We start from the raw sequence: 124,702 nt of genomic DNA on the forward strand, positions 1-124,702 counted from the left end.
TGTAATATTTTCCTGCTGGATTAATTCACTGGTAAAGAGTTTTTTAATTTATTTTTTATTAGCATTGTTATTGGATTAGTCTTTTATAAATCTAGTTATTAAATGAATAAAGTCTCTTTGAATCTCTTTAGAGTTTGTGTTTGTAATTTCCTGTTCGTCCTGTTCATCAGATGAGTCATTTAAACCTTCAGCTCCATCTAGTGGCAAAATGACCTCCGTGAAGTTGGCTTGGCTCCCCATAAAACGAAAAGACTAAAGAAAGACTTTAAATGTCTGTAAGCTGTTAAAAGTATTCAGAAAACTTAAGACACTACACAATTTAAAAAATAATAATAAAATAAATAAATATTGGTTATTTTATTTTAATACAAAATGAAAGCATCAGTCACACGTAGCCTAGAGTAGTGGCAGTACATTACATATCATTGTGCATTGGTGATTATATAAAGACCAAGTGTCAATATCTAGCACAAATCTAAACTAAAACATTCCCATATCTAAAGAAAAGAACAATGACAGCAGCGGCCCTGTGCGAGCACAAGCGAACCAGACAGGTTTGTAGACGAGATGGATGGAGGACGCGGCTTGCACCGTATTGAGAGGAGGATGGATGGGGCCATGTATCGTGAGTTCTTGGCCAACAACCTCTTTCCCTCAGTAAGAGAATTGAAGATGTGACGTGGCTGTATTTAGTTATTTAGTTAATTTAGTTTTTATTTAGTTAAAACTAAATATTTAACTATTTATTATTTATTATTATTATTATTATTATTATTATTAATTTAAATATTTAGTTTCACCCGAAACATTTAGATTCAACATTTAGATTTAGATTTAACATTTAAATTTAACATTTAATATTTAGATTGAACTATTTAAAATATCTCTAAGTTGACAAATATTGTTGTAAATGTGCTAAAAAGTGACCGTCAAAAATTCATACCAGTTTTTTAAACATTGTTTGAAGCTAAATGTGACAAAATGTTGCTGTTATTTTCAGCGTGAGCCGGTTTACAAACGGCGCCCCATACCCTTGTGCTTGTGATCGACGACGACGCCGATAATAAATCACCACTGTGGAATATCAGCTACGTTGTACGTGAGTCTTTGCTTACACCTGACCACAACCATTCAGGCATGCTATCCGCCCTTTTGTGAGGACAAAAAAAGGCTTTAAAAACATTTGAAATATGCAAGTCTTTTAATCTTTTATTTTGATATATAATCTTTTCTGATTTGTTAGGCCTGTCTTGTGTCTTGTCTTCCACCCCCCCCCCCCCCCCCCCCTTTCGTTTATTTGTTCTACATTTTGACTGTTTCCTTCTTTGTTTATAATGTTCTCAATAAAAAGAGTAACTCGCGCTACTCAACATCGACGGGTCGTCGAAAACAAAAGTGAACCCAATCTTTTCCAGAAGGGCCTTTCCATAAATTAGTCAAGTGTACATGTGATGGTCACTTCGAGGAAGCGCTTTTGCCGTCCGTTTATGATCACGTGACGTGATACAGGATTGATTTTGAAAACTGAGGTAATTTACTGACGTTACTGGGATAAAACCTATTTAAACAAAATGGGAAATGTTCCTTACAAATGTATCTGCTTTTCCACACACCACACAAAGAAACAGTGCATAAACTGAAATAAGACTGAATTTAAGACACAAGAAGTAGTAATATTTGATGCCAAATATTTTATTTATCAGACAGCTTAAAAGAAGAATGAATTTCAATATGATTATGTCATGGCAACCCCTTTTCAAACACTATACCTTTTAGTTTCTACAACAGTAATATAATAATTAATTTGTGTTTTTTTTTTTTTTTTTTTTTAAGGAGACATATCATGCTTTTAAATTGTTCCTTTTTACATATAAATCATACATTTGTAGTCTATATAAAGCGGAACTGCAATGCTTGGGTCTGAATTCTTCATTATTATAGCTCCACAGGCCCCTTTTCTGATGTGCGTCTGAGAGCAACTCGTTTTGGTGCGGTCTCTTTAAATACAATTGAGACACTTCATACCCCGCCCCCTCTCCAGGTTGCAGAGGTTCAACTCCACCCCGTTCGGCCATTTTTGTAGTTTGATAGCAGAGATACGATTATCTAGCGGCACAGAAACCTTTTATTCACACGTTATTAACAAAATGTCAACAACGGAAGACTTGTCCAGCCAGCCTTACATGTTCGAGCCAGAGTCGGAGTCGGAGCGAGATGAAAATGACGACGAACCTGCAGAACAACGTCTTCATATGGATGTATCGCACTGGTGTGTACTGTATTTACACATGAAACTTTGGTCTTCCGACCTTTTACCACCGTGTGGATTTATTTTGATTAATATGTGCGAGGGAGAGAGAGCAAGACAGCGTCTAGTTTGGAGACGGTGATGTCTTGTTTACACTTTCGCCTGGCTCTGAAGAGAGAGAGAGCGCGCGCGCGACCGGGTCTCTCTCTCTCTGCTCGTTCTTTCAGTTAAACATGCGCCCTTGTCACAAGCGCGGCAGTTTATCTACATTAGACGGTGTAATGAAGCGTGTGGGTTACTACATCCAACAACCGAACATTTTAACTTACCCTCTCGTAACTTCTGCATCCTTTAGCTTGGACTACAAAATTGCAGCGAGAAATAAAAATGGCGGATTGCTCGAAGTGTTGGGCCGGAAGTCAATGTCCTAATTTGGCAGTTCCGCTGCAAATACTGTGACGTAATAGTTCAAAAGACGTCATAGATAACAGAAAAATTGGAACAGGTTGAAAAATATGACCAAAACAGAATGTAAAGATATCAACGAAGCACCTGAAGAGAATAATTTCATATTTTCTGTACTTCTAAACACTCCAAATATACAACAAAATGCATTTAAGGGCTAAAAAAGTGCATTTGGCATGATATGTCCCCTTTAAGGGGCTCTTTTATGTTAATTTGAAACACATATTTCCCTCCATCTGGGGTATTTGGTCTCTGAAACGTACTCGGTTACTAACGTAACCTCGGTTCTCTCTAGAAGAGGGAACGAGTACTGCGTCTTAGCTAAGACGCTGCGGGAAAAGTCTCTTTTCACGAATATTGAAGCAAAAAATTATCCTTAATTTTAATATTTGTAAAACGCATTTGCCACAGTATGCAGCCATAGGCAAGACGGCTCGTTTGCTCATTGGCTGTTGTACTAGCAAATGCATAAGCCTATCGAGCGCAGGCTGATGCAACATCAGACCAATGAGGCCACTTCCCGCCGACGCGGGCGTGGCCTCGCCCTATAAAGGTAGCTCGAAAAGGCTGACTCACTTGATTTATTTCAACGAAGAAGCGAACCAAAGTGAATCGTACGCACGGCAGGGAACGCAGTACTCGTTCCCTCTTCTAGAGAGAACCGAGGTTACGTTAGTAACCGAGTACGTTCTCTTACGAGAGTTCTCTCGTACTGCGTCTTAGCTAAGACGCTGCGGGAACCCAATGTAAGACGCCGTGCGTGCAGGGATTAACAACCATAAACCTGGAGGCTGACCCAGGATTTACAGTGCACAATCACCAGAGGGACTGACATAGAGTCCTAGAACAAGAGGAGGAACTCTCCGTTCTGATATGTGGCTGCGTCTGCAGACGTAATATAAGACATCACTTAGACAAGACACCCTTGACTAAAGTGGGAATATGGGTCTTACGTAGAACTGCCCGTAAGATAGTAGTAACGCACTGTGCTTGCATTCTCAGTGTTCAATTACACCGATAACAGCTTAGCCTGCAAAGCGGGAACCTCGAGGTTATAAAACCTGATAAATGTAGACGGCGAGGCCCAGCCTGCCGCCATACAAATATCCTGTAGAGATATTCCACTAGACCAGGCCCACGAAGAGGCAACGCCTCTCGTGGAGTGCGCTCTGACACCCAGCGGGCACTGAAGACCCCTGGAGGTGTATGCCAACGCTATGGCGTCAACTATCCATCTGGATAGGCCTTGTTTCGAAACAGCCGTTCCCTTGGAACGTCCACTGAACGAGACAAATAGTTGCTCAGTCTGTCTAAAGGCAGCAGAGCGAGACACATAGGCTCTTAAAACCCTGACAGGGCAGAGAGAGCCCAAGTCTCCTTCCTCTTCTAACACCGGCAGGGCGGACAGGGATATAACCTGAGCCCGAAACGGTGTATTGAGGGATTTCGGCACATAGCCGTGCCTAGGTTTGAGTATGACTCTCGAGTCACTAGGCCCAAACTCCAGACACGACGGGCTCACTGAGAGCGCGTGCAGGTCCCCTATGCGCTTCACTGAAGCAAGGGCCAGCAAAAACACTGTCTTAAATGACAGGTGTTTGAGACTAATCGACTGGATGGGCTCGAAAGGGGAACCTTTCATGGCCTCCAGGACCGTAGAGAGGTCCCAAACAGGGACCGACGGGGGTCTGGGAGGGTTCAGTCTCCTAGCTCCCTTGAGGAAGCGGATGACCAAATCGTTCCTTCCTATCGACTGACCGAGCGTTGTCTCAGCGAACGCTGCGATAGCCGCCACATATACTTTGAGCGTGGATGGGGCTCTGCCCTTATCCAACAGCTCTTGAAGGAAGGAGAGAACCTCCGTTACCTCACAGTCGAGGGGTGAGCATCCCCGAGCCACACACCAACTGGAGAATACCGACCACTTTGAGGCATAGAGCCGTCGAGTCGACGGTGCTCTAGCCTGAGTGATAGTATTTAGCACTCCTACTGAGAAATCAGCGGGTAACCGTTGAGAGCCCACACGTGTAAGGCCCACAACTTCGGTTGAGGGTGCCAAATCGAGCCCCTGGCCTGCGAGAGAAGGTCCCTTCTCAATGGCACCGGCCATGGGGCAGTGTCTGCCAACTGCATCAGCTCTGGAAACCAAGGTTGGTTCCTCCAGAGTGGTGCTACAAGCAGCACTGAGCATTTCGTTTCCCTCACACGTTCTATCACCTCTGGAAGGAGGGAGACGGGGGGAAAAGCATAGAGCGGGCGGCGCGGCCACCTCTGGGACAGCGCGCTTTCGCTCTTGGAAAAGAACGCGGGGCAGTGAGCGTTTTCGCTGGACGCGAAGAGGTCCACTTCCGCTCTGCCAAATCTCTCCCACAGCAGCTGGACTGTTTGTGGGTGTAGAGACCATTCGCCCGCGGGAATGTTGTTCCTGGACAGCCTGTCTGGACCCACATTCTGTATCCCAGGCACATGAGCTGCTTTTAGCGAGCGCAAGTTGTGCTGAGCCCATACCAGGAGGCGTTCCGCCAACCTGTACAGATCTCGGGATCTGAGACCGCCCTGGCGATTTATGTAGGACACCACCGACATGTTGTCCGAACGGACTAAGACGTGGTGGCCCTTGATTTGGGGACGAAAACGTGTCAGCGCGTTTTCTACTGCCATCATTTCCAGACAGTTGATGTGTCGGAGCTTTTCCCGTTCTGACCACAGGCCATATAACGGTCTGCCCTCGAGCAGCGCTCCCCATCCCGAGGTGGAGGCGTCCGTGGACACCACTCTCACTCTCGAGGAAGTCCCCAGGCTTGCACCTGTTTGGTACCAGTCGTTCACCGTCCAAGGTTCTAGAGCTGTAACGCAGCTCTGGTTGACCTTGAGACGCAATCGACCAGAAGTCCACGCTCTGCGTGGCACCCGCGCTTTCAGCCAGAACTGCAGGGGGCGCATGCGGAGCAGGCCCAGCTGAAGAACTGGCGATGCTGAGGCCATGAGACCTAGCATCTTCTGAAACGTCTTGAGCGGGAAGGACGCGTCGCAGCGGAGAGATCTCGCTGCGCGCTGAATGCCGAGCGCGCGCTGTGGCGACAGCCGCGCCGTCATAGACTGTGAGTCCAGAACTATGCCCAAAAACGAAATCGTTTGACTGGGGTTCAGTGAACTCTTCGTCCAATTGACTCTGAGACCGAGTTTCTCGAGGTGATCGAGTAACATGGTCCTGTGCTCCACGAGCTCTGATCGTGAATGAGCCAGAATCAGCCAGTCGTCCAAATAGTTCAGCACTCGCATGCCTCTGAGTCTGAGAGGGGCGAGCGCTGCGTCCATGCACTTCGTAATGTGCGAGGTGCTAGGGACAGACCGAATGGCAGGACTGTATACTGGTATGTCTGACCGTCGAAGGCGAATCTCAAGTATTGCCTGTGACGTGACGCTATCTGTATTTGAAAATACGCGTCCTTCAGATCTATTGACATAAACCAGTCTCCTTCGCGAATATGCGCGAGGATTTTCCTGGTCGTAAGCATTCTGAAACTGCGTTTCACTAATGCTTTGTTCAGCTGTCTCAGATCCAGTATGGGTCTGCAGCCCCCGTCTTTTTTGGGGACCAGAAAGTATCTGCTGTACAGCCCCCGTTCGCTTTGAGCATGAGATACAGGCTCTATAGCCCCTTTGCTCATCAGTTTTGAAATTTCGGCTCGGAGTAGGTGTGCTACTTCCGAATTCACCGTAGTTTCGACACGCGCCGTAAAGCGGGGAGGGCGTCGATAAAACTGTAGCGAGTAGCCTCTCTTTATAATGCTTAGCACCCATTCCGAAACCCCTGGAAGCGCTGCCCATGCATCTGCATGGATGGCTAAGGGTTGGATGCGAAGCGCACTCTGTTGGCTGAGCAACGGAAGCGCTTCGGTGTGCTGTAACACAGGCGTTATGTCTGTGGCATTCGAGGCGTGGGGCGCGCTGATGACAGCGGGCAGAGCGCTCGTCCTCGACCCCACTATGGCGCTTAGCTGAGTGAGGGAGGGCTGAACGGGTCCCGTGGGACTCATATCGTCTGTGAGTAAGTGTGGGCTGGAAGCGCGCACCTTTACTACTTCTGGCGCGTTGTCTGCCTGAGCAGAGCGAACGTGCACAGGTTTCGTTTTTACAGAAACCGTCAGACGTGCGTGACATAGTGATCGTGTGCACTGAGGAGTGGACACGTCTACTATGCAGTGCGCGCGATCGACTTGAGTCGATTTTATGGGCGCGAGCCCTGTGTGAAGGGCTGTGCTTGTGTGTACGGATGGGCACTGAGAAGTGGGCATCAGCGTTACATTTATAGCACCATCGGCCGTGGCCGGGACACCAGAAAATACACTCTTTATGGGATATATCTGGGTAGCCGTGAAAACGGCTTTTGTGTGCAGGCAAGCTTGCAACTGTACGGGCTTGCGCGTTGCATAAGACGCTGAGACAGTCGCAATACCTGGAACTGAAACAGCGGCGCGCTTGGGTGTGAGTCCGGCCGCAGCGGGACTTGTACACCGGCGCTTTCCTAGGCGTGCTAGGATGTGTTCGGGGCTTCCGGTTTCACCACAATCCTCTGCCGTGGGCCACGCGGCGCGGGGCGACGGCTGGTAGAGCGAGAGCGGGGTCTCGCGCTGCGTTGCTGTCGTGATGACGCAGCAGGAGGAGGGGGCTGTGGCTGAGAGCTCCGCTGGGTCGGCTTAGCACGACTCGCTGCAGAACTGGAGCGCTTCGGCAGGAAGTGCTTGAAGGCTTGTGACGCTTTCTGGTCCTCTGCGAATCTCTCTATGAACTCATTGACAGAGGATCCGAAGAGACCAGTGGGATTCAGCGGGGCGTCGAGGAACGCGGTGCGCTCAGACTCGGCCATGTCTGAAAACGTCAGCCACAGATGTCTTTCAGCCACAGTGGCGGAAGCCATAACACGTCCCATAGCTTGAGCGGCAGACTTAGTAGCGCGAAGGGTGAGATCCGAAGCGCTTCTCAAATCCGCGAGGCAGATTGCATCAGGTCCCATCTCGTCCAACTTACGGAGGAGATCTCCCTGGAAAATCTGCAGCGTGGCCATGGTGTGTAGTGCAGACGCAGCCTGCCCAGCAGCGGAAAAGATTCGCGCGAGCAGCGATGACGTCGTGCGGCAGGCTTTGGATGGCAACACTGGTTTCGTCCGCCGTCCAGCAGAGGGCGGGCAAAGGTGCGTCGCTATCGCCTGTTCAACCGGCGGAAGTGACTGGTAGCCTCTGTTTTTAGCATCGTCCAGGGCGGAGAATGCTGGAGAAACAGACGAACGAGTTCGTGCTGAGAAGGGAGCGTTCCAGGCCTTTGCCACTTCTTCATGAAGCTCAGGAAGAAAGGGGGCGGGCTTAGACTCAGGAGAAGCATGCTCACCGGGAAGGAAGCTACCATCCAGCCGGGTACGAGAGGGAGGTGCTGGTGCAGACCACTCGAGGCCGAGACTCGTCGCGGCCAGCGAGAGCACCCGCATCAACTCTTTCTCGATGTTGGCTCGTCTGCTAGGCTTACGAACAGCGAGCGCGAGATCCTCAGAGCTCGACCAATCGCCGCTGCCCGAAGCTAACAGAGAGCACGTGTCCTCATCCCCCGACGCGGCTTTGAAATCGACTTCCTCTGATGAAGCGGCGGCAGACTGCGGGCGCTGAGCATCAGGAAGTGATACAGGCGAGGCCGGCGAAGCGAGCGGGCGCTCCGGCGAGCTCGGTCGGGCTGTAGAGGGCTCCGGAATCCGCTGGGAGCGGCGCTTTTTACGGCGCGGCAACGCGGCGGGGAGTGCAGGCTCGGAGAAAAGTGCCAGGCGAGTCCGCAGAGTCGCCAAAGGCATAAGCTCGCAGTGAGGGCAGCCGCCGTCAGCGAGTGCGAGCGCTGCATGATCTTCACCCAGGCAGGAGACACAGATGACATGACGGTCTCCCTCGCTGAGTGGGGCTCGGCACGAGCCGCAGGAAGGCATCTTTAAAAAGACGCAAGCTCTTTTACGAGTGTGTGTCGCAGGGCGAACACACACACACACAGAGAAACAGAAAAGGATATGAGCGCCGGAAAGCGCAGCAGGTACGGCAGTGGAAGGCGGCGAAGGCCAGCGACTTCAGATGGCTCGTCCCGCTGATGTGCTTGCACTCAGACGACGCTTGCTTCCTATCCGAGATCCAGCGATGTGAGAGGTTCGCTGAAGAGGTGAAAAAATCAAGTGAGTCAGCCTTTTCGAGCTACCTTTATAGGGCGAGGCCACGCCCGCGTCGGCGGGAAGTGGCCTCATTGGTCTGATGTTGCATCAGCCTGCGCTCGATAGGCTTATGCATTTGCTAGTACAACAGCCAATGAGCAAACGAGCCGTCTTGCCTATGGCTGCATACTGTGGCAAATGCGTTTTACAAATATTAAAATTAAGGATAATTTTTTGCTTCAATATTCGTGAAAAGAGACTTTTCCCGCAGCGTCTTAGCTAAGACGCAGTACGAGAGAACTCTCGTAAGAGAACCTTATTTACATTATATTACCATTATGCACAAAGCACAAATATAAACATTTTCCTTTTTCTTCGCTGTCTGCTTGAGATCTGAAACAGACTCTGTAGATCGTGACTAGAGAGAAGAAAGGAGGAGGGTAAAGTTGTTGGATTCCAGTGTAATCTGGGAGATTGTTTATGTCCCATCAAAGAACAATAATTCACAAGTCAACCACTAGAGGTCCTACCAGTGCTGTGAATCCAGTAAAGACATTACAGACTTAAATGTCTTGAAGGTTAATCAGGTTTATTGAAGCACTGGTCCTAGTTGTAAAAACAGAGTAAAACAGGCAGAGGAAACTCTTTATAGAATACATTAATACATAAAATGAAATACTTTTGCATTTGAATATTAATAAGTTGTGCAGATATCAATTGTCTGATTTCCAATCTTACACCCCAATCTGAAGAGCAAAAAATACTGAATAACAACAAATTCTATAGTAACAGATTAAACTCAAACAAACTTAAAAAAAATATATATATATATATAATTACACACAAAACTTTAAAAATTAAACAAATAAGAAACAGACTTTACATCAGTCCAGCACACAATTACCGTCGTTATCTCACAAAGGCTCAAAGAGAACAAATGAGTCTTAATGTGGGTGATGAACATGTTTATATTGGTTGTGGTCTGAACAGAAGTGTAAATTATTCCACAACTATACAATCATCCAACAATCGTTCATTAAACGACTGAACACAGGCTTTGTGTTCGCTGCAGCGAACACAAAGCCTGTGTTCAGTCGTTTAATGAACTACAGCAACTACAGTTCAGTCGTTTAATGAACTACAGTGATCTACAGCAGCGTCAAATGAGTGATAGAGACCATGGTCTCTATCACTCATTTGACGCTGCTGTAGATCACTGATCCATCTTCCACAATCTGAACAGTTGATCGCCTAAACAATCAAAACAAACAGGAGCACAACAATATTATAGCCCAGATTATGATCTGTGGTTGTTAAGATGGTGCTGGTTAAATTGGTGCTGGTAAACCTGGTGCTGGTTAAGATGGTGCTGGTTAAATTGGTGCTGGTAAACCTGGTGCTGGTTAAGCTGGTACTGGTTAAGTTGGTGCTGGTTAAGTTGGTACTGGTTAAGCTGGTACTGGTTAAGTTAGTGCTGGTTAAGTTGGTGCTGGTTAAGTTGGTGCTGGTTAAGTTGGTGCTGGTTAAGCTGGTGCTGGTTAAGTTGGTGCTGGTTAAGCTGGTGCTGGTTAAGTTGGTGCTGGTTAAGTTGGTACTGGTTAAATTGGTGCTGGTTAAGATGGTACTGGTTAAGATGGTGCTGGTTAAGTTGGTGATGGTTAAGTACTGCTTAAGTTGGTACTGGTTAAGTTGGTACTGGTTAAATTGGTGCTGGTTTAGATGGTACTGGTTAAGTTGGTGATGGTTAAGGTACTGCTTAAGTTGGTACTGGTTAAGTTGGTACTGGTTAAGTTGTTTTTCTCACCTCACTGCAGCATCAGGCTGATGAACTCGTCATATTGACATTCATTCTCCTCTGTTCTCTTCGTCTCTGTCTTTCTGTGATGTTGGACAGTTGCGTACAGGATCTCCTCAGTATCTCTGGATTCAGTTTTTACTCTGAATCTTCTGGGTTTCACACTGGCGTACAGAGCGCCATTGGCTGAATCTGGATCAGAAAGTGGCTTGTCATGGACTGAAACTCTCTGTGACACGCAAGAATAGAGATCATTCTGAAATACAAGAACATTTGTAATTATTATTAAGACATGTAAATCAGATTGATCTGAAGATTCTCAGTCTAGAGGAGTTTGCCTCAAACTTTTCAGATCAAGTATCAGGTTAGATCAAATCAATGTAGTGATGTAAAATACATGTATATTTCATTGATTCACACACAGAGTGGAGAAGAATAGGGCAGAATGAGTAAATGAAGTGACATGTTCATTCATCACACTATATGTTAATGATTATGCAATTAGACCAACAAACCTATATTAAAACAGTAAATATATATAAGTATTTCCATTAAACCATGGAAAAATTAGTTCAATGTTTTCATTAGTTTTATTTATTAATAAAAAAAAAAAATCTGGATTGTCTTGATAAAGACTTTGATAATGTTAGTTTCTCATCAGTTCGTACAGCTACAGTCTGAGACACAGATAACGGCTGATCGACTGATTTTCTGCCTCTGTAAAGTCGTGTTGTGTGTGGATGATTTACCTCTTTCACTGTGAGATCTTCAGCTTTAACACTATTTTGTTTCTTCCTGTTATAATCACAGACATTAACAGCATATGGACGAATGTATTAAATTAAGAGAAAATATGAACACTGTTTTTAAAGATTACTAATAATCAAACACAAATTAGCCATTTTCTTCTACATTAGACCAAATGTGAACTTATACAATCACTGCAGTTTTTTTATTAAACCCACATAATGAACAGTATGAAGATGATGATGAAGATGATGAAGACTAATCCTCCAGATGCCGCTGTGATCACAATCACATTCCCACCAGCAACATGATGAACTGAAAGAGGAAGATCATCATGATTAACTCTCCAAACTGATGAATGATGTGAAGATACAGGAGTGTGTTAATAAAAGCTTCACCTGTGACAGTTACAGTGTCTGATCTCTGAGATCCATGTTGATTGTGAGCCTGACAGGAGAAGCGTCCACTCTGTAGTGCACTGAAACTCTGTCCAGATCCAACAGCTGAGGTTTCATTCTCCTTAAACCAGCTGAAGTTCAGAGCAGGAGGGTTTGAGTCACTGATGCAGTTCAGAGTCACTGAATCTCCCTCCACTATTTCACCAGATCCATTTATCAACACTGAGACGCTCCTGGGAGGGTCTAAAAAGAACAAATTTGAAAATTCACAATAAACATTAAAAAATTAATGAATTTGGAAATTTTAAACAATGTACATATGATCAATAACTCACACATGACGTTTAAAGTCACAGTATCAGAGTATTTCTCTCCATGTTTATTGGTGGACTTGCACTTGTATTCTCCACTGTCATCAGAGCTGATCTTTGAGATGCTGTAGATTCTTCCAGATCCTACAATCGTTCCTCCTTTAAACCAGCTGATTTCTGCAGGAGGGTTTGAGTCACTGATGCAGTTCAGAGTCACTGAATCTCCCTCCACTATTACACCAGATGGACTGATGGACACTGAGACATTTCTGGGTGGGTCTCACAGCAAAATCCCCAGTGTTAAATTAACACTCCTCAGTGTTTATATGTGTCCACACTACAGGGTGTTAAAAATTAACACTGAAGCAGTGTTGAAGTTAATGAGATAATTAAGTTAACACTGAAGCAGTGGTGAAGTTAATGAGATAATTAAGTGATTAATTAAGTGATGATTGGCCATTAGTGGTGACACCTGATGATAACAAGCAGACTCACTGAAGGAAAGAGAAACACAAGAACTACTGACTTCGAGCCATTATTGCACTTATTATTTTACCAGTTTGACTTTATTTCTGTCATACATCTACACATGTTCTTATTTAGATTTAACAGAAGTTTAGATGGTAATGTTTTATGGAATGTTTCGTTTCATGTCACCATTATGGTGGTCAGTGTTTGCTTTAGTTGGGCTCTTGACCCTTTACTTTGTAACATTAGGATTTCTCTGGTTGCTACAACTCTGTGTTTATAGAGCATATGTGTTGTGGCAAGAGAAACTATGACTTGGGCTGTGTTTCCCGAAAACATCGCAAGCCTAATTTGATCGTATAGACCATTTGTTGCAGTTGGTCTGCAATCAAGTTAAGTTTAAGATGCTTTTGGAAATTCAGCCCTGGTTATGTTTCAATGATGAAATTACTAGTGACCTGATTCAATGTTGTCACCCAGCATTACAAACTGATTATCTAATTGTTTTATTAATTTTTCACTACAGTAGTTACTTCCAACAATGTTTTAAAGATCTGAAGGATTTAAAATCACACACAGACATCAAGAATCTACATATCAGAATCAGAATCAGAAAGAGCTTTATTGCCAAGTGTGCTTGCACCCACAAGGAATTTTTCTTGGTACTGAAGCTTCCAGTGCACATATACAAATACAAATACAACAAGAACATAGTAATACAAATTTCTAAGAATGAAATATATAAAAAATAAATAAAAATAGTATAAAAGTAAAAAAGTAGGGTCACAGTTGGGTTTAGTCTGAATAGACATTTACAGATTATGAACATATTTACAGTATTTTGAGTAGTATGAATAATATAAATATCACCTGAATTAGAGAATATTACACTAGACAGTGGGAGTCTAGCGCATGTTACAGATTATAAACATATTTACAGTATTTTAAGTAGTATGAATAATATAGATATAAATATCACCTGAGTTTATTGCACTAGACAGTGGGAGTATTGCACTTACAGGCATATGCTTTGGGGGCCATGTTAAGTGTTCAGAAGGGAAATGGCCTGTGGAAAGAAACTGTTCCTGTGCCTGGAAGTTCTTGTGGCCAGTGATCTGTGTCGCCGTCCTGACGGTAACAGTTCAAACAGGGGGTGTCCAGGGTGAGTGGAGTCTGTGATGATTTTACCTGCTCTGTTCCTCACTCTGGAAGAGTACAGATCCTGGAGGGTTGGCAGGGGGCACCAATAATCCTCTCTGCAGTCCGGACTGTCCGTTGTAGTCTCCTGATGTCCGATTTGGTAGCTGAACCAAACCAGACAGTGATGGAAGTGTTTAAAACAGACTCAATGACGGCTGAGTAGAACTGGATCAGCAGCTCCTGTGGCAGATTGAACTTCTTCAGCTGGCGAAGGAAGTACAGTCTCTGCTGGGCCTTTTTCACAATGGAGTCAATGTGATTTGCCCACTTCAGGTCCTGGGAGATGGTAGAGCCCAGGAACCTGAATGACTCCACTGCTTCCACAGTGCTGTTCATGATGGTGAGAGGGGGGAGTGCTGGGGTGATTCTCCTGAAGTCCACGATCATCTCCACTGTTTTGAGCGTGTTCAGCTCGAGGTTGTTATAACTGCACCAGACAGCCAGCTGTTCAACCCCCAGTCTGTAAGCAGACTCGTCACCATTTTGGATGAGACCGATGACAGTGGTGTCGTCTGCAAATTTCAGGAGCTTGACAGAGGGGTCTTTAGAAGTGCAGTCATTAGTGTACAGGGAGAAGAGCAGTGGGGAGAGAACGCACCCTTGGGGGGCGCCAGTGCTGATGGTGGTGATGGTGATGTGAATCTCAACAATGGTGACAATCAAACAAATGCTTAATGTTGCAGTGCATGATGGGAGCCACCAATCAGAACGCATCCCTGGCTGACATCATGCATTGCAGCATGAATAAATTATGCAGCTGAATTGTCCTGTAATTTTCATTTTTTTTTTTTCTGTTGGCTTTTATTTTGCTATTGTTTTGTTCTGACTTTAGTAGCTTGTTTTGTGATGTTCAGAGTTGATCTGTTTGTCACTAGTTTGTTTATTGTCACCATTGTTGAGATTCATATGCTGATTCTTGATGTCTGTGTGTTTAAACACAATAACTTCTTTGCTCAAAGTATTTTCAAAATTTTTCATATTGCTGTTGGATCTCAAACTGTAAAATCTCAGAGCTACAATCACCAATACTAAAACGAGACATCAAGCATATAGTCAAAATTTTAGAGTCTGAATGACATCAGTGAATCAGGACACTACATGATAATGTTTTTATCATCAAAACATATTGTGAGCAGGTCATGTTTTCTCTTGCAGTAACAAATGTGCTTTATAAACACAGAGTTGTAGCAACCAAAGAAAAACATATATTAAACAATGAAAAGGGTCAAGAGCCCAACTAAAGCAAACACTGATCACCATAATGGTAACTTTAAAAGAAAACTTCCATAAAATATTACCGTCTAAACTTCTGTTGACTCTCAAGAACTTTTGTCGATGTATGACAGAAATAAAGTCAAACTGGTAATAATAAGTGCAACAATGTGTAATGACTCGAAGTCAGTAGTTCTTGTGTTTCTCTTTTTTCTGTTATTATTTTTTCTCTTTCCTTCAGTGAGTCTGCTTGTTATCATCAGGTGTCACCACTAATGGCCAATCATCACTTAATTAATCACTTAATTATCTCATTAACTTCAACACTGCTTCGGTGTTAATTTTTAACACCCTGTAGTGTGGACACATATAAACACTGAGGAGTGTTAATTTAACACTGGGGATTTTGCTGTGTAGCCAAATCTGAATCTCCCAATGAGCCAGCGTGACAGGCGCTAGCCAGGCTCCCAGCGACCGAACCAGCAGGACCAATGGGACCACAGACGTACCCGTGGAGGACAGAGACCCGTCCCGGAGTGGGGTCTGAGTGTGCAGTGCAACACTTACCTGACTCCACAGTTTGGCAGGGGGTGCGTGAGAAAGCATAGCATACAGCTTGATAACTGAGACAATGCTTATGATTTATGGGGAATAAAAAAGGTGGTTGTGTACACACACTGCCGACACATTTATGTTCAAACACCATGTAAAAGTTAATTTTGCATAATAGGTGCCCTTTAAAAACCTTGTTAAAAATCCAAAATACTTCAGAGCACAGACTTAAGTTTGGTATCTTTTTAAAGGGAACACTTCACAGATTATTGTAGAAATATTTATTTTTTCTCAGATCATATTTTCAGATTATATTTTATATAAAATATATATTTTACAAATCATTTTCAACTAAATAAGAAATTTAGGAAAATTAAAGCTAACTATCTGAACAAATTCTGTGACAAATTGTAGGTTGATAAAAAAAAAAAAAAAAAAAAATTCAGTATGATTTTTTTGAGCGCAGTACCAAACTTTTCCACTAGATGACATCCAGACTCCTCTGGTGACCATATAAGGACTCTTCGATTTCCATATATGGATTGAGTGATCTTAACTACAGTCTGAACGCTTTCAAATGCTATATAGTTGGTCAAGATTAATTTAGCATTAGACTAAGATATTATTGATATAAATGTACAATGGCAAGTATCCCATGGGTGTCGGGGAGGGGCAGTCTTAAAAATAGTGGTTAAAACATTTTTATAAATCATAAATTCAGAAATGTATTCTTTGTAATGTGTGAAAAGTATTGATATTAAAAGTTCATTATTTGTACCTGATTGTAATTATTATAATGTTTTTTCACAGTGTGATTTTTGGGGAATTGAATAGTTAGGGTCAGTTTGACCTGGACCACACAGACTGTAACCAGAAGTCTAAAGTGCATGAGGGTTAAAGAGAGAAAGTCAATCTGTACTCACACATGACATTGAGCTGAACAGCAGGAGAGATGTGAGTGTGTCCGTCTACAGCACAGCTATATCTGCCTGAATCCTCTCTTCTGACTGACTGCAGCAGGAGTTCATTGTTTCTGTCTCTTCTCTCAGTTAATGGCTGTGAGTTTCTGTACCAGATGAATGTTGCTCTGTCAGTCAGAGCGCAGCTGCTTTTACATCTCAGAGTGACTGAATCTCCCTCTGTCACTCTCTCAGGAGACTCCACCTGAAGATCTGAACACAACACACACATTATATCTAGTGCTGCTGTCATACACTGATTATTATTCAACATAATGCACAGAAGAAGAGAGAAACCTCATCAAACTCACCTGTGACAGTAAGAGTCACTCCTGATTCACCAATCCATTTCTTATCAGCTTTATTAGTGATGATTCTGCAATAGTACACGTCTTCATCCTTCAGTGTCACATGACTCAGTCTGACGGTGCAGTTCTGCTGTTTATCTCTCAGATACCGAAGCCTCTGCCTGTATTCAGGGTCCTTAGAAAGATCTCGAGGCTCTTCACTTTTTTTTGTCCAGAACACTTCCTTGATCTGATGTCTAGTAGGGTATGTATAAGTGCATCTCATTATCACTGTTGAGTCCTTTACTGCACAGATGTGTGATCGACTGTAACTCACACTCCAACCAGCATTAGAAACCCCTGAAACACAGAATTCATCAAACTGTAAATGTTGTTTTATCTGTTATATTGGACTATGAAAACATGACAATACTTTATTACTATTTGAAAACAGAGACTCATTACAGGAAATATAAGATACATGTAAATAAATAATCTCAGTGTGAATAACTTTAAGACAGAGGAGTGAAGAGAGAACCAAGAAATCAGCCAAAAACAACAAGCTGCACAATTACAGTTTTTCTGAATTGCTAAAACACATTTCTTGAAACCATCCCTCACTTTCTCAAAACCTTAAACACAAAAGCAAATGTTCAAAACTCATTCAGAGAATCTCTCTCTTCTGGCAAAATCAAACAATGCTTTCAGATCTTACACACATCAGTCAATATTAGAAACACTACAGATCATTCGTTAGACACTACATGAAGAATGGAGAACACAGAATCCAAAGCAGTTACAGGAGAAATATTACTTTATATATTGTTAATAAATACTGTATGCCAGGGGCGGAGGGGCAATCGGGAGAGTCAGGACTTTTCCCGGTGGGCCGGTAGTGTTTTGAGGCCGCGAGGGTCTGATAATAGTTATACATTGCAAGTTCTTAGCAACAACATCCGGTCAAACTGTGAAGCCTCTCTGCTCAACCCGTACGCAATATTTTTTTCCCAGGATGGTAGGGGAAGACTCATGAATATTCATTAGGGTAGTCATCCCTGATTGGTCTTAACCCCAGTGACGGGTAGGTTTAGGGCGGGGTTAGGAGTAGGTCATCAGACCCCCAGTGGCGGGTAGGTTTAGGGGTGGGGTTAGGGGTAGGTCATCAGACCAATCAGGGATGACTTCCCTAATGAATATTCATGAGTCTTCCCCTACCATCCTGGGAAAAAAAATATCGCAACCCATACGGCGGGCCGCAGCAGCCTCTTATTTCAATAGAAACACAGGCTAATCAGAAAGCACTAACGAAGGGCAGGTCCAACCATGTCTAGGATTTTCTAAAATATAGGGGGATCAGTGAGCGGCCCCTCCCCAAATGGCATAGCCTGTCGGCCTATGACGTAAATTAACACCTCTTTTTTTTTCCTCGTAACATTTTGGAAGTCTAACGTTAACAGACAGTGTGTGAGTGAGTGGGCTGTTTACACCTGGCCACTTAATGCGTTTTCTGTGATCAGATAGCTTTCCGATCGTGAAAAGACCAGGTGTAAAAGCCCTCCGATACGCATTCGAGACGGATTTGAATCCGAATCCGATCGCAGTTGAGCATCTATTCATCTATTCAAGCCAACGTGCAAACTAAGTGAATCAAAGTGAAAGTAAGTCGCAGACGCTTAACACAATCATCTTCATTAAAAGTAAAGAACTGAAATGATCTTACCAGGGCTGTTGCTGCTCTCTCTTATTGCGATCTTTGATTTGGGAATTTTTAGCTGATGATCAATAAAAATGCAGTTCATAGGCTATCTGTTGCTTTTGGTGACGTGCACTCCATTAAATCGCGCGGGAATTGAAGATCGGATTTATATTCGTTTTGCAAAAACACATTTATGTGACCAGGTGTAAATGGAATGATTTTGATAAATCAGATAGCTCTCCGATCTGAGAAAATGCACGAAGTGGCCAGGTCCCTAGATGATGGAAAGACAAAAAAGAAAAGGGAAAGGTGGCGCTGAGAAGGTCAGACTCAAAAGGCGAAACAATATGTAGGAGGAGGCAGCAAAATGATCCAAAATAACGGACATGTTCCGGGCATCAACAAGCAAAGTGTCACAGCTAGGCACAAATGGGAAAGAGCAAAGGCTACCAGCCAGCCAAAAGCTTGTGAAATTTGAAAGTAGCTCGGTGGTAAATATGAGACAAAAATTAATGGTTTACTATTGAGCGGCTCTCTTTTTCTGGTATTATTGTATGTTGTTGTTGTTGACTTCAAGATCTTTTAAATAATAATAATTACACTTGGCATTTCACGTTGTGTAGTCATTTTATTGTGATTTTAGATTTCAGCACTTGCTTAAATTTGCCCAGAGAGCCAGTGGTCTACGAAATTTCCCGATAGATTTTATTGGTCCCACTCCACCCCTTCTGTATGCACTGCAAGTACTGTATAGTATTGTACTGAATATTGTATAGTATGGAATGTCTGTATATTCAGCATTTGCATACTGTGAAATACAGTGACCAACTGCAGAAGCCCAAAAGGTTACAGTAAAACATTGTAAATGAAAAGCATGTTACTGTAAAGTACAGTCAGAAGAGTTGAGCAACTGCAGAATCAAGGTCAGTGAGAGAGATTTATTCTGCTTCAGCTTCACGTCTTCATGTCGGTCCGGCCGGAGAATATCATCTCTGCAGGAGAAGAGGAAAACCCTGAAGCAGATCCAGCCTTGACCACATTCTCCACACCTTCCTCTTCCTCTTCCTCCTCGTTCATCACCTCTTTCACACACTCTTCCTCCTCCTCCTCGTTCATCACCTCTTTCACACACTCTTCCTCTTCCTCCTCGTTCATCACCTCTTTCACACACTCTTCCTCTTCCTCCTCGTTCATCACCTCTTTCACACACTCTTCCTCCTCTTTTACTCACACTCGTCCTCCTCTTTCACACACTCTTCCTCCTCTTTTACTCACACTCTTCCTCCTCTTATACTCACACTCTTCCTCCTCTTATACTCATACTCTTCCTCCTCTTATATTCACACTCTTCCTCCTCTAACTCACACTCTTCCTACTCTTATACTCACACTCTTCATCCTCTTATACTCATACTCTTCCTCCTCTTATACTCACACTCTTCCTCCTCTAACTCACACTCTTCCTCCTCTTATACTCATACTCTTCCTCCTCTTATACTCACACTCTTCCTCCTCTAACTCACACTCTTCCTCCTCTTATACTCACACTCTTCCTCTTCTTATACACACACTCTTCCTCCTCTTATACTCATACTCTTCCTCCTCTTATACTCACACTCTTCCTCCTCTAACTCACACTCTTCCTCCTCTAACTCACACTCTTCCTCCTCTTATACTCACACTCTTCTTCCTCTTATACTCACACTCTTCCTCCTCTAACTCACACTCTTCCTCCTCTTATACTCACACTCTTCTTCCTCTTATACTCACACTCTTCCTCCTCTTATACTCACACTCTTCTTCCTCTTATACTCACACTCTTCCTCCTCTAACTCACACTCTTCCTCCTCTTATACTCACACTCTTCCTCCTCTTCCTCCTCTTATACTCACACTCTTCCTCCTCTTATACTCATACTCTTCCTCCTCTTATACTCATACTCTTCCTCCTCTTATACTCACTCTTCTTCCTCTTATACTCACTCTTCCTCCTCTTATACTCACACTCTTCCTCCTCTAACTCACACTCTTCCTCTTATACTCACACTATTCCTCCTCTTATACTCACACTCTTCCTCCTCTTATACTCACACACATCCTCCTCTAACTCACACTCTTCCTCCTCTTATACTCACACTCTTCCTCCTCTAACTCACACACTTCCTCCTCTTACACTCATACTCTTCCTCCTCTTATACACACACTCTTCCTCCTCTTATACTCATACTCTTCCTCCTCTTATACTCACACTCTTCCTCCTCTTATACTCACACTCTTCCTCCTCTAACTCACACTCTTCCTCCTCTTATACTCACACTCTTCCTCCTCTTATACTCACACTATTCCTCCTCTAACTCACACTCTTCCTCCTCTTATACTCATACTCTTCCTCCTCTTATACTCACACTCTTCCTCCTCTAACTCACACTCTTCCTCCTCTTATACACACACTCTTCCTCCTCTTATACTCACAATCTTCCTCCTCTTATACTCACACTCTTCCTCCTCTTATACACACACTCTTCCTCCTCTTATACTCATACTCTTCCTCCTCTAACTCACACTCTTCCTCCTCTTATATGCACACTCTTCCTCCTCTAACTCACACTCTTCCTCCTCTTATACTCACACTCTTCCTCCTCTTATACACACACTTCCTCCTCTTATACTCACACTCTTCCTCCTCTAACTCACTATTCCTCCTCTTATACTCACACTCTTCCTCCTCTTATACTCACACTCTTCCTCCTCTTATACTTACACTCTTCCTCCTCTAACTCACACTCTTCCTCCTCTTATACTCATACTCTTCCTCCTCTTATACACACACTCTTCCTCCTCTAACTCACACTCTTCCTCCTCTTATACTCATACTCTTCCTCCTCTTATACTCACACTCTTCCTCCTCTAACTCACACTCTTCCTCCTCTTATACTCACACTCTTCCTCCTCTTATACTCACACTCTTCCTCCTCTAACTCACACTCTTCCTCCTCTTATACTCATACTCTTCCTCATCTTATACTCACACTCTTCCTCCTCTTATACACACACTCTTCCTCCTCTTCCTCCTCTTATACTCACACTCTTCTTCCTCTTATACTCACACTCTTCCTCCTCTTCCTCCTCTTATACTCACACTCTTCTTCCTCTTATACTCACACTCTTCCTCCTCTAACTCACACTCTTCCTCCTCTTATACTCACACTCTTCCTCCTCTTCCTCCTCTTATACTCACACTCTTCCTCCTCTTATACTCATACTCTTCCTCCTCTTATACTCACACTCTTCTTCCTCTAACTCACACTCTTCCTCCTCTTATACTCACACTCTTCCTCTTATACTCACACTCTTCCTCCTCTAACTCACACTCTTCCTCCTCTTATACTCACACTCTTCCTCATCTAACTCACACTCTTCCTCCTCTTATACTCATACTCTTCCTCCTCTTATACTCACACTCTTCCTCCTCTTATATTCACACTCTTCCTCCTCTAACTCACACTCTTCCTCCTCTTATACTCACACTCTTCCTCCTCTTATACACACACTCTTCCTCCTCTTATACTCACACTCTTCCTCCTCTTATACTCACACTCTTCGTCCTCTAACTCATACTCTTCCTCCTCTTATACACACACTCTTCCTCCTCTAACTCACACTCTTCCTCCTCTTATACTCACACTCTTCCTCCTCTTATACACACACTCTTCCTTCTCTAACTCACACTCTTCCTCCTCTTATACTCACACTCTTCCTCCTCTTATACTCACACTCTTCCTCCTCTTATACACACACTCTTCCTCCTCTTATACTCACACTCTTCCTCCTCTTATACTCACACTCTCCCTCCTCTTATACACACACTCTTCCTCCTCTTATACTCACACTCTTCCTCCTCTAACTCACACTCTTCCTCCTCTTATACTCACACTCTTCCTCCTCTTATACTCACACTCTTCCTCCTCTTATACTCACACTCTTCCTCCTCTTATACACACACTCTTCCTCCTCTTATACTCACACTCTTCCTCCTCTTACTCACACTCTTCCTCCTCTAACTCACACTCTTCCTCCTCTTATACTCACACTCTTCCTTCTCTTATACTCACACTCACACTCTTCCTCCTCTTATACACACACTCTTCCTCCTCTAACTCACACTCGTCCTCCTCTAACTCACACTCTTCCTCCTCTTATACTCATACTCTTCCTCCTCTTATACTCACACTCTTCCTCCTCTAACTCACACTCTTCCTAATCTTATATTCACACTCTTCCTCCTCTTATACACACTCTTCCTCCTCTTATACTCACACTCTTCCTCCTCTAACTCACACTCTTCCTCCTCTTATACTCACACTCTTCCTCCTCTAACTCACACTCTTCCTCCTCTTATACACACACTCTTCCTCCTCTAACTCACTCTTCCTCCTCTTATACTCACACTCTTCCTCCTCTTATACTTACACTCTTCCTCCTCTAACTCACACTCTTCCTCCTCTTATACTCATACTCTTCCTCCTCTTATACACACACTCTTCCTCCTCTAACTCACACTCTTCCTCCTCTTATACTCATACTCTTCCTCCTCTTATACTCACACTCTTCCTCCTCTTATACTCACACTCTTCCTCCTCTAACTCACACTCTTCCTCCTCTTATACTCATACTCTTCCTCCTCTTATACTCACACTCTTCCTCCTGTTATACACACACTCTTCCTCCTCTTCCTCCTCTTATACTCACACTCTTCTTCCTCTTATACTCACACTCTTCCTCCTCTAACTCACACTCTTCCTCCTCTTATACTCACACTCTTCCTCCTCTTCTTCCTCTTATACTCACACTCTTCTTCCTCTTATACTCACACTCTTCCTCCTCTTATACTCATACTCTTCCTCCTCTTATACTCACACTCTTCTTCCTCTAACTCACACTCTTCCTCCTCTTATACTCACACTCTTCCTCCTCTTATACTCACACTCTTCCTCCTCTTATACTCACACTCTTCCTCCTCTAACTCACACTCTTCCTCCTCTTATACTCACACTCTTCCTCATCTAACTCACACTCTTCCTCCTCTTATACTCATACTCTTCCTCCTCTTATACTCACACTCTTCCTCCTCTTATACTCACACTCTTCCTCCTCTAACTCACACTCTTCCTCCTCTTATACTCACACTCTTCCTCCTCTTATACACACACTCTTCCTCCTCTAACTCACACTCTTCCTCCTCTTATACTCATACTCTTCCTCCTCTTATACTCACACTCTTCCTCCTCTTATACTCACACTCTTCCTCCTCTTATACTCATACTCTTCCTCCTCTTATACTCACACTCTTCCTGCTCTTATACACACACTCTTCCTCCTCTTCCTCCTCTTATACTCACACTCTTCTTCCTCTTATACTCACACTCTTCCTCCTCTAACTCACACTCTTCCTCCTCTTATACTCACACTCTTCCTCCTCTTCTTCCTCTTATACTCACACTCTTCTTCCTCTTATACTCACACTCTTCCTCCTCTTATACTCATACTCTTCCTCCTCTTATACTCACACTCTTCTTCCTCTAACTCACACTCTTCCTCCTCTTATACTCACACTCTTCCTCCTCTTATACTCACACTCTTCCTCCTCTTATACTCATACTCTTCCTCCTCTAACTCACACTCTTCCTCCTCTTATACTCACACTCTTCCTCATCTAACTCACACTCTTCCTCCTCTTATACTCATACTCTTCCTCCTCTTATACTCACACTCTTCCTCTTCTTATACTCACACTCTTCCTCCTCTAACTCACACTCTTCCTCCTCTTATACTCACACTCTTCCTCCTCTTATACACACACTCTTCCTCCTCTAACTCACACTCTTCCTCCTCTTATACTCACACTCTTCCTCCTCTTATACTCACACTCTTCCTCCTCTTATACACACACTCTTCCTCCTCTTATACTCACACTCTTCCTCCTCTAACTCATACTCTTCCTCCTCTTATACACACACTCTTCCTCCTCTAACTCACACTCTTCCTCCTCTTATACTCACACTCTTCCTCCTCTTATACTCACACTCTTCCTCCTCTAACTCACACTCTTCCTCCTCTTATACTCACACTCTTCCTCCTCTTATACACACACTCTTCCTCCTCTTATACTCACACTCTTCCTCCTCTAACTCACACTCTTCCTCCTCTTATACTCACACTCTTCCTCCTCTTATACTCACACTCACACTCTTCCTCCTCTAACTCACACTCTTCCTCCTCTTATACTCACACTCTTCCTCCTCTTATACTCACACTCACACTCTTCCTCCTCTTATACACACACTCTTCCTCCTCTTCCTCCTCTTATACTCACACTCTTCTTCCTCTTATACTCACACTCTTCCTCCTCTAACTCACACTCTTCCTCCTCTAACTCACACACTTCCTCCTCTTACACTCACACTCTTCCTCCTCTTATACTCATACTCTTCCTCCTCTTATACTCACACTCTTCCTCCTCTAACTCACACTCTTCCTAATCTTATACTCACACTCTTCCTCCTCTTATACACACCCTTCCTCCTCTTATACTCACACTCTTCCTCCTCTAACTCACACTCTTCCTCCTCTTATACTCACACTCTTCCTCCTCTAACTCACACTCTTCCTCCTCTTATACACACACTCTTCCTCCTCTAACTCACACTCTTCCTCCTCTTATACTCATACTCTTCCTCCTCTAACTCACACTCTTCCTCCTCTTATACTCACACTCTTCCTCCTCTAACTCACACTCTTCCTCCTCTTATACTCACACTCTTCCTCCTCTTCTTCCTCTTATACTCACACTCTTCTTCCTCTTATACTCACACTCTTCCTCCTCTTATACTCATACTCTTCCTCCTCTTATACTCACACTCTTCTTCCTCTAACTCACACTCTTCCTCCTCTTATACTCACACTCTTCCTCCTCTTATACTCACACTCTTCCTCCTCTTATACTCACACTCTTCCTCCTCTAACTCACACTCTTCCTCCTCTTATACTCACACTCTTCCTCATCTAACTCACACTCTTCCTCCTCTTATACTCATACTCTTCCTCCTCTTATACTCACACTCTTCCTCCTCTAACTCACACTCTTCCTCCTCTTATACTCACACTCTTCCTCCTCTTATACACACACTCTTCCTCCTCTAACTCACACTCTTCCTCCTCTTATACTCACACTCTTCCTCCTCTTATACACACACTCTTCCTCCTCTTATACTCACACTCTTCCTCCTCTAACTCATACTCTTCCTCCTCTTATACACACACTCTTCCTCCTCTAACTCACACTCTTCCTCCTCTTATACTCACACTCTTCCTCCTCTTATACTCACACTCTTCCTCCTCTTATACACACACTCTTCCTCCTCTTATACTCACACTCTTCCTCCTCTAACTCACACTCTTCCTCCTCTTATACTCACACTCTTCCTCCTCTTATACTCACACTCACACTCTTCCTCCTCTAACTCACACTCTTCCTCCTCTTATACTCACACTCTTCCTCCTCTTATACTCACACTCACACTCTTCCTCCTCTTATACACACACTCTTCCTCCTCTAACTCACACACTTCCTCCTCTTACACTCACACTCTTCCTCCTCTTATACTCATACTCTTCCTCCTCTTATACTCACACTCTTCCTCCTCTAACTCACACTCTTCCTAATCTTATACTCACACTCTTCCTCCTCTTATACACACCCTTCCTCCTCTTATACTCACACTCTTCCTCCTCTAACTCACACTCTTCCTCCTCTTATACTCACACTCTTCCTCCTCTAACTCACACTCTTCCTCCTCTTATACACACACTCTTCCTCCTCTAACTCACACTCTTCCTCCTCTTATACTCATACTCTTCCTCCTCTAACTCACACTCTTCCTCCTCTTATACTCACACTCTTCCTCCTCTAACTCACACTCTTCCTCCTCTTATACTCACACTCTTCCTCCTCTTATACACACACTCTTCCTCCTCTTATACTCACACTCTTCCTCCTCTAACTCACACTCTTCCTCCTCTTATACTCACACTCTTCCTCCTCTAACTCACTCTTCCTCCTCTAACTCACACTCTTCCTCCTCTTATACTCACGCTCTTCCTCCTCTTATACACACACTCTTCCTCCTCTTATACTCACACTCTTCTTCCTCTTATACTCACACTCTTCCTCCTCTAACTCACACTCTTCCTCCTCTAACTCACACACTTCCTCCTCTTACACTCACACTCTTCCTCCTCTCATACTCATTCTCGTCCTCCTCTTATACTCACACTCTTCCTCCTCTAACTCACACTCTTCCTGACCTTATGCTCACACTCTTCCTCCTCTTATACACACACTCTTCCTCCTCTTATACTCACACTCTTCCTCCTCTAACTCACACTCTTCCTCCTCTTATACTCACACTCTTCCTCCTCTAACTCACACTCTTCCTCCTCTAATACTCACACTCTTCCTCCTCTTATACTCACACTCTTCCTCCTCTAACTCACACTCTTCCTCCTCTAACTCACACTCTTCCTCCTCTAACTCACACTCTTCCTCCTCTTATACACACACTCTTCCTCCTCTAACTCACACTCTTCCTCCTCTTATACTCACACTCTTCCTCCTCTTATACACACACTCTTCCTCCTCTTATACTCACACTCTTCCTCCTCTAACTCACTCTTCCTCCTCTAACTCACACTCTTTCTCCTCTAACTCACACTCTTCCTCCTCTTATACTCACACTCTTCTTCCTCTTATACTCACACTCTTCCTCCTCTTATACTCATACTCTTCCTCCTCTTATACTCACACTCTTCTTCCTCTAACTCACACTCTTCCTCCTCTTATACTCACACTCTTCTCCTCTTATACTCACACTCTTCCTCCTCTAACTCACACTCTTCCTCCTCTTATACTCACACTCTTCCTCATCTAACTCACACTCTTCCTCCTCTTATACTCATACTCTTCCTCCTCTTATACTCACTCTTCCTCCTCTAACTCACACTCTTCCTCCTCTTATACTCACACTCTTCCTCCTCTAACTCACACTCTTCCTCCTCTAACTCACACTCTTCCTCCTCTAACTCACACTCTTCCTCCTCTTATACACACACTCTTCCTCCTCTAACTCACACTCTTCCTCCTCTTATACTCACACTCTTCCTCCTCTTATACACACACTCTTCCTCCTCTTATACTCACACTCTTCCTCCTCTAACTCACTCTTCCTCCTCTAACTCACACTCTTTCTCCTCTAACTCACACTCTTCCTCCTCTTATACTCACACTCTTCTTCCTCTTATACACACACTCTTCCTCCTCTTATACTCACACTCTTCCTCCTCTAACTCACACTCTTCCTCCTCTTATACTCACACTCTTCCTCCTCTAACTCACACTCTTCCTCCTCTAACTCACACTCTTCCTCCTCTTATACACACACTCTTCCTCCTCTAACTCACACTCTTCCTCCTCTTATACTCACACTCTTCCTCCTCTTATACACACACTCTTCCTCCTCTTATACTCACACTCTTCCTCCTCTAACTCACTCTTCCTCCTCTAACTCACACTCTTTCTCCTCTAACTCACACTCTTCCTCCTCTTATACTCACACTCTTCTTCCTCTTATACTCACACTCTTCCTCCTCTTATACTCATACTCTTCCTCCTCTTATACTCACACTCTTCTTCCTCTAACTCACACTCTTCCTCCTCTTATACTCACACTCTTCCTCCTCTTATACTCACACTCTTCCTCCTCTTATACTCACACTCTTCCTCCTCTAACTCACACTCTTCCTCCTCTTATACTCACACTCTTCCTCATCTAACTCACACTCTTCCTCCTCTTATACTCATACTCTTCCTCCTCTTATACTCACTCTTCCTCCTCTTATACTCACACTCTTCCTCCTCTAACTCACACTCTTCCTCCTCTTATACTCACACTCTTCCTCCTCTTATACACACACTCTTCCTCCTCTAACTCACACTCTTCCTCCTCTTATACTCACACTCTTCCTCCTCTTATACACACACTCTTCCTCCTCTAACTCACACTCTTCCTCCTCTTATACTCACACTCTTCCTCCTCTTATACTCACACTCTTCTTCCTCTTATACTCACACTCTTCCTCCTCTAACTCACACTCTTCCTCCTCTAACTCACACACTTCCTCCTCTTACACTCACACTCTTCCTCCTCTCATACTCATTCTCGTCCTCCTCTTATACTCACACTCTTCCTCCTCTAACTCACACTCTTCCTGATCTTATGCTCACACTCTTCCTCCTCTTATACACACACTCTTCCTCCTCTTATACTCACACTCTTCCTCCTCTAACTCACACTCTTCCTCCTCTTATACTCACACTCTTCCTCCTCTAACTCACACTCTTCCTCCTCTAACTCACACTCTTCCTCCTCTAACTCACACTCTTCCTCCTCTTATACACACACTCTTCCTCCTCTAACTCACACTCTTCCTCCTCTTATACTCACACTCTTCCTCCTCTTATACACACACTCTTCCTCCTCTAACTCACACTCTTCCTCATCTTATACTCACACTCTTCCTCCTCTTATACTCACACTCTTCCTCCTCTAACTCACACTCTTCCTCCTCTTATACTCACACTCTTCCTCCTCTTATACTCACACTCTTCCTCCTCTTATACACACACTCTTCCTCCTCTTATACTCACACTCTTCCTCCTCTAACTCACACTCTTCCTCCTCTTATTCTCACACTCTTCCTCCTCTTATACTCACACTCACACTCTTCCTCCTCTAACTCACACTCTTCCTCCTCTTATACTCACACTCACACTCTTCCTCCTCTTATACACACACTCTTCCTCCTCTTCCTCCTCTTATACTCACACTCTTCTTCCTCTTATACTCACACTCTTCCTCCTCTAACTCACACTCTTCCTCCTCTAACTCACACACTTCCTCCTCTTACACTCACACTCTTCCTCCTCTTATACTCATACTCTTCCTTCTCTTATACTCACACTCTTCCTCCTCTAACTCACACTCTTCCTAATCTTATACTCACACTCTTCCTCCTCTTATACACACCCTTCATCCTCTTATACTCACACTCTTCCTCCTCTAACTCACACTCTTCCTCCTCTTATACTCACACTCTTCCTCCTCTAACTCACACTCTTCCTCCTCTTATACACACACTCTTCCTCCTCTAACTCACACTCTTCCTCCTCTTATACTCATACTCTTCCTCCTCTAACTCACACTCTTCCTCCTCTTATACTCACACTATTCCTCCTCTAACTCACACTCTTCCTCCTCTTATACTCACACTCTTCCTCCTCTTCTTCCTCTTATACTCACACTCTTCTTCCTCTTATACTCACACTCTTCCTCCTCTTATACTCATACTCTTCCTCCTCTTATACTCACACTCTTCTTCCTCTAACTCACACTCTTCCTCCTCTTATACTCACACTCTTCCTCCTCTTATACTCACACTCTTCCTCCTCTAACTCACACTCTTCCTCCTCTTATACTCACACTCTTCCTCATCTAACTCACACTCTTCCTCCTCTTATACTCATACTCTTCCTCCTCTTATACTCACACTCTTCCTCCTCTTATACTCACACTCTTCCTCCTCTAACTCACACTCTTCCTCCTCTTATACTCACACTCTTCCTCCTCTTATACACACACTCTTCCTCCTCTAACTCACACTCTTCCTCCTCTTATACACACACTCTTCCTCCTCTTATACTCACACTCTTCCTCCTCTAACTCATACTCTTCCTCCTCTTATACACACACTCTTCCTCCTCTAACTCACACTCTTCCTCCTCTTATACTCACACTCTTCCTCCTCTTATACTCACACTCTTCCTCCTCTTATACACACACTCTTCCTCCTCTTATACTCACACTCTTCCTCCTCTAACTCACACTCTTCCTCCTCTTATACTCACACTCTTCCTCCTCTTATACTCACACTCTTCCTCCTCTAACTCACACTCTTCCTCCTCTTATACTCACACTCTTCCTCCTCTTATACTCACACTCACACTCTTCCTCCTCTTATACACACACTCTTCCTCCTCTTCCTCCTTATACTCACACTCTTCTTCCTCTTATACTCACACTCTTCCTCCTCTAACTCACACTCTTCCTCCTCTAACTCACACACTTCCTCCTCTTACACTCACACTCTTCCTCCTCTTATACTCATACTCTTCCTCCTCTTATACTCACACTCTTCCTCCTCTAACTCACACTCTTCCTAATCTTATACTCACACTCTTCCTCCTCTTATACACACCCTTCCTCCTCTTATACTCACACTCTTCCTCCTCTAACTCACACTCTTCCTCCTCTTATACTCACACTCTTCCTCCTCTAACTCACACTCTTCCTCCTCTTATACACACACTCTTCCTCCTCTAACTCACACTCTTCCTCCTCTTATACTCATACTCTTCCTCCTCTAACTCACACTCTTCCTCCTCTTATACTCACACTCTTACTCCTCTAACTCACACTCTTCCTCTTCTTATACTCACACTCTTCCTCCTCTTATACACACACTCTTCCTCCTCTTATACTCACACTCTTCCTCCTCTAACTCACACTCTTCCTCCTCTTATACTCACACTCTTCCTCCTCTAACTCACTCTTCCTCCTCTAACTCACACTCTTCCTCCTCTTATACTCACGCTCTTCCTCCTCTTATACACACACTCTTCCTCCTCTTATACTCACACTCTTCTTCCTCTTATACTCACACTCTTCCTCCTCTAACTCACACTCTTCCTCCTCTAACTCACACACTTCCTCCTCTTACACTCACACTCTTCCTCCTCTCATACTCATTCTCTTCCTCCTCTTATACTCACACTCTTCCTCCTCTAACTCACACTCTTCCTGATCTTATGCTCACACTCTTCCTCCTCTTATACACACACTCTTCCTCCTCTTATACTCACACTCTTCCTCCTCTAACTCACACTCTTCCTCCTCTTATACTCACACTCTTCCTCCTCTAACTCACACTCTTCCTCCTCTAACTCACACTCTTCCTCCTCTTATACACACACTCTTCCTCCTCTAACTCACACTCTTCCTCCTCTTATACTCACACTCTTCCTCCTCTTATACACACACTCTTCCTCCTCTTATACTCACACTCTTCCTCCTCTAACTCACTCTTCCTCCTCTAACTCACACTCTTTCTCCTCTAACTCACACTCTTCCTCCTCTTATACTCACACTCTTCTTCCTCTTATACTCACACTCTTCCTCCTCTTATACTCATACTCTTCCTCCTCTTATACTCACACTCTTCTTCCTCTAACTCACACTCTTCCTCCTCTTATACTCACACTCTTCCTCCTCTTATACTCACACTCTTCCTCCTCTTATACTCACACTCTTCCTCCTCTAACTCACACTCTTCCTCCTCTTATACTCACACTCTTCCTCATCTAACTCACACTCTTCCTCCTCTTATACTCATACTCTTCCTCCTATTATACTCACACTCTTCCTCCTCTTATACTCACACTCTTCCTCCTCTAACTCACACTCTTCCTCCTCTTATACTCACAATCTTCCTCCTCTTATACACACACTCTTCCTCCTCTAACTCACACTCTTCCTCCTCTTATACTCACACTCTTCCTCCTCTAATACTCACACTCTTCCTCCTCTTATACACACACTCTTCCTCCTCTTATACTCACACTCTTCCTCCTCTAACTCATACTCTTCCTCCTCTTATACACACACTCTTCCTCCTCTAACTCACACTCTTCCTCCTCTTATACTCACACTCTTCCTCCTCTTATACTCACACTCTTCCTCCTCTAACTCACACTCTTCCTCCTATTATACTCACACTCTTCATCCTCTTATACTCACACTCTTCCTCCTCTTATACACACACTCTTCCTCCTCTTATACTCACACTCTTCCTCCTCTAACTCACTCTTCCTCCTCTTATACTCACACTCTTCCTCCTCTTATACTCACACTCACACTCTTCCTCCTCTAACTCACACTCTTCCTCCTCTTATACTCACACTCTTCCTCCTCTTATACTCACACTCACACTCTTCCTCCTCTTATACACACACTCTTCCTCCTCTTCCTCCTCTTATACTCACACTCTTCTTCCTCTTATACTCACACTCTTCCTCCTCTAACTCACACTCTTCCTCCTCTAACTCACACACTTCCTCCTCTTACACTCACACTCTTCCTCCTCTTATACTCATACTCTTCCTCCTCTTATACTCACACTCTTCCTCCTCTAACTCACACTCTTCCTAATCTTATACTCACACTCTTCCTCCTCTTATACACACCCTTCCTCCTCTTATACTCACACTCTTCCTCCTCTAACTCACACTCTTCCTCCTCTTATACTCACACTCTTCCTCCTCTAACTCACACTCTTCCTCCTCTTATACACACACTCTTCCTCCTCTAACTCACACTCTTCCTCCTCTTATACTCATACTCTTCCTCCTCTAACTCACACTCTTCCTCCTCTTATACTCACACTCTTCCTCCTCTAACTCACACTCTTCCTCCTCTTATACTCACACTCTTCCTCCTCTTCTTCCTCTTATACTCACACTCTTCTTCCTCTTATACTCACACTCTTCCTCCTCTTATACTCACACTCTTCCTCCTCTTATACTCACACTCTTCTTCCTCTAACTCACACTCTTCCTCCTCTTATACTCACACTCTTCCTCCTCTTATACTCACACTCTTCCTCCTCTTATACTCACACTCTTCCTCCTCTTATACTCACACTCTTCCTCCTCTAACTCACACTCTTCCTCCTCTTATACTCACACTCTTCCTCATCTAACTCACACTCTTCCTCCTCTTATACTCATACTCTTCCTCCTCTTATACTCACACTCTTCCTCCTCTTATACTCACACTCTTCCTCCTCTAACTCACACTCTTCCTCCTCTTATACTCACACTCTTCCTCCTCTTATACACACACTCTTCCTCCTCTAACTCACACTCTTCCTCCTCTTATACTCACACTCTTCCTCCTCTTATACACACACTCTTCCTCCTCTTATACTCACACTCTTCCTCCTCTAACTCATATTCTTCCTCCTCTTATACACACACTCTTCCTCCTCTAACTCACACTCTTCCTCCTCTTATACTCACACTCTTCCTCCTCTTATACTCACACTCTTCCTCCTCTTATACTCACACTCTTCCTCCTCTTATACACACACTCTTCCTCCTCTTATACTCACACTCTTCCTCCTCTAACTCACACTCTTCCTCCTCTTATACTCACACTCTTCCTCCTCTTATACTCACACTCTTCCTCCTCTTATACACACACTCTTCCTCCTCTTATACTCACACTCTTCCTCCTCTAACTCACACTCTTCCTCCTCTTATACACACACTCTTCCTCCTCTTATACTCACACTCACACTCTTCCTCCTCTAACTCACACTCTTCCTCCTCTTATTCTCACACTCTTCCTCCTCTTATACTCACACTCACACTCTTCCTCCTCTTATACACACACTCTTCCTCCTCTTCCTCCTCTTATACTCACACTCTTCTTCCTCTTATACTCACACTCTTCCTCCTCTAACTCACACTCTTCCTCCTCTAACTCACACACTTCCTCCTCTTACACTCACACTCTTCCTCCTCTTATACTCATACTCTTCCTCCTCTTATACTCACACTCTTCCTCCTCTAACTCACACTCTTCCTAATCTTATACTCACACTCTTCCTCCTCTTATACACACCCTTCCTCCTCTTATACTCACACTCTTCCTCCTCTAACTCACACTCTTCCTCCTCTTATACTCACACTCTTCCTCCTCTAACTCACACTCTTCCTCCTCTTATACACACACTCTTCCTCCTCTAACTCACACTCTTCCTCCTCTTATACTCATACTCTTCCTCCTCTAACTCACACTCTTCCTCCTCTTATACTCACACTCTTCCTCCTCTAACTCACACTCTTCCTCCTCTTATACTCACACTCTTCCTCCTCTTATACACACACTCTTCCTCCTCTTATACTCACACTCTTCCTCCTCTAACTCACACTCTTCCTCCTCTTATACTCACACTCTTCCTCCTCTAACTCACTCTTCCTCCTCTAACTCACACTCTTCCTCCTCTTATACTCACGCTCTTCCTCCTCTTATACACACACTCTTCCTCCTCTTATACTCACACTCTTCTTCCTCTTATACTCACACTCTTCCTCCTCTAACTCACACACTTCCTCCTCTTACACTCACTCTTCCTCCTCTCATACTCATTCTCTTCCTCCTCTTATACTCACACTCTTCCTCCTCTAACTCACACTCTTCCTGATCTTATGCTCACACTCTTCCTCCTCTTATACACACACTCTTCCTCCTCTTATACTCACAGTCTTCCTCCTCTAACTCACACTCTTCCTCCTCTTATACTCACACTCTTCCTCCTCTAACTCACACTCTTCCTCCTCTAACTCACACTCTTCCTCCTCTAACTCACACTCTTCCTCCTCTAACTCACACTCTTCCTCCTCTAACTCACACTCTTCCTCCTCTTATATTCACACTCTTCCTCCTCTTATACACACACTCTTCCTCCTCTTATACTCACACTCTTCCTCCTCTAACTCACTCTTCCTCCTCTAACTCACTCTTCCTCCTCTAACTCACACTCTTTCTCCTCTAACTCACACTCTTCCTCCTCTTATACTCACACTCTTCCTCCTCTTATACTCACACTCTTCCTCCTCTAACTCACACTCTTCCTTCTCTTATACTCATACTCTTCCTCTTATACTCACACTCTTCCTCCTCTTATACACACACACTCTTTCTCCTCTTATACTCACACTCTTCTTCCTCTTATACTCACACTCTTCCTCCTCTAACTCACACTCTTCCTCCTCTTATACTCACACTCGTCCTCCTCTTATACTCACACTCTTCTTCCTCTTATACTCACACTCTTCCTCCTCTAAATTCACTCTATCAAGTGAATTTACACCTTTGCCATTATCATGTTTGTAAATAACTGAAAAAAGCACAAATGTCAGAGCATGTCAGAACACCTCCAGGGCCCAGAAAACCCATCAGACCCCAGAGGGTTAAACTGTCTTGTATTTTGTACAGTTGGTTTCCTCTCAGCATTAGAAATAAGTGTGAACAATTTTGAGTCGTTGTGTGTAAACGATGACAACTGTGTTGTAGTTGTGTTTAACTTTTGCCTGCCTGTGTTTAGTGTTTTGAAACATAAGTGCATCACAGTGAGAACTGTGTTTTAGTGAGTGAGAATGTGTTTTTTGCAATGAGATTGATGAGAATGAGAATGAGATTTGCAAACAGTGTTTTAACTACCTGAACTTGTTTAATGTTTTACATTAAGAGTGATTTATTTGACAAATTGGTTTAGGTTATTGAGAATTTGGTTCAGAGAAGTGGGTTTAGTGTTTTAGCAATTCAGACAAACTGTAAATCCTGGAATATGACTAAATAAATATTTAACAGATACACATTCACTTCCGAGAACAAGAGCAAAAGATATTCACGATCTAGTGCTAGAGCAGGGCTGTGAACTGTCACACTTTCAACCTGAGACTCTAATCGACACGTTTCACACACTCTCACGCCACACACACATGTTCTCACGCAGAGGAAAATCGCACTGACACTGACCAGAGGTGTATAGTCCAGGGGTCAGAAAGTCCTGCCATATGTTTATTCCACCCATGAACTCAGAAGCTGATTTCACTAATTAGTTCTCCTGGCTGAATTAGCAAATCCAGGTGATTGGAACAAAATACTGAGGAGGACTTTTACTTTCTGAACCTGGGCTTTACACCTCTGACACCAACAGACACGACAGAGCTGGTTACTTTTGATATGAAACAAATTCTCAGCCCTCAGATTCTGTCAATTTTATTTTGAAATTAAAACAATAAATATCGTTTTGGCGTTGTAAATGTGACGTGGCAGATCGCTGTAGCGCCTCAGTTCAAGCGGCACGTGAACCGATCATCAACGAATGAACAATAGGTAGGCTATGTTGAAAGATACAGTAAAACTTACTGAAATGTATATGCCTCTGTAGTCGCATAGATTCAAATACTCGTATATTGTTATTCATATGTTTTATTATTATGTATTGTTGGTTACCATTTATTAAGTAGGCTATAGATGTTTATGTTAACATCACTTAAACCTGCGTGTACTGGCGAGTGACACTAGGGGGCAGTGGTGAGCCGCAGGGCGTTTCACTTTTTGACATGAAGGAGTCACACTGCCAGCTACTTTGGCCCTGTCCCAAATGGCACACTCCGGACTTATGGACTTCCTCAGAGTCCACACTTAGGTGACGTCATGTAGTGCAGACCTATAATATAATATAATATACCTATTTATTGTTGTCTTTGTTGAATTTTCAGATTGTACAGCGTGTGAAAGAAATAAAAATGATATGTGTCACCAGAAAACACAGCCTCTTCTGATTTGTGATAGAGATTGAAAGAATTGAAATCATGAAAGTTGTGTCAAGCAATAATAATAATTAAATAAAACAGTAGCCTACCAGTCATTGTACCATGTAAACGTTTTAAGATGTTGTCACTAAACTTCTAAAATTCTTCTGTTATTTTAAATAATACAATTCTGATGTTTTGCCAATCACAATAAACTTATTGTGATGCAAGTTTTTTTTTTTTTTTTTTTTTTTTTTATACCCCATCAATCCCCCTTCTATAATTCTCCCTTTAAACTAAAATCAAAAGTTGGCAGCCCTGTCCTAAAGTAATTTTTTGATGAGCTTTGATGGATGGTGTTGCAGAAAAGCAGAAGTAAATGTACAGAGACAGAGTGAAGAGAGAACCACGAACAACATGATGCACTCTCAAATAATGAAATATATGAAAAATAAGACGAAGAAAATAATCAAAGTTGATTTATTAAATACCCAATGACATAAAAATATTAGTTTTGTTGCTTTTAGTTCTTATCTATCAGCTCAGAGCTCATTTATGCTAGTGAGCTCATTTGACATGATAAATATTTAACATGTACACATTCACTTCCGAGAACATGAGCCAAAAATATTCATGATCTGCTGCTACAGTGATTTTTGTCCAATCAAATGCTCTGAACATTGAAAAAGTCCCTCCCCCTAAACCATGTGACACTGACTAGCAAGTAGCAAAAGACTATTGGACATTTCTAAAAGGAGCGTTTGACAAGTTCAACACAAACTTCCTGTTTCAGAGAGAAATATGTGAGAACAGGACAGAAGGAAGTGCAGATCAGCCGCTCATGAGGCCTTAAATAAAACATCAGAGTGTTTCTAATGTGAATGTAAGAGAGACTCACCGTGAATCATGAGCAGAAAGAAGATCAGAGGAAGAGGAGGAGCCATTCTGACCCACATCAGCATAACATATATCTATAATACAGATACATATACATATACATATAATATACACATCGTTTCACAGCAGCTTTACAGAAAATACACGAGTCCACATTACAATTTAGAGTGATCTGTTATCAGAGGAAACTGTCTAAGTTATGTATTTCAGAAATGTACATATACAAAGTCACAGTTAGCTAAAAATGTATTAATTTAAACAATGTAATAATTTAAGGCAGAAACAATGAGCTCATTGAAGTAATGGATACTTGCGTTAATATATTCATCACTTAAACAAGTATATGTAAATGACCCTATTCTTAACATTTCTCATGAGAAGACATGTATGTTACATGAGCAATAATCATTTAAGCAAGAGTGTGTTTGTCTTACCGTGTTGAAGCTCATCAGATCAACAGCAACCAAATGACTGACTGTTTTAACACAGCCACTTTAGCTTTACAGTGAAGGACTTTGTGTGGTTAACACTTTTTATTAATAACCAGCGACAGAAATATCACAGTCCCTCCCTCAACAAGAGAACAACATTACTGAACTAAACCTACTTAAAGAGAAATGATGATCTTTTTCTGTAAGTTTAAGATGTATAATTGTGAAGATGAATGAAGATGTATAATTGTGAAGATGAATGAAGATGAATGACAGTGATTTACAGGTGAGGCTCATCAAGGTTGATGTCAGACGCAGGAGATGGTGACCTCTGGTGGCAGTTTGAGGGATTGAACAAGCACATATGAGACGAGGGGCCCTATCTTGCACCCAGCGCAAATTACTTTGTACACCGACGCATGTATCATTCCTATTTTGCACCCGCGCACAGCGGACTTTTCCCTCCACAGAAGCACGTCGGTTAACTAAGAAATACACTTGCGCTCCCCGGGGCGGTTCAGCGCAAAGAGGAGGCGTGTTCCAGCGCAAACGTTCCCTGGTGCTCTTTTGCAGTTTCACAAAACAATTTCGCCACTAACCGAAAAAAAACTAGTCTAAAGTCAGTGACGCGTTGCGCATGTTATTCATGCTATTTTAAGGGAGCATGCTTGGCCATAATCAATGTAGCATGTGCACAACGCGCATACACTTTGCTTCTCTCGTCTACACAGAAGCAGCAATTTTCATTTTTGCAAATCATACATTGTTACGATAGATAGATAGATAGATAGATAGATAGATAGATAGATAGATAGATAGATAGATAGATAGATAGATAGATAGATAGATTAACAGGGCTGCCAACTCTCACGCAACTGACACTTTTCACACGCTCTCACGCCACACATCCATTTTCTCACGCACAGAAAAATCGTGAAGCAAAGACACGGAGACCGACAGACAAAACAGAGCAGGTTACTAATGATATAAAAAAATCTCAGCTCTCAGATTCTGTAAATTTTATTACGAAATTCAAACACTAAATACCGTTTTGGTACTTGTAAATGTGACGTGACAGATCCCTAGCGGCACGTGAACGATCATCTCTACTAGCTAATAGTAAATAAACACGAATGAACAACGTTGAAAGATACAGTACAACTTACCGAAATGTATTTTCCTCATACATAATATCGATCAATCAGTGTTTTTCAACCGCGGAAAGGGTCAACTGAACCGCTGGAGAACAATTATGTCACATAACATTTACCTATGTAAAAAGGAGCTATAGAGAGTATTTTGCTAAATATTTGTAGGCTACTACTTATTATATTTTTACTAATATCATTAAATAAGGTTGTTATTATAATAAAAAAACGCATTATATTTAATTTGAGTTATTTTTAATCTTGAATAATACTAGATAGGGCTCTCTATATGTTTACAGCATTAGGTGAGTTTTTTTTTTCTTGAGAAAAATGTATGCCTATCTTGTGTAGGCTTACCTAATATTTATCCAGATGAGTCAATATTGAATCAAATCACACAATCCGAACTCTATTGTGAAATTTGTGTCAAGCAATAATAAAAAAAACATAGCTTACCAGAAATTGTACCATGTAAACATTGTAACATGTTGTCACTAAACCTAATACAATTCTGTTTAGTTACTAAAATGTTTTGACAATCACAATACACTTACTGTGATGCAAGAAAAACATTTTTAAATCCCCAATCCAATACCCCCCCCCCCCCCCCCTCCATAATTCTCACTCCAAGCTAACCTCAAAAGTTGGCAGCCCTGAGATAGATAGATAGATAGATAGATAGATAGATAGATAGATAGATAGATAGATAGATTATTATAAAAGCATACATCTAGCTTACACATTTACCCAAATTATCATACGCATGTTTAACCGAAGCTAATTTGGGTGTGTTTCTCCATCCTCAATGTCACTTCTCTGTGTTTTACGGCCCTGACGAGAACGTCGGTCTCCTCGGCTGTGAACCGCTCCTGGCGCGTGTCTGGCAAATCCACCGTTATAATAGCAACCCGCCATGGAACAAGCTCGCCTGCTCTTAAAGGGAATGTGAGATGACGCTCTGATTGATTTATTTCACATTACGCCCAAACCACACCTATGAATAATTAAGCTACTTCAGACCAACCCATTTTAGATTTGCGTCGGGCGCAAGAGTCATTTATCCCGCCGGTATAATAGCAACAGGGCCCGAGACCCGCCCACAAAGTTACTTGCGTTTTGCGCTTGATACTTGCGTTTCAGATCGTTAAAATAGGGCCCGAGATGTGTCTGACTGCAGAACTATATACGTGACAGCAGTTTCAGGCCAGCAGCTTCAGACCGGACGTTAGGAGCTGACGATCACCTAAAGCCTGCTTTAAACCAGCGATGGTCTTATTACGGGGAGAGACCAGGATCTGCGGCTCTACCATTGGAAAAAGTGTAATGGCTAACTTGGATCACGTGTGCCTTGAAAACCAATCACATTACAGCCTTGACATCTGTGTCTGAAATCGCCCCCTATACCCTCAATAGGGTATTATTTGAGGGAACAGCCATTTGTAGTGGTGTCTGAAACCATAGTGGACGTTATCGAGTTCACACATTCAATCCCACAATGCACCGCAATAACAAGTGCACAACAGATACTAGCTGTGTCCCAATTCAGGGGCTGCATCCTCCGAAGGCCGCATTTGAAGGTAGATTGCGTCACAGCGGCGCGACGAAGGCTGTCCAAATTCGAAGGATCCTTCTAATGCGGGAAACTGTCAGTATTGCCAAGTCCGAGGTTTCCCCACGGAATTGGGATACTTTAAAGTTGTTGCCGCAGTAAAAAAAAATTCTGCGGGTTGATTTCCACCCCTGTAAGTACAATTTCGTCACTTCAACACCGCCAAAACATCTCTCAGACGCACAAATCCAGTGGAGAATTCGGCCGCTCGATGGAGAAGAGCTGATGGGTTTTTTGGGCTACTTTTGTTGCACAGAACTGGGAACCCTGCCTACCGTCCTTCTTTCCCCGGGCTGCGAAGGATAGAACAAGGAACCAGCAGCAGCCAAGAGAAACGAGACAGAGAGGATGAGCTGATCGAGCTATGCCCTCCCTCGAGCTAGGGAGGACATGAAGTTGCAGAGAGAGACAGAGGAGAGGAGATCACAGGAGAGCAGGGAGAGAATGCACAGATTGTTTTCTCTTCTTGACAGATTAAACAAACTTTTTTTGCTTATGTGAATTAAAATTTGTAAATGAAAAAATTGTATGCATTATTTTTATGTGAGTTATAGTTTGTAAATGAAAAAAAAATATTTTATGTGCATGGTTTATTTTTGTAATGCAAGTTATGACTTGAAAATGTAATAAAGAAATTATTCTGTAATGTTCTTGTCAATGAATTTGTACATTTGATAGAAAATAAATTGTTCTTTACATTTTTACTTACAGTACTTTTTACAACTATTTACAAGATAAGGTACATTTAAAATACCAAAAACAAAATAAAAGTTTAAATTAACAGTATACATAAAACAGATTGTAAGAAGATATTTTTTCTGTAGACTGTTATTGAGCTGAGCAGGAGATCCTGGATGAGCTGCACAACAGAGACGCTGGTAAAGCCTCTGCTGGAGGGACATCATCTGGGATCAGTGCATATTTCCACTGTCATCATCTGGGATCAGTGCATATTTCCACTGTCATCATCTGCTGTAGATGAGAGCTATAACTCTCTCTCTACCATCCTGTAGCTGTGCCAACACAGCCCACAAACCTCCCGGACTGGCGTCCGTGTAAAGATGGAAGGGTTTCCAGCATTTCCTCTCTGCATACTAGCAGAACCTACTAGGAGAGCATTCAAGGGTGCTGCTACTTTAGAAAAACCTTTCACAAATCTTCTGTAGTACCCCACAAACCCAAGGAATGATCGTACCTGCTTAATGGTAGAGGGGATGGGCCAGTTGTCAACGACAACTGTCTTTTCGGGATCTGTGGATATTCCCTCACCAGAGATGACATGGCCAAGGTAAGTGACTTTCCTCTGGAACAGGCTGCATTTATGGGGCTGCAACTTTAAGCCATGGGCTGCCCACTTCTCGAAAACCTGCTCCAGGTGATTGATGTGGATGTCAAAGTCTGGGGAGTATACAACAACATCATCCAAGTAGATCAGGAGAGAGTCGTGGACCTGCCCACCCAGGCACCGCTGCATCAGGCGTTGAAATGTTGCAGGTGCATTACAGAGGCCAAAGGGCATCCTCTGGAACTCGTACAAGCCCAGGAGTGTGGTGAATGCAGTCTTCTCTTGATCCTTCGGGTCCACATCTACTTGCCAATATCCACTGGCCAGGTCAAGGGTAGAATACCAAGCAGCTTGCTTGAGGCTGGTGAGGGATTCTTCTATCCTTAGCAAGGGATAGGCGTCTTTGTGGGTTAGGGCGTTCAGATTCCTGTAGTCCACGCAAAAGCGCCAGGATCTATCCTTCTTCTTCACAAGGACAATTGGTGCTGCCCAATGGCTTGAGCTTTCCCTTATGACATCATTATCCAGCATGTTTTGCAGAAGTTCCCTCAATTCAGGGTAAAGGCTTGGTGGAACTGGCCTGTAGCGCTCCCTACTGGGCGGTGCAGAACCTGTAGGTATGGAGTGGAGGACTGCACTGGTCTGGCCAAAGTCCTCATCACCTGCTGCAAAGATGTCTCTCCATCGCTGTAACAGTGAGTCCATCTTCTGTTGTTGCTGGATGATCTTTTGTACCGATGTGGTTGGTCTGCACATCCACGTCTACCACACCTGCATCCAAAGTCTTCAAAACAAAGTCTTTTTCCCCTCGAATCTGCCTCGGGTCAACCTGGAAGACATTAGCCAGGGGGCGGCGTTGAGGTATCAATATGGGGTAAGGATTGAGGTTACGTACCCTTATAGAGAGACGTCCTTTCACCACAGTAGTAACAGCCCGAGCCACCTGCCACTCATCATCTCTTTCTGGGCCTTCCACCAAAGCACAAAAATCCGACCTGGTTTTCGCAGCATAGAGGTGTGTCCACAGCACCATCTCACTGTTAGGAGGAAAATAGACTGGGTCTTGGCGGGTTAACCTGGCCACTCCAATCTGTCCATCAGATGATTCATCCTGTGAAACCTTTTGACAGACAGCAAAAGCACGCTCCCATTCCCCCTTTGCTTCACGTGACATAGTTGCACCAAAGACAGTCAGGCCAGGGTGGACTCCCTGAAACAGCTCTTTCCAACAATGTGAAATGACATTCATCCCTAGGATACCCCTTTCAGCACTCAGGCACTCATCCTTTACAATGATAACCACTTTACCTGGCACGGTGACTCCTCCCACTGAAAAATCCAAGATGGCGTAGCCAGTATATGGGATCTGTAGTCCATTAGCTGCTTTTAGAGAAAGCCAGTGCAGATCTTGTGGGCTTCGCTTCTGCTCTCCACTCAGCCATTTCTGGAAGAAAGTTTTACTGAACAGCGTAACTTGTGAGCCTGTATCAAGCAAGCAGGACAATTTCACTCCTGCAACAACAACTTCAACTCCTGGACACGTCCCCACCAGGGATGGTTTGTCAGTTTGGTTTCCCTGGTCCCCCTCCCCAACCACCTGGCTCTCAGTGGTTGGGGCTGTTAGTTTAACTGCCTCCTCCCCTGTTGACAGTACCTCTGAACGTGACCAGCCTTCCCACAGCCTCTGCAGATTGGTTTGCCCCGGTCGTCCCATTCCAAAGTCTGGTGACGCCTGGGGGAGGCAGTATAGCGGCCTTCCTGAACAGCCCCCTTAGGGGATAAAAGCGGGTCTCTATGCACCCAAGTCTGAGGAGATAGTTGGCATTTAATCTCGTCAGTTAGGGTTCCTTGAATAACAGAAAGTTGGTCTGTAATTTCTTTTCTAAGTTCGGCTCTTACTGTCTCCCTCCACTCCTCTAGGCTTGGTGCAACCATGGATTGGTTTGTCTGTGGCACAGAGATACGTGAGGCACAGACAGGCTCCATCTTCAACTCAACTTCTAATGCTCTCACTTCACTACACACCAGGCCTCAAACCCAGGACAAGCTGATACCTAATAGTCATCTCATCCTGGGCAGAGCCCGCTGGTCCCTGCTCCCTCCATGTGGAGAATAGTTCCCGGAGACGGAGAATGGAAGCAGAAACAGTTTCCTCTTCCTGTTGGTGACATTTAAAAAATTGTGCCCGGATCTGGGCTACTGGTGTTACACGCCCATACAACCTCTTTAACTCGCTCAGCAGGTCTACACTTGTTAAGCGTCTTCCTGGATTCAGTAGCCTCATCTCTCTTTTTGCCTCACCCTCAAGTGCCCCATATATAAAGTACATTTTCTGTTCCTCATTTAACCCTTGTGCCCTCAGCATAGCCTGTACCTGCCCACTCCATTCAGAAAAACTCATTTTACTTGAGTCACCATTAAACCTTGGGATCCATGGGACCCCCATAAACCAAGGCATCATCATTGCATTTATCACAGGCTGACTAAATGGAACATTTTCCAGTCTGCCCCCAGTTCCTTGTGACACATTACACCCTGGGCCTTCAGGCTGCCCTTCATTTTCATCTGCCATTATTCACTGTGTGGTGTGGAAAGGGAACCCTGCCCGACTACCCCACTAATGTAACAGATTGGAAGTCTGTTAATTTTAAATAAATCTAGATTCCCAGCCACACCAACACAGAGAGAAAGACAAGAAATATAATTTTTAAAATTTAAGTTTAAAAGGGCATCAAAATCACAATCTCCTCCTCAAAAACCAGGGGAGACAATAAAACAATGGATTGTCCAATATTCTGTCCCAGGGTGAAACAATACCCAAGTCCAGTCCAGCCTGGAGTCAGCTCCGTGTTTCCCCTGCCGCCGGCAAAGAATGTCAATTTCAGCGGGACCTCGAATAGCCGATCCAATCCACAAAAAAATCCCGGACCAGGATTTCCGCGGCGCCGCTCTGCGTCTGTCAGTGGAGCGATCGTAAAATCAATGGGTAGCTCGCTCGTAGCCGGCAACTTTAAAAAAAATCTCGGGTGACTAAAGTGACAACTTTCCTTTCCTATACTTAAAGGGGGCTCATCAACAATACTATCGTGTCTACTGCTCTGCCGTCGGCCTCTGGATCTGGCACCTTTGCAGAAATGAACAACTAAGAACGATTCCTTTAGCTCAGATGCTAAAAACACACACGCGCATCAGTGTGGGAAAAAAAGGACCACTTCCCTTTAGTCTGAGGTTTGTGAACGTTGACACTGCAGAGTCTGGGATTCGGCTCCACCAGGGCGCAGGAAATCCAGTCAGCAACAACACCGGGGGAAAAGAAGATCAGCAAACCAGTCCGCTTCAGCACACGGCTCGTTCATCCGCCCAGAGCGTTCTCTCTCTCGGTAAGAGATCTAGCGTCCTTTTTATTGTGATCTGATCAGCTGGCAAATTAGATCGCTGATGTGAACGGGGTTCTACAGGTGTGTCAATTAGTGTTTGTTGTTGCAGTTTGTGAAGAAGGAAAAACAGTACTATCAATGGTCCAGCAACATCACAGTAAACAAGGGAAAACCACAGCAAACAATATAAAAGTTAATCCACAACAAACAATATAATAAATTAATCCACAGCAAACAAATATGAAAGTTAAGGCAAAAATTGCTATATCAATCAATGACAGTTTCCAAAATAAAGTAAGGTTAACCATCAATCACACTGCTCCCTTGTTTTATATTATATGACATATACTTTATGTACTTCTCAGAAATATACTTAATTACACTTAAGTGTACTTGACTTATACTGAGAGAAAAGTCCAAGTATATTTGGCCTATACTTGTACTCAATCTTTTGATCGAGATACTTAAAAATTTAATTATTCAAAGTATACTTGGCTTGTAGTTGTGTTAAAGGGAGACTTCACCCATTTGCATCATGCCTTGCATCGTTAGAAACCCAGTCATATTTTTGAATGGTCGTGTATTATTCCCTCATTTTCCCCTTAGACGGGGGAAATAAGGATTTCAGTGTTGCAGAAGTCTCATATCTTTGTAGAGGGGTTGAGACTACAAACACTCGTTCCTCATCTTTCCCAGGGGGTGGGACCCGCTCACGCTACAGACCTATTACAGATCAGTGGGTGGGACTTCACTAGCAGAAACTAAAAGCAATATTCTCCATCTTGTTTGGAAGCTAAGCTAACAGGTGCTATGGAGCCTGATGTGAAGTTACGACAATGGCGGAAGGTACTCAATATGTTATGGAAGAACAGGATTTCGTAAGTCTGATGCTCGAATCAGATGTTCGTGGCTACTTTTACGAGCCGCAATATAGCGAAGAGCAGCGGAGGCTGATGGAGGAACAGGAGGCAGAAGACCTGCCTGTTGCGGACGAGGAGCCCGGACTGGCTCGAGCTGGGGTGGACTGGTGGTGCCGGTGCTCTCACTGTGCAACTACGGACACTGAGATAGAGTCCGTCTGCTGCAAAGAATTTCAATGATGCCAATTTCTCCTGGACGAAATCTCTGAATCAGACGAGGTCACGGACGTTTGTGTTGTGAACCATCCTTTTTTAGCACTGCATATGTTCTGAACATCCCGGTACCATGCAATAACTCACCATTTCGAAAGAAATACAAACGAGGAGTAATTCACTAATGAGTTTGCCAACTAACTAGACATTTTGTGTGAAGTGAATTTCAAGCTCTGGTGGTAACTAGCCTAGTAGACGGAAGAGTGATTTCTCCGATAGGCGGATACCTCATATGTGCTGTTCTGAATTAGTGGGAGTGGCTTGCGGAGCTGTGCAATGTGGTGCATTGTGGGAGTGGTTGTCTTTCATACAAATCCACCCTAAAGTTACTTTCTGTCTTTTTTCGGTCAAGAAGGCACCAAATTCGAAAATTATTTTACATTTCAACTACATATATGACCCACTTTCAATAAAGATCAATGTTCCCATGGGTGAAATGCTCCTTTAACTCTTTTGATCGAGTAGCCTATTAAATAAACTTTTTTTACATAGTTTTTCATATACAGTCTTATGAAACTTATATTGCCAGTAATATACTGTTAATTATACAGTTCTTTACTGTAATCTACAGTATATTACTGTAAAAACGCACTAAATTAAAACTCCTTAACTAACTACACTTTCAGAAACCGACTGTCTTAAATTGACCAACTGTCATTTAAATGACATTGTCATTTAAACTAAAATTTATAATGCACAAATAATGTGAGCAAAGTACTACTGTGAACTTATTTTCATTTGAGACCACAAAAAAACTTTTATAAATAAAGAGAGCTCCACTGGACCAACAACATCACAGTCACTGCCTTTTAAATAAAGCAACATGCAGCAAATAATCAATATTTCTAGATCTTCTCCTGGAGCACAGGCTCTACTCTTCAGCACAACGGTGACCCAAAAAACTACATTTTACAGTATAAACCTGTTTTATAACTTACAGTTTATTACTGTTAAAATACATTTAGTGGGTGTGACTTTTTATCTTACACTGTTAACCCTTTCAACCCCACAGGGAAATCCACACTACAAAGAGTAAAAAGTTGTGACGGTATTTGGCCTTACAAGATTGAGTTCGGGCGCCAGGGGTAAAAACCACCACAATTATTTAATTAATCCCTCATACTACACATAAGGGTTGACAATCATTTATGAAATGACAGACCAAGGAACCACAAGAAAATTGAGAGTAATTAAGTTTTCTATTCAAATTCCTTTCCAGTCATATTACCACTCAATACATCAAGACTTCAATTCAAAAAAAGAAATAAACAAAAGAAAAAAAAAACTAATTAATCAAAACACCTATTAAATTCAGGCCCAGAAACAATACCTTTTAATTACCTCACAACAATACATGAATGACAGATAAATCAAATAAATAACTCATAATTAACTGCAATGCAAAAAGCATTTACCTTTTAATTACCTCACAACAATAAATAAATATCAAATAATTAGTGTAATTAACTGCAATGCAAAAAACATTCACCTTTTAATTACCTCACAACAATAAATGAATATCAAATAATTCATGTAATTAACTGCAATGCAAAAAACATTTACCTTTTAATTACCTCACAACAATAAATGAATATCAAATAATTCATGTAATTAACTGCAATGCAAAAAACATTTACCTTTTAATTACCTCACAACAATAAATGAATATCAAATAATTCATGTAATTAACTGCAATGCAAAAAACATTTACCTTTTAATTACCTCACAACAATAAATGAATATCAAATAATTCATGTAATTAACTGCAATGCAAAAAAAATTTACCTTTTAATTACCTCACAACAATAAATGCATCAAAATACAACACAGCAGCCGCATAAAAGGAAAACGAACATAAGGAAAAAACGTTTGCTTACCATGTCACTCATAAAACTACTGGGCCTGAAATGCAATTCGTTACATCAAACAATTTTTACAAAAAATAATTCGGCAACTCAAGCGCCAAAAATAAACCCCAAAAGAAAACCCTCCCTACACCAAAACCTCCTCAAAACATACTACCTATAATGCCCTAAATTAGCGTCTAAACCACAACATACTGGATTGAAACAAGCTCTCTCTCAAACGCTCCATTTACCCACAAAACACCGAATCGCTCTAAACAACTTCCAAATGATTTACGAATTTCAATGAGGGAAACATATTCCTCAAAATTTGAATCGTAAACATTCAAACAGGAAAAGACCGCAGCATTAACACAATCGATGCCACGCGGGTCACAACAATACTCACAAGCCATCCGCCAGCGCGGCCATGACCGAAACGACCCGCACCTGACAACAAAGGCCAGCGAGCGCGCGCAAGAGAGAGAGAAAGAGAGACGCAATCACACTTCCTTAAATAACTTCCCACCTGGTTCCCCGGATATACGCCCAACAGCGCCATCCCCAGTACGGAATAGGAAAAACACATTGACGACTGTCACATTCTTCCCCCCATGAAGAAAGATTCCCTAATATTCTGAAACATTAAATATATATATATGCTCATCATCAGGGTAATGTCAATACATGAAACCCTGCAATAACAACAGCATAAAGCACTAGTTCCTGCCTTCAACATTCAGATTTCAGTCATTTGTAAATCATTTGGCCTTGCAATACAGAGTGCTAATTAATCCAGGACATAATTTTATCAGTATTAAAACCCTAGAAAATCCTCATCATCTGACTCCTCAGTAAAAACTTTCAAGACTTCCTCCCTTTCCTTAAGATCAAACTCTGCAGCAGCGGGAAAGGCAGGCTTCAAATTGCACACATGAACTGTACGCAAGTCCTCTCCACTGTCCTCACGCACAACCCGATAATTTACTGGACCTAATTTTTCTACAATTCGATAAGGCCCAATCCATTTTGCTGCAAACTTGGCTGCAAATTGGTTGGAGGCCTTAGAAAGGGGATGTGCTTTCATCCAAACCCTATCTCTCCTGGAGTAAGTCACATTCCTACGACCAGCATCATAAAAACGTTTCTGTTTCTCCTTAGCTCGAGACAAGTTCTTTTCTACGATCTCCTGCAAATCTTTAAGAACCCTGAGACTAGTCTGGTGTGGTTCTAAAACACGTTCAAAAGGTCCTTTCAACCTTCTTTGCAAGAGTAATTCTGCTGGGGAGTATCCAGTACTCTCCTGAACAGCAGAATTGATAGCATACCTCAACTCTGGCAAATAGTGATCCCAATGATTATGCTCACCAAACACGTAAGATGATATCATCCCCTTAACAGTCCGATTCACACATTCTGTGAAGTTGGTTTGGGGATGGTATGCTGTTGTCAATTTTTGCACCACTCCCCACCTGCTACACAATTCCCGCAAAATTTCAGAGGTAAATTGAGGACCTCTGTCCGACAACAAAAATTTCGGAACACCCCATCGTGTCAAAATCTCCTTCCTTAGCGTCTGTGCAATTGTCACAGCAGTAGCTTTTCGAAGTGGAAACAACTCCACCCAATGGCTATAATAATCTACTACCACCATTAGCTGGGTGTTACCTTGCGTACTACGAGGCAACGGTCCCATAAGGTCCACGCCGAGCAATTCCCATGGTTCATGTGCTTCAGTCTGCTGTAACAGGCCCGCTGGTTTACGACACTCAGGCTTACATTGTTGACAACTGACACAATTTTTAACAAACTCTGAAACATCCCCCCACATTTTTGGCCAAAAAGCCACTTCCATTAACCTTTTTTGTGTCTTGTAACGACCAAAATGCCCACTTAACGGGTTGGAATGATATGCTTCCAACATAGTCTGGCGAAGAATCTGTGGGACATACACTTGAAAATAGGTTCCCTTGGAAGGATGAATCACCTTCCGGTAAACCTTGTCCTCTAAAATAACAAATCCAGAACCAGACTCATCAGGACTCTGCATATTACCAACTATACTCTGATATACTCTTTGGACCTCTACATCTTGCTGCTGTGCTGTCCAAATATCCTCATCAGAGAGAGGAAACTGCAAGACCAGACTATCTGAGGTTTGCTTGGTATAAGCAGCGACTATTGGAGTAGAGTCAGGGTTACTAATGCGGGACAAAGCATCGGGAGCACTGTTAAGCTTTCCTTTGCGGTATTCAAGAGTAAATTCAAACTCTTGCAATTTCAAAGCCCAACGAATCAGGCGAGAGTTTGCCTTGGTAGTGTTAAACACCCAAAGGAGAGAAGCATGATCAGTCACAACAATAAAAGACTTGCCCTCCAAATAATGCCGCCACCTTTCGACCGCCCAAACAACAGCCAAACACTCCCTCTCTGTGGTGGAATAATTCCTTTCTGCACCAGTAAGTGTACGGCTTGCATATGCTAGTACTTCTTCAGTCGTACCAAATGTAGATGGTCGTTGACCAAGAACAGCACCCAAACCTGTTGAACTAGCATCTGTATAAACTATAAATGTGCAAGCATGGTTAGGGTGTCCCAGTATTGGTGAAGAAGAAAGGTGCATTTTCAAATTCTCAAAAGCAGCCTGGCAGTCAGCTGACCACTGGAAACGAGCTCCTTTTCGTTTCAAGGCATTTAAGGGTTCGGCAATAGCTGAAAAATTAGGAACATACCTATGATACCATCCACTCATCCCCAAGAACCGCTGAAGTTCTTTTAGATTTTTTGGTACAGGAAAATTCTGGATTGCCTCTGTTTTAGCAGGATCTGCTTTCACCCCTTCGGTGGTCACCACGTGGCCAAGAAACTTAATTTCTGTTAAACAGAAATGACATTTCTGAAGTTTCAGAGTTAATCCTGCCTTTTGTAAACACCTCAAAACCCTTTGGAGATCCTGAATATGCTGACTGAAATTTGATGAATAAATGACTATGTCATCTAGATAAACCAAACAACACAGTCCTAAACATTCAGCCAACACCCTATTCATGAGCCGTTGAAATGTGGCTGGGGCATTCTTCAAACCAAAAGGTAAAACCCTGAATTCATACAGCCCAAAAGGGGACACAAAGGCAGTCTTAGCCATACTGTCTGGGTCCATTGCCACTTGCCAGTACCCGCTGTTAAGATCCAGAGTACTGAACAGCATGCATTGCGACATGAAACTTTTTTCATTGCCACCATTGTTGAGATTCATGTGCCGGATTGTTGATGTCTGTGTGTGTCTGGGGCAAGCAGGAGTTCAAAAATGTTTTAAAGCACTATATGATTACGATATTCTTCATTGATTACAGAAATATTGATTTCATGTTGTAGATTCACAGATATATACTAAACATGAAATACCCAACAATTCAAATAATATATACAGGAAAGATCAAAGAATCAGACATGTCCACGATAATTGTGACATCATCCCAAATGCCTAAAACACCTGATCTGGCTCTTTCTTGTCATAACAAATGTGTTTTATAAACTCACTGTTACAGCAGTCAGAGAGAGATGAATGGTAAGAAGTCAAGGGACAAGAGACCAACTAAAGCAAATACTGATCTCCATCATGGTGACAACAAACTTTATTATTAACTAAATCTCTGTTAATTCTCAACAAGAACTTTTGTACATGTATGAAATAAATAATCGTAAACTGGTTTGTAAACTGGTTTCACACTCAGTGTTGCTGGAAGTCAGTTGTAGTTCTTGTGTTTCTCTTTTTTCTGTTCTTGTTTCTCTGTCCTTCAGTGATTCTGCTTATCAGGTGTTCATCAGTGTCTCAATTCACTCACTTCTTTTCATTCACTCTGTCAAGGGGACTATATTAGTGAACTAATGTAGGGAATAGTGAATGAGGGTATAGGGTGTGATTGGGAAAACAGCCTCTGAGGGTCGACTTTGAGCACTGTTGATTTACAGTATATTCCTGTAGGCTACTTTTATTTTCTACGGTATATTACTGTTTTAATGGAAAATGGTATGATATTGTCAGAATCTGGCCTTTTTTTACAGCAAGGGTTAACAGTGTATATAAGTCTGCTTTGACCATTCTTTTTTTCCAAACCGAAGAAGAATTTAGTTGGGCCATCCATCTCAACTGCACTCTGAAAACATGAGCGGATCAAAGCTCCCTGTGCTCTGATGCCCAACAGGTTATCCAGAGTCATTTTACCAGTTGTTACCTACACTGTTAACCCTTGCTGGTAAACAAGAATAAAACACTGTTGCCAGTAGTTTACTGTAAAATTTATTTTTTGGGTCACCATTGTGCAGAAGAGTAGAGCCTGTGCTTCAGTCCAGGAGAAGATCTACAAACATTGATGATTTGCTGCATGTTGCTTTATTTAACATGCGGTGACTGTGTAGTTGCTGGTCCAGTGGAAATCTTTTAAAGTATTTTAAAATAGTTTTTTAGTGGTCTTAAATGAAATAAGTTCACAGTAATACTTTGCTCACATTATTAATGCATTATAAATTTTAGTTAATACATTTAAATGACAGTTGGTCAATTTAAGGCAGTCGGTTTCTGCAAGTGTAATTAGTTAACTTGAATTAGAATTTAGTGCATTTTTACAGAAACAAACTAGATTACAGTAAAAAACTGTACAATTAACAGTGTTTTACTGGCAACAGTGTTGCCAGTATTTTACTGTAAAAAAACCCGGTAAGGTCTAACAGTGTAGGTCATAAAAATCGTAATATTTTCTTCTCAGCCATGTCAACAATTATCCGTGAGCGAAATCTCCTCCCATCCGTTGTCTGATTGGCCTTTCGCAAGGATTCCTGGGTAGTTAAAGTGTGTGGAGCCTGCATCTATGCGGGCTTCGCAGAAGACCGCTTCAAGGGTACAAAGGGGGCGCTGCTGAGCACACTTCAGAGCGTTAAAATGCTGAATGGGACGTCCTACGGACTCGTAGACTCAGCGAGCACGCGCAATTTAAGTCCACGAGACCGAAAGTCCACATGAAGTGCGCCATTTGGGACAGGGCCGAAGATTGCTCACTCAAATGTAAAATAATGTGATCATCAAACATTAAACAGCTTGTAATCAAAACTGCTTAATATAACCAAATGAAATGAAGCGTAACCCATGAAGAGAAAATGACTGTGAAGCTTTGTTGGTGTTGGACTCGAGCTACTCCATCTGTGTTTGATCACATTTCTGAATCTGATCAAGGCGTCTTTGACAAAAATGAGATTTTCTCATCTTTTTCGTTAAAAATGTTGCCTTTATTTATGAAACTTACCAACATTCAAGTGTTGATAAAAAAGGATGCATGAAGCTAATAAAATGTTTTTAAAATTAAAGTACATTTAAAGGTATTTTTCAAGTATAAAAAATAACATTTGAACATAGTACACTGAAAAAAATGTGGAGTGACATTTACTTAAAAAAAGCTAGGCAACTTTTTCCACACAGAAAGTGCTTGTAATCTTTACTCGGGCTATTTCAATTAGTAATTAATTGTAAAAGTAATTAAATTGAACAAATTATAATTGAGTAATAATTAATCAAATTAATTCCTTAAAAGTTAACCATTTAAAATGAGTAAAATTTACAAAATATCTTTTATTGCCAACATTGAAGACACCTGGTGTTAACAAGCAGAATCACTGAAGGAGAAAACCATAATTAAAGTCACCATTGTGGAGATCAGTGTGTGTTTTAGTTGGGCTCTTGACCCTTAAATCATTAACTTTAAGTTTTGTTTGGCTGCTGTACATGAGTTATAACAGCCAGATGAACAAAGAGAAAAGATGATCTGATGGTGTTGGTTGTTTTTAACATAATCATTATTTCACAAATATTTGACCTGAATCACTGAACTCATATAGAGTCCAATTTTTGAGTTAGGTGAACTAATTATAGCAGCATAATATGTTTAGCCTGTTCAATGCAATCCAAATGATCAAATCAATAATAAAAAAAAATTATTTAAATATATATATACACACTTTTTTTAGGCACACACACACACATCAAGATTTTGCGTATGAATCTCAGCAATGGTGACAAACAGATCACCTCTGAACATAAGCTCATTATTTATTCATGCAGCAATGCATGATGGGAGCCATGAATGAGTTTTGATTGGTGACAGCCAGAATGCACTTCAACATGCTTTATAAATGTCACCATTGTTGAGATTCACAGGCTGATTATTGATGTCTGTTTGTCTCTTTATTGTATAAGAGAAACTTTTTGGAAATGATTTTTGTTTACATTGTAAAAGTTACAAATATTCTGTAGGACAGTGCTGCTATAATTAATAAAGTTAATCTAACTAAATTGGACTCTATATGAGTTCAGTGATTCAGGTCTAACTCTTGTGAAATAATGATTATGTTAAAACACAACCAACACCATCAGATCATCTTTTCTATTTGTTCATCTGGCTGTTATAACTCATGTACAGCAGCCAAACAAAACTTAAAGTTAATAATTTAAGGGGCAAGAGCCCAACTAAAACACACACTGATCTCCACAATGGTGACTTTAATTATGGTTTTCTCCTTCAGTGATTCTGCTTGTTAACACCAGGTGTCTTCAATGTTGGCAATAAAATATATTTTGTAAATTTTACTCATTTTAAATGGTTAACTTTTAAGGAATTAATTTGATTAATTATTACTCAATTATAATTTGTTCAATTTAATTACTTTTACAATTAATTACTAATTGAAATAGCCCGAGTAAAGATTACAAGCACTTTCTGTGTGGAAAAAGTTGCCTAGCTTTTTTTAAGTAAATGTCACTCCACATTTTTTTCAGTGTAGTATAGGCCTACTGCAAGTGCAAAAATGATATATAAATAGTAAACTATACCTGTATAATGTTAAGTTCACTTAAAGGAAATGTGTAGTATAAAACTACTAAACTAGTAGTTAACTGAGAGTATACTTTAAAGTTGCTACAAGTATTAAAATACTTGTCCATAAGTACCATAAATTCACTTGCAGTACAAATGAGAAACGTAATTATGAACTAGTTGTGCACTTAAAGTTTACTACTGTTACACTTATAGTACACTTAAACATATACTTTTATATAGTAAAAGTGGGCCAATTTAGTCCCAAGCAGTATTAAAATAGTACACGTTTACTACAAGTTTACTACAAGTACATATTGACATTAGTATACTTACTACATCATACTTAAATACTTAAAAATATACTTGAACATTACTTAAGTATAAATCATAAAATTAATTTTAAGTATACTTCTTTTCGTAAGGGTACTACTAACAATCATAATATTATCTTCTTTGCATTATATTTAATGTCAAAGTCTGAGCCACATTGTGAGCAAACCCTCAGTAACTGTTGAAGGCCGGCACTATATGGACAGAAAAATCACCAAATTAACATTGTTAAAACTTTCCCCAAAACAAGTATGACTTGTTTAGAGCCAGAGTTCAACCAACTTCAATCTTGAAGAAACTCTGTATCCTGTGTGTGTGTGTGTGTGTGTGTGTGTGTGTGTGTGTGTGTGTGTGTGTGTGTGCGTGTGTGTGTGCGTGCTAGTATTCATTTTACACTGCAGTATTGGCACCCTAGGGAAACGAAATAACTTGTTCTCTACAAGCTGCATGGCGCCTCGAAACGCAGTCCTGTGACCCAGGAGAGTCACTGACTCAGGGTCCTGGTGTCAGCTGTATAACTGATGGAGATATGCTTTATCAGTCCATGTGTGGATATTTTCTAAATGTATCTATTTCTTAGCCAATCAGAATCATTCATCCTGAAATAATGATGTTGATTCATGATTGTGTGAGAGTATTATTGGTGTGAAAATGGGAATGTACGGCAGAACGGCCTACGAACTCCTGTCTGAGTATTGAAGCTGATTCTGCTGATGAAACTGCAAACTTTCTTCAGGAAAACGTTCATCAATTGACTGCACTTCTGACTCCTGGTCTTCATTCATCATATCTGGTCCTGGTCTTTAACTGTAAATTCCTCTCCTTCAACAAGACAACAATAGGATTAAAACTAACGAAAAATGATGATATTTTCTTTGTTGAAGAATGAAGATGAAAGATAGTGATTTACAGGTGAGGCTCATGGAGGTTGATGTCAGACGCAGGAGATGTGACCTCTGGTGGCAGTTTGAGGGATTGTTAGGGATGGGCGATTACAAACTTTTTTATTTTGATCCGATACCAATACTTTTTCTTACAGTTTTAACAATGCCAGTGTCAAAACCAGTTATTTCTTAAATTGGTATGTGATTTTTCTAAATTATTTTTAGAAAAAATAATTAATTACACTTAAAGGCATATCACCCAACAAACTCCAGCTAAATGTCAGGGGTGTTTTGGAACAAACATGAAAAATGTATTGACAAAAACAAATGCAAGTGATGCAGAAACCCATGTTTTGTCATTAACAATTTTAATATTGATATTTTTTAATGGAATCAACGAAAAAAGTAATGTTAAGAACTTTAAGATTCTTAAAGTGAAGACACACTCAGAATCTCAACAACGGTGATGATAAAAGTGCAGTGCATGATGGGAGCATTCAATCAAAACTCATAATTATCTCAACTTCTCAATATATCATTTAATTCCACTGTTACATCATGTTTCTTAAACTATACAGAAATGAATCTCTTGTGACTCATCACTGATGACCCCTGTCAATCATCAGTGGCTCCGCCCACAGAGCTCAGGATTGGTTCATTTGTGCTCCGCCTCTCACTGCAGAATCTTCCTGTTGATCTGAACCAGTGGTTCTCAACCCTGCTCCTGAAGGACCCCCAACACTGCACATTTTCTTTGTCTCCCTAATCAAACACACCTGATTCAACTTATTAGCTCATTAACCCATGTGATAATGAGCTAATGAGTTGAATCAGGTGTGTTTGATTAGGGAGACAAAGAAAAAGTGCAGTGTTGGGGGTCCTGACTGAAGTTCATCAACAACATTATAAACAGAGGTGGAGAGTCCAGGGGTCAGAAAGTAAAAGTCCTGCCAGATATTTATTCCACCCATGAACTCACACAGCAAACACTCCAGTGTTAAATTAATTCTCCTGTGAGTTTATTTGGCTCCAGACTCAAGAGTGTTAAAGTTAATGAGATAATTAAGTAATTGTTTGAGTGATGATTGAGCATTATTGAAGACACCTGATGTTAACAAGCAGAATTACTGAAGGAGAAAATCTCTTTTTACTCCAAATCTTTTTTATTGGTTTTCAATGACAATGCAGAGTAAAACATCATAAACAGTATACAATAAGATATTGTCCATTATTAACCCCTTACATGGTCCCCCCCACCCCCATCCAATATCTCAAAAAAAAAAAAAAAAAAAAAAAGTTAAATCCCCTACAAAGATCCTCCTAATAAGCAAAAATTATGTACCATTGCCAGTTACAGGTGCACAGGGTAAACCCTTAATGTAATTTAAAAAGGGATCCCAAGTCTTATAAAAGGATGTAAGTGAACCAGAGAGTGAATATCTTAACTTTTCAAGTCCAATACAGTGAAAAATGTCCTGTATCCACCTGTCATGTGTTGGAGGGGAAGCATGCCTCCACTTAAGAAGGATGGCCCGTCTGGCCAAAATTGTAGTGAAAGCAATGACTTTACGATCTCGGGCAACTAAATCAGGCATAGGAGAAACCCCAAATATGGCTATAATTGGATCAGGGCCAATATTAGTGTTGATAGCTTTTTTAAGCGTCTGAAATACATTAGACCAAAAGGTCACCAGCTGCGGACAAGTCCAAAACATGTGTAGATGGTCGGCAGGAGAGAGTTTACAACGGTTGCAGGCAGCACTCTTGTCTGGAAAGATTTTTGCCAATTTGGCATTGGTTAAGTGCGCTCGGAATAGTATTTTACATTGAATTAAGCCATGCCTCGCACATATAGAAGAGGTATGTACCTGGTTCAAGATGTTATGCCATAGATCCTCTGTAATAGTAACACCAAGGTCTTGCTCCCAGGTATCTTTAAGAGTGGCATTAGTGTCAGAATTAATCGAATTTATTAAATTATAAATGACTGAAATTAAATGTCTGTGGTTGGCATTTAAAGCAAGAAAGTGATCAATTTTTGTTTCAGGGGGACGATTGGGAAAGTAGGGGAACTGCTTCTGTACGAAATGTCTGATTTGAAAGAACCGGAATAAGTGATGACTGGGTAGGTTATACTTTTTAGATAAGGAAGAAAAAGAGACAAATACTCCCTCATCATAGAGGTCACTAATCTTGAGAAGGCCATTAGATGACCAGAGACGAAATGCAGGGTCTGAAATAGATGGGGGAAAAAAGTAGTTATTGAGGATGGGCATATAAATGGAGCCTCTATGTAAACCATAATGTTTCCTAAATTGGACCCAAATTTTAAGAGAGTTAGTTACTACTGGATTATCTGAAACTTTGTTCACAACCAAGGGAAGCTGAGAGCAGACAACCGAATAGAGAGTGCTTTTCATTGATGCCGTTTCTGTATGCACCCAAGGAGGGCTGTCAGAGTACATATCTTTGTTCCAAAAAAGAAGCTTGTTGATGTTACAGGCCCAGTAATACTGCTGAAAGTTGGGAAGTGCAAGGCCTCCTTTAGCTTTAGGAAGTTGGAGAATTGATTTCTTAAGGCGAGCGGGTTTGTTCCCCCATAGAAATGACCGCAAAAGACTGTCAAAACCAGTAAAGAAAGATTTCCTAATACAGATAGGTAAGTGTTGAAAGAGGTACATAAATTTGGGTAGAATAACCATTTTGACCAAGTTAATTCGACCTACACAGCAAAAAGTCCAGTGTTAAATTAACTCTCCTGGGAGTTTATATGGCTCCAGAGTCAGTGTTAAAATATGAGTGTTAAATTAACACTCAAGAGTGTTAAAGTTAATGAGCTCATTAAGTGATTAATTGAGTGATGATTGAGCATTATTGAAGACACCTGATGTTAACAAGCAGAATCACCAAAGGAGAAAATCTCATTTTTTAAGACACCGTTATGGAGATCAGTGTTTGATTTAGTTGGGCTCTTGAACCATAAACTGTAAACATTAGATTTTCTTTCGCTGTTGTATCTGAGTTATAACTGCCAGATGAACAAAGAGAAAGATGATCAGATTTTGTTGGTTATGTTTTGACATAATCATAATTTCACCTGAATCACTGATCTCATTTAGAGTCTAATCTATGACTTAAATATATATTGTTGATTACAGCATCACTGTGATACTACAGCATTAGAACTTTTTTTTCTAACTAGTGTAAAGGATTTCTTAAAAGTTGTTCTGATAAAACAAAATCTTTCTTTTAGGCACACACAGACATCAAGAATCAGTGTATGAATCTCAACTATGGTGACAAACAGAATATTCAATTAGGAAAAGGAAATTAGTAAGACAATTCAGATCATAATTTATTCATACCACAATGCATGATGGGAGCCATGAATGAGTTTTGATTGGTGGCACCCAGAATGCACTGCAACATGCTTTATTATTGTCACCATTGTTGAGATTCACAGGCTGATTATTGATGTCAGTGTGTCTAAATAAAGTACTTTTCTAAGTATTTTTATCAGAACAATTTTTTAGGAATATTTTGGATTATATTGATAATGATAAAAATCATTTGCTGTAGAATCTCAGGCTGCTGTAATCAACAAGGTAAATCTGACTCTCTAAATGAGAGTTGATATTCAGGTCAAATTATGATTATCAAATCATAACCAACACCATCTGATCACCTTTTCTCTTTGTTGATCTGAGAGTTATAACTCAGATACATCAGTCAAACAAAGTTTAAAGTTAATGCTTTATGGGTCAAGAGCCCAACTAAAGCAAACACTGATCTCCATAACGGTGTCTTAAAAAAAGAGATTTTCTCCTTCAGTGATTCTGCTTGTTAACATCAGGTGTCTTCAATAATGGTCAATTATCACTCAATGAATCACTTAATGAGCTCATTACCTTTAACACTCTTCAGTGTTAATTTAACACTCATATTTTAACACTGACTCTGGAGCCATATAAACTCCCAGGAGAGTTAATTTAACACTGGACTTTTTGCTGTGTACAAGGGATAAAGGTAGAGAGGCCCACCTACACATATCTAGTTTTGATTTGTCCACAAGCGGTTGAAAATTTTTTGCAAATAGATTATTATATGAATTCGTAAAGAGGACCCCCAGGTATTTGAAACCATCAGGTGCAATCTTGAAGGGTAAGAGTGATCGTGGAAGTTTTTTAGCTTCAGAGTTAACCAAAAAAACTTCACTTTTTTGTAAATTTATCTTGTAGCCAGATAGCTGACTAAATTTGTCTAGAATATCCAAAACTGGGGGTAGGGAGGCAGCAGGGTTTGAGACATATAATAAAAGGTCGTCAGCATAAAGAGAGAGCTTGTGAACTAAACCATGGCGAGAAATTCCCTCAAAGCCATTGTGGCTACGGAGCCAGATAGCTAAAGGTTCTATGGCTAGATTAAAAATTAAGGGAGAAAGGGGGCATCCCTGTCGCGTTCCACGCTGTAGCGAAAAATAGGATGATCGTATGCCATTAGTATGAACAGATGCCATAGGGGAGGAGTAAAGAAGTCGGATCCAGGAGATAAAATTAGAATCAAACCCAAACTTTTCCAAAATAAAAAACAAATAGCCCCATTCCACCCTGTCGAAGGCCTTCTCAGCATCCAGAGACACAATAATTTCGGGTAAGTCAGATGGGCGAGAAAAGAGAATGTTGAGAAGCCTTCTAGTGTTAAAAAAAGAGTGTCTTCCTGGGGTGAAGCCTGTCTGGTCCTGAAAAATTAAACATGGTAATACACGTTCAAGGCGAAAACATAAAACTTTAGCCAGAATTTTAAAATCTACGTTCAGAAGTGATATTGGTCTATAACTACCGCAAGAAATAGGATCTTTATCCTTTTTAAGGAGCAAAGAAATAGAGGCCTCGGATAAAGTAGGAGGAAGGCAGCCCACCTTAAAAGAGTCATTGAAAAGCAATGCTAAAGTAGGAACTAAAAGGGGAGCAAAAGCTTTATAAAATTCAACAGTAAAGCCATCGGGGCCAGGAGACTTTCCCGGTTTCATAGAATTAATTGCTACCTGTATCTCTGATTCTGTAATTGGGTCGCCTAGATTCTTAGCAGTGTTTTCGTCAATTGTAGGATATTCAAGCGAGTTGAGAAGGTCTAAATTTGTAGTATTATTGGGAGGGCTTTCTGAAGTGTACAGTCTGGCATAATAGTCTGAGAAAACCAGGTTAATTTCAGCTGGTTCCGTAACTAATTCACCTGTTGGGGATCTGATACTAGAAATCCATCTTGAAGTGCTAGCCGATCGAGCCTGATAGGATAAGAGCTTACCAGCCTTATCTCCATACTCAAAAAAATGCTGCCTACATTGCCTAAGCTGTCTCTCTATTAGATCGGTCAACTGAAGGTTGAATTCTGAATGTAATTGAACTCTTTTAGCATAGAGGACAGGTGAAGGGGAAGCGGCATATGAGACATCTAACTTAGACAGTTCGTCAGCTATTGCGGATAGTCTAAGTTTTTTGGCTTTCCTTACTTGTGAAGAATATGAAATTACCTGGCCACGAATGAATGCTTTGAAAGCCTCCCACAAGGTGTGACTGCTAATATCTGGAGTCTGATTGAGTTCAAAGTAAAACTTAATCTGCGAGGAAAGAAAATCTTTGAATGCGCTATCTGATAGTCCGGAGGAGTTGAATCTCCAGGGTGGGGGCGACGATCTGTTAGTTGGCAAAGTTACGTCAATAGATACTGGGGCATGGTCAGAGACCACTAATGCATGATAAGTGCACGTGGAAATACAGTGTAACAATTTATTATCTACCAAAAAGAAATCAATTCTAGAAAATGTATGATGAACATGAGAAAAGAATGAAAAAGCCTTGCCTTGAGGGTTTTTAAACCTCCAAGGGTCAGAGAGTCCCAGTTGAGAGGCGTTGTTTAGCACTATGTTAGCTGATTTTGTTAGAGTAGACTGTTTAGAGGAAGACCTGTCCATGGATATGTCTTGAACCAAGTTAAAATCCCCTCCAATAATTATATGATGCTCATCTACTTTGGGTAAGCTTGAAAAAAACTTAACAAAAAACTCATCATTGTCCCAGTTGGGGGCATATATGGAAGCTAAGATTACTGGTATGTTTTGGAGCTTGCCCGAGACCATAACAAAACGGCCATATGGATCTATAATAGTATCAGAGTGTTCAAACATAACTCTTTTATGGATAATGATAGCAGCCCCACGTGCTCTCTGAGAGAATTTAGAATGAAACAGGTGACCCATCCATGATCTCTTGATACGTACTATATCTACCGTTCGTAGGTGAGTTTCTTGTAGAAACATAATATCTGCCTTAAGATCCCTTAAATGCGCTAAAATCTTACTAGCTTTGACGGCACTGTTCATCCCCTTGGTGTTCCACGACACTAAGCGCAGGTTTCCGTCACTTAACATTATGGTATTAACCATTCTGAGAGTTTAACGAAACGGGATAGTATTGAACTGGCAGAAAGCATTCTGGATCCAAATAGAGGAGAGAAAAAAGAAAAACGAGAAAAAAAAAAAAGGTAAAGGGAGACCAATATACCCAACACCCCCCACCCCAGAACTAACCACCCCCCACCCACCTTTAACAATTAACTTGCCTGAGCACTTAATCTCGACTTCCACTACTTCTATCCTTCTGGATCTCATTCCCCTGTTCCAATAGTAAGCCCTATAAAACTTGAACGTTTAAAACATAACTTTTTATAGCATAAAAGTACAAAAAGGGAAGAGCCTCAACAAACAAAAATAAATAAAAATAAATGCATATGTATACACACAAAAACTAAATAAATAAAAATATTATATACATACATACAATGCCAAAATAAAATAAATAATAATAGTAATAATTTTTAAGGTGTAGTTGCCAGCTATGAGGCAACCAATGTGATTCTGCACAACAGTATGAAGAAAAAATAAACCTTAGGATAAATAAATGTTTAGATAAATAAATGCCTAGTCTCTGCATACATATGTACATATAAAAGTTGGCCCTATAATTGTAAAATTATAAAGTTTAACCTGAAAACAGTCGAACAAAACAATGTCAGAAATAATAACAATGTATCTGTATATTCCGGCATGCATACATAAAATACGGTAAATCAACGAAATAATCAATGCAATAATCATGTCAAGCCAACCAAACAGTTACTAGACGGCCTTGAGTGGATAGAAATAGAAACTATAATTTCCAACTGGCGTGACTGAAAAGGGAGAAAGAAAAAAATGCAAAAATAAATAAACAAAAAAGTCAAAAATAACCCCGGCTTCAGCATGAAGTGGAAACATTGGAAATAGTTTCTGTAACTTGCATCAATTTAACCGCTAGAAAACTGAGAGCAGCAATATTAACCCTGCCGGCTGGTTAACTGTTGAACAGGTTATGGCACATGATCCGAGGAGCGGGCAGCTGCAACAAAGTTCTCTGCCTCCGTCACCGAAGATAACATCTTCTTACCTCCGTCTTTGGTCCAGATTGAGAGCCGTGCAGGAAAAAACAAAGTTGGTTTATATCCAAGGTTATATAGTTCTGCCATTACGGACCGGTATTTGGCGCGTTCAGTAGCCACTTCAGGCGCGTAATCCTCGTAGATGGCGACCGGGTTGCCTTGGTAAACCAGTTTGCCTCTTTTGGCTCGAGCCTCTCGGACGATCAACTCTTTTTGACGGTAGCGGTGGAGCCGGATGATAACTGGCCTCGGTTTCTTCCCGGTCGCTGGTTTACTAACGAGAGCTCTGTGTGCCCGGTCAATCTCTGGCGGAGAGGGTAAAATTTCTTCTCCCAGAATGTCTGCGAGGACTTGCGCGAAGAAAACTGAAGGACGTGGCCCTTCGAGGGATTCCGGTAAGCCCACAATCCGAATGTTGTTTCGGCGGCTGCGTGACTCAAGGTCTACAACTTTATCTTGTAATTTCGCATTACGCTCCGCCATTGTGGCGCAAGTCGTTTCCAACGCCCGGACCCGTTCGTCTAGATCATTGGCACTCGATTCGAGCGAAACAATTTTTTGTGTGTGATCCGACAGTGTGGTCTGAATGCGATCAATCTTCTCTTCGAGTGTCAAGATGGTTGTTTTGAATTCGGTCGATAAGGCCTGGCGATGTTGTTCCAGAAGCTTGACCATCGCCGCCATGTTAAGCTCGCTAGCAGCGTCATCTACAGAGTCCGTTTTCGTTTCTTTTTTGCTCTGCTTAGCCGATTTAGAAGTCATGTTTAGACAGAGGTACCGCGTGCGTAGTATTTTTAGTTCAGTTTTGAAACTAAATGAACGATCAAATTGGCTTAATGTTGGGTTAAACTGAAAGATATGGGAGCAAGAGACAACACGTCTACTCCATTAGCCCTTAAACCGCGAAAATCTCTTTTTTAAGTTGCCATTATGGTGATCAGTGTTTGCTTTAGTTGGGCTCTTGACCCTTAAACTAATAACTTAAAATTTTGTTTGGCTGTTGTATCTGGGTTATAACTCTCAGATGAACAAAGAGAAACGTTGATCAGGTGGTGTTGGTTATGTTTTGACATAATCATGACATTATCAGAACAACTTTTAAGAAATAATTTGAATTATATTGAAAAATCTGGAACTTAATCTGTAGAATTACTGTGATGTTGTAATGACCAATATACATTTAAGTCAGAGATTAGGCTCTAATTGAGTTCAGTGATTCAGATCAAATTATGATTATGTTCAAATATAACCAACACCACCTGATCAACTTTTCTTTTTGTTCATCTGGCTGTAATAACTCAGATCAACAGCCAAACAAAATCTAAAGATAATCATTTGAAGGTCAACTGCCCAACTAAATCGAACACTAATCTCCATAACAGTGTCTAAAATTGTGATTTTTCTCCTTCAGTGATTCTGCTTGTTGACATCAGGTGTCTTCAATAATGGTCAATCATCACTCAATCAATCACTAAATTAGCTCATTAACTTTAACACTGCCGTGCAAAGGCAAAAGACCGTAACTTCGTTTTTGGTCGAAAATGAGTTATTTATATTTTTGGCACATTCAAGACCTCCTTTATCATGTGGATAAGTATCTTAAATCAATTCCGTTGTTTTTTCGAGAAAATAATGAATTGTCTTAACAGTAACTTCCAAAAGCCCATGAGAAACAAAGGCAGAACACCGTAACATCAGTTACGGCTCTTTGGCTTTGTTTTGGAACGCTCGAAATGGAGTTACGGTACTCTGCCTTTGTTTAGCCGCGCGTCAATATGAAGTTACTGTGCCGGTGTTCTATCAAATAATGCTACCTACCAGATTGTACTGTTATCTGCCTTTGTTTTAATGTTAAAATTACGGTGTAGCCTGTGTACTTTGTACAGCTGCCATCAGTCCCTCTAACTTCTAATGTCCTCAGAGCTTTCTCCTGCACAACTGCGGTCAGAACATTTAGTATGGTCTGAACCCGCCGTCGACAAACGTGCGATAACGATCGCGAAGGATTATGCAGAGTTGACAGAAAAATGTTACGCATTGCCGTATCAGATGAATACAACCAAGAATTAAAGCCCCGCCTCACTCAGTTCGGGTACAGGACCTGGTTGAAACACTCATGCATCTAGCTGGCAGAGTGCCAAAACTTCGCCGGCGACTTCAGCCCCGCCCTAAACGCGGTCGAGCCAATACTGGACTAATATATCTATGGAGGTATTTTGTCATGTCAAATGTATTAATAATGCCATCAGAATGCAACCAAAGCACAGGATAGCAATAAGTAGATGGCTATAAATAATTGTAAATCATACAAAATAAATGCCATGGTGACTAGATTTTATACAGGTGTTACTATAATGATTTTGTTAATGGTGATCAGCAACCAAATATTGATAATGTGGAAGTTACTGCCTTTTGCCTTGGCATGACTTCTCACTTTTTGCTGACAATACAAAGGCAGAGTACAGTAACTTTAAAATAGTGGTCAAAAGTCAAGTTTGAGCTCAACATTTTTTTATGTATATAATTTCCATTACTAAAACAACTATTTGCCAGATTTCCAGTGTCCTACCTATAATTAATTTGACGGGACAACTAAAAAGCTTTAAAGTCATTTTTCTCAGTTCCACACTCTAGCGACTTAAGGTCTTTTGCCTTTGTAGGGCAGAACACTCTTGAGTCTGGAGCCAAATAAACTCCCAGGAGAGTTTATTTAACACTGGAGTTTTTGCTGTGTGAGTTCATGGGTGGAATAAACATATGGCAGGACTTTTACTTTCTGACCCCTGGAATCTCCACCTCTGATTATAAACCCTTTCACAAGATACATAAAACAATCACACTATACTGAAGAGAGTGTTATTGATTATATTGAGAAGAGCTGCAGGTTCTGACACTTACTGATGGATTCTAATGTTTAGAAAAGCTCTGAGGATGAAGAGTCTTCAGGAGATCTGCGATCAACGGTCTGTGTGAAAGAGAGCGAGAGATCGGTCATGTGATCATCAGTGATGGAGTATCTGACTTTGACGTCTCACTTACTGTGAGTGTGTCGTACAGGTCAGAGGTCGTGGACTTGAGCTCAAGAGCTGTATATGTGTCTTCATTGGGATCAGAGATCTACAGGAGAGACAGAAGGTCTTACATCACAAAATATCACAATGATAAATATACATTTTTAAAAACATGATCAATGATAAACTTTGGAATATACACAATTTTATGGAAACACTATCAAAAAAGTTCCCTGACAATGTTCAAAGTAAAGGGCTTTTTCATATGTTCGTAATTTTAACAGTAAAAAAAAAAAAAAAAAAGCAACGGAAAAGACATGTTAATTGCTTAACAGAGATACTCTTACTATATACAGTGAAAAACTAATATAGCTCTCACGGGACATTTCATGTAATTTTACAGTAAAATACTGTTAATTGTACAGAAAAAAACCTTACCGTTGCATTTACCGTACCTTACCGTAAAAAATACAGTAGCAATTGTTATGTTTTACATCACTGAACAAAAATTTACGGTAAAAAAACAGACAGCTGTGGTTGCTAGTACTTTACCATAAAAAATATGGTAGAAATATTTGTGTTTTACGGCATTGTACTAAAGTTTACAGTAAAAAATACGACAGTAATATTTTAGGTTTTATGGCATTGAACCATGGTAAAAAAAAAAAAAAAAAAAAAAAAAAAAAAAAAACCTGCCAACTGTGGTTGCCTGTAATTTAAAAATATTGTATTACAAACCAATTTGTCATAACAGTTATTATTGAGAATTAAGCAGAAGTTTAGAAGTTGATGTTTTATAGAAAATAATACATTTTGAAGTCACCATTATGGAGATCAGTGTTTGCTGTAGTTGGGCTCTTGACCCTTGACTTTCTAACGTCAGATTTACTCTGACTGTTTTAATTGTGTTTATAAAACACATTCGTTATGACATGAAAATCAGAGAGAAAATGTGATCAGGTCTTGATGGCTATTTATTGATGGTGACATAATCGTCATGTAGTGGCTTGATCTCATAAAGAGCCTTATCTTTCATTATGTTTATTACTAATATATTTCTCGTATTAGAGTATAATAGTTCTGTATCATTACCACATGCAAGCCAGCAGTGACAAAGAAGTAATCTTAAGAACTTTAAAAACACATGGTGTATAATAAAGGTTTTGAACTACTATATAGTGTAGACCAACACAGACATCACGAATCAGCGTATGAATCTCAACAATGGTGACAATCAACACAATAATCAGATAAAACTCTGAACATCACAAAACATGCTACGAAAAAGTTGCAACAAAAACAACAGCAAAAATAAAAGTAGATATAATAATAAAAGAAAATACTAAGGCAATTCAGCATAATTTATTCATGCTGCAATGCATGCTGGGAGATATTGATGAGTTTTGATTGAATGCTCCCATCATGCACTTTTATCATCACCGTTGTTGAGATTCTCAGTGTGTCTGAAAGATACAGAAGGTCAAACCTTTATTGTGCACAATGTTTTTAAATTCTTCAGATTATCACGACACTGATGGATCACATGTTGTAGAATCAATAAAAATCAATCATACAGTCAATAATATAAAATTATTAATATGAATTTTTTTCCATACAACTGAAGCGATAAGGTGCTCAGAAGTGTGAGCGTTTGCTGCGGTAACGAAAAATGGCGAGATGAGATGATTACTGAATAAATATTTTACTCCATGTTTCATGTAAGTATAAAATTAACAAAATAAAATAACATGAATTTCTTCAAAGTTTGGTCTTGATATGGATTATATAGTTTCTGCAGTTTTTCTCACTTTGCTTTCTCTTAATTTGAGCATATAGCTGAAACTAATTTAAGCCACAACACAGAGATTAGACCATGTGTTTTGACCAGATAAAGTATAAATCAATGAGAAATGATTGCACGTGAATGAAGTAATCTCTGATTGGTCATGTATCTTGTACAAAACCCTTAATGGCTTGAGTCATCATAAATTTAACATTACATTATAATTAAAAACTTAAGCAGATTGGTTAAATACACAAAAAAAACTTCATGAAAAAGGCCATTCACAACTGCCCACTAAAATTATTTACACAGCTTTATTTCATTTTTTTTTTTTTATATTATAGTCCAAACTGGTTACCGCTGGATTGGGAAGGTTTGAATCCTGTCACTTTGTACATTTACAGTCTGAGACACAGATAACGGCTGATCGATTCATTCTCTGCGTTTGTGAATGTTTAGATTTACCTGTTTCACTGTGCGATCTTCAGATTTAACACTCCTTCGATTCTTGCTGTTATAATGAAAGACATTAGCAGCATATGGATTTATTTGAAAGATTACTAATAATTAAAAACACAAATTAGCCATTTTCTTCTACATCAGACCAAATGTGAACTTATACAATTACTGCAGTTTTTTCATTAAACCCACATAATGAACAGGATGAAGATGATGATGAAGATGATGATGATGATGATGAATAATCCTCCAGATGCCGCTGTGATCATAATCACATTCCTACCAGCAACACGATGAACTGAAAGAGGAAGATCATCATGATTAACTCTCCAAACTGATGAATGATGTGAAGATACAGGAGTGTGTTAATAAAAGCTTCACCTGTGACAGTTACAGTTAGTCTGATGTCTGAGACTCACTATAAATATTAGAAAATTATGAATGTGAAGTTCTTCAACAATGTGTATGTTGTGTATAAAACAAGATGCTGGACGAGAGATTTATGCATGCAACTCTCTTTACTTTACGGAAAAAACGGAACTAAACATTTCAGACCAAAACAGCTGCAACCTCAACATGCAGCGAGGCGTTACCAAATGAACACAGATTAATTTGTCCTGAGCGGACATAACATTTTCCCCTCTCTGGGGGGTTTCGACTATGAAAAGTAGACACAAAGTCCTTCAGGTAATTGGGCCATGCCCTGGCGCGCACTGGCCATGGAGAACACACAGCTGAAGGTGAGGCGAACAGTGGTGTGGAGGCTGGGGAAAAGGGTAGCGACAATGATGATGGGGGCACTGGGTGTGACAAAGAGGGAGTATCTTCAGGCTGTGCGGCTGCTTGTGGTATGGAGTCCTCCTGCTCCGCTCTGGGTGGCATTATGTCCCCGCTGTTCTGAGTTACCATTGCAGGAGGTGGTGGAACCTTCTGAAGGTAGCTGGCGTGCCAGCGGGTGCCATCATCTAGGAGGTATGTGGCAGGTCCCAGTCGGCGGACCACTTGCTGTGGAGTGGACCAAAATGATGCCATCTTGTTTTCCCTGTGCGGTTGTCGAGCTCTCACCCAGTCTGCCACAGTGATATCTGGTATCCTGACCCTCTTTTTCTTGTCAAACCACTGTTTCATCCGCTTCTGACGGCGGGTAACTGAGGCTTTGACTGGTGTGAGTGTGTTCTGGACTGCGGTGGGGCGGAGCCTGTCCAGTGGTAGGTGTAACTCCCTACCCAGCATGAGCGAGGCTGGGGAAACCTCTGTGGTTGAATGCTGGGTAGCACGGTAGTGTAGCAGTGTTAAACGTATGGCTTGTTTAACACCCTGGGGTCGGCGGTATCGCCGGCGATACCAGCTCGCTTTTTTTCTTATCAGTTAAAAAGAAATTCATTTTGCTCTGTTGACTTTGATATTACAAACAAGTTTCATACATCAATCGATTCTGTTAAATGTGTATTATTTTTGTGTATACTCACAATAAAAACAAAGTGTTGTGCTTTTTGCCAAATAAAGAAAAATAAATGTGATGCGAGTTCTGCTTTCTCTCTGTCAGTGAAGTCCATTCTGAAACGCGTCCGAAAATGAACAATAACTCAGCGAATACTCAGTCAAACAGGCATACAGACACATAGGCATGAAGCTTGAATTCTCTTCTTTTAAATGAAGTAATTTATATAAAAAACAAATATTCTCATCTTGTGAAATCTGTATTAAAAGAGAGCGATTCCAGTCGAGCTCATTACAGCTCATTCAAATGTAATGTGACACGCCCACGGAGAGCGCGCGCTATTCAAACGCAAATGACTGAGGCAATCCACGCAAACCTGTGAACGCCCCCATATCAGCTCGAGAAAACACAAGTTTATTCAGATCATTACTTGTTTACACCGTCTCGCAGCGCTGTGAGGAATAATAATAATGGAAAATGTACCTCAGAAGTGCGGGTATATCGAGGAGCGAGCTGAGGAATACTGTAGTATTTTTTTTTTCCTTCTCACGTGAATTGGGCTTCTGTTTGTGAATGAATGAACGGCAGAGATGCGCGCTGTTTACCACAGCTCGCAAAAAGACAGTTTAAATTTAAATCGCGTGTGTGAATGAATGATGATGTTTTAGCAAACTGTATTGCTATACTGAGATGAGTAAAAATCGACTGAAATATGTTGAAATAAAATGTAGGCTATTTGTATAAGCAACGTATTAAACTGCAAATTAACATTTATATGCCCTAATATTTCATAAAAACAATGTTACAGTCAAACAATTTGGGTACAGTTTTTACTGTAGAATATACTGCCACATCAAATAAGCTTTTGTTTAGCAATTTCTATATATATAAAATACTATTTTTGTCAAAAATAAAGTCATCAACTAAGATGTTAGCTGTTCCAATGTTGGCTATATTCAAACTAATGAATACATAGATAAAATGTAGGCCTATAATAATTTTTTTTTACAAAGAAAGAGTACACTTGAAATATTGTTGAAATTGTAATTGTTGTAATTGTAACCTTTTTAATAAAATAGCAAAACATATTTACAAGATAGATGTAAGCAAAATCTTAAATGGTCAATATAAGTCTTCTTCTAAATATATCTTTTGTCCTTGCATTGTGGCTCAGTCAGTGTCACACCTGAATGAATGGCTCATTATGCAGAGTGGGTGGGACATTGTATTCTCAGGTGTAAACCACTCCTCGTTCACGCCCCGCTCGCATATTGGCTTTCCAAGCAAAACCTGTTTTACATCAATTTAAATCAATGTATTGTTTTATGTGAACGATAAAGCAAGACTATTTTCACATAATTTTGAAGCCAGAACTCGAAGCGACAACATCCATTAGTTAAAAGTCTTATTGACACATATTTATTATGAGTTTTGTGGTCTTATTTCAGCAACTTTCATTTACATTTTTTTCAATAACCACGCATAAACATTATTCTCTTAAAAATTCAAAAATATACATGCATGGTGATCACATATTTTGGTAGCCCTGATTGTGCTATATAGAGTGAATTTACACCTTTGCCATTAACATGTTTATAAATAACTGAAAAAAGCACAAATGTCAGAGCATGTCAGAACACCTCCAGGGCCCAGAAAACCGCTCAGACTCCAGAGGTTTAAAGGAACTGCCCTGGGCCTGATGTGCTCTGATGCCATTTTTTAGGGATTGATGGAAGCGTTCCACCCCGCCATTTGCCTGTGGGTGATACAGGGCTGTACGGATGTGTCGAATCCCCCTGTTCTCCAGGTATGAAGTAAACTCCACAGATATAAACTGTGGACCATTGTCAGTGGTAATGGTCTGTGGAAAGCCCCAGCGGGAGAAGAGGGACTCCAGAAAGTCCACAATGACCTGGGAGGTGACGGAGCCGGTAGTGGTCAGCTCAGGCCATTTGGAGTGTAAATCATACACTACGACCAAGAACCGCTGATAGTGGGGGGCACCGTGGATCTCGCCACATATGTCTAATCGCAGATGCTCCCATGGCTTTGAGGGCCAGGCCAGAGGTTGCAGGGGTGGCGGGGGTCGACGACCAGTCTTTCCACTTACAAGAAATGCTGGGCATTCTTTAACAAGGGCCTCAATGTCTTTGTCTATGCCTGGCCATAAGTTTCACTATGCCCAGGTGGCCCTCATGTGCCATGGCCAGCACATGTGTCATTCCAACAAGAGAGCTCCTGCTTGACCCGAGAAAAGGCTAACAGCTCCTCTGGTAATTCCCATCCCTGACGAATGTAGGTGCAGAGCTGGGAGATGACTGGATCCTGTTCTGAGGCTGCCTTCAGTTCCTGTAGAGTGACCGTGGACTCGGGCGGAGTGTGTAGCGTGAGAATAATCTCACTCTCGATGTGGTTGACGCTGGTGGGCGGGGCCTGGGCAGGAACTGACCGAGAGAGAAGGTCTGCAACAACATTATCCCGGCCTGGGGTAAACTGTAGAGTGTAGTTGTATTGGCGGAGGCGGTCATTCTCAGCGGCTTGTGACCGGTGCCAGTAGAGGAGAGCAGAGCTGTCAATGCCTGGTGGTCTGTTCTGCCATTGAGGGTTAGACTCTGCTTGGCGAGGGCTTCGAACACACTCTGCAGGCGACTGTCATGGATAGCCGTAGTAGCACCATGTACCACCACATCATCAAGGTAAATAACAACACCTGGTATACCTGCCAGTACTGAGGTCATGACCTTTTGAAAGCAGGAGGGGGCGGAGCTGAGGCCAAACGGCATCCTCGTGTAGTGGAAAACACTGAGGTGTGTAACGAAGGCCATCAGGTTTCTGCTTTCAGGGTGGAGGGGCATCTGGAGATAGCCCTCTCTGAGATCCAGTTTCGAAAAGACAGTGGAGCCGTGAAATTGTGCCGTGAGCTCCTCCGACGTGGGCAATGGGTATCTGTCTGGGATGACTGCTTTGTTTACTGCACGGAGGTCCACACAGACTCGCAGAGCCCCTGTTTTCTTTCTTACCACAACCAAATTCGAAATCCATGGTGAAGCATCAACCGGCTCAATGATACCAGCATCCAGCAGCCGCTTTAGCTCAACAGACACTCCATCCCTCAGGGCTAGTGGAATACGGCGCAGTGGCTGGACGACTGGCGTCACCGAGGAGTCAATGAGGGGTTGATGGGCAAAAGCAGACAGACAGCCCATCCCTTCAAACAGTGATGACCACTTCTGATGCGGTCCAGCAGCGACAGTCATGATGGCAGCCCCCCCTGTGTCAATGAGTGAAAATCCCAATGCCATGAACAGATCCAGCCCCATTAAATTCACCCCTCATCGGGCCACATTGAAGACAAAGGAGGGCAAGACCCTAGTGCCATAGCTAACAGTCACTGTGATGGACCCCATTTTTGAGTTACCATACCCACGTAGGGCAGCAGTGGGCGTGGACAGGAATGAAAGAACGTATGGTATGTACTGGCATTCAGGAGGGAGACACTTGCATCTGTGTCTAGCAGCAGGGGAATACACACTGTGTTTATATTCACTGTACATTTTCAACTAAAACTTTAAGAAAATTAAAGCTAAATATCTGAACAAATTATGTTTCGCTTTCAAATGCTATATAGTTTGTCAAGATTAATTTAGGTTTTGACTAAGATATTATTGTTATAAATGTATAATGGCAAGTGTCCCACGGGTGTCGGGGAGGGGCAGTCTTAAAAATAGTGGTTAAAACATTTTTATAAATCATAAATTCAGAAATGTATTCTTTGTAATGTGTGAAAAGTATTGATATTAAAAGTTTATTATTTGTACCTGATTGTAATTATTATTTAAAAAAAATCATAGTGTGATTTTTGGGGAATTGAATACAGTTAGGGTCAATTTGACCTGGACCACACAGACTGTAACCAGAAATCGAAAGTGCATGAGGGTTAAAGAGAGAAAGTCAATCTGTACTCACACATGACATTGAGCTGAACAGCAGGAGAGATGTGAGTGTGTCCGTCTACAGCACAGCTATATCTGCCTGAATCCTCTCTTCTGACTGACTGCAGCAGGAGTTCATTGTTTCTGTCTCTTCTCTCAGTTAATGGCTGTGAGTTTCTGTACCAGATGAATGTTGCTCTGTCAGTCAGAGCGCAGCTGCTTTTACATGTCAGATTGACTGAATCTCCCTCTGTCACTCTCTCAGGAGACTCCACCTGAAGATCTGAACACAACACACACATTATATCTAGTGCTGCTGTCATACACTGATTATTATTCAACATAATGCACAGAAGAAGAGATAAACCTCATCAAACTCACCTGTGACAGTAAGAGTCACTCCTGGTTTACCAATCCATTTCTTGTCATATCTATAAGTGATGAATCTGAAATAGTACATGTGTGAATCCTTCAGTGTCACATGACTCAGTCTGACAGTGCAGTTCTGCTGGTGATCTCCCAGATACTGAAGCCTCTGACTGTATTCAGGGTCCTTAGACAGATCTAGAGGCTCTTCACTTTTTTTAGCCCAGAACACTTTCATGATCTGATGTCCAGTCGGGTATGTATAAGTGCATCTCATTATCACTGTTGAGTCCTTTAGTGCACAGATGTGTGATCGACTGTAACTCACACCCCAACCAGCATTAGAAACCCCTGAAACACAGAATTCATCAAACTGTAAATGTTGTTTTATCTGTTATATTGGGCCATGAAAACATGACAATACTTTATTACTATTAGAAAACAGCGACTCATTACAGGAAATATGAGATAAATGTAAATAAATATTCTCAGTGTGAATTACTTTAAGACAGAGGAGTGAAGAAAGAACCAAGATATCAGCCAAAAACAACAAGCTGCACAATTAGTTTTTCTGAATTGCTAAAACACATTTCTTGAAACCATAACTCACTTTCTCAAAACCTTAAACACAAAACCAAATGTTCAATAGCTCCCATTGTCACTCCCAACTGGTACCATTCGGCCGCTATCCAAGGCTCCAGAGCTGAAACGCAGCTCCGAGGCACTCTGATACGCAGACCGCCGGAAGCCCAAGCTCAGTGTGGTACTCGTGCATTCAGCCAGCACTGTAGTGGGCGCATACGTAGCAAACCCAGCTGAAGCACTGCTGCAGCTGAGGCCATGCAGCCTAGCATTCTCTGAAAAGTTTTCAGGGGAACAAGGCTGCCCGTCCGGAATGAAGCGGCCAGGTGTCAAACGCGGCGCGTGTCGACATGAGCTCTTGGTCCAATTGACCATGATACCCAAGTTCTCCAGGTGGCTGAGAAGCAGCGTTCTGTGAGATATTAATTCTATCTCCAACTGCGCTAGAATCAGCCAATAGTCCAAATAGTTCAATATTCGCATGCCCTGACTTCTGAGGGGAGCGAGAGCCGCGTCCATGTACTTCGTAAATGTACGGGGTGCTAGGGACAGGTCAAACGGGAGGACGGTGTATTGATATACCTGACCGTCGAAGGTGAATCTCAAGATTGGCCTGTGACGGGGTATTATCTGAATCTGAAAGTATGTGTCTTTCAGATCGAGAGAGATAAACCAGTCCCATGGGCGAATTTGCCCAAGGATTTGTCTGGTCGTGAGCATTTTGAACGGTTGCCTCATGAGAGCTTTGTTCAGATATCTCAGATCTAAGATAGGTCTGAGGGTCCCATCCTTCTTTGGTACGAGGAAATACCGTCTGTAGAAGCCTGACTCGCTCTGGGAAGGCGGTACTGGTTCTATGGCCCCTTTGCATAGCAGCTTTGCTATTTCAGCACGAAGTAGGTGTGCTACTTCTAAATTCACTTTTGTCACGGTCCGTGCTAGAAAGCGCGGAGGACGGCGAGCGAATTGCAGCGAATTGCAGCGAATAGCCCTGCTTCACTGTATTCAGCACCCATTCTGACACTCCTGGAATAGCTTCCCACGCTTTTGCGTGCATACACAGTAAAATCCCCAGTGTTAAATCAACACTGCTCAGAGCACATATGGTCCCACTCTACAGAGTGTTAAAATTAACACTGAAACAGTGTTGAAGTTAATGAGATAATTAAGTTAACACTGAAGCAGTGTTAAACACTGAAGCAGTGTTGAAGTTAATGAGATAATTAAGTGATTAATGAAGTGATTGGCCATTAGTGGTGACACCTGATGTTAATAAGCAGAATCATTGACAGAAAGAGAAAAAACAATAACAGAAAAAAAGAGAAACACAAGAACTACTGACTTCGAGTCATTACACATTGTTGCACTTATTATTACCAGTTTGACTTTATTTCTGAAATTGTACTCTCTATGAGATTTCTCTGGGTCGGCGTAAAAACGGCGTTTGTGTGCAGGTGAGCGGGTTGTGCAACGCGCTCGTTGGCTGCAAAAAACACATCTGCAGTCGCCTTTTCTAAGGGAACTGAGCGAGACGCTTTGAAGGCGGTCCGGCCACGGCGGGACTCGACCATCTTCTCCTCCTTGATGCTAGGAGGACTTCGCTGGCTCAGGCGTCAGCACAATCTTAGGCCGGGGTCCCCGTGGGGGAGGCGGCCTGCGGCGGCTTGACGAGCACGATCTCTGGCGAGCGCCTTGGCGTCGTTGCGAAGGCGGAGGCTGAGAGGACTGCTGGGTAGAGCTCAGGGCAGGAGGCTGCTTTTGAGAGCGGCCTGCAGCGGAGCTCAAGCGTCGAGGCAGGAAGAGATTCGTGGCCTGTGTGGTCTTCTGTACCTCAGAGAACCGGTCGACAATCCCACTTACAGCTGGGCCAAAGAGGCCGGACAGAGAGAGCGGGGCATTAAGAAACACGGCTCGGTCAGCCTCCCTCATGTCAGCAAGCGTCAACCAAAGATGCCTCTCCGTAACGAAGAAGAAGATAGCGAGGCTCGAGGGGAAGGTTCTGGCGAGCGCTCGCAGGCCATGGCAGACTCCGGTAGCCTCTGGGAGCGACGCTTCTGACAGTGCGGTCCAGCAGAGGCAGGCGGAGGTGCAGCTTCAGCGTCGAACATGTCAAGTCGAGCCCGCAGGGTCGACATAGTCATGTCTTCACAGTGGACGCAGCCGCCCGAAGTGGTCTCGGCCCAGGCAGAGAGTGCAGATCACGTGGCGGTCTCCGTCGCTGAGTGGGGCTCTGCAAGAGCCACAGGAAATGCGAGGCATTTTGACAAAAACGCCTCGCGCTCTTTTAGAGAGAGAGTGTGTGTCGCGGCATCGAGCACACACAGGCAGTAAAAAGGATATTGATGCCGGATAGCATAGCAGGCACGGATAGCTGAAGGCGGCGAGAAATCGTCCGGCTTCCTCAGGCGCTGTCCTAGGCCTGCTCTGTCACTTGTTTCAACGGCGGCGGCTTCTCTCAAAAGATCCAGCGATGCGGAGAGCTTCGCTGAAGAGATGAAAATCAGGTAAGCAGCTCCCGAGCCCTTCCTTTTATACGCTATGCCACGCCCTTACTGGCGGGCTATGACGCATGATGGCGCAAAGTAAATGTACAGAGACAGAGGAGTGAAGAGAGAACCACAAACAACATGATGCACTCTCAAATAATGAAATATATGAAAAATAAGACGAAGAAATAATCAAAGTTGATTTATTAAATACCCAATGACATCAAAATATTAGTTTTGTGGCTTTTAGTTCTTATCTATCAGCTCAGAGCTCATTTATGCCAGTTAACTCCTTTGACATGATAAATCTTTAACATGTACACATTCACTTCCGAGAACATGAGCCAAACATATTCATGATCTGCTGCTACAGTGAAATTTGTCCAATCAAAAGCTCTGAACTTTGAGAAAGTCCCTCCCCCTAAACCATGTGACACTGACTAGCAAGTAGCAAAAGACTATTGGACATTTCTAAAAGGAGCGTTTGACAAGTTCAACACAAACTTCCTGTTTCAGAGAGAAATATGTGAGAACAGGACAGAAGAAAGTGCAGATCAGCCGCTCATGAGGCCTTAAATAAAACATCAGAGTGTTTCTAATGTGAATGTAAGAGAGACTCACCGTGAATCATGAGCAGAAAGAAGATCAGAGGAAGAGGAGGAGCCATTCTGACCCACATCAGCATAACATATATCTATAATACAGATACATATACATATACATATACAATACACATCATTTCAAAGCAGCTTTACAGAAAATACACAAGTCCACATTACAATTTAGAGTGATCTGTTATCAGAGGAAACTGTCTAAGATATGCATTTCAGAAATGTACATATACAAAGTCACAGTTAGCTAAAAATGTATTAATTTAAACAATGTAATAATTTAAGGCAGAAACAATGAGCTCATTGAACTTATGAATACTTGCGTTAATATATTCATCACTTAAACAAGTATATGTAAATCACCCTATTCTTAACATTTCTCATGAGAAGACACGTATGTTATATGAGCAATAATCATCAGTTTAATTTAAGCAAGAGTGTGTTTGTCTTACCGTGTTGAAGCTCATCAGATCAACAGCAACCAAATGACTGACTGTTTTAACACAAGCACTTTAGCTTTACAGTGAAGGACTTTGTGTGGTTAACACTGTTTATTAATAACCAGCGACGGAAATATCACAGTCCCTCCCTCAACAAGAGAACAACATTACTGAACTAAACCTACTTAAAGAAAAATTATGATCTTTATCTGTAAGTTGAAGATGTATAATTGTGAAGATGAATGAAGATGAATGATAGTGATTTACAGGTGAGGCTCATCAAGGTGGATGTCAGACGCAGGAGATGGTGACCTCTGGTGGCAGTTTGAGGGATTGAACTCAGGCATATTTCCACTGTCATCATCTGGGATCAGGGCATATTTCCACTGTCATCATCTGGGATCAGTGCATATTTCCGCTGTCATCATCTGGGATCAGGGCATATTTCCGCTGTCATCATCTGGGATCAGGGCATATTTCCACTCTGGGATCAGGGCATATTTCCACTCTGGGATCAGGGCATATTTCCACTCTGGGATCAGGGCATATTTCCACTGTCCACCAACAGGTTTGCAGGGCTGACTCAGGCGACGGCTGCCAGTCACTGAGATGTTCTCAGAAAGAGGAGGAATAAAATAAATTAACTCACATACTCAAAAGACAGCAGCCCTCCAGGACATATTTTTAGTGTTTCTATTATATACTGTTCATAGTTTTTTAAACAATATCTAATATCATAATCTAATATCCATGTGTAAAAAGTCAGTTTTTCATAAAAAGTACAATATTTGCCTCTGAGATGAAGTGAAGTTGAATAACAATCTAAAGTACTTCAAAATTATACTTTAATCCAGAGTAAATGTCTGTTGTTACATTCCACCACTGGTTATTTAGAAAATGAAACTAACAAAAATGTTTTGTCACATTAACAAATTGTTGCTAGCTGTGTCCCAGCAGTTATTCAATGGGACTGTCTGGTTTTGTCGCCTAGCAACTGGTGACAGCCGTTGTGACCACGAGCAGCAGTAACATTTGTACTTTAGGCTAGGCTACTTTATATATAACTTATAACTTTATATAAATTATATATATATAGATAGATAGATAGATAGATAGATATAGATATAGATATAGATATAGATAGTTATAACTGCCTAAAAATAAAACGGGGTTGAAAACCTATCTAAACATGTTCACCATGGTCAATTTATGTACATAATAAAGTCTAGAGTATTTACTAGCCTATGTAAAATCACATACTAGTAACATATAAGTCAACATTTTAACCTTTATTGTATTTTTTTTTAATTATTATTATTTTAATTTGTAGCATTAGACACATTAGATTACTCGATTCAATTGAAATACAATACTTACATTTAAAAGTTTAATCTGGCCATTTCGTCTCCGGCGTGCAATGAATTCTGGGGTAGGCAAGGCTGCGAAGGATCCTTATGATGTATCCTGCATTCACAGGAAAAGAAGGATGCATTTGCAGACCGCATTTTGAAGGAGCCTTCGAAGTACCTTCGACTTGAGACAGCATTTGTCGCGCAGTGATGACGCAGTCGGCTATACTTTCCTCTTTAAACGAGTCTCGGTGTGTCCTCCGAAGGCCACGTCGGCCTTCAAAGGATGCAGCCCCTGAATTGGGACACAGATATACACTCAACGGCTAGAGAATACCCACAATGCACTGTGAGAGTCGTTTGCCAAATGAATTCCTGCATCTGAACAGAAGATGGCGCCGCAACTGAATCATCCATCCATCCATTTTCCAAACCGCTGGTCCAATGTCGCTACAGCAAAATATAATACAGGTATAAATTCCTTTTTTATTGATTATTAAATTGTTAAATTAAGGTTTATACATGCTAGTTTCCATGTTAAATTACATGCTAGTTTCTATGACAGAGTTCAAGGTGAATCTTTTCATTACTGTATAGCAAACATGTTGAAGATTAACCGATGGGCTGTCGATTCATTAAATGATAAGCTATTTCCTCACTAAAGCGGTTTATTCAGTGTTATGAAGCCTCTCCTCCATTGACAACCATTAAGAAAATGGTCTCCTTCCCAGCGTAGCACAGCGTTAGCTAGCATATACTTTTTTTCGGCTAAGGTTGCAGGCTTGCCAAAACCACTAACCCTAACTTCACAATAAGCTCCTGCATAACGAATACCCAACCCCACCACTAAGCCTGACCTTAATGCTGCTGTAATCTCACGCTAACGGCCGGTCTGAGACTGCTGGTCTGGCGCTGCTGTGGCGTGTGGCTCTGCGCTGGGCTAGTATTGTATGAGTGCATCACTAATAAAACTGATCACTTAAAGGGAAAGTTACAGGAACACAAAGACAGAATAACAGAAGCTGATAATATTGACTATAAAATGATAGAGTGTCTGTTGTGAAGTGGCACAATTATGATTTTGTTCAGTATTTTAGGGTAAAATTATCAATTATCATTTAAAGCTGAGAAATGCACATGTATCCACCAATGAACATCACTTTAGGTGTTTTACCCCTCTGACTTAATGTTAGCATTTATATTTATATTTTTTTTACACAGCGACAATTCACCAGCTTTAACTTTCATTTAATTCCACTGTTACATCATTTGTTTTAACTATACAGAAATAAATCTCTTTTAGTGACTCATCACTGATGACCCCTGTCAATCATCAGTGGCTCCGCCCACAGAGCTCAGGATTGGTTCATTTGTGCCCCGCCTCTCACTGCAGAATCTTCCTGTTGATCTGAACAAACAATAAGATGAAGAAAGACTGACTGAAGTTCATCAACAACATTATAAACCCTTTCACAAGATACATAAAACAATCACACTATACTGAAGAGAGTTTTATTGATTATATTGAGAAGAGCTGCAGGTTCTGACACGTACTGATGGATTCTCATGTTTAGAAAAGCTCTGAGGATCAAGAGTCTTCAGGAGTCCGTTCTTCATATGTCGCTTAATACATCCGAGATCAAATGACACATCCAAGATGATATCATCGGGCTTATCATGATCTGGCTAATTGGGTTCTTCGAACACACTGTTGTTTATGATTAGTATCGCTGGATTGAGTTATCTGAGATAACTGCGCGCTCATGCGCTGGTTTAAAAGGGGATATGTATCGATAGTAGAAACATTGATCAGCAACGCTGCTATTGGCTGCTCAGCGTGGCCAAAGGGCGGGCACAGTTTTTCTCCTCAGCAGAGCAAGAACTAATAGTCAAAGTTTATTCGGAATTTTAATGTTTAATCAAAACGCCAGGGAACACCTCAAAGTCTGCAAAAGCCAGGAGAGAGGGCTGGCAAAAATAGCAGACAATTTAAATCCGTTAGAAGTGGCCATGTTAGATGTTTTTATCACTTATTAGCCTAATTTTTTGTATTTTAATAATTGCATAATTACTTTGTTCATTGTAATGTCAGAGTCACCACACTAGACCATGGGAACTAATAAAAGTGAAGTACAAAAATATTCTACATAGGACCTAATGGTAATTTTTAGTTATATTATAGTCTCTTTTATCAAAGGCACTGTTAAATAAATGGTTGTCTGATTATAAAAGCAACCAAGAAAAAGGCTGAGAAAAGAAAAAATCTTACTCTCCTACACTGTAAAATAATTTTTGCTGCATTAAATTAAGGCCGTATAGTCATTTCAACTGTTAAATCTTGAGTGATGAATTGCTTTGACTTGTGAAAGTGAAAACTGATAAACTTATGTTAATGTAAAAATATTTTGCCATGAGTTATTGATCACATTTTTCCAGAGTGTAGATCATTGTAATGACATTGTGTTTTCCTCTTTTGTGCACTTTTACATAATACACCAACACTTGTATCTGTTCCCAAGAAAGTGGAGCTGAAATATGTGCAGTAAGTGGACATTTCCTAACTTTCCAAATGAAAGAAAGTATAAGACTTTGTAATGTCCATTTGTTTCCATTGCACTGGACAGTGAATAAAGCCTCTCAGATAACTGTCATATGGAGGAACTAGCCTACCTGCAAGTGCATAAATAACTTTACTTAATTTATACTTGTATGCTTTATGGCTCCAATATAAGTTGCAGGATTCCACATCTACAGAAAGGCCTACAGAAGAGTCTGCACAGACAGAGGAGACACAGGCCTACAGTTGGGCAGTGGATAGACAACTTTTCCTTTTTATTTGTTGCATGAGGCATGTGTCTAATATCTCTTGTTGCAGGCACTTGACCACTGGCTTTTTTCTGTCTTTTTTTAGCAATGTTGTGTAATATGGCACATGCAACAATGTCACAGGCCCTGTCAGGTGTGCATCCCTCAGACTTTCCAGACACTGAAATCTTCCCTTTAGTTAGCCAAAGTTCATTTCATTGTGTGCCCTTGTCCTGGCCAGAGCTGCATTGTAACTGGTTTGGGTCAGGGAATGGGGTCATAAAACACCTGTCTGCAGGAACATGTCATAATCACCTATGAAAAAATGCAGTTCTGTTAGGATCAGCATAAGTGTATGTAATACAGTGAGCTTGATATTTAATTGTGGAACTTTTCTTACCACTTTCAAATAATGTGCATAAATGTGAATCTCTGAAAATGCTTAAGTCATGCACAGATCCTGGCCATTTTGCTTTCACATTTGTGATATGGAAGATTTTAGTCAACTGCCTTTTTTTAATTTGATATAATATTACTAATCTGGAATATTAAGAATCCCAATAGTAACTGGGCTGCACATTTACATTGTGAACCCCCTTTCTGTTCACATAATCCCCTTCATTGAGGCCTTGATGGCAGTCTATAGCCTATAGTCTATGGTACCAATCACGTTAGTGAAGCCTGAGTGACATATACTGTAATCGGCATGGTCATGATTGCATGATCTTCATAAAAAATTATGATAGCCAAAAAAAAAAAAACTGCTTTAAAAAAAAACTGCTGCAACATTGGGTCTTCAGTGGCTTGGAAATGCCACAAAAAAACCTAAAACTGTTTTTTAAACGTAAAAGCGCCAGGTAAACTCCGAATGACACGACAGACAGCACTTTCCATCAAGTTCTCCGCATCTCCAATAGTGTAAAGGAAAGAGCCACTCGCAAATAATCTTAGGGCAATGCAAACAGTTTGTGCTGTAGTTAAAGCCCGACTCCGACAAGTCGAAAATAAATGTGCGTTTCCAACAAATTAATAATGTAAACGACAATCTCACGAGTCACGAGAAAAAATATATATCTCAGAAAGTGCACTATCGCGCTGCGCTGGACTTCCCGTATCAGCTCCGCTTATAAAGGATCTAATCCTGTTAACATGAAATAAGCTGCTCACGAGCAGGTTTAAGCTCGCGCACCCGTTGCTATGACAGCAAGTCCAGGATGAGCGTCGAAGAACCAAACAATCCAAGATCATGCCAAATCGCCAACAATCAAATCCAGCTAACTCAGTTAGCGACGTACAAAGAACGGCCCCAGGTTTAAGCACAGTTTTGACTCCTCCCCTTTATCCTTATATGGCGCTGAGCGCGGAGTGTCCGTTTGAATGAAACAAAGTTTGCGGTTGAATCGTCATGTGAACAAGCAGTTCAGAGAGAAGGAAGATTTTCTGTGAGTAATCAGTTCAATTTAGAAATGTTCTTCACACAGATCTGTTTTATGTCTTCAGAAGACTTGCAATTGCACACAACGAAGTACGTAAGTATGCAGTATATACATGATTATATTAAACACCGACCTCTAAAACATGTTGAGATATCAAAATTGACTAGATTTGTTTATTTTCAGAAGAAAATGTGAAAATAATGTGATTGTGCAAAACTCCCCACAATGCAATGCAGTGGTTGCCAGTTCTTCATGGTAAAATTGGGTAAATGCACAATCGCTTTATATCAAATGTAGTTTTACTAATCAAACTGCAGCCTTTCAGAATATAAAACATATCAAATTCATTGAGGGATAGTGTGATTTAAGGAGACAATAAAGCCATTGAACTTTTTTAAAGTCTATGAAAAGATGCTGTGAAAACCTCTGGAGAATCTCTCTAGTGTTTGTGATGTTCACCATTGCATTATTATAGATGTACAGCACCTTCAGTAAACACACAATCAGCTCTCTTATTGAACCCTCTGGCTCCATCTAGTGGCAGATATAAGTTCATGTTCTATTGACATGTGGGGATCTAACAGCTGCATCACATTCACCCAATACCTGGGATCACATGATGTTTTGGAAGGTCACATTACTAATCAGGAAGTGATAAGTGTTTGCTTGCTGTAAGCAAGGGGGTAATCCATCAGCCGGAAACTGAAGCTTCCCCGGGCGCCGCCATTGATTAGCAGACCATCACCTGCTGTTAGCATGCCATTGACTCCTCAGTAGAGAGATTACCGTATGGACATGAGGAGAATCTCGCGGGCAATCAGGGGGACGTGGAGGCAAAATGACAAAGTAATTAATCAGAATTCTTAGCAAAAGTTTCTCCTGCTCCTAGCTCATGGACACCTCCTACTCACACTCTCCGTCTCTGCGAGTTTCGGAAGGGAGTGATTCAGATTTCTCTTGGCACAGCTACTAGAAGACAGACGGGTTTCTCACGTCACATCTACGTCGTCAAGCTCAGTTTGAGTCTCTGCAGTACGCTCAGCCATCAGGAAGTGAGTGCTTCTAATTGACTTCACTTTTCTCTGTTGAATCCAATGGGGTCGACTTTAACTAAATAATTTGCAACTTTAATGTTTTTGGCTTCCGGTGTCGATCGCTTCCAGGTACTGTACCTGTACAAGCACGGTCTGCAGAAATGTTATGCTGCTTTATTGCAACGTTTTGAAAATTACACCACCGCCAAACATCAGAAGATGTTCAGATGTTTTTGTCCTGTTCTGGTACATTCATATTCTTATTTCCTACCGTTTTATTAAAAGGCCAATCTTAAAGTGTTATTGTTATTCTCACTGGTAATATACAGTATAATAATGAATCAATCAGAAACATTTATAGCATTTATAGGAGTGCATCATGCATTTACTCTCTCTCACTCTCTCTCTCTCTCAGTCTCTCTCTCTCTCTCTCTCTCTCTCTCAGGGGAAGTGGGCGTCTCTGTCACATTCAGCTCTTCATGTTAAACATGTAACCAGGAAAGAAACACTCAAAACTCTTCTGAACACACATCGAGAGCTTCAGAAGAACTGAATCTACTAACAACAGAGAAGATCATTTAATAAGAGAGAAGAATGAAGATCATCTGGACTTTCACTCTGCTGATGATTCCTGGTAAGAATCTGAACTCAGAGTAAATCATGAAAAACAGCACAGAATTGATGAGGAGAGTCTTTAACTTCAGTTCATGTTTTTATATTGACTGTTGATGAAAGTTAATTTCTGTGTATATTAAAGTGTTTTAATGCTGGTTTGTTGTAGGTGTCGTGAGCTCCATGAGTGTGACAGGATATTCAGGAGGCGGAGTCATGATCAAATGCAAATATATAAAAAAATATAAAGGAAATGAAAAGTATTTTTGTAAAGGACAGTGGTCAACGTGCACAGACAGAATAAAGACTGATATTAAAGATAAATGGGTTCAGTCTGGAAGATTCTCTCTGTATGACGACAGAAGATCAGCAGTCTTCACTGTGACCATCAGAGATCTGAGAGAAGAGGATTCTGACACGTACTACTGTGTAACTGAAAGGGTTGGAAGAGATCCCTACACTGAAGTGAATCTGAAGGTTTTAACAGGTGAGTAACTGAGACCCTCAAACTCATGATGATCTCCACAACATCACGATACTCAACACTGACTGAAATTACTGATGTTCACATGTGAAACTAATAAAAGACGTTTTTGCTATTAAAATTTTGCTATTAAATGAAGATGAAGTATCATTACTGTATCATTTTACACACTGATATCTGGGTTTGTGTTGAACAGGTAAAAAAATCAGTAGTGTGACGGGATATTTAGGAGGAAACGTCATTATAAACTATAAATATGAGATGAAAAACACAAATCCTGTGAAAGAAGTCTGTAAAACTGCAGATCAGTGTTTTACTGTAATAAACACTAACAGAAGAGCAGAATGGAAACATGACAGACGATTCTCCGTTCATGATGACAGATCTGCAGGACTCTTACTTCTGTTTATCAGAGATCTGAATGAGAACGACTCTGGAGAATATAAGATTATAGTCAAAGTTTCTGAAGATTACAGTTTCTTCTCTGAGTTTAATCTGGACATTAAGAAGGGTGAGCTGCTTTCAGTCATTTATGCATTATTTGACAGAATCCATGAATATATCTGGTGATTGTAACATTGCTGCACTTTATCTGGATCTTAAACAGAGGATTGTTGTGTGAAGAGCATCAGTCTATCAGCTTCTGCAGGAGGATCTGTGAACATCAACTGCAAATACCCACAATCCCACATTCGTGATGTGAAGTTTCTGTGCTGGACATCTGGAGCTGATCTCTGTGCTAAAGAGACGTCTGTGAAGGAGAGCAGAAGATGGAGGGATGAGGGAAAGATCCGGCTGTATGATGACAGAGAACAGCAGCTCCTGACGGGAAGCATCAGTCATGTGACTGAAGAAGATTCAGAATACTGGTGTGGAGTTCAGTCTGATCAAGGACACAAGATCTTCATCACACGAGTCCTGATCAATGTTACAGGTACAGATGCAGATCACTGTGTGTCATGTGTCATGTTTGCAGCTGATTCTGTTTAAGCAGGTTTAACCACAGGGTTATTTTTAATTTGAATGTTCTTTATGTTCAACAAAGCAAAACCACAAACTGCATTTAAGAGGAATTGTATAAACAAACTACAGTTTATATGTTTGCAGTTTATGAAGGTAAAAGTGCAGCTTTGTGTAAAACAGATGCTATTCTGAACAATGAGAAACTGAATGAGTCCTTTTACCACACTTTTACTATAGTTAATGCAGTTTAGTTGGACCAGCTCTATACCCTCTCTGATATACTGTATTATTCAGTGTGAAACCACAGGCTTCAGTTCTGGAAACTCAAACTAACAGCTCACGATTCTATATGTGTGTCAGCAAGCATGAATTCTGGGTAATGAATGTGTGAATGACATCAGTAACACGTATCATGAGAAAAGAGATGTCAAGTTCTGTGTGTGAAAAACGCATCCTTTAGAAATTCATTGTTATATTGTTTTATATACAAAACTTCCAGAAACAACAACACCATCTTCATCACCATCATCATCTTCATCATCATCATCATCACCACCAGCATCATCATCATCATCATCATCATCATCATCTGCTTCTTCCTCATCAGTCGAAGCTTCACCGTTCACAGGTGTATCCACATCAGCAGGTGATCTTGTGCTGAAATACAAACATGTGATCAATGGGTGTAACTTGTGAGGAAGCCTGACGCCCCCTAGTGGCTGAAACATATTATTAGAAATATATTGAAATGCATATTAGAAATATATTTATATTTCAACTCTAAATTAAAACATACATTTAATTTAAATAGTTTAATGATTTAAATTAAATTTTAAATTGTTAGTATATTAACAACAAAAACAATAATCATTCTTGCTTACATATTGGACTTACAGTGAATTCGCTGGTTGAAATAATATAGAAATATAATATAGAAATGTAAGAAATATAACTTATAACTCTTGACTAGGTAGGATACTGCATTTCCATCCTCAATAGCAAAATGTTGTGGAATGTTTTTTGGGATTTCACAGTGTTTTACGTTGTTACTGGCTCTTTAAACCATCTCCGGTGCAGGTTTAGTGTCGCTTTATGATGTTTTATTAACAAACTTTTGGAGGAGCACGTTCATATAATTAACACGAGTGGAGAGCACTCAGCAATCAACGATAAGAGGTGTATATTCAGCAGTCTCACCTCAATTCGTTGACATTTTAGCAGCATTTGGCCCTGCAGTACCGTCCTAACATGTCCGAATCGAGCTCTTCCCGTTCGATAAAGAATCTTTCGTCCTTCAGAATCAGGAATCTTTGCCGCAATCCTCTAGTGTTATCTCGCGGGCGTCAGGCCGAACAAACGGGTCCTTGCCACCGGGGGCAAAACATCCGCAATCTACTTCCGCATATTTCTCAAAACCGGACCATTCAATAATTCCTGCCATAAAGAAATGGACAATAAGGCAATGTCGCCCTCTTCACGCGAAGGAACGGGCCTTCCTCCTGTGTCAGGCCACCGCAGCAGGCCCTAAGTAAGCTTCAGTCCCGGCCAGTCCACTCTCAACATCTGCCGGGTCAACTCAGTGAGTGCTCAGCTCAAAACCTTCTCGTTTCCTGTCCCTGGTTGAACTTCGCATCGCTTCAGTTGTTTAATCACGAGCCAGTCATGCCATCTGGATACTCATTTTTTGATCAGGGAATACGTGTTTTAAATAGTTCTGTACAAATGATTTTCCGTCATTTTGGTGTAAACTCACATGTGTGCCACGCAAACCAGCAACAGATAAATTAACAAACAATCATCTAAATCAGACTGTACTTTCTGTACCTTCAATCAAACAATGATTACAGTATCAAACCGATGTTTCAGAGGTGAATATAGGCAGGTTCTAAAACGTTTTAGTCTCATCATGTAAGCGCATGTTATCACTTCGAGAAACCAATGAAAAATTAGAGAAAATAAGAACATTTTCAAACGTTTAATAATCGATCTCTCAGCCCCGCACAGTTTCTGTTGAGCTCGGGATTCCGATTGCACAGGTTAAAACTATGGGTTCAGCCTCGCCCATTGAATTCTGGGCATTAACTTGGATACAGTTGATTTGATAGGATATTTCTGATCTCGTCCACCTTCCCAGACAGTCTAAACTGTTCTAAACACAAACTGCTATCTTTGCTCGGCCACTTAAACTTCAGATGCACATAATCCTTCAAGGATTTCATCTCTCACCTCCTCTTAGCGTCTTTGATTAACGCACATGAAGACGAGCATCGGCCCGCCAGGCCCCAGTCTCCTCCTCCCTTCGCTCAGCCACACACCGCAGGAGCTTAATTTCTCCATGTAATTTTCTCCACTGCCGCAACAGTGATGACTCCTCTGCTCCCGCAGGAGCTCTGTTCTCTGGCTATTTTCTCCACTGCCGCAACAGTGATGTCTCCTCTCCAGTACCTCACTATTCAGAATTAATATTCCCATAACTCACCCTATTAAAAACCCTACTCGATGACTCTTTCTCTGTCCAGCGAGCTTTGGTCTCACAGCGAACGCAGTGAGAAATCTCCCAGTCGAGTACTCGTTTCCTCTTTTCCGTGTATCCTCTTTTCCATCCAGTAAGCATAGATTGGACACTCCACCTTCGGCAGGTAGGGCCCGACGACCGCAAGCCGCCCACGATGAAGCCAGAGACTTCTAGGTCTGCTGTCGGTGATCTGCCGTGAACTGCTCCCATCAAGAAAGGTGCAAGCTCTCCCGACTGGTCATTACAAATGACAACTGCTCCCCGTTCGCGGAGAGCCCTCCCCCCGGACAGCACGCCAAATACGCTTTAAACTTTACCCCCACTAATTGTATGTAAGTGTGAACTCGTGAATGCTGGGTTAATTCCTCTTTGTGGTGCCAGATCAAACTGTAGTGGAAAACGTGTTAATTTGAGTGAAGTTTTAAAATGTTGTGTTATAGCCTATAAGGTCCAAAAAGTGCATTTAGGACAAACTGGCTGATACATTCAGCTTCACGCGCAACTGGACAAGTGCGAGACAAGACTGTTATTTAAATGTGTCATGTGAATGTACAATGTGAAACCTGTGAATCCAGTATCATGATCTGGCTAATCCTACTCCAAACGTCGAGCTACGCCCATGATCTGATATTTAGCTCAGATGATCAGATTCTCAGATTATTTCTCCTCTGTTTTCAGGCTCTTCTCTGATCGTTCCTCTGGTTCTGGTTCTTCTGGTTCTGATCATCGCTGGACTCGTATTAGTGTTTCTCTGTAAGAAGTGTCAGTCTCGAGGTAAAAACTAATTGTTAAAAACCCTATTGGCTATAACAAGATGTGAGCAAAATACAGATATTTGATGATGTGTGAAAACATTTAAACAATATATCAGTGTTGAAATGCGGAATAATGAAGTTTAGGATGCTTGTTTTTGGCAGATGGTGATTCGTCATCTCAGGCTGGAAGAAAACATGAAGTGGTGAGTCCAGTTTCTGTATAAAATAAGATGTTTATTTTTTATTCATAATGACAATGAATTCTAATGCCTTCAATCCTGATAATCTTTATTTCTTCACCTAATTGATAACACTTTACTTGAAGGGGTGTGCATAAGACTGACATGACACTTTCATAATCATGACACATGTCATGAATATGAAGGAGGTTTTATGCATGTTTGACAACTGTCATTAAGTGTCATTCGCTCAATTATGACATTTTGTATGCAAATATGACATTGTTTGAGATGTCTTTGTTATAACAACTTGACATTACGAAGACAACATAACCTGTCATAAATATGTCATAAACATGACATAGCAGATTAACTATTGTAAGAAAAAATGAAGTGGACGTCGAAGATCTCAAAAATGAAGTTTATTACAGCATAGCAGTAGCAAGGTACACAAAGCACCTTGGGTTCACCGGCGTCAGAATGAACCCCAAACATACCCAATCCTAAACCTTTTATCCTGGTCTTAATGTAAATGAAGTTGCTCTTCTTGCAACAGCTGTGGGGTCTGTATGTTAATGAAATTGAGACACCCCATGGTCCCTAGTGTCCCACATAAGGTTCTATGTTATTCTTTCAAATAAGAACAGTCAAAGGTTAAAGTGATAAGATTGTTTGAAGTCCCTTTAATCAAGATGGTTGTTGGTTGCCCTCTGTGATACTATTATTTACTTATAACTGAGATTGAATGTAATTTTCTCTATATGATAATTAAACTCTTTTAAGTGAAGGAACATTTTGATATACATATATATATTGGAGTGGAAGTTTTTGGGAACAGAACATAATTTCTTACACTATCAAACTTAAGAAACTACTTAGCTTTATGGGTTAACATTACATTATATTTCTGACCCCTTTTTTTCCAGTGGTACAAATTTAATTTGTCATTAAAATGTCATTAGGTGTTAATACTCTGTCAAATAATTGTATAACAGTGTCATGAATATTTTTCTTGACCTAAATATAGGATATATAACCCATAAAGCTAAGTAGTTTCTTAAGTTTGATAATTAATCTGCTATGTCATGTTTATGACACATTTATGACCGGTTATTATGTTTTGGTTGGTCAAGTTGTCATAACAAAGACATCTCAAACAATGTCATATTAGCATAAAAAAAAGTCACAATTGAGCGAATGACACTTAATGACAGTTATCATAAACATGCATAAAACCTCCTTCATGTTCATGGCATGTGTCATGATTATGAAAGTGTCATGTCAGTCTTATGCACACCCCTTCAAGTAAAGTGTTACCAAATAATTTATCTGTCTCTCCTCAGGTTTCTCACACTGATTGCGATTATGAGGAGATTAAAGACAGTCACAAACATTTACCCACAAGCCCTCCTGTTTCTTCGAACTGTATTTACGCTACAGTTGAGAAAGGCACTGGTGACTCTCAGCGCTGCATCACATCTGCTGAGGATCTGAATTACGCAGTGGTGAATTTCCACTCGGAATCTGACTGTCCTGACAGTGTCAGTATCAGGAATAATCAGGATTACAGTGAATAAGCTGCTGTCAATCGTCTCAGTGTTTGACAAGCTACAGCAGAGGATATAAATCAGCTCATTTTGAATGTTTGAACCTTGGCTTTGGCATTAAGTTTCTTGCTGGACCCATCCGGTTCTCAGGCTCTCTTCCTTCACTGGTTCCCCCAGTTCATAAGCTCCACCACCTTTATTGATTTTGTCCAGTTTCTTGTCATCGTCTCCTCCATCCCTCCAGCTTCACATGGGGTCCCTCATCTTTAAATCTCTGCCTTGTCCTTGTACCTTGTCCCTCCGGTCCAGTGGCGCCCCCCTGGTCTTCCAGCCCTCTGACTCCGCCTTGGTCTTGCATCTCTCCGGCTCTGTTCTGGACTGGACTGCACCGCTTATTGCTCCGCTTTACTCCTCCGGCTCCATAAGGCATCCCACTCCGCCCATTCCACCACCATCTCCACCCCCTCCATCATCGAGTTGATGATGGATATCCGCCACTATGCACTGTTAAACTTTGCTGTAAAAAAAGGCCAAATTCTGACAATATCACATGGTCTCAAATTAAATAAGTTCATTTCAAATGAAATACTTTGCTCACATTATTAGTGCATTATAATTTTTAGTTAATACATTTAAACGACAGTTGGTCAATTTAAAGCAGTCGGTTTAACCCTCTGGTGTCTGAGGTGTTTTTGGGGTCCTTGAGATGTTCTGACATGCCGTGACATTTGTGCTTTTTTCAGTTGCTTATAAACATATTAATGGCAAAGGTGTAATTACACTCTATTTAGCACAAACAGGGCTACCATAATATGCGAGCAACATGTATGTACATGTTTGTATTTTTGAGAGTTTAGAAAAAACAAAATTTTTTAGTTTTTGAAATAAGGCCACAAAACACATACTAGATGTGTCCACTAGACTTTTGACTAATGGGTGTTGTCGCTTAGAGTTTTTGCTTCAAAATGAATTTAAAATCATCCTGCCTAATCCAGTGCTCAAAGTGGGGCGGTACTTCTACATTTTACTATTAAGTGTACCTGCACTTTTTCTTGCGTACCGCTACTTCTCGCATGTAGCAGGTACTCTATAATTTAAATCAGAATAATATCACTGACAGATATTATTAATATCTAATTAATAAAAATGAGGCAACAGATTACAAGCAATATTATTAATTAAATTTAACAAATTAGAATTGAGTAATAATTAATCAAATGAATTCCTTAAAAGGTAACCATGTAAAATGAGTAAAATGTACAAAATATCTTTTATTGCCAACATTGAAGACACCTGGTGTTAACAAGCAGAATCACTGAAGGAGAAAACCATAATTAAAGTCACCATTATGGTGATCAGTGTGTGTTTTAGTTGGGCTCTTGACCCTTAAATCATTTACTTTAAGTTTTGTTCGGCTGCTGTACATGAGTTATAACAGCCAGATGAACAAATAGATAAGATGATCTGATGGTGTTGGTTGTGATTTAACATAATCGTTATTTCACAATCATTAGACCTGAATCACTGAACCTCATATAGAGTCCAATTTATGAGTTAAGTTAACTTTATTAATTACAGCAGTATAATATTTTTAGCCTTTTCAATGAAATCCAAATGATCAAATCAATAATAAAAAATAAATAAATATATGGGTTTTAAAAAAAAATATTTTTAGGCACAAACACACACTGCTTGTTAACATCAGGTGTTTTCAATAATGCTCAATCATCACTCAAACAATCACTTAATTATCTCATTAACTTTAACACTCTTGAGTCTGGAGCCAAATAAACTCACATGAGAGTTCATTTAACACTGGAGTGTTTGCTGTGTGAGTTCATGGGTGGAATAAATACATGGCAGGACTTTTACTTTCTGACCCCTGGACTTTCCACCTCTGCACATGCACTGACACACACATGCACAAACACACAGCTCTGCTTATTGCTATTGGTTTTATTTACATATATTTTTTTTAAATAATGTATTATTTTAAAGTTAATCACTTTTTATATTTGATTGATTTAATAAAATATTTTGTGAATACAACCTCTCTAAAGTTTTTTTTTGTGTGTGTTTTAGTGTATATCAAAAACGTTTTGATAGAAGCAGTTGGTCACATCCAGAAAAAAGGAAAAAATATATGGATCTCTATGGCCCTCTGCTGGATATATATGGTCACAACACTATTTCTATTGAGAATGAGGAGATGTCGTCACGCCACAGCGCCCCCGCCCTCAGAGACCGTGTCATCCTCTCCTTTCCGCCATTTTGGGAGGATACCCGCCAGCACCGTTCATTGTTTGTATTGGTAGTAGAGGAGGTTGTCGCACTATTTTAGAATGCCTGGAAAACACTGCTGTGTAAAAAACTGCTCCAGTGTCTCACACGATCGTCATGGAAACCGTAGGAACCATGTGTTACAGTTTTTTCATATTATAAAATTTAAGTAAAAAAAAAAAAAAAAAATTTGTTTGGCATTGGTAGTAAGTTTCTCCCTGTAAGGACCCTTCTCTTTTGCCGCATTCTTCTCCATTTCTTCTTAATTTTCTCGTAATTTCTATTATAATTCCTCGAGCCGTCTTTCCTGCTCCGTCTCTGTATTGCTCTTGCACTGTTGCCCCTGGCAACCGATAGCGTATCCTCCCAAAATGGTGGACGGGCTCAATTCGTCACGTGACAGCAAGCTACCTATGAGTATGTCCTCATTCTCAATAACTAAATCACAGTCGCGGTCGTACTGACCCTTGTAAGCAGTGGTGTAGTCTACGTGATACGCAGGTATACGCCGTATACCCACTAGAAAAGGCCAAGGATTTGCGTATACCCACTTAAAAAAAGCGCGAGGATACGTATCAACTTGGTTTTGTGTCAGAACTTTCACACTTTCATTCATAAATTCACCCCGTCAGTGTTTGCGAAGCCACGGATCGAATCGCGGAATCCAGTCACAAATGGAACTTGCATTTGGCTATTTTTGAATGAATAAATCTAAAGTAGCTGCTGTACAATGAATAAAATCTCGATATGGACTAGTGTCTATGAATATTAAAGCTAAAAGAGACTGCAATTGTTCCAAGCGTCTCTGGGAATGAGCGCTCAATGTGTGCTCAGCCTCCACTACACACACACACACACAGAGAGAGAGAGAGAAGCACGCTCGTGGTGTTTTCAGCGTTTCACTGTATTGAGACATGATGTAAGCTACACATGTGCATTTCATCGCAGAGCTGCTATGAGAGTCACTTGATGAGAATTTCACCATTTCATTTGATAAAACTATCGTCATTCATTCGTTTCATATACACACAGAAACTGTTATGTCTTTACGACTACCTGTCAAAATAAAAGTTCTGTATAACTTGAAATTATAACAGAAATATATTACTATTGCACAGAGTATACTTCAGGCCTAATAATAATAATAACAATAATAATAATAATAGTTTATTAAAACACACAGAAACTCAAATGTCTACAACCCACCAAAATAAAAGTTCGGTCTAACTCAAATTAATTAGAAAGGAATTGCACAGTAAAATGTATTTTAAAATAATTTTTTTTTTCAAAAACACCATTTCTAAAAGTAAATTTGTATTTGTGCCTATGTTTTTTAAAAAAATTGTTGATAATTGTCAACTGATAAAACCTGTGCTTCAGGGACCATATTCATATAACATCTAAGGCTAAAGTAGCTCTTAACTGACTGAGTTAGATGGTGATTAACACTAAACAGTAGAAAATCAGTCCAGTCTCCCCAGCTGTAAATGTCATTGGCTGTCAAAGTCTTGTGTTGCTTATAATAAATTGACATGTTGATAACACTTAGTATTTCATAATTCTCTCAATTACATGTCAATGCATAATGTATGCATTAGTGAGTGTGGTGGTGCTTATGGGGTGACGTGACGCTCTGGGATGGGTGAGTATGCGGCGGCGGCGGCGGGGTGGGGTTGGGTGGGGGGCGGTGTTATATTAGAGTATACTCACTACAAAAAACTAGACTACACCACTGCTTGTAAGTTTACATAGACACCTATAGACACCTTACATAAATATACTGTCGCCCTCTAGAGGAAGATTTGAATAATGCAGATTAATTATGTTCAGTGTCATTTGTCCTTCTATAGAGAAGATGAAGCCTGTATGAGCTCTCAGTATCAGACACTGTAACCTCCACTAGGTGGCGCTCTTTCAGTGTGATTAATGTAATATTCAGTCAGTGCTGATGGTGGGAGGAGCCAGTAAAGCTGATCATTACTGATAAAGAGCTGAAGAAAGAGGAAGGAACTAAAGCAGACAGATGTAGAGACAGAGAGATTCACACAGAGAACATTCAGCATAAAGAAGACTGAACTCAACTCACAATGAAGATCCTCCTCATCTTCTTCACTTTCTCCCTGATCTCAGGTCAGAGCTTTTCTCTTTCATCACTGCAGTAATGATGCTGTTTTCTGTTCATGAGGTTTCTGATCACAGTATCAATCTGATTGACAGGTGCAGTGAGATGCGTCAGTGTCACTGGATATTCTGGAGGAAGTCTTCTTGTTGATTCTGGGAAACTTTGGTTCAGATACTCTGCTAAATATATGGCCAAATTACCTGAGTGGAGAACAATAATAAATTATAAGAAACGTGATAAATGGATTAATGAAGGACGATTCACACTGTTTCGTAACAATGAGGAAAAGCTCATGATCTACATCAGAGAACTGAACCAACATGATGCTGGAAGATACTGGATTAGAGTTGTTGGCCAGCAGTACATTGATATGACTTTGAAGTTGGAAGAAGGTCAGTCATTTTAAGATAAAAGTCTTTGTTTAGTAAAACTACTGATCATTTAAAAGCTGGTATGAAATATACAGAGGCATAAAGTCCAGGTTCAGAAAGTAAAAGTCTTCCTCAGTATTTTGTTCCAATCCCATACAAAAATGTAATATATGGCCATATATGTACTTATATTTTAAATAGCATGACATATATCTATACATATATTTGACTTATATGAGAACACAATATATGCCTGCAACATATATCTATACATATATTTGACTTATCTGAGAACACAATATATGACTGCAACATATATCTATAGCCTACATATATTTGACTTATCTGAGAACACAATATATGACTGCAACATATATCTACATATATTTGACTTATCTGAGAACACAATATATGACTGCAACATATATCTACATATATTTGACTTATCTGAGAACACAATATATGCCTGCAACATATATCTATACATATATTTGACTTATCTGAGAACACAATATATGCCTGCAACATATATCTATACATATATTTGACTTATCTGACAACACAATATATGCCTGCAACATATATGAACATTTATGTGTCCAAACATGTGAAGAAAATATTTGAGTTCATCCATATATGATACCATATATCTGCATATATTACAGTATAGTATTGGTTTCTCGCATATATGGACAACATTAATTATAAATATGTGACATACATAGGCCTATTTGTTTTCAACATATTTAATAAATGTATGTAAACATACACTGTAACCCTTTACTGTAAATTTACAACGAATTTCTTACAGAATTGTACTGTATTTCCATAATACAGTATTAAGATGTATCTTTTACAGACCAGCTGTAAATATACAGCACATTTCTGTTTTCGTCCTGATAAATTCGTTACCATCCATTACCATCATACTGACTGAAAAGTCATTGCATTGTGGGATTGATTTCTTTCGCGCTCAATTCAGTTCAAATGTGACGCGTCATGCGAGCAGCAGCAGACAGTAACGTTAGGCAGCTACAACAGGCAAACTCGTTTTGTCAGCGGGATTCACTGAACATTATAATCATTCCTGTTATCAAGATAAACAATGTCTGCGAATCTGTGAGCAATTTTAAAGCTTTTTTGAGGTTCGGTTCGTGTTTCAAACATTAGTTGCCTGTGACGCAGCAGAAAATGGACGACGTTAACGGTAGCAGCTACCTGAAGACGGATGGAAGAATTTGTCATTGAATAATCTAACCTGCGCGTGACGATAAGTGGGATTTAGAGTTTGAGAAGATGGAGAATTGTTCAACTGAGTGATACGGTAAGCCAATATCTAATTTTTTTTTTTTTTTTTTTTTTTGCGTTTCTACATTGTTTTCACGTATTTGGTTTGATTTTGCGAACGCGGTTTAACGTGGCCGCGCGCAAGCAATTCACTGACTCTGTTCCACCTGTTTACCAAGTAACGTTAACTTCAACATTTCATATAATAGGCAACCTGTACCATGCTATTTGCATGACATGCATTTGATATATATTTTTTTCGTTTTAGGCTTTGTAATCTGATGGCCATTGTTAATGTAAGTGCTTTTAAGTAGTGTTACAGTTATAGTCTATGTGTTAAAAAAAAAATGCTGTCAAATTCTGTCAGTTCTGTGATTTTGTGCTTTCCGTTGTCAGAATTTCGCTAGCACATGAAAATCCATGTTCCTAATGCTGTTTTCAAATGTAGTAGGCCTATTCCTGATTGCCATCCCATGGTCCTACAACTACTCCCTAATTCAAAGAAGTTAGACGGTGTTATCCTTAAAGCAGATAAGTAGAGATTATTCAGCAAATCTCATTAATTTGTAATATGTTTATTATGTTTTGGTTCTGTTGATCAAGGTTGTTCTGTCCTTTTTAAAAATTGTTTCAGGAATTTGCATCGCTGATGTCCAGCAATCTACATTTGCCAGAAAGTCCACGACTTATTTCCTGGTATGTAAACATTAAAGGGGTAGATGAAACCTAAAATGAAAAGCCATCATTTACTCACCCCACTGCAAAATATGTTTTTCTTAATTAGTGTTTTTATTTTGTTTCCAGTCCAGATATCTACAATTCTTACATGAAGAAGCATTTAATAGACACGTAAAAATTGTCTTGTTTTCTTAAAGAATAAGTCAAAATTAAGTGAGTTTATGCTTAAAACAAACAAAATTATATGCCAGTGCATTTTAGCATTCTAACCAATTTTAATTTTTAGTTGAAAAATGTAATTCATAGAACTATGAATAGACAACTACATCGAACCACAGTGGAACCCACAGTAGTTATTTTAATTATTAATATTATTTATTTATTCTTTATTTTTTTTTTTATTCCATTACAGGTCAATCTCTAAGCAACCAGTGCTGGATATTAAGTTTGGAAGGTCAAGGTGTGTGTGAAGGATCACAGCCTCTTCATCACTGGCCTGGCAGCGCTGTTTGCCTCCTCCTCTAACTTCAGCTTGCAGTACCAGGAAGAGGCAGCACCTTGAGTTTGTTCAGAGGTTAGTCATTGGCATATTTGCCATTCATATATATATATATATATACATATATTAGACTGAATTGTGTCACTAACCTTGACTTGACAGTATTTATTATGTTGACTACTGGTATGAACAATATGGCCCTGGTTTCCATACAGGGCTTAGCTTAAGACAGGTCTAGGCCTTAATAAAATTAGGGTATTTAAGCAGATTTTATAATAATGTATCATTAAAAAAAAAAAACATTACTGGTGTGCATCTTGAGATAAAACAGTGGCAGTCATATATTTTAAGATATGTCAGTGCAAGTTGTTTTCAGTTGAAGGATTAGTGAAAATTCTGTCATTAATTACTCACCCTCATGTCGTTCCAAACCTGTAAGACCTTCGTTCATCTTCAGAACACAAATTAAGATATTTTTGATGAAATCTGAGAGGTTTCTGAACCACCCATAGACAGCAACGTCTTTGCAACTTTTAAGGCCCAGAAAGCTAGTAAAAACATTGTTTAAATAATCCATGTAACTAGTGCAACCTTAAAGGAGAACTCCGGTCAATTTTAACATTGAGCTCATTTTTTTGTAAATTTGGAGTGCTGTCAGTACAGAGAACAACGACAAAAATCGGTGTTGCCTACACCGTGTTATCCTCTTTTTAAAATTTGTACCCTGTTGACTTCAAGTTTTAAACCTGCTTTTAGCCTCTTAACATCCTTGATGTGTCATACAAGTGCCCAGCCATGTGAGTGATTCCTTCAGAGTGAACACGGGTGAATCTGACTGCAGTAGATGTGAAAGCTCTTGTTATAACATCTACAAATGTCCATATATAGGTGAAAATGCCCCTTGAAATCAATTTAAGGTGGCAAATATTACCCCTTAATAAAAAATGTTAATTTCTGTCACTGCTGTAAACTGACCACTGCATAGAATATGAAAAATATGAATATCTTTGTCAGTCAGCTGTCAACAGGCCTAAACAAGCCATGGGACCAAGCACAGAAACACAATCAGTAAAATGTTATCTAATTATTATCAAGAAAACTTTGAAAATATCGATCGAGACATATTTTGTCAATATTGCACACCCTTAATGCATGGTATTAATTTTGATTTCTTCGGGTCTTAAAAAGGTCTTAAAAAGCCTTAAATTTGACTTTAAAAAATGTGCAGAAACCCTGCTTCATAATATTTAGGTAGAACCACTGTAGCTATATATTTACCAATGTTTTTACCACTTTTCTGGGCTTTGACAGTTGCAATGATATTGATATCAATGGAAGGACAAAACTATCAGATTTCATCAAAAATATCTTCATATGTGTCCCGAAGATGAACAAAAGTCTTGAGGGTTAGAAATAATGACAGAATTAAAAATTTTGGGTGCAAACATGCATTTTAGTCTGGTAAATCATGTTGTCATATATGCAATAAACATTGCAAGGCTTGCAATTAAGTTAAATTATTTCTGTCACAAAGGTTTGGGCTGGATTCTGGCAGTGTGTGCTCTATAAACGGAGAGTCTAAAGACTGCCTTTCTACTGATACTCTGATGGCACCGGATGAGGGGATGATATTGTTAATGAGCTGGGTGATGAGTAGACAAAAGTTGTAGAATAAAACTTTAAATCTGGCAACCCCACTTCCAAAAATTTAGTTAGTTGACAGTGCGCATGTAAACAGACACATTGAGTTGATGTATTTTACCAGGGCAGAACAAATATCAGTTATTGATCACAACATCCAACATTGCATTTTTTTTTTTTTTCACAACATCCAACATTGCATTTTTTTTTTTTATGTTGTTCAGTTTTAGACAGCTTTTGTGCTGTCTCTCTTTGTCAAAATATATACCTTCAGTTAATAATATTTAATTGTTGTTTTTTTTCTGCCTTTTAGACGCTTTCTTGACATCAATCCTGAACGTGGATCAAAAACTTGAAAGTAACTTCAAAGAAAACTGGCCAAGTTGTGCAAAACAAGAACACCACTGTAAGCCTACAGGTGTCCTCACTTCTGCGAAACCTTGCAGACTTTGAATGGGATTTCGTTTGCACTTTTATGGACTTCAAAAAAGAAACAGCATTTCACTGTCGTTATAAAGCTTGGAAGAGCCAGGACATTTTTTAATAGAACTCTGATTGTATTCATCTGAAAGAAGAATGTCATATACACCTAGGATGACTTGAGGGTGAGTAAATCATGTGCTAATTTAAATTTTTGGGTGAACTATTCCTTTAATTAAGTGCTAACTGTTACCTGTTTGTTGTTAAGTGTTAAAATTGCATTTTATGTTTAAAAAGTAATTCAGCCAACATGTTCACAGAAGGCAATTTAACTAAATAAATGTTTTAAAACCCAGAAAATGTTGTTTTCTTTTTCCTAGTGTGACTACTCTTATGAAACCTTAAAGTATAATATTTTAATTATGTAATAATAAAAGCAGTATTCCCTGTAAAAATACAATTTATTGCTGTCGACAAGTTTAATAATGTAAAATGTGGTACATACTGTATTTGGTAATTACAGTGGAGTACTGTAAATGCTGTTTACTGTAGTAGTGTTGTAAAAATACAGTATGTGGATGGCAACCCAGCTGCCAGTATTTAACTAAATTTACAGTGAAAAGTTTTACAGTGTACATGCATGTGATACTGATGCATTTTTAAAGCTGTGGCATATGGTTATGGTACTTTGTGGATGTATTTGTCAAAAATGACAAAGAAATACTATATTTGGTATTACTATAATAAAATACTATATTTGGTATTCACACAATAGACAAAATCTCCAACTATAGGCATTTAATTTCAAGGCATTCAGATATAAGATTTGTATCCCTAATATATGTTAAAGTATGTACTATAGAAATAAGTACATATATGCATGTATAAATATATGCGTCATATATGCATGTATACATATATGCGTCATATATGCATGTATACACATATGTGTCATATATGCATGTATACATATATGCGTCATATATGCATGTATACATATATGCGTCATATATGCATGTATACACATATGTGTCATATATGCATGTATACATATATGCGTCATATATGCATGTATACATATATGCGTCTTACATATATTTCACATTTATGTGCATATACGGGAAAATATATGGCACTTACATGAAAACGGCCATTTTTTATATATTTTGAAATATATGTTTCATATATGTATATGTGTTTTACATATATGAATTTTGCATATATTCTCATATATGCAGCAGACATACATGGGCACTAACATTATATATGTAATTTACATATATTGACATATATTACATTTCTGTATGGGATCACCTGGATTTGCTAATTCAGACAGGAGAGAGAACTAATTAGTGAAATCAGCTGAGTTTATGAGTGGAATAAACATATGGCAGGACTTTTACTTTCTGACCCCTGGATTATACACCACTATATACTGTATGTGATATATATGTGAAATATATTTCTTTATTATGTGAATTACAGATTCCGGTTGTAAAAAGTCAAAGAGAGTGATGGTGAATATTGGAGAAACTGCAACTTTCAGCTGTGAATATTCACAGAATCATATTAATGAGCCCAAGATCATATTCAAAGAAGGAAAAGACTCCATTGAGACGATTTACAGCACCTCGAAGAAGACCGAAAGATTCAGTGTTTCTGATGACAGACATAATAAACTCATGACTGTGAGAATTACTGCTGTGACTCCAGATGATGGAGGAGTTTATTTATGTGGAGTTTGGATCAACAGACACTCGTACAGTTACTCCATTATTAATACTGTTCATCTATATATCACCAGTAAGTGGAAATAACTCATTCAAATCTGGTTTTAAAGTTTCTACAATCTTTGTGAAAAAATTGATTAGAGAAGATATTTGTGATTGACAGCTAAAGTGGGCGTGTCTAGAGCGACTGGCCACTCAGGAGGTCGTATGATGATCAAGTGTGAACATCCTCAACACAAAACCAAGCCAAAATACATCTGTAAAGAATCAGATGGATGTTCAGAGAGGAAGAATCCAGGAGTTCAGGATGAATGGATGGAGAATGGAGATGTTTCTTTATATGACGACACCAGAGCAGGAGTCTTGATGGTGTTTTTTAGAGAGCTGAAAGCTGCAGATGCAGGAACATACAGATGTGGAGTGAATGTGTCTCACTATACTGAGAGCTTCACTGAACTTCAGCTGCTCGTCAGAGACGATGAGGAACAAGAAATACTTCATCTGGCATACATGAAATGTTGGTTCAGATTTTATGCTATTTCTTCTTGGTTACAGATGTAACGTTTGTGACTGAATCTGCTCATCTTGGTGAAGAAGTCAGCATCACATGTCAGATCCCAGAGGAACATAAAGTTCATTTCTGCAAAGAGGATGATGATCACATATGCCAGACATTGAGCACATCTGCAGTGACAGAAATGAGTCCTTCATCTGAGAGAAATGAAGAGAGAGTTTTTACAGTGAGCATCAGTAATGTGAGCGTGAGAGATGCTGGAGTTTACTGGTGTGGAGCAGAAACCAGAGACACACATTTGACTTTCATCTCCCTGACCACCAAAATTCAGCTCAACCTCTTCAGTGAGTGAATTCGGGTGATTTAATTGTAGTAAATACAGTAAGTAGTACTTAAGTGTAATTGCGAAAGTATACTAAATAACATTTATATTTAAAATGTATTTTTAGTGCATAGAAATAAGATTTGAAAAAATACACAGAAGTGTTTTATTAGTGTATTTCTTACAAGTACATTTTTAATGCATTAAAAATAGTTCATTGTTAGTGCACTTTTAGATAGCTATAAGTAAAAATATATACTTTTAATTAGTGTATTTATGGTGTGTAATTTTTACACTTTTCTTTAGCACAAAAAATAATAATGTACTACAAATGTACTTTCTTGTATTTAAGTGTTTTTTTACTGCACTCAAGTACACTTTATTTTCACCTGGGTTGAATGCTCTTGATTGCTGATCGTTCACTCAGCACATGCTATTTGGATGAAAACTAAATCGTATATGCAAGTAAAGTAAAACATGAACTGCCCACTAAGCAAAATGATGTCCGAAAGACGTCATATCAACTTTCATTCTAGACCCTCAGTGGACGTCTTTTCAACGTCCGATTTTTGTGACAAAGACGTTGAAAAGACGTCTTTCGGACATCATTTGCTTAGTGGGTGTTACCTGATTTAAGTATAATGAGTGGTTCCCTACATTATTACAGGACGTGTGCAGGTCAAGAAGTTTCATGAATGCAAACATCCAAAGCGCGCGCCCCTCAAACCAGCGTCTCAGCGCGCGAATACTGAATTAAATAGTCTTTCACATCTTGCGGTTGTACGGACGAATTCACACAAAATTATGTAAAAACGCCAATCTTGGCGAGTATCCTATAGTAAACAAAGTCGGTTAAATCTCAAATGAACGTAGCATGTTCAAATGCGGTCCGTGCGCTCGGTCTTAAAGGGGCAGCAGTTTGATAATCCTGCTTAACTGTGTTTTAATGTTAATCAAACAAAGGACAAAGAAATACTCACTGCTCTTGACTAAATAGGCTACCCTTTTCAACTTTACAAAAATATCCATCTATTAATAATTTATACAGTAATGAATATGCTTTTTTCACATTTGATTACTCTATTCAAATTTCTGTACCTTTTAGATCTACCTGAAAAACTCCAAAACACTTTTTATTTCATTTGTAGTCTTTCTTTGTTCTATTGTATTTATTTGTCCTATTTGTAATTCGATTTTTATTTTGTTACTGACTGTTTACTTCACATTTTAAATTCACATTAATTAGGCTGGTAATTTGTTTTAGTATCAAAATTGGATTAAATAATTGATATTTCACTGGTTTTGACAAACATTTGAACCGCTGACCCGATCCTCAGCACTGAGCCCTGCTGAAGCAGCTCTAAATATGTGCTGTGCTATTAAATGAAAGATAAAATATGATAAGAGCAATAGAATGAACAGTGACAGTAACAGAAGCTCATATGCATTTTATCAGGCTTAATTAAGCATGAAAATAACTGAAAGAAATATATATATTTGATGAACAAATTAAGCCAACTAATATGATTTATATTATTTTGGTTTATCTACTAATACATTAAAAAATTACAAATGCAGTGAAAATTCAGGTATCGGTTACGGTATCGGTATCGGTGAGTACCAAAAATGAAAGTATCGGTATCAGACTCGTTCTGCAAAAAGTGGTATCGGGACATCCCTAACCGTAATCATACAGGAAAAACATAGTTGCATACCTTTATCTTTCGCCCCCCCCTGGCGAAATATACGCAACCATTAAAGTTACCTACTGTCAATGAGCCAAAGCGCACATTACAGATTCCCAACCTGTCACACATACAACTGACTTCAGCCGCAGCCTTAGATGAAATAAAAGAAGACCCGCCCTGAGCGAGCTGTCATCATAGTCCACCATTGTTGATACGCTGGAGCAGAATGGCGTCTAAGCGATTGTGGTGTTCTGTTCTTGGGTGCAATAACGAACACAGCATCATTTTGATGTTTCTAAATCCGAACCGCTGAAGACGCAGTGGCTGAGTTTTGTTTTCGAAGGGAATATTCTCCAAGATCAACGTCAATGCTTTCATGTTTGCGCGAATCATTTGTCACCAGACTGCTTTATAAGCGAGAACATTGAAAAAGGAATTAGCTCCTGTCTGAGTATGTGTTGTTTATGTGCCTAATGACTGTCATAGTCTCACAGACTGGTTATTTTTTAAACAGATCAGAAAATTTTTAGTGCTTCAGCCCTGACAGTTGTTCCTAACACTGCATAGATAACGTTACGCATCACTGACAAGCCTACATTTACTGTAAAAAAGTTTTTCATGACCATTAGCTGTAACATCAATCTGTCAATTAAATAATGTATACATCAGTAAACACATAGTGTTCGTATCTCACTACTCTACCCTGCCAGTACAAACAAAGATAGATCAAAGTGACATTACGTTAACCAACCAATCAGAAACGTCATGTTCGAGCCTTAATTGTCGAACTTCTTCGGGGCCGTCATCTTGTTCCGGGTCCGACTCCGGTTCAAATTGATACGGTTGGTTGCACAGATGTGTCCTCAGAGACTCCCGCTGCCATTCTTTCTCCAAAATATACCCTCAACTGTTGTCAAGGCAACACTCCACGTGTGTTGTGGTCAAAACGCCCCACAGAACAGAGGGGCGGGGTGAGCAAAGCTCATTATCATTTAAAGACACATGCACTTAAATGGCGTGCTGAAAACAGAGCTGTTTTTGACCAGGTAAAATGAGTGTTTTCTTACTATACTAATGAGAATTTTTAATTAAAGTATATCACAAACTTTTCATTTAGACCCTAAATAATCATATTAACTTGTAAAAAAATGACATTATATGAGCAAATGATAAACTAGCAAATGGGTCATCAGTTTCCATTCCCTCGTCCATGCCACCGTTACGGCCAAACATGTGTTTGAAAGGGTAAACAAAGAAGGCACATACTACAGAAATATGTGGTGTTGTACAAAAATGATAGACAACTCATAAAAACTGCACCAAGGGACAAAATTGAATGAATTAAGATTAATTAATGAAATGTTTATTGTTTTACATGGAACTGTTCATTGCCTTGATTACCCAACTACTACACACTCTTCCTAACTCAAATTCACAGAAACTGAACTTTTATGCAAAATCTCATCATTAATACAATCAGTTATTGTAGTTTAAATTAGGGCCGTAACCACCATAATAATTACCAACAAGTCCCCCGCAATAATTAGAAATGGCCATAATGTAATTAAAAAAGTTTACAATGCTATCTAACAGTGCTTGTCAATGTCAAAATGTTTGAGATGACCAATCAAATCAAAGAATGCGGGGCTTAATGTTCACATAAGATAAGTGCAAATTCCAACCAAAGTCCCTTTCCAGTTTTTGCATTGAAAGATTGTGGGGTCGATGAGTAACTAGATGTAAATATTTGACAACTGATTTACGATAGAAATGTTCAACGGCCGGCAACAGGCTAATATCAGTGATGCAAAAACCTAAAATTTTGCGTAGGGGAGACCGGGGACACTTGCAATGCACAGTTAGACCCTCCCCCCACCAAGAAGACAGTAGACATATTCAACATCTGCTGCTGCATTTATTGAACAAAACTTGTTTTGGAGGTATGAAAATAATTTTCATGAGATGTAATTTTGTCATACTGTCCTGACATTTTGTATGAATTAATCAAAACTTACTTAGTTTGAATAATTGTTTTGTTGACTTCTAAGTGACATGCCCAGTCAACACTTTGATCTCACAGTGATGTCACCATGTGGTCACACCGTCAGCAATCTGAGTTCACAGTGATCTAAAAGTGTAACCTCACAGCGCTCTCACTGTGTGCTCAAACTGTGACCACAATACCCACATAGCAACATTGTGTCGGCCCAGATCCGGCCCACATCTGGCACACGTGGAAAGATGATCTGGCCCACATGCAGCGTGGAATTACGGCACTTGGGTGGGCCACTCCTGTTTGCCAGAAATGAATTTTTGCCAGAAATGAGTTTGCCATTTCTCCTGTTTCATGTTTGTTAAAATCTTCTAACTGATTGTTATAATATTGTTGGACCTCACGCTGCAGTAACACAGGGTTTGTGATGAGAATATATTATTGGTACAACACAGTTGTTAGATTCAAATTACCTCAGTGAATCAGTCTATTTCATGATGATTATAAAACCATCAACAGATAACCATCATCACCTGATCTCGTTTCACTTTAGCTTTCTTTGCTGCTGCAAATGTGTTTGACAAACACACTGTCACAGCGGCCAAAAAAGACAAAAGATATCATAAGAGTTAAGAGCCCAACTAATGGAAACACTAATCACTGTTGTGGTGACTTCAAATGAAACACATTAGAGTTAAACCTCTGTTAATTCTCAATAAAACTTCTGTAGACGTCTGACAGAAATAAAGTCAGTCTGGTTAGTAATAAGTGAAGCTGGTAATGCTGTTTGTGGAGTTGTTTAACCCTCTGGGGACCAAGGTGTTTTTGGAGCCCTTGAGATGTTCTGACATGCCTTGAAATTTGTGCTTTTTTCAGTTATTTATAAACATGTTAATGGCAAAGGTGTAAAATCACTCTATATAGCACAAACAGGGCTACCATAATATGCGGGCAACGTGTATGTAGATGTTTGTATTTTTAAGAGAATAATGTTTATGCGTGGTTATTGGAAAAAATAAAAATGAAAGTGGCTGAATTAAGACCACAAAACACATATTAAATATGTGTCCACAAGACTTTTGTCTAATTGATGTTGTACCTTTGAGTACTGGCTTCAAAATTATGTGAAAATAGTCTTGCTTTATCATTCACAAAAAAAAAATACATTGATTTAAATGGTGTAAAACAGGTTTTGCTTGGAAAGCCAATATGCGAGGGGGGCGTGAAGGAGTAGTTTACACCTGGGATGTCCCACCCACTCTGCATAATGACTCTGAATAGTCATTCATTCAGGTGTGACACTGACTGAGCCACAATGCAAGGACAATGTATTTAGAAGAATACTTATATTGACCATTTAAGATTTCGCTTACATCTATCTTGTAAATATGTTTAGCTATTTTATTAAAAATGTTACAATTACAACAATAATTACAATTTCAACAATATTTCAAGTGTACTCTCTTTGTAAAAAAAAAAAAAAAGAAAGAAAAAAAAGATTATAGGCCTACATTTTATCATATGTATTCATTAGTTTGAATATAGCCAACATTGGAACATCTAACATCTTAGTCTATGACTTTATTTTTGACAAAAATAGTGTGACTAACGCCTGACTAACGTTGTTTTATTGAAATATCAGGGCATATAAATGTTAATTTACGTTGCTTATACAAATACATTTTATTTCAACATATTTCAGTCGATTTTTACTCATCTCAGTAGGCTATAGCAAAGCAGTTTATTCTTTCACACACAGACGCGCGATTCATATTTAGGCTAAACACTCTTTACAAATATGTACCCTTCATTCATCTCACAGAAACGCGAGTCATTATAGAAATGCGATTCATCTTTTTGCGGTTTATAGGCCTACAGCCTTACAGCCTACCTCACTCCTCAGCGCGATCTGCTGCTCATATCAGGAGATATTTCTCCTCATCAGCACTGTGGAAACTTTTCTCCATAAAGGCTATAATAGCCGCTTTCCGACCAAGTAGTTCTAGGAACTTAGTTCTAGGAACTGTCCACTTCTAAACAGTTCTAAGAACTACTCTCCCCCAAACTCGGTTTTGCTGTTTGCTTTCGCACTGGCCAAGTGGCCATAGGAACTGGTAGGAGGGGTAAGGGAGTGACGCAAGCACGGTGACTTTTATTTTGACGGCGCGACCCACCTTTATTTTGGCGCCGCTGAGAACGCCAGAGCAAACAATGCTCGCATTCTCTGTGTTTATTAGTTAGCGATCTGTCTAACAGTACTGTTTAATATCTTATTAGATAGAACTGTTATAGAAAGTAGACAGTATATGAAAAAAGGTTAAGATGCCGTGTGGTTGATGTCCAGTGTTGCTAGCTGGGCAGATAAACATAATCATGTTTGGCTTGGTCCCCTCAAAGTTGCGTTGGATTTTCTCTTCAGCATAAAGGTTTAGAGACCCATCTATCACTGTTTTCCATGTTTGTATAGTTAGTTTATGGAGTAAATATATAGGCTATAATCTGTGTGTTTACATTCTAGCTGTTTTAAAAATGGCGGGTGCTGGTGTTCCGCGTGCGTTCGGTCAATCAGCGTACACTAACGTCACGGATAGTTCCTATAGTGCTGGTTTAGACCCTACTCTGAAGTAGGACCCAAATTAGTTCCTACAAATGGAGTTCCTAGAACTAAAATCGTTCCTAGTTCCTGCGGTGCAAACACGCCGACATCCGGGTACTTTAGCCAATAGTTCTAGGAACTGTGAAAAGGTTCCTCCGGTCGGAAAGCGGCTAATGTCTCACTCGCGACGCGCTTTGTTTACAGCTGATGTGGGGGCGTTTCACAGATCTGAAATGGTTCTCGGAATTTGCATTTGAAAAGCACGCGCTCTCCGGGGAGTGGTCAAATTACTGTGAATCATCTCATAATGAGGTCGACTGGAGTCGCTCTCTTTGTGTACAGATTACAGAAGCTGATAATAATTGTTTTTTATATAAATTACTTCATTTAAAAGCTGCGATCTCAAGCTTTATGCCCGTGGGTCTGTTTGCCTGTTTGACTGAATTTTCGCGGAGTTATAGATCATTTTCGAACGCGTTTCAAACGGGAGTTTACTGACAGAGAGAAGGCAGAAATCGCATCATCTTATTTTTTCTTTATTTGTCAAAAAGCAAAACACTTTATTTTTATTGTGAGTATACAGAAAAAAAATAGAAACTGAACAGGATCGATTGATGTATTACACGAAAATGAAAGATCAAAATTAACAGAGCATTTGGTGTTTATTTTCATTGCTAAAAAAAAAAAAAACGAGCAAAACGCGCAGGCGCGTTTTTGGTCCCCAGAGGGTTAATGAAGTTGGAGCCTGACATCAAATGTTTAGACGTCAACCTAATTTTCATTTTCAACTAAAATGTTCAAATCCAATAACATTTATAGCTGGGGTGACCTCATATTGTGGCCATAAAATGAGCACACAGCGAGTGCGCTGTGAGGTTACACTTTTAGCTCACTGTGAACTCACATTGTGGTCATATGGAGAGATCACTGTGAGATCAACGTGTTGACTGGGTAATAAACACATGGCTCAAACTTACAAAACATTGATGAGTCGAACAAGTTCTGTAGCTTTACAAAATGAATATGCTACAAATTCTGTAAAAAAAAAAAAAAAAAAAAAAAAAAAAAAAAAAATTTGTGTGCTTCCTGTTTTACAGAGGTAGCTATACAAAACAGACATCTTCTGTTAAAATAATTTGCCCCCACTGTAATGTAACGCATTGGGAAACTGCTTTGCGCTGTCTTTTGCGCTTATGTTTGTTGGAAAATGAGAATGATTTGTGGGCTTCATCATGGTTTCATCGGCATCACGGGGTTTGCAGCTTTTCAATGATGTCGTGTAATTACGTCACTTCATAACGTTCCCATGGCAACAGGGGAAATGGCTGTGCTTGTGTGAAGTAAACGCAACAATTTTCAACTTTCTGCTAAGATATATGTGACTTTTTGCAACGAAAATGCGGGGATTATGAAATCATGCAAGCCCGCATATTTTGCACGTGGAAATCTGCAATTTATGCGGCGAAAGTGCGGCGTATTTGAAAAAATGCGGCCCCCGCATAAATATGCGGACTTTGGCTGATTATGCATTGAATCATGCGATCGCATAATCGCGTTTTTCTGGAGGGACTGGCTTAAATTCTTAATTGTCATTCATTTCTATAAACACTGAATGTTGACGGCTCTCAATGAAACGTCTTCACCTAAAACACATACAGTCCAACAAGATGACTAAATCTAGCGGAGTAATAAAACCATCATTTGGAAACTTTTCTTAGTGATTTGGTCTTTTGAATCTTACATGGATTGTAAGGACACGCGTGATTCCTGTATAAAGATTATGTTTTAAAGTTAGTCCATAGGGTGTGGAACTTTGCATCCCTTCGGTGTGTAAAAATACACCCAAAGATACACCAAAAGATACTAAGTAGGAGAATATCTAACTGTAGATTGTGAACATTGCATTATCCGTTTATTTGGGGTCAGATGTTGGGGTCAGATTGTGCCGGATGTTAGTAGGTATTAGTTAATAACAAACAAAAACTTTAAATCAACATAATCAGCCATAATATTAATAAATAAAATATGGTAGAATAACATTTTACAATTACAGTACAATGACTTCCATAATATTTTATTTTATTTTATTTACAAAGTTGCGCGTTGTGAGTGAGACATCACAGTGTTAGAGAAATCTAACATTGCGTGGTTGCGCTACGTCTGAAACTTAGTAATCAACATGCATTTATGTAGGACTGTCAATTTTTTTTAAATATTTTAATTTTGTATTTTTGATTGTATTTAAAAAAAAAAAATCTTAAAAATGTTGTGTCAGACATATTGGGTAGCATGATTATCTTGTTTAATCGTGTATTAAGTCCATATGTATCAGGTTGATGTTTGTAGAAATAAGCAAAATACATTTATAACACAAAAGGAACCAGTTAATGGCCTTGTATCAGACTTTGTGACAGTTAACTTTTTATTCTAACTTTAAAGCTAGATTATCCTTTGAAAAGTGTAATACAGTATTTGATTTTTACACATGCAGTGTTTTCGCCAACTGGCCTACCCCTGAAGTTATGACTTCTGAAGGCCTCTCATGTGTAGATTTAATTGGTTGAAAAATGGTATTTTGTCATTTCAATATCTGAAAAAATAGACTGTGCTTAATATCTTCTAACTCTTTATTGTGATGCTCCCCAACAGATATTCTAGTACTGACTATAAGTAACTCAACTATATCTCAACTTATTCTAACCCTACCAGTCCACTAATACTCTACTAACACTAATGAGAGTTTACTTTACTCACTCTGACTCTCACAAGCGAGTTAGTGGACATGCAGGTGCAACACTACTATAGTCAACAGCACATTCAAAAGGACCATCAAAATAGTGCTACAAAATTATGACTTAAAAACATTTTAAGTATTACATTAAAAAAGCGTAATTGACAAATATTGTAATAATGAATTAAGCAATAATTTTGACAAAATGTCGAAATTATGACTTAAAAAATTTAAGTTTAAAATTATGACTATGCGTCATAATTATGAGATGAAAAATTTAAATGATGACATACTAAATTGAAATTATGATAGATAAAGTAAATATTCCATAGTGAAAATTTCTGAATTCAATATAATTGTATTTGTGAAAATTATTCAGTACTGAAACAGCATTTATGAGTTTTTACATATCTTCTGCTTGTTTCTGCAGTTCGTGTAGGCCTCTAAGACTATGAATAACTAAAAATAATTATTGATGAACTTGAATAACTTGAATTTTCTTGGCAATATAAAAAATTTGTCTTCCCATGCCGGGAGTCGAACCCGGGCCACCTGGGTGAAAACCAGGGATCCTAACCGCTAGACTGTGGGAGGCTTTGAAAGGCTGCACTGCGCGGGACAATATAATGCAGGATCATACTTATGCCGAGCCACAGGAGAAGGAATCGTCGTCGCCAAAAAGCAAAAATTTAATTTATCGGGATGTAAATAAATATCAGGATAGCTTTTCCCAGGTGGAAAGAGCTAATGAAGGAGAAAGACTTTGAAAGGGCAGCTGAAGTCGCCAGCTTTCTTCTCGACAGGTAAGTCAAAGTTACGGCCTAAATTACAAGCTTTTTTCATTGCTTGGTTGTGTAAATCATTATATAGGCAGCATACTGTAACAGTAGAATATGTACAATTAAACTCGATGAAGTGCTATTGGAAGACATGTTGTCATAGATTCTTGACGCATAACGGCTACCGCAGTTGCAACACGCAGTTGCAAAAAGCGAGGCGCTAGAGAGCACTATTCGTTTAAATGCAGAATACAATTTCACCGCTAGATGGGAGAAATTCTTTTGGGAGAACTAACTTGTATTAGGGTCTTTAACAAAAAAAAAAAAGCCTCCACAATCGAGGAGGTCAAAGGGCATGATTCCTGCTATAGCTCTCCCCAAGGTCTGTCCATGCGGCCACCAGACAGATTTTAAACACCGGATTTAAACCTCTACAAATATTTTGAGTAGATAACCGATAGTATATTCTCAGAAATGTTTCCGCACTGATTAAGGATAGGTCGGGAGATACAAGTAAAAATGATCTTATACGTGTAATAGATCATAGCTACCAGTAAGATCAGGGACGTGCACAGGGGGGTTGCTCAGGTTGCCCGGGCAACTGCCCATATGCCCTTCTCGACTCACTTTGCCCTTCCGAGGGGGAAAAAATAAATAAATAAAAAGTACAATGGAGGCAGAATTTCACGTAGGCCTAGATAAATTTTTTTTTTTTTTTTAAAAACGCAAAGCCTCATTCACTTCCATTCGGGCACCGAAACAGTAGGGGAAGGGCAAACTCTGTTTAAGTGGCTGCAGCGCTGCACGCGACCGGCACATGAGCTGAGCCTGCATGAGCGGACCTAGAAGGAGATTGTCGCGGTTGTCAGACGACTCAACGTTGTCGGAAAAGGTGAGTTTGTGATGTATAACGAACGATCATCATCAGGGTTCCAGACTGCGACCATTTTTTGAGAATGTGCGAGTTAAAATTTGATGTGGTCGCATTTGTGCAAGTGCATGGTCATGCATGTAGGCTACTACTCAGTTAAATTCACGCATGAATTTTCCTGCATTGAACTTGTTTTAGCGCCCGCCAAATTGATTTTTTGTCCCGCCAAAGTCTTATTTGATCGGTGAGTAATGTAGATGAACTGCTGCGCTTGTGACAGGAACAAGCAGAGAGAGAGAGAGAAAGAGAGAGAGAGAGAGACACCCGGTCGCGCGCGCGCACTCTCTCTCTTCGGAGACAGGCGAAAGTGTAAACAAGACACCGTCTCCAAACTTAAGCCCCGTTCACACCGCCAGCGATTTTGTCGCTTTGTCCACTGAAAGTCTTCTTTCCTATTGGTTGTCGCTCGCGAAAATCGCTTCTCATTTGCATAAAGTTGAAATTTCTGAACTTTTGTCGCGCGTCTCGTGTCGCTTGACACGCCCACATTCTGTCGCCAACGGTCACTGTCGCTCGTGTCGCCGGATGTCGCTAGCGCTCCATTGAAATGAATGGGATCATGTCGCTTTGTCGCTGCGTGTCGCTGGCGGTGTGAACGGGGCTTAAGCGCTGTCTTGCTCTCTCTCCCTCGCACATATTAATCAAAATAAATCGACACGGTGGTAAAAGGTCGGAAGACCAAAAGTTTCATGTGGGGCATTTTTTTCCTGAAATACCGCTGGGTGTGAATTGTGCTAAATAAGTTGCCTTATCTTCTCTGAAAAGCGTTCCGGACATTCAGCTGGCATAAAACAACACTTTAATAAAACGAAAAGGAAAAAAAAAAAACTATCCAGTGATGAAATGTTTTCTGTGTTGACAGAAATCTTGGATGTCCATGTCCTAACTGCTGGGATAATCACACAACGCGCATGACACGTCCAATACGCGAACTAATGACTCCATTGAACCGATTTATTTTAATGAATAGTTAAAACAACTGATCTTTCCAACAGTGAACTCAGTAGACGTCTGAATCTGTGTATAACTAATCAGTAACACTTTACAATAAGGTTCTATTTATTACATAAATAACATAAAAAGTACAGTTTGCTTACTCAAGCTTAAGCTTTAAAATAAATAAAACCATTTGTTTTTTAAAAAGCGTATTACTACATTTTTCCACACAGTGCTATCAAGAAGAATCGTTAAAGAATCGGATCAATAATCAGAATCGTTAGTGGCATTATATTGATAAAATCTGTGTTATTATTAGTAGTAGGCTAGTTAAGGTGATTGCGTGCTGTATTTCAGTGTTTTACTTCTTTGTGTATATATTGTAATAAAGACCCTGTTATTCTCAGTCCTTCATATAGCCTGTGAGTTTTTTCAGGGGTGCCCTTTTTTCAGGTCAGAGCAACTGCCCCTCAAAATTCCTGTGCACGTCCCTGCGTAAGATCATGCTTTGAATTAAGACGAGTAAATATTCGCTCAAGACCAACTTTACTTATGCCGCGTCCACCAGCATCTCTGAAAAATGTGTGGTGATTTTCTAAAAGATACAAACTTAGTCTAAATAAGAGCAATGTGGAGTCCTCGGATTTCGTAAAAACAACAAAACATTGTGACAAACTTTGACAACATGCTGTATGGACAAAAATACTGTTTGAAATATTTATAAATAAGATCTAAGACGATTAAGTACAGTTTTTCAACCATCTAAAGTTTTTGAACAGACGCTGTTTAGTAAAAATAATACATAAGTCTTCTAAGAAGATACATAGAAGATATGATTTTAATAAAACTTTAAAGATTTGATTTAAACAGTATTTTAATTTTAAAAGATCATATTTAAACTTTTATGATTATGCTTTGAAATAAATTTAATTGAACATTTCACAGGTGTGAGATGGCTTGTGATGCTTCAAATTTCAAATTATTTTATTTTATTTGACGACCTGGGTCTTCATTGGGTTTTTCCCAGTAGCAGACGGATGACTCCGCCCCTTTCCTTTGTGCAATATTGTTGGTTTTGACTTAGAATTTATCCCTGTTAGGTTTAGCGATGTGTTTCCTTTGAAACATGTCGGGTTTTGTTATTTCTGTAGTGTTGTGGTGAACGCGGGTAGTAGCGGTTGTCTCGGGAGCATTTCCATGGTGTTGAGAATTGTCGCTGGTTTAACCAGTTGCAGTTCCACCCACTGGGCTTGTATGCTTAATTTCCCCCCGCCAGTATCCACATGAAGACTAGGCTTTAGTTAGGTAGGTAGATCTTAAAGAGTTAGATAGTATTTGATTGCACATTTGAATACTTTCAGTCTGTGGTTTATTTGCTTATGGCTGATATTGACCGATTTGTTGAATCGCCGTCGCACGTATTGTTAAATAAATGTACAAAAGAGCAACTTTTGAAAATTGCTGAGTATTATGAAGTAAAACTTAGCGATACGAGAATAAAAGAAAGTAGTATTAAAACTGAGTTGAAAAATAAACTGGTTGATAGAATAGAAAGTTTTGGCAGTTGAAATGAGTGAAAGTGATCAGCACGTAAAAAGTTTGACTACACAGTCTGCTTTAACTTTTGACCAGCAAAAAGAGTTATTATTGTTACAAATGGAACATGAGAAAATAAAGCAGAAGTCGGAGCGTGATAGATTGGAATTAGAAAAAGCAAAGATGGACTTGCAGTTTTTAAAACTGAAGCTCATTGAAGAAGGTAAAGTTGGTGACGTTGGTTCAATTGTTGGTGAGAGTGAGAAGTTTCCATTGAATCAAAGTTTAAAACTTGTTCCTAAATTTAATGAGGTTGATCCAGATGTTTTTTTTTCTCTGTTTGAACGTGTTGCTGTGTTACAAGGTTGGTCTAGAACAGATTGTGTTCTGTTACTACAGAGTGTATTAGTTGGTAAGGCGCAGTTAGCTTTTGCTGCTTTGAGTACAGATGACTGTAGAGATTATGAAATCGTTAAATCCGCGGTCTTGAAAGCATATGAGTGTGTACCAGAAACATATCGACAACGCTTTAGGTCGTGTAAAAAGGAGCAGGGACAGACTCATTTGGAGTTTGTGTGCAAGATTTAAGACGACATGTTACTCGTTGGTGTGCGTCGCTTAAGGCCAAAACATTTGAGGAACTGCTTGAATTGATTATAATTGAACAGTTTAAACTTTCCGTTTCTGATCCAATTGCGATGTATATCAGTGAGCACAAAGTGGAGTCTCCTGAGGCGGCAGCGTTGTTGGCTGATGACTTCATGCTCACAAAAACACTGCTGCTGATTGGAGAACACGTGAAGTTGCCGCGAATCGCGTTTCATATGCTGTTTCTCAGGGTGGTTACTTTTCTTCAGGGAAATCTGATCCGTCTAAAATCTGTAACTACTGTCGGGGAAAAGGCCATTGGAAGGGGGACTGTCCTATACTTAAAGAGAAAAATAAACAGATTGATGCTGCAGTTGCAAATTCTGTTCATTCAAGTGATGCTGAGTCTGAGAATAAACTGTCTAATGATTATTTGTCCACTTATGCTCCTTTTATTACAGAAGGTCGAGTGTCATTGTCAGATGGAGTTGAAGTTCCTATCAGAATTCTGCGTGACACAGGGGCTATGGATTCTTTTATTTTAGAGTCCATTTTGCCGTTTTCAGTGCAATCTGAAACTGGTAATAGTGTTTTAGTTCGAGGTATGGGCTTAAATACATTAACAGTTCCTCTTCATAAGGTTAAGCTTCATTCTGATTTAGTGACTGGTGAAATAGTAGTGGGTTTGTGTCCTGCTTTACCAATTGAGGGTGTACACCTTATCTTGGGAAACAAATTAGCAGGAGACAGGGTGTGGCCGAATGCGTCTCCGTCTCCTATGGTTTCATCTAGTGGAGAGTTGAGTGAGCACGAAATGGTGGTAGACCCTGTGGGTGTTGTAACTCGCGCTATGACTAAAAGTATGGAGCATTTGAAGCCTCAAGAAAGAAGTGAGTTAAAGGCACAGCACATTTTTTTTGCCTGTACCTGATTTATCTGCTCTGTCTTTTCCTCTGTCTGCAGATGAGCTGACTAAAGAACAACAGTCAGATTCCACTTTGGATGAGCTGTTTACCTCTGCACTTCAGGATGGCGACGTACCAGATAAGGCTAGAAGCTATTTTGTACAAGATGGGTTGTTGCTGAGGAAATGGAGTCCTCATGGTGAGAATTTTGTGGGAGATCCTATTGTTCAGGTAGTGGTTCCCACAAAATTTCGGCATGGTGTGTTGGAGGTTGCACACGAAAAGTCGGGTCATTCTGGGGTGCGCAAGACCTATGATCGTGTTTTGCAGTATTTTTTTTGGCCACGTTTAAAGAGCAATATTTCAACCTACATACGGTCATGTCACGTTTGTCAGGTAACCAGTAAGCCAAATCAGAAACTGAAACCGGCTCCGTTACATCCGATTTCTGCTGATTGTAATCCCTTTGAACACCTTATTGTCGATTGCGTGGGCCCTATGCCACCTTCAAAGTCGGGAAGCAAATATTTGCTTACGGTCATGTATTTGGCTACACGTTTTCCTTCGGCCTATCCATTGCGAACAATTACATCGCGATCAATTGTAAGAGCTTTGTCACAATTCATGTCATTTTTTGGCATTCCTAAAATCATTCAAAGTGATCAGGGTACTAACCTTACCTCTCATCTCTTCCAACAGGTTTTAAAACAGCTTAAAATCAAACATAATCTTGCTAGTGTGCATCATCCGCAAAGCCAGGGAGCGTTGGAGAGATTTCATCAAATTTTGAAGTCTCTTCTTCGTGCTTATTGTGTGCAGTTGGACAGAGATTGGGAGGAGGGTTTGCCCTGGTTACTACTGGCTGCACGTGAGGTTGTGCACGAAAGCACTGGGTTTAGTCCCAACGATTTAGTTTTCGGTCATAAAGTTCGTGGGCTTTTGGCAGTGTTACAAAGTTCCGTCAAAATTTCTGACTCGCCGAAAAATCTGTTGTCGTACATTTATGGGTTTAGACATAGGTTAATTGAGGCTAGAGCATTGGCCAGAATTCATCTTAAAAAACAACAGGCAGGTATGAAACGGTTGTATGATCGCCAGGTGGAACGTCATGTTTTTGAGCCAGGAGACCAGGTTCTTGTGTCACGTCTTTTGCCATCTTCTCCTTTTGAGGCAAAATTTGAAGGCCCATATGTGGTAAAACGTAAACTGAGTGATGAAAATGATGAGGTTTTCACTCCGTCTCAGAAAAAGTTAACTCAATTATACCATGTGAATTTACTGAAACCATATTATGAGAAGTCTAGTTCGGAAGTAAACCCTGTTTGTTCTGCTCTCCTTGCTGTTTCAGGTGCTGGAGCTGGGTTTTGCTCCGGGCAAATGGAGAATGAGGGTAAAGAACCAAATGATGGTATTTTAAGTGGACGTTTAAATAATTCTGAGTCTCTGGAAAGGTTAAATGATGTTCTGGTCCACTTGTCTCCTTCGCAGGTAGCGGAGTTGAGTGCACTTTTGCGGAGTTTCCCTGGGTTGTTTGGAGATACGCCGTCTCGAACAGACTGGGTTGAGCACGATATTGATGTGGGTAATGCTTCCCAGACAGCGTTATTATCGTGTGTCACCAGAAAAACGAGATTTGATGGACGCAGAGATTAAGTATATGCAAGAAAATGATATTGCAGTTTCTTCGTGTTCAGACTGGGCGTCTCCATGTCTATTAGTAGGAAAACCTGATGGGTCTGTAAGGTTTTGTACAGACTTTCGAAAGGTAAATGCTGTGACAAAGCCTGATTGTTTTCCACTCCCTCGGGTGGACGATTGTGTTGACCAGGTAGGCTCAGCTAGGTATGTAACCAAGCTTGACCTGCTAAAAGGTTACTGGCAGGTGCCTTTGACTCGGCGAGCTCAAGAAATTTCTTCCTTCGTTACTCCATCAAGGTCTATATTCCTACCAAGTAATGAGTTTTGGGCTTCGAAATGCTCCTGCCACCTTTCAACGCCTGATGAACCATGTGGTATCAGGCCTTGAGGGGTGTGCTGTGTATTTATATGATCTGGTTGTCTTCAGTGACAGTTGGGACTTGAACTTACAACGTCTGCATGCAGTTTTGATGCGCCTTTCGGAAGCTAGCTTGACTGTGAATTTAGCCAAGTGTGATTTTGCTCGCGCCACTGTGATATACTTGGGTAAAGTGGTCGGAAATGGTGAAGTTCGACCATTAAATGCAAAAGTTCAAGCTATTCAGGAATACTCTGCGCCTACTACCAAAAAAGAGCTTATGCGTTTTTTGGGTTTAGTAGGTTATTATAGTTCCTTTTGCTGTAACTTTTCGTCAGTTGTTGCACCACTTACCGATCTTTTGAAAAGCCAAAACAAAGTTCATATGGTCGTCAAATTGTGGGCTAGCTTTTGAAAATGCTAAGTCTTTATTGTGTTCGTCTTCTGTCCTTGCTGCTCCTTGCTTTGAAAGGTCATTTTCTTTGCAGGTTGACGCAAGTCAGGTTGGAGCAGGAGCTGTTCTCCAACAGACTGATGAACAGGGGGTTGTTCGGCCTGTCAGCTTCTTTTCGCGCAAGTTCTACTCATACCAGCTAAATTATTCCATGGTGGAAAAGGAGGCTCTAGCTTTGATTTGGGCGTTACAGCATTTTGACATCTATGTGGACTCAAGTCAACCTGTTGTCATTTATACAGACCACAACCCATTGACGTTTTTAAACTCTCTTCACTGTCCGAACCAAAGGCTGATATGTTGGTCTTTGTTTCTTCAGGCTTATTGCCTTGATATTAAGCACATTAGAGGGTCTGAAAACGTTGTGGCAGACGCACTGTCATGTTCCCCTATGAATGTTGCTTAAATTGGTGTCAAAAAAAAAAAAAGGCACTATTTTGGCTCTGGTTGCTGTTCTTGGTATTTAATATTTTTTTTTGTATGGGGCTTATGTTTTTGTTTTAATTGTTTGTTTGCAGGGATTTTTAACAGATCCCTGTTCTAAGGGGAGGAGTGTGACGACCTGGGTCTTCATTGGGTTTTTCCCAGTAGCAGACGGATGACCCAGCACGACATCACTGACTTTTGACTACTACAGTACATAGTTTTTTGTATATTTATCTTATCTGAATAAACACGTTTCTTTACGAATTGGCTTTCTTATGTATATTAAAAATATACTTTAAGTTCAAGTCAAGTTTTTCCACAGACCATCGTTGTAGAATATTTGTTTTTTATTAAGACTTTTAATAATTTATTGAATTTACTTTAAAAACATATTTTATTTTTAAAAGATGTCATTTAAACTTTAGTTGAATTAGCAAGATAATTATTTTATTTTATATTATATATTATAACCATTTAATTTATAAACTTTTAAAGAACAGAATGTTTTTCAACTTTAGTTAAATTAGCAATATAATTATTTTAATTTATAAAGAACGGAATGTTTTATGTAATATGATTTTTATTCTTTTGTTTATCTAAAACAATTGGATCAATAAGATATTTATTTTATAAGTATTTCATTATATACTTTTATAAAGAACTGAATGGTTTTCAACTTTAGGAAAACTCTGTTACGAAACGGCTCCGAGACTCGAAGGTGAAGATCCAAATGCAGTTTATTTACAGAGTAGTCGTACAGGCAGGGTCATCAACAGCGAACAGATCAAAGGAGGAAACACAGAGAATATCCAAATAACAGGCAGAGGTCAGGGCAGGCAGCAATAATCAGAGTCTGAGTCAGGCAGGGGGGCAGCGTTTCATATTATTTTGAAGGTACCCCCGGGAGCCGCCATTGGCTAACAAGCCTTCACCTGCTGTTAGCATCCCATTGACTCCCATTCATTTTGGCGTCACTTTGACAGCGAATAACTTTACATCTGAGGCGTTTAAAGACTCCATTTGTCCATTGTTTATTTCTAAAGAAACACGACAATGTATAAAAGGCTCCATTACCTTGTATCTTACGTTATGGCCCCGTAGAAGCAGTTTTTGTAAAAGTAGGCTAACGATTGCGTCATAACCACGCGACTCTCTGGAAATTACCGTAGAGACAGGAAGAGAAGCTCGCAGTCAATCGGGGGGACGTGGAGGCATAAAGTCCGATAAAGTCAAGGGAGAAGCCCATAGAGAGTCATGACGTTGCTCCTGCTCCTAGCTCATGGACAGCTCCTACTCACGCTCTCCGTCTCTGCAAGATTCGGAAGGGAATGGTTCAGATTTCGTTTGGCACAGCTACTACAAAACTTACAACTGTCAGGCAGGCTGCTCACGTCACATCCACGTCGTCAAGCTCAGTTTGAGTCTGCGCAGTACGCTCGGCAATCAGGAAATGAGGGCTTCTAATCTGCTTCACTTCTCTCCGTTGAAACCTATGGGGTCACTGTGTCCAGTTTATATACTGTCTATGGAGTCAGGCCAGGCAGAGAAACAATCAGCGCTTATCTGAAGTTTAAAATCATTGGTTACCCGTAAGCCAATCACATAACGTTTGATTATGGCGTGTGTTATGCGCATGCTCAGCCGCATCTAACTTCCACTGTAAACGCATGTATGATGCAAAAACTAAACCATCGAGCGAAATACCGGAGTGAACATGGCTGTGAACGACTTTTGCAGATTATGTGAAGTAAATCTACGCATCCACCACGGTACAATCAGCGTCTAAGTCATGGCTCTCGGCCCGCCCTCTGTTTGTTGATTGGCCGGCCGTCTGAAGGCCAGTGGAAAACTGAAAGATAGGCTGCTATCTCAGACTGACTACAGGAGCGAAATGAAATTAGCGGAAGTAGGAAGTCTGACGTAGTCAGGCTAGTACTGGTATGCGAAAGAGGGGGGATCATGTCAGAGGATGCACACACAAACACACACACACACACACACACACACACACACACACACACACACACACACAGGCACACTACTCTGGCTGGAGAGGCATTCAGGAAAAACAGTGTTTTTGTTTTACAACTTTTAATAATTTATTGAATTTAAAACATTTAAAAAAGATATCATTTAAAC

The 124,702-nt window shown here is 40.3% G+C and overlaps 2 protein-coding genes and 1 long non-coding RNA gene across 5 annotated transcripts; 2 read left to right on the forward strand and 1 right to left on the reverse strand.

Moving 5' to 3' along the window:
* Positions 1-10,074: 10,074 nt before the first annotated feature.
* LOC311286082 (sialoadhesin-like) lies at positions 10,075-79,089 on the reverse strand (the record flags this gene model as incomplete). The annotated part of the gene is made up of 9 exons (XM_084402125.1): positions 10,075-10,145; positions 10,699-10,945; positions 11,439-11,484; positions 11,655-11,751; positions 11,835-12,077; positions 12,170-12,424; positions 75,011-75,259; positions 75,358-75,693; positions 79,032-79,089. The coding sequence occupies 8 exons, from the start codon at positions 79,087-79,089 to the stop codon at positions 10,700-10,702; spliced, it is 1,530 nt and encodes a 509-aa protein (XP_084258251.1). The 3' UTR covers positions 10,075-10,145; position 10,699.
* A 7,405-nt stretch (positions 79,090-86,494) lies between these two features.
* LOC311278361 (polymeric immunoglobulin receptor-like) lies at positions 86,495-95,075 on the forward strand. The gene is made up of 8 exons (XM_084389139.1): positions 86,495-86,719; positions 86,867-87,184; positions 87,378-87,692; positions 87,789-88,115; positions 88,644-88,790; positions 91,338-91,433; positions 91,577-91,617; positions 92,937-95,075. The coding sequence occupies exons 1-8, from the start codon at positions 86,680-86,682 to the stop codon at positions 93,168-93,170; spliced, it is 1,518 nt and encodes a 505-aa protein (XP_084245265.1). The 5' UTR covers positions 86,495-86,679; the 3' UTR covers positions 93,171-95,075.
* Positions 95,076-98,881: 3,806 nt separating this feature from the next.
* On the forward strand, positions 98,882-102,528 carry LOC311286209. 3 transcript variants are annotated; one of them, XR_014626506.1, is made up of 5 exons: positions 98,882-99,237; positions 99,469-99,496; positions 99,649-100,091; positions 100,291-100,452; positions 101,689-101,751. It is a non-coding gene; the product is annotated as an uncharacterized lncRNA (long non-coding RNA). The 3 variants fall into 3 exon arrangements; XR_014626507.1 differs by lacking the exon at positions 101,689-101,751 and adding an exon at positions 102,332-102,528 and having other exon boundaries at positions 98,890-99,237; positions 99,649-99,896; XR_014626508.1 differs by having other exon boundaries at positions 98,890-99,237; positions 99,649-99,896.
* Positions 102,529-124,702: the final 22,174 nt, after the last annotated feature.

Source organism: Rutilus rutilus, assembly GCF_951802725.1.
Source record: "Rutilus rutilus genome assembly, chromosome: 2".
Lineage (NCBI taxonomy): Eukaryota > Metazoa > Chordata > Actinopteri > Cypriniformes > Leuciscidae > Rutilus > Rutilus rutilus.

Excerpts from the sequence above, each read along its gene's own strand:
- LOC311278361 (XM_084389139.1), top strand. The coding sequence starts at position 86,680 with ATGAAGATCATCTGGACTTTCACTCTGCTGATGATTCCTG. Across the intron at positions 87,185-87,377 it reads GAATCTGAAGGTTTTAACAG|GTAAAAAAATCAGTAGTGTG; the intron begins GTGAGTAACTGA and ends TGTGTTGAACAG. Across the intron at positions 91,618-92,936 it reads CTGGAAGAAAACATGAAGTG|GTTTCTCACACTGATTGCGA; the intron begins GTGAGTCCAGTT and ends GTCTCTCCTCAG.